Here is a 144179-nt window from a genome sequence, read left to right on the forward strand (position 1 = left end):
ACTGAAATTCTAAAATTCAAATTCTCATTTGCTTCTCATGGCTGCATTCTACCATTTGAGCCACGAATGTAGATCAGCATTTTGCTAATTATTTTGTAGGGCATAGTAAAGTGAACTCTCCTGTCTGACTGTTGTCAAAATTCAACCTCTGAGGAAACTAAGATTGCCATTATGAGCAACTGGCATCTGGCTTGTAGCATAAATAGCTACAGTCTGTACTGTGTTAGCACGGACTGTAATTAATTTTGTGTTTGATTCTCAAATAATTAGTCAGGGAAGCAAAATATTGGATTTATCACTTTACATATTACCTCCATCCTAAGGCAATTGTACTACTATACAGGATAAGAACTATACAGGAAATGTAGAAACGATGGTAGAACATTAGGTAATAGAGTAAAGCCAGGCAATGCTATAAGGAAAAGCCAAAGAGATTAATGATTCAGGAAAATGCTTAAATAAGGACGTAAGATTGTGGAAGACTAAAATCAAGACTTAAATTTGAATTCAAAAGGATTAAAATTATGTTATCATCTCCCTGCTAATGCAACATTTTTCTTTTTCTTTGTCTTTATATCCATCGCGGGGCTTGATTTCTAGACCTTGCCACTGTCCCTAAGCTCTTTACCTCAAGGCTACTTCCCTACCCTTGAGCCACAGCACCATTTTCAGTTTTTAGGTGGTTAATTGGAGATAGGAGTCTCATGGATTTTAGTGCCTGGGCTGGCTTTGAACCTTGATGCCTAGATCTCAGCTTCCTGAGTAACTAGGATAATAGGCCTGAGCCACCACACCCACCTGAAAATGCAGCATATTTTTTATCTGAAGCTATTGGAAGACTAATGAGAAAAATGTTTCTGCTCCCGGATGATGGTCAAAATAAAGTAAGAAGGCAAGCTTTCTTATCACGCAGGAATAAATATGGTAAACTTGGGGTTTTTTTTTGTCATTTTTTGAAGTTTTATAGGATACCTGGCATAATAACTGTGCAAGGAATACTAAGAACATTTTCACAAAACTCTATTAACCCTGGAAGAAAACAATTGTAACTATCCTTGGAAAGACTCATCTTTCTACGATTCAAGTTGTAGGAAAACTTAATGAAGTCTCAGTAAATGAGAAGAAACATAGAAACAATTCACAAATTATTTTAGACAAGATAGTCTAGAGAAGTAGAGGCCATTTTAGGGGTAGGAGAACTGATGAAATAATTGGAAAGATATAGGCAATTATGGTGACAAAGAAAACACAACAAAGCAAAGTAATTCTGGTGGCATGCTCTGGTAAAAGTGTAGTACTTAGGTAAAATGAACAAAGTTTCTGTGCTTGCTCAAATGACTGAAATTGAATCTTGTTAGCATTCATTTGAATACTATGTTAATTTCCAGGATCTATAATAGCATCCATCAAGTTTGGTAGGTTTAGAGGGGGCATATTAGCCATAATTGGCCATCTTCTGTCAGGTAATATATACTTCATCATATATCTCAAAGTTCAAAACTGGATATAACATGTTGAAGTGTATTTACCACCACATTAGCTTCTATCCTGTAATGTGAATGCCCATGTATGACCAGAATTTGAGCACAATTCTCTCTAATTTCCTCAACATATTAAGATAAAGTTAGAGCCACACATAAATCCTGCAACTGTAACATCATAATGTATTCTTTTCTGGTCTATGGAACCATACAGTACAGATGACAATTAATTGAAAGAGAAAAATAGTACATTTTTATGCACCATGATATATGGATAAAAAAGAACCTTTTGAAATATCCTGAAATGACCACACATTCATATTATATATTAAAAGATACTTTATATTATACATAAAATAGCAATAATGAAAACAGTCATATATGAGTAATGAGGCTGAATTTTAACTTAAAACCATGTCTTTACTAATCTAAAATATTCATCCTATCAGACTGAAGAGAATGCTAATCAAAATGTTATACTCCTGACACTTGCAAGCCTTGATCTATTCTATTAAGATTCCAATCCATTCATTCAACGCCCTAAGAAAACAAGGAAACTGTTTATTTTTAAAATAAATGGAACAATTTCTTATATGCAATGTTTATAGGAATATTCCCAAGCATTTATATAATAGAGAAAAAATCCCTAGTACAATAGAGCATCTATTTAGTCTACAACTGTAGAACGCAATATATTACCATTAAAATGATTCCCCCTTAATTCGCAAAGTAATCATAACTTAAAATCTGTATGTGTAATATTTTCTCGGTTTACACATAAGGGAGTTTCCACTTTCAAGTAGAATATACTTTATCAGAAAAACAGATAAACATGCTGTTTAATGGTCTCATAACTAGTTAGTATATGTTATCACTCAGAATTTGTTCAAAAGAGCAACTAAACACTCACAGAAGGGTACAAAAGTATACAAATGACACTATTTGATTGGACACTAATGGCTTACACCTGTGGTTCTAGAAACTCAAGGGGATGAGATCTGAGGATGACAGTTCAAAAACACACTATTCAAGAAACTCCCCAAGACTCTTATCTCCAATAATCACCAAAAGCCAGAAGCAGAACTAACGCTCAAGTAGTAGGGTGCTGGTCTTGAGTGGAAAAGCTCAGAGGCAGCCTTCAAGCCCTGAGTTTAAACATCTTGAGAGTGTTTTATTGTGATAATACCATCCATGCATATACTTTATATTGAACACATTCACTCCTATGTTATATTCCCATTCTTCCCCCAGTTCCCTACAATTTCAATAATGACTACTTCCATTTTTTTAATCTTATTTTATTGACGGGGTAATGTCTAGAGGAGTACTTTCTGTGTGTGTGTGTGTGTGTGTGTGTGTCTTCCTTTCAGTTTCTCTTTGTCCCTCCCACTGGTCCCACCAAGTATTTCTCCCTTTTATATTTATATCCTCTTCTTATTTAGACATTACCATCATCATTATCATTTTAGTTTAGAATTCCATTAATGGAGGATAACATTATATGATTTCTTGGCCTAGTGGTTAAAGTGCTTGCCTAACATTATATGATTTCTAAAATTTGAATTATCTCACTCAATGGTGATCTTTCAACATAATGATGTCCAGTTTCATCCATTATTTCTAAAATGAAGTACTTTCATGGGGTATATGTTTATATGCATTATTTTTTGTATCCATTTATTGATTGTTACACAGCTCTGCTGATTACATTATTTAGCAATTGAGAACAGAGGTGAAATAAATATAGTTATGGAAGTTTATCTCTTACCTATTGTTTTACATTATTAATCTGTGCCCAAGAGTGATATGGTAGGGCTATTATGTAAGTTTATTTTATACGTTCTTTGAAAAATTTCTGTAGGGATTTTCATCATGATTACATTAATTTACTTTCTCACTAGTACTGAGTATTCCCCCAACCCCAAATTCACATACAACCCCTGCCAGAATTTGTATGTGGCTTTCTTGAGGATTTCTGTTCTAATTGGGGTAAGATGGAATTTTAATAAAGGTATGACTTGCATCTCCTAACTAGTTAAAGCTGTTGAATATTTCTTCATGCATTTGCATTTGTTCTTCCTGGAATTGTCTGCTTCATTCATTCACTCATTCATTATTTGTATTATTTGTTCTTTCCCATGTAATGTTTTTGACTGCTTTGGGTAGTTTGGATATTAATTCTTTAGTTACTAAATAACTGGTGATGATTCTATCCCATTGGATTGTCATGCTTCTGGTAATCATTACTTTGATGTACATAATTTTTTTAAATTTCATGCAATTCTATTCGTCAATTTTTGCTCTTATTCATCCAGTAACTGTAGTACTATTGCAGAAAGAATCACCTATGACTTTATCTTCTTAAATGTTTCCTGTGTTTTCTTGTAGTAGGTTTAAGTATCAGGTCTTACATTAAGATCTTTGATTTGTTTGGACTTGATTTATTTGTTTTTATTTTATTGTAAAGGAGATGGTCAGAGGGATTATCGATACATAAATAAGACAGTGATTGTGTTTCTTGTTGTAGAGGGTTACCTCCTCCCTCATGGATTCGATTTCTGTACAAGGTAAGTAACAGCAGACAGATTCACCCTTCCACAAAGTTTTCCCATGTTTAAGAGTAATTCTTATTTTCACTGAGTGTTTTTGGCTCCTTTTTCAGTGATCGAGTTTGGTTTAAATACCTGGTCTCTACATTGGCCGTTATATTTCTTTTTGTGTAAGTAAAACACAGCTTTGTTTCTATGGATCTATAGAATAATTGAAAACAGTGCATTTAACTTATGTTTAAACTTCAAACCCAAAGGATCAAGTATGAATTTGGATTTGTAAGTTTCTTATAAATTTCTTGGAATGTTGGCCCCTCCCCCTGATTCTGGATTATATGACAAGTTTCATCAGGCCATGCAAACTTCCTCTTTACTCTCCGGTATAGATACTCTTTTTTTTTTTTTTACAGTGGATGCACTAGAGGTTGGGATGTAATTTTGAAGAAAGCATCCTAAGAATAGAATAGCTTTATTGATCAATTGAATATTAAAGTGGGTCTCAGATTATAAGTAAGACTTAAAAAGATTGGGGAAAGAAGTACACTTAAGGCACAGGAAAACATTATAAGACTCATTGAGCAATAAATGTGTGAATTGAAAAATTAGGCTGTATATGTGTTTATGTGTTTTCCCTGTACTAGATAAGACTTGTAGGAGCAAAGAGTTAAAATTAGAAAACAGGAGCAAAAAGAAAAATATTTTTTCTAAAATCTCCCTGTCACCAGTTGCAAAATTGTTTTAAAAAAAGTCAGCTTGGGAGTGAATTTTAACTTTTACCTATTCTAATAATAACTTAAATTCTCAGCCTCACTGGCCTTTATTTCCTGGTTCTCCAATCACATTTCACTTCCTCAACAAACAGCGGGATACTAGATGTAACAAAATTTAGACCTTAAGTTCAGGGAAAGCTTAGATATATATGGTAAAAAATATAGTTATGTTCATTTTCTCCCTATCTACCAGTTTTCTTACTATTTTTCACTCATGCAAATATTCACATCCCTACATCCACATTGAAGCTATCATGTTTTATCAGCTCAAATATACATGCCTCATGCATTATTTAGCAAAGTGCTCCAAACTTTACATTTCATCTCAGATATTCACAAGCTTTGGAGACTTTTCATTTCTTTGGGAAAATAAGTAGCCCCTTATTCTATTCTCTCATAGGAATATTTTGCATCACATTCTACACTTCCATATATTTATAACTAAGACCCAAAGATCATTTCTTCTGTAGGTTTAGCAAAATACTCATTATATTCACTAGCACATTGTTAATAAGTGTCCAGTCAATTGATAATCATTCAATAAAAACTAAATATAAATCTGATTACTTTTTGCTCATACCCATGTTCCTAGCTACACAAAAGGTGGAGATCAGAGGATTTAAGTTTGAAGCCAGTCTGAGTAAAGAAGTCCTTGACTTTTTCTTCAATTAACGAGGAAAAAAGCCAGTAGTGCTTAGGTCAATTGGTAGAGAACCAGCCTTTTACAAAAAAGGGAAACAATAGAGCTTGTCCCTGAGTGGTCATGTCAGCAGTAACACACACACACACACACACACACACACACACACACACACACACACACACACACACACAGACACACACCCCAAAACCAAACCTTTATACACAGTGGAATTCTATGCTGCTGTCAGAAAGAACAACATCTCCCCATTTGTGAGGAAATGGAAAGACTTAGAAAAAATCATATTAAGTGAAGTAAGCCAGACTCAAAGGAGCATAGGCTCAATGGTTTCCCTCATTTGTCATAATCAGTAGGAACCTTGGGCTCTCCTAGCAGAGATTTGCAATAGAGCAAAACCTAGATACATAAGGCTACATAGTATGACACTAAATGAAAGGACCTCTAGGATATAAAAACAAAAGCCACATAATGAATGATTGTTGTCCTTAATGTATTGTTATCTCTCATCTCTTTTGCTGTCCCTTGGTTATCTCATATCATTACAGTATTTCACTTTGTTATCTGATATATTGGATAAATGCATATTTGGTTATTTGAAATTGGGTAGGGAAGGGGGTAAAACAAGATGAGGGGTGGATGTTGGGGGGAGGGAAATGGGGACCAAGACATGAGAAAGGGTATCAATGTATGTGAAGTAATGCACCTTCTATCTAGTGAATATAATGTAACCGTTCTATTAATTACAATAAAAATATATGAAAAAAGAAATCTTTTAATTCGATGTTAGTACAACAGGGAGTAGTTTTGGAATCCAAAGCATAAATGCATCATTTTACATAAGAAATTCATATCATTCTTATTTTATATAAGTAATGGGAAGTGGAGTTTGATAACTTTGCCTGCACATACTAGAACTTAACTCTGTGAGAAGAAATAGTGTCTGAATAATTCTTCATCCTTCTTTCTCATGAATTGTCTTATTCCATCACTATAATAATATATGAAGTGGCACAATCAGCCTTGGTCTCAGAAAAACTGGTGATAATATTGATGAAATTGGTGCAGAAAGAAACAGATCTCAAAAAATACATACCTTTTCATTACTTGTGTTGTTGGTTAAGTAACTAATGGCAAAATATTTTTTTTTCCCCGTGTGTGAATATTTTGTCTTAATTCAGTGACAGTGTGGATGTGGACATGCTTTGGGGGAGATTACAACCCATTTGATGATACTTGCTTTTATCTCTGCTCCAGTTATCGTGAGATCTCTACTTACTTAGGAAAAGTAAATGCTGCCTGTCACCCTGCTACAAACATCACAGAGGTTTGACCATGACAACAGCAAGCGCAAGGAAGTGATTGTCACTGGCATCAATTATGACAAGGGTACAAAATGAGAGGGAGGGTTTGCAACAGAGTGGTTACAGCTTGAGAGAAAACATGGTGATTTTGATGGGCTTGTCTGTATCTACAATACTTCAGTATCATGAGAGCAATGACTCCTCTTCTTTTCCCTATGATTTGATTTATTCCATCAAAAAAAGAATAGTGTATAGAGCAGCATAATAATGTGTGTATCAAGGGAATATAAAAGCCTGGCATAAAGTGTGTATTCAATATGGCAGGGGCATCTTGACTTAAGAGTTAATTTATTTTTATTACTGCACTGTTCATCAAGACATACACATTTCATGAAATACCATAATTTGTATTTTTCTTTTCAACTAGTAATAACCATTAAGTTTTTCCAAACTGTGACTTGTTTTCCTAAATACATGGATTTTTAATGATATTAAGCTATTTTTGTGTCCTTTCATTTGATTAGATTTTCTTTTCATTTGATTAGACACTTTTATTTTTCTGGTTGTGGGGTTTGAACTCTAGCCCTGGGCACTATTCCTGTGCTCATCATCTCAAGGCTACGATTGTATCATGCAATCATATTGAGCCACAGTGCCACTTACAGTTTTCTGGTGGTTAATTGAAAATAAGGGTTTCATGGATTTTTATGCCCAGACCAGCTTTGAAACACAATCCTCAGATCTCAGCCTCCTGAGTAGCTAGGATTACAGGCAGGAGCCACCAGTGCCAGCTTAGCTGAACACTTCTAAACAGAAGCTCAGTTTTATTTATTTTTATTTATTTATTTTTTTTGCCAGTCCTGTGCTTGAACTCAGGGCCTGAGCACTGTCCTTGGACTTTCTCAAGGCTAGAGCTCTACCACTTGAGCCTCAGCACCACTTCCGGCTTTTTTTTTCTATATGTGGTACCAAGGAATCGAACCTGGGTCTTCATGCATGCTAGGCAAGCACTTTAACCACTCGGCCAAACTCCAGGCCCAGAAGCTCAGTTTTATTTCTTAAGGGTTTCCAACATTTTTTGGATGAAAACAGATGAGCAATCAAGTTCGATCATCAGTTGCAAACTATGTATCCGTGGTACTAAAATTATTACATTACTTAAGGTTTTCCCTGTATTTTATGCTAATCTAGTTTTTTAAGCAGATTTACTATATAACAAGAGTTTCTCTGAAAGTGTGATTTTTTTCACTTCTAATGCTTTATCCAGAAATCCAGTATTGTTGAGCTTTATGGGTTATTTGAGTCACAACAGAGAAGCAAATTTTTATTTGTATTGCTTTAGTTTGAGGCCAAATTAATTAGTTAAATTAACGTTTGAGGTCACACGGCTGATTAAAACAAAAGGCAAAACTCAAGACATTAACTCTGACTTGACTGACATAGATTTACTTTTAAAAAATTTTATTATAACCCATTTTGAAAGAAGCTTTCATTTGTTTAATGAAGTAATAGGCACAGTGTGATTTTTGCACATAGTTTAAGTTTTATACCTTTCACCAACGTAAACCATACTTGGCACTGATAAGTGAGCTTACAAATATATTGTTAGAGACAATAAAATGAATTAAAGCAGTGGATATAGAGAGTCATGACCGGGTATAATCCTACTAAAACTGGCTTCTTTATCTCTGCTTTCAGTGTAAAGATGCATACACGAATACACATGGTATTCTTTTTAAGTAATTGTACAAAGGGTTTTCAATTCAACATGTCAGGAGTACAGATATCCTTTTTTTTCAGTCCTGGGCCTTGAATTCAGGGCCTAAGCACTGCAATGTTCTTGGTCTTTCTCAAAGCTAGAGCTCTATCACTTTTATCACAGTCCCATTTCTGACTTTTTTTCTATGTACGTGGTATTGAGGAATCAAACGTGGATGCTAGGCAAGCACTCTACCATAGGCTAAACTCCCAGCCCAAGAACAGACATCCTCACTAAGTATGGACTTAACATTACAGGTCTAGAAGATGGTAATTTGAAACATGAAGATGGAAATGAAACAAAGGTGAGAGAACACTGGGTCCAATAAGAAATAGAGACAGAAGTGTCTTAATATACAATTATTCTTTTTATGATCTCTTCCTCATTCAACTTAACTTTTCCACCACTTCATCCAACATTACAACATGCCGACCAATTTTGGCTGACCCACGACTTTTAAAGTTTAATTTCCTCTATCTACAATCCAGACGTTTTCACAATGTAGCATTACCATATACACACAATCTTATCAACAATTTCCCCAACCTAAATGTATGCCTCAGTTAGATTTGTTAATTAATCCATAGGTAGGAGGAGCCATTGAGTGTCTTTCACAATACTTTCCTTATCTCTTTACATATGGCTTGTACTATCACTTAAAACACATATAATCCCCTGGAAACCAAATCCAACTGGATTATATTAATATTAATGTATACCTCATGGTATACATTAGCTTTTCTAAGGGCAAGAGTAATTATAGAGAGACATTGAGAACATTAACGTGCCTAAGTGGGATAAGGAAAAATATGACAATAGAAAACAAAATAAAGAAACAAAAACTTCTGAGTTTGATGGATGCATCCAAAACATCCAAATCATGAATCTGAGTCATTACTTCCAGTTGCAATTGCAAACAAAGCTGAAGGCTCTAGTAATACCAGCTATCAAGTATAGTTAAAGCATGTGTGTATATGTAATTTGGACCCTTATGTGTGCCTGTCTCTAGAAGACATAATTTGGCTCATGGACTAGCATATATTGACCTTTCTTTCTCTCTTTTCTTGTCAGGTGGAGCTTGAGCACTGGGCCTGGGCATTGTCCCTAAGCTCTTCAGCTCAAGGCTACAGCGCTATGCCTAGAGCCACAGAGCCACTTCTGGTTTTCTGATGGTTAATTGAAGAGTCTCAAGGACTTCAGTGCCCAGACTGGCTTTGATCCATGATCCTCAGGTCTGAGCCACTGGAGTAGCTAAGATTAGAAACCTGAGACACTGCACCTGGCCATACATTGCTCTTTCTAAAAGTCTTACTAATATGCTAGTGGAATCTTCAATGATCATGAAAACACAGATACTAACAAGTATATACAATATGAGGAAAGGAACTAGTTCAAAATAAGCAAGAGAATTCATACTGCCATCTAAACTCCAGATTAATTGGTGATTATCAGTGTTTTATGGTGCTAGCATACATTCTCTAGTATTTGAAGAAAGAGTACTTAGAATGCATTGACTTACATATACATATATATACATTATATGTGCATGTATATATACTTATATACATTAGTATATGTATAATATACATTGATATATTCATAGGCATAGAACACACATAGTAAATGTGTGCTATATACCTATAGTTTACATATAATATGTGCTTATATAATATATAATATATATATGGGCATAAAAGAAAATTTCTCCCTCTGTAGCTTATCTTCAATAGCGGCAATACTAAATGGCCTTGGTATTTGTGTCTGTGTAGCTATGTGTTGCATCTATTGCAATGTCAATTAAATAGGAGAACATGGGAGGGATTCAGAGTAGCAAGTTAAGGGAAAGAGAGCTCTGCAAGTTTTATCCATCTGTCTAGATTTGAATTTAAACTATAATGTAAAAAGAATTTTAATTTTTAAATAACTGTTATTTACTATTTGTAGTAGCTTTTCAAGGATCTGCCATTCTCTAAAATATCAGTTGATATTGATATCAGTTGAGATTTAAAAAAAGACTCCTTATTGAATTGAGAGCACAGGGTGTTCCTCATACCTCTTACTATATCTACAAGACCCAAGTTAGTCACTGAATGAATATAAAAGACAAAGGGAAACATAAAACCATATCTGTCACCTAAGAGCTTAAATTCCATGTAATTGACATGGTTAACCCTGGGTCTTAGTTGGTAGTATGTATTTACACATGGAATTATGGCTTAGCTTCCTTCATGGGTGGGATTGAGCATGAAAAGATACTACATATGGGTGAGCATTCTACACCTAAAAGAGCCCTAGAATGCATGCTTAAGTATACCTGAAATATTGGCATTTCTTTTGATCATAAATGTTAGTTCCAAATATACAGGTATAGACACATCCACATATGCAAACATGTGGGTGTATTCATAATGTATATTCATGAAATATTTTGAAAGGGTAGAAATCTTAAAACTTCCTTAAATTTCATCAACAACAGTAAAACATTTCAGCTTTTCTAGCCTTATAGAATTTGTTAATATTTCTTATGGATTTCATCTCTTATGTTTTGAGCTACATGTTTTGATGTACCATTTTGATTATTAATACCTCTTATTTTATTGGTGTATGTTTTATTAAACTACACATGGAAGCCTGCTCTTTGTCAGGGTATGGAACATCCTTGAGAGTCTTATCTCCACTTAACTACAAAATGCAAGAAGTGGAGCTATGGCAGATGTAGTACAGTGCTAGCTTTGAGCAAAAGAACTTGGGGACAGGGCCAGTCCGGGTTCAAGCCCTAATACCTGCAGAAAAAACAAAAGCATGAGGGGCCGGGAGTTTGGCCTAGTGGTTAAAGTGCTTGCCTAGCATGCATGAAGACCCAGGTTCGATTCCTCGGTACCACACACATAGAAAAAAAAGCCTGAAGTGGTGCTGAGGCTCAAGTGGTAGAGCTCTAACCTTGAGAAAGTCCAAGGACAGTGCTCAGGACCTGAGCTCAAGCCCATGAAAAAAAACAAAAGCATGAAAGCAAATGAACAAACAAAAAAAAAACGTATTGAGCTCAGATCTGCCCATTTTCCTAATTATCTTACTACACAATCCCTTCATGTTACACAGATAAATTTCATGCTGTATCCCCAAACCCACCTGTGCCACCTGGTTATGTTTTGTTTCTCTTCTATCATTTTGTGTATTTCACATTCACCACACTTTAGGCACAATGAAATTCCATCATTTTCCTAAAAAATTCTAGTTCCTTTCTGTATTAATCAGAATTCTTTGGAGAAACACACCAACAGCAATTGTTTCACATATTCATTGAAGATATCAAGTTCCAAGTTCTACCAGTTGTCATCAGTAGATTCAGAAGTGTCAACCAGAGGTGGAGCGTAGCCAAGACAATCCTCATTTATGATACTATCTTCATTACTCCAGCAGTGCCAGGAAGGACATTTCAGCTTCTACCTATAAGCCAGTTGCCTCAACTGTAGTTTACTTTTCCAATTGTTGCTTTAGGTTCAGTGTTAGTTGGCAGCATTTTTTTCTTGTTGCTAATCTTTGGATTGGTCATTTCACTGATTTGTAACTTAGCTTTTCTTCTCTTTCTATATTTCTCACTTAAATTGCCTTAGTTTTCTAGACTTTTTCCCCAGAGAGCACTATATGAATTTCGTGTATTCAAGATGGTACCTTAGCTGACATAGCTGCTGGATCTTTTCCTGCAATTGGAAAGTCTTCTTGGGAGAAAAAGGTGAAAGAGCAGTATCCCTCTAGAGACACTGATGCTAGGATCTTTATAATGATCTGGTATTCTGCCAGCCAAGGCAGAATTGAAATGATCTAAAAAGTTTCAGTTTAAGAATGTTCATAGTTCCAATCTTATGTGGAGGAGTCTATAGTTGACTTCATACATTACTAATGGGAAATATATTTGTTTTCTAGGACTGGTGGCGATTTAAAACTTGGAAATATATCCTTTCAAGTATAGGAGAACAGAACTCTGTCATCAAGGAATAATGAATCAAGGACAATGCTTCTTCTGAAAATAGAAAGGATACTTCTTTGCCTGTCCCAGCATCTGATAGCTTTGGGAATTTTTTTTGTATGGTAGAAACCCTCCAGTCTCTGTCTCTGAGGTCATATAGATATTATTCCCTTTGTTTCTTCATCCAGAATGTCTGGACTAAAATTGTTGTGACTAAGGAACCAAAAACGTCAATTATATTGGATGAGGGTTCATATTAAAAACCATTTCTAAATTTCTAAATTATAATACTTGTGTTACTGTCTTATTTCCAAGTAAGGTCATATATTGTGTTAGAATTTCAATATAATGCTATTTTTTGTGTGTGGGGGGATCATGGGGCCTGAACTTAGCCTGGGTGCTGTCTCTGAGCTCTTCAGCTCAAGGCTACCACCCTACCCCTAGGCCTCAGTGCCCTACCCTCACGCCAAGCCCCACTTTCCTTTTTCTAGAGGTTAATTGGAGATAAGAGTCTCAGGTCCTTTTATGCCCAGGCTGGCTTTGAACCTTGATCCTCCAATCTTAGTCTCCTGAATAGCTAGGATTACAGGCCTGAGACACCATGGCCAGCTTATGTAACTCTCTTTTATTATATTTTATTTTCAGGATACTATAGAGGTATAATAGTTACATTCTTCAGGTAGTGGGTACATTCTTATAACTTTTCTTTTTAAGGAAAAGAAAATTCTACCAAGAACAAAATTGATATGAAAGTCATTAAATGTCTGCTTCCTTCTTTTCCTTCCTTCCTCTTTATAATCTTACTGTTTTCTGACTTTTGAAAACTGTTTTCTAGGGTCTATAGTATCAGAAAGTCAGTCTCTCTCTCTATTTTTTCTTTAGGTGTTTGCTATTTAACATCATTCCTTGCAATTTTTCCATGAAAATAATGGGAGTTTTTATTTCAAAGAAGGAGCAAAAATATGAGCACTCTCTTATCTAAAGCAATCAATACGTCCAAGCCTTTTGCCCAGCCTGACCAAGCTATTTCATAAGGTTCATTCCAAATATGTTTATTGCCAGAAAACGACAACCTTTCAGAGAAGCTGTAAGATAGAAACTTCATTTGCAATATCTTGCAAGGTATAGCCTACACTGTAAACTTCTTAATGATTCAGCAGTTCACATTGCAAAATATTGGAATTGATGGTAAAAAAGACAATATTTTATTGCTTTCCTGGGGATCCATGACCTCATACCCCCTTCTAACATTTTCTTACCTAAGGAGAATTAATTTACTGTTTCTAAATGTAGCCTCAAGTACATTATTTTAAGATCTATTATTTACTCTTCTGGTTAGTAAGCTTTTATCTCTTATTTATCATCAGGTAAATTTTAATAGGAAATAGGCTGGAAGTCATCCAAACTAGGTGGTTATTGTGGTCCCTGTTGTAAATTGATCTTACGAAACACCTGCTTGTTGTGTGAAGTTATGCGAAATCATCCTTGAGCTGCTGCTTTTTTATTTTTTTCCTTTCATTTTTAAACTGACTTGCTGAGAAACATGCCAGTTAAATCAAGGAAGCATAAATAAATCTCTGAATTTTAAAGGAGCAGAAAAAGTCTTTGTTTAAAATATAATTCTCCTGAATAAATTATACTCATTTTTATGTATGATGAAAAATTGGAGGGGGATATTTTTGCCTACACTATCCTTGATAGAAAGGGGTGTGAATCTAGCTTTAGCAATCGATATCTTTTCATCGAAGATAAGAGGACAGACAAGGTTTATATGATTGCTAAAAGGTCACAAATACGTTGGATTCTAAATTCATGATCCAAAGCTCATAATTTAGATATTGCAAGTAAACAATTTTAGTCTATAAAACCAATAACGATGGGTTATTTCCAACTGATCATATTTGGGGAATTAGTGAAGAAATATGGCTTATTCAAATTTTTCTGAAAAGCTAAAAAGTATGTATATTGGTATTTGACTCCCTTTCTTGTATGTATAAGGTTGGGTATATGCAGTTACTTTTCCTCAGTCTTGAAATAATCACTTTTGCATATATATTCTACTCTCAATTACATGGGACAATTGAATGATTGATCCAAAGAAAGAGAGATTATTCATATTTGTCTTCAAATTATAGATTATAATTTTGTCTTCTGTAGGAATGAGGAATTGCCTTTCTCATTCTGCCTTGCTTGGCTATCCAATGAGTTTACAGTGTTTTATTTTGAAGCAGAAAGGCAGCCCCAGAAGTTACATTGGTATATAGCATAGCTTAATATTTAATATTTATGACAAAAATAAGCCCTGAATAATGTAATTTTGAAACATAAATATAAAACATAATACTTCAAGTTTGATCTCTCCTATGGTTATTTCTGACGAAAAAAACAAAAAGGCCATTACTGAAAACTTTTATTCTGAATTTTCCCCTCTATAAAATAAATGTAACCTTTACCACTGGCATGGATAAAATTCCTCATGGAAAGTCAGACTGAATGACAGGGTCTACTTCCATTTCCATGATTTGCAAATGTTCAGGCAAATAACTGATCTCTTGTTGCTGAATTCCTGATTTGTAAAGTGGGAATGAAATTCATCCATATTAGCATCTCAGGGCCATTTTAAGTGAAATGAATCGTTGGCTTTGTGAATGATAAAATATAAGCTAAGCTTAAGGAAAAACTGATTCATGAAAACAAGATACTCTCAAGAGAGCACATGTGTGAAAAAAGTTCGGATTTCTATGCTAATATACATGCAAGAATGTGAATGTAAGTTTGTTTCTAAAGACACATTTTCCTTGTCTCAGTTTCCCTTGAGTTCAAGAAAGGTTTTCTAGCCACACCTACAGTGGACAGTATGTGAAGCTCTATTGTACATGTTGGAAAGAGGACTGGAGGGACGAGTGAAGATCATTAATGTCTGCCAAAGCTAAAGGTTACAAGCCAACCACTGTTCTCTGCAATTTACATGAGTTGTTTCTTCCTACATTGTTCCCCTCTACATGATCAGAGTTCTCTGAGTAGAGAAATAGTCTCAGAGTCTTAGAAATAAAGAGTCTCAGAGAGAATTTCCATAACCTATAACTCCATTTGTAACAAAAAAATATAGAAGTGGATGTAATCCAATCCACGTACAGTCTCTGGGTTATCATCTTGATTATTATTACATGATTGAATAAATTGTTACCTGTTCAATGCAATTGTATTCTCTTGATTATTATCTCATGACTTTAATTAAGTTGTTACTTCTTCAATGCATTTGTAGTCTCAAAGGGAAACATACCTGAGCTCCAGAATGAGACACTGGCAAGGAGAAATTTGGGTTCTCTATGAAGAAAAGTTTATCACTGAATGAGATTCATTTAGTCTCAATAAAATCTTGTTACATGATCAGTTATTTCTCTAGACTGAGTGCAATAATTTAGTTGCCTTGGAGACAGAATACAGACTGAACACAGTTTTAATGTGTAAAACGGATGATGCAGTTGAATATCACTTTAAAAAAGGCAAGTATAACTATTTTGTCAAGTTAAATAAGAATGGGAATGTCAATTGTTATTTCAAGTAAATAGAGGAAAAGGTAACAAACAAAAGTAGTGAGTGAAAGGCATATCTGAAGTAGAAGAATGTCTAGAAGCAATCCCAAAGTCCTGGGTTCAAATACTATTAGCATTTATATTCATTAATATTACATAATAGCATTACTTTTGTTTCCATTCATTGCTTTTCCCCCAAGGAGAGTTGATATTATAGTAAACATTAGAGATAAAATATTTTAAATAGGTCTCTGTGTCCTTAGAAATGAAGCAACAAGGTGGGTGTGGTGGCTCACACATGTAATCCTAGCTACTCAGGAGCCTGAGATCTGAGGCTAGGGTTCAAAGCCAGCCTATGCACTAAAGTCCAGGAGACTCTAATCTCCAGTTAACCACTAGAAAACTGGAAGTGGCACTGTGGCTCAAGGGGTAGGGTGACAGCCTTGAACTGAAGAGCTCTGGGACAATAGCCAGCCACAGAGTTCCAGTCCCAAGACTGACAAAAATTAATTAATTAATTAATTAATTGATTAATAATTAAAGGGAAAAGAAGAAATAACAATTTTAAAAATAAGAAATGAAAAGTATTATAATAAATAAATCTTAGTATGATGTTATGTTTGACAGTTTTATTCTATGATATATGGCCTTCAGGGTATCTCATTCTAAAACAAAACTTGGCAAAGTTCATTTTCTTCTTTGTGATCTGATTGGTTTTAGCCAGAAGGCATTCAGGCTCAATGGGTGTGGCCCCTGGATTTCTCAGAACTCAGTAATACTGCTCTTTGAAGATTTTGAACAAACTCTTAGGATGTGTGAAAGATCTAATCAGTGTACTGAAATGTAGATTATTATCCTCTTTTGATAGAAAAACTAATCCAAGGGAAAACTTTAATTTAGAAAGGATGTAATAAGTTAGTCAAACTAGAAATCAGAATATTAGTATTGCTCAAAAGAGAAGTAGGTGTATTCTAATTATACTCAATGAGATAATGGTTATTATGGATGTTTATTTCCCCTCTGAAATCAGGTATAATATTACACTAATACAATACTGAGAAAATGCCTGGTTTTACAACCAGTACCTGCCCAGAAAGACTATTGGAAAAATACAACTATTCTACTTAGCATTCCTTGTCTCTGGAAAAAGAAGGCCACAAAACACTCTCACCTCTAATTACTAAGCCATCTCGCTTCTTTGGGAATGCAATAAAATTTTTTCCTTGCCCTCTTGTAGTAAATTTTAAAAAATCAGAAGAACAATTAGAACCACCCCCTTCATTATTTTTTTAAACTCCCATTATCATTGAACCCTTGTCAAGTCTTGGTATTTTTCTCATCTTACTCTACAAAGCTTACTCTAAATAAAATGTACTGTTTTTTTTTTATTTCTGCTTTTGTTTTTATTTTTCTAAACACTTCAAACCACTGTGAAACAAAACAGAGATTAAAAGCAGACTCTGGCAGAACATTTTATGAATAAACAGCTATTTGGGGTTTCTCAATGATTTAATTTCATCTCTATTATTTTGGTGCCATACCTGGATCTTGGTATACCACCTTACTGCTGTAGATTGGCTTCTGAAAGGAAATGGCTTTGCTCAGGTCTGTTGGTCACACATGTAGAGAGGCAAGTCTTCCCCACTGTTCTCATATTCTTTTCTTCATTTGCTTTTATCTATTTTTAAATTTTTTTTTGCCATTCCTGTGTCTGGAACTCAGTGCCTGAGCACTGTCCTTGGACTTTCTCAAGGCTAGAGCTCTACCACTTGAGCCTCAGCACCACTTCTGGCTTCTTTCTATGTATGTGGTATGGAGGAATCAAACCTGGATCTTTGTGCATGCTAGAGAAGCACTCTACCACGAGGCCCCCATTTGTTTTTATTTTTGAAACAAGATAATTCTGTGAAGTCCAGGCTGCTTATATTCTCAGTGCTCCTACTTCATCTCCTGAATGCTAAGCCTACATACATACTTCAGCCTGCCCTATGTGACTTGCTTTCTTGGGAAGGGAGAGGAGACATGAGAGTTCTTTTGCTATTTTATTCACTTATCATTACTGAATATTTGCACTTGGGGGGATTTCTTTGGATTTATTTCTTGATGACTTACATTTAGTTGTTGTTTCATTTTTCCTTTTTATGTATTTATTTTTAACAAAGATCAAAATCATAAATCTTACTTAGTCTGATGCATCAGCCAGCTTTCCAGATTAGAGAATTACTGGGTACCTTCCCACCTGTGTTTTCTGATGGCCAATATTACCTTGTGAGCTTAACTTGTTGGTTAACATTAAAAAGCCATTGGCTCTGGCTGGGTGAAGTGTCTCATGCCAGTAATCCTAGCTACTCAAGAGGCTGAGATCTGAGGATCAAGTTTCGAAGTCAGCCTGGGCACAAAAGAACCAGAGACTTTTATCAGCAATTAACCTCTAGAAAATGAGAAGTGGGGCTTGGTTCAAGTGTAGGGTGGTACCCTTGAGCTGAAGAGCTCAGGGACAGTGTCCAGGACAAGTTCAAGACGATGAAACCCCCCCCACACACACACACAAAAACGCATTGGGTCTAGGGAGGGGGAGGAGGGTGTGCTTTTCGGTTGGACTCATAATGGAATGTTTGCAGACAGCAATCAGGCTTAGAAGGATTACTCTAAGTATAATACTTATTATGACACTCAGCAGATTACAAAATCATGGTAATTAATTGGAGTTAAGGACAATCCCTGGATTCTGATGGATAGGATGACCAAAAGAGGGACTCTGGGAAGCTACTGTGGCACCAAATCCCCAAAGGATCGTGATGAAAAACTGATCACGTGAAAGCATTCCATTTACTTCCACTAGAACATGGATAGCAAAGAGAAAAGAAGAACTTATTACTCTGACAAGGAACAATTTTCTCCTTTGAATATATATATGTATATATACATAAATGTATATATGTATTTATGTTTGTATATGTATATGTATATGCATAAATATGTATATATATACATAAATGAGTGATTATTCCCATGCATTCAACAAAGCACATTCAAACCCATATGATGGCCTTTTAGAACTCTTGACTTTCATTAACTTGACCCCTGACTTAATTTGCATTTTACATCATTAGCAGAGTATAGCAAATATTACAAGAAATCTCATTTTCTTTTTTATTCTTCCTGTAACACTACCAACAATGTTTCCAGATAGATGATATTTCTTGCCTCATGGATGACAATCTCTAGCTTTGAACAGTTTCAATATGTTGGCACTTCCACAGTAAAATTTACAAAAGAAACTGAGGTTTGCAGGTGAATGACCATTACATACAGGGTCAGCATGTCAGCCAGTTCTTTGTAACTGATGAATATTCCTCCTTTGTCTCACACAAAGGGAATTTGTTTTCTATGCACTTTTTTCAAGGTTACTATGTTTTAATATTCCTCCACATTCTGACTAATCAAAAATATATGAATGTATTCAAACTTCCTTCTCTGGGATGAGTTTGCTAATTCATAAAATCAAACTTGAGAAAAGATAAAGACAGGAAAAGCAAAGCTGTACTCTAAATTCAACCACTGGATATAAAAATAGCTCCAATCATTAGAGATGTATGTTTTAGTGGGATGTAGCTAAAAGGGAATGGTATTACAATGTTGGTGCAAATGTAAACCTGATCAACCACTCTGGAAACCAGTATATAATTTGAGATAGTCATGTCGTCTCACCTTAAAGTTTCCAACTAATTTTGGAATTCCTCAATGGAATTTGGTAGTGATAATATTTCCATTTATTTTGCATTTTAAAAACAAAAGTTTATTCCCTTTACATTCATTTCCTGGAATTCTATCATAAGAAATAAAGAAATATTTTTTATTTCTCATTCATTTGTTAAATAACCAAATGAATTTATATCCTACGAAATAAAGGAAAGTGAGGGAATGGATAGATTTGAAGGGATGTGTGAAAACGTTAAAAGGGGTGACATTGATTATGATGCATTATATTCATAAGCTGTTTGTTGAATAGCAACTCATATATTTTTTAAAATTATTAAAACAAATAATATAGAAGTTATTTAAATAAAATAAAAATCTAGATGAAATTATACTAAAAGAAAACTCCAGTAAATATGCTTAATTAAAAAAGTTAAAATTTTTATAATTATTTTGACTTATATATTGAGATATCACCTTGGATAAATCAACCAACTTTGACTTTAAAGACAGCAAATACTGAATTGAAGATTTAAGTATTAGTCTAAAAATGTAAAGGCTGGGCATGGTGTCTCATGCCAGTAATCCTAGCTACTCAGGAGGCTAAGATCTGAGGATCAAGGTTCAAAGCCAGCCCAGGCACTAAAAGACCTGCAACTCTATCTCCAGGTAACCTCTGGAAAACAGGAAGTGGGGCTTAGCTCAAGGGTAGGGTGGTAGTCTTGAGCTGAACAACTCAGGGACAATGCCCAGGTCCAGTGTTAGCATAGTAGCCCTGATCTGACGGGGACTGGGCCCTGGTCGAGTTCAAGCCCCATGACCCACAATAAATAAATCAATAAATCAATCCATCAATAAAAATTTAAATCCAAAGATTCATATGGAACAAGAAAAGACCTAGAATAGTCAAAACAATTTTAGGCAAAAAGAGCAATGCTGGTGGTATTACAATACCAGACTTCAAACTCTACTATAGAGCCATAATAACAAAAACTGCTTGATATTGGCACTAAAACAGACCAGAAGATCAGTGGAACAGAATAGAAGACCCAGAAATAGAACCACATACCTATAGTCAATTTGTATTTGACAAATGAGCCAAAGATATACAGTGGAACAAATACAGCCTATTCAATTATTGGTGCTGGCAAACGTGGCAGCCACATGCAGAAAAACTAAAAATTGACCCTAGCCTTTCGCCATGCACACACATTAACTCAAAGTGGATCCAAGACCTCAACGTGAACCGAAACTGTGAAACTGCTAGATAACAGAGTAGGAAAGACACTGGAACTCATAAGCACAGGCAAAAGATTCCTGAACAGAATCCCAGGGTAACAACAGATTGGAGAGAGACTTGATAAATGGGGCTATGTAAAAATAAAAAGTTTCTGTACAGATAAAAACATAGTTGCAAAAGTAGAGAGACAGCCAACCAACTGGGAAAAGATATTCACCAACAATACATGTAACAAATGCTTAATATCCAGTATCTACAGGGAACTCAAGAAACTAATCCCTCCAAAACCCAATAAACCATTCACTAAATGGGCAAGGGAACTAAAAAGAGACTTATCAGAAGAAGAGATTAAAATGGCAGAAAAGCATATAAGAAAATGTTCATCATCTATGGTCATAAAGGAAATGTAAATTAAAACAACTCTAAGATACCACCTTACCCCAACAAGAATGGCCAAGATTTTGAACCCAGACAATGACAGTTGCTGGCGGGGTTGTGAAGAAAAAGGAACCCTACTACACTGCTGGTGGGAATGTAGACTAGTTCAGCCACTCTGGAAAGCAGTGTGGAGGTTCCTTAAAGAACTGAAAATAGACCTTCCCTATGATCCCGCCATACCACTTCTGGGCATCTATCCTGAAAATCATGACCCAAGATATTACAAGGATACCTGCTCAGCTATGTTCATCTCTGTACTATTCACAATAGCCAGGCGATGGAAATAATCCAGATGCCCTACTGCAGATGAATGGATACAGAAAATGTGGTATATATACACAATGGAATTCTACATAGCCAACAGACAAGATAAAATAATGGCATTCGCAGGGAAGTGGATGAATCTAGAGCGAATCATGTTGAGTGAGACAAGTCAAGACCTAAGCATCAAAAGGCGCATGGTATCCTTAATATGTAGCTATTCAATCCAAAGATTACAAGAGCGAGGACTCAATAACTGCTTCCCAAAGCTATGGACATGGCAATGGAAATATAAACATAACTATATAGACATAAAAACCTATGACTCTATAGACATAATGTTTTATTTCATAAATTAATGTTTCTATGACATACAAACCCTTAAGCCTAAATGTGATTAAGTTCTAAATACTAAGTCCCAGTGATTGTAAATAGAGATTCCCTCCTTGAACACTTGTATGTTAAACTTGTCATTTATAATATGATGTAAAAATCAACGTTAATAAATTCTTTAAAAAAAATAAACCACTGGGGCTGGGAGTTTGGCCTAGTGGTAGAGTGCTTGCCTAGCATGCACAAAGACCCGGGTTTGATTCCTCAGTACCTCACATACATAGCAAAAAGCTGGAAGTGGTGCTGTGGCTCAAGTGTTAGAGTGCTAGCCTTGAGAAAGTCCAAGGACAGTGCTCAAGCCCTGAGCTCAAGCCCACGACTGGCAAAAAAATAAAAATAAATAAATAAATAAACCACTAAGAGTGTAGAAAAAATTTTAAAAAGGAAGAGGTCTCATATCTCATCTTGTAAAGGAAGTTAAGTCCCTTTCAACAAACTCCATTAAGGTCCTCTGAAGAGAAGAAGTACTCAAATAGTGTTTCAGTGTTTACAGCTGTCTGTAAATTTCCTGTCTGCAGATAAATCAACAAAAAAAACTGTTCCAGTAGAATGCCAGAAGAAATGGGCATTTTTCTCCCAGGATCTCTGTACTGGTCATTACTATGTTTGACTAGGAACTATTTTGGCTTGCAAGACTTTTTAGAATATTGCACAATAAAGGAAGTAGGATAGTTGACACTTTATAATTTTCTTCAAAAAATTTATAATGTAAGAGGTGTCAGCTGACAGAAGATCATCTTACACTATCTCCCTCTGGGCTTTTTGCTAAACCAGCTTAATAATCTTCAAGCTTTGTATTTCCAAGGTAGTTTTGTTTTATAATTTTGAATGGCTCTGTCCCCCATGTTGTTATTGATCTATAATTATGCACTACAAGATATTGCTTTTGCTTTTGTGGGGACAAAACTGAAGTTTATGTAAGTAATGATTGCCCAAATCAAGCCTCACTCTTTACCACATACATACTTCACACACATAAAGACACACAGACACAGACACAATGATACATGGTACTTAGTGCCTTACCAGAATATGTTAAATACACATAACGCAACACTGTTGTTATGTTACCCCATTGGAAAACTGATGAAACGTAAACAAAGTGACTCATAAATGTCAACACATGCCACTTTCCACTGTACTGCATAGGACCCAGGATGGTGCACATTCACAATCACAATGGCTTAGCTTTCCCGTCAATGATTCGACACTGTGAGACACAGAAGCTGAGTGCTCACCTCTGCTGTAACATCTGTGACGTGAAGCAATAAGGTGAGGATGCTGTTTAAGCATACTTCGACTCTATTTATTCAAAGTCAATGAGGATACCATAATATGGAAGCATCAGTGTTAGATTTTTGCTTCATTTCCTGGGCCACCAAATCACATTAAATCCCTACATATTAGTTTTTATTTTTTAAATGTGTCCTTAGCCAGATGGGGTGGCTCATGCCTGTAATTCTAGCTACTCAGGAGGCTGAGATCTGAGGATCACAGTTCAAACCCAGACTGGGCATTGAAGTCCATGAAACTCTTATCTCCAATTAAAGCTCTTATCTCTAGAGAAGCTAGAGTGGTGATGTGGCTCCAGGAGAAGGGTGGTAGCTTTGAGCTGAAGAGCTGAGGGATCAGCCCAGGTCTAGAGTACAAGCTCCATAACAGACCAATAAACAAACAAACAAACAAACAAATAAAAAGGTATCCTTGCTTTGGAAGGTATGAGGTAAGATGAGAATTCTGATCTGTTTGAATTAAAAAAAAATGCCCACCCATAGGGTAAGAAACCAAGAAGAAGGGACATCTAGATGTAACAAGAGGTCAGAGTAAAAGTGTGAAGAATTCTGATTTGTGGCTGAATTCCTTCAGCTGGCTCCTTTGAGAAAGAATTCTTTCCCAGATATTTGGAAATGATTTTTTTTAACTAAAGAGCAAAGTCTATATTATTCTAATCTTTTAAACTCATTGCTTGTTTTACTAGTACAAAGTAACTGAGAGAAAAAAATGTAGCCTAACAGATTAAGTCATTTCAAAAAGTTTGTTTTGAAATGAATCTACAAATTGCACTAACAGATTCCTTCACGCCATAGGTACTCTCTGCTGTGGATTCCTGTGAGAGTGATATCTTCAAGTCACAGATTTAAAGATGGGCAATGAATTTTCTTACTGTGGTCCACATCTTCCTTACCAAGTTGGCAAAATTATAAGGTTATTAATTCATGTACTTTTTCAGCCTTATAAAGCTCTACATCAAAGCTCATTGACCAAAGGCATAAAATGTCTTAAATTCTCCATGCTGCACACTGCAGTAAACTCTCAAAAAAGGCAGTATGAAAGTCTACGGGGGAGGAGGTACACTTTTACAGCATTACTGATTTAGTTGAAACTAGAGACTCCAATGGCTTTGAAATGCTACAAACCTTCCTGAAAGGCAGAGCATTAAACAATCTGTCCTCACTCCCCTCTCATGATGTACATAAAAATAATTCCCAGGATTTAATCATTTTTTCCCTAAGAGCTTTGAATAGTCATAAAGAATTTGGGTTTGTGTGCATTCTATCATCCTCCTTTCTGCAGGGAAAGCTCCCTTAACCCATATTCAGCAAAATTAACAGGAACAGAATGCACCACTCAGTAATTTTTTACTACTCCTTGGAAAATATGATATGGTCATTCAATATGTGACAAGGAGAAGATTCAGGAAATATATTTGTTAATACAGGAAATGAGGGTGCTATGCTAAATCAATATGTGTAAGAAGAACTGCTATGACACAAAATGTTGAACTACCTAGGTCCAAGGTCAGAGTTGATTGCCTTAATATGTTTAGGCCTGTGACTGCTTCAGGAAACTTGAGTTATACCCAAAGTAGGAGAGATGGGACTATCATAGAAAGTGAAACTTTCTGAGGAATAATTTCAGATTCCTAATTTTTTAACATTCATGACAAGGAATATCATTTTAAACTCTTTTTCTTTAGAAAAGTTGAAATTATACCTTCATAAGGAAGGCATGAAAATGAAGACAGTTATATATTTCCTCTTTTGCTGTCTTGGAGTGTGTAGTATAAAGTAAAATGAATGCTTGTTGCCCTTTTAGTCTGCTGTGTACTCTAGTAGTACTTGAAGTCATACCTTTCCTCACAATTCTTTTCTAAGAAAGCCAGAGCAAAACAGTTGCATAAATAATAATAAATGGTAAAGTGGGGATGTGTGTCTGAGTCTTTTCTCTTTTTACTCAAAGATGGAGAAGAGAGAGCTGGAGACTAAGAGAGAAATATTTCAGAAAAAAAGAGAAAAGACAGTTGTCAATGATAAAAATAAGACAAGAATGAATAGTTACTCTATGCTGTCTAGGGAAAGAAGATATGGTACAGGGGCTGAGGCCAAGCCAGTATCCATGCCTAAGATTGCATATCTGAAAAGCCATGATATAGTTTATCTGAAAGTATAGTTGCTTCAGTGGAAAAATCCCAGACACTTGGTGCATTGTATTCGAGTTGCACAAAGCCATTCACTTACTTATGTATTTCTTCTTCCATGCTTACCTTCAGCAGAGTTTTATGGAAAAGTCTAATTACTGCACAGATTGCACTTGCGAAATTCCTCCTATCATAAGTGTCTAGTGTCACAGCTGATGGACTCCCAACAAGCTTCCATCACAGTATTGGCTTTAGAATTCAAGGCTGATGTGCAAATGTCATGTACCAATGAACTTGCCAAAATGTTTATCTTTATAATAATAGCAATTAGAGGTGCTTCCTTTGAAGATGTAAGGCAAATTGGCATTTCAGTTGGGGTTGAATTATATCATCACCTTCCTCTTCCTCAATATATTCATCAAAATATTGCTTAAATTTATGATGGATTAGCCCCTTCATTCATGCATATAATATAGATAAATTGAATATGGGCTGTGGACTAGTTATTTTTCTAGACTGTAGGATCAATGAGATGAAAACCACAATTTCAATTCTCTAAAGAAACTTATCAAGTAGTGAAGAATATTGATTAAACATATGAACTTCAATCAATAGCATGTGTAAACTGCCATGAAAATCATCAGGACTCTTTCCTTTTCAGTCCTCTTATTCTCAGCACCATCAAATATATCACAAGAAATTTCACAAGTATGAGATGAGATAGGGATTAATGGCATTGGAATGCTAGTGAATTTCCAAAACAAATCATATTCACAGAATCTTATGGAAAGGCTAATTATCAAGTGTGCCTACTTCTTCAACTGGGAATTCACAATGTGTTAGACTACTTTATTTTCATCTGTGCTTCTACATATCTGATCTACTTATATTTTTATGAACAAAACCTATAGGAATTAGGTTACAGTATATTATGGTATATGTTTGTTCTCCTTTGAAGATTTTTCTTGCTATTTCTCTTGTCAAAGAGGAAGAGAGAAAGATTGGGAAAGAGACAGATAGAAACAAAGCCTGAAAGATAGACAGAAAGACAGAGAGCAGCACCAGAAGGGAAAGGAGAGGAAGGGGAAGAGGACAACTAATTATTCTTCAAGCTAGCAAAGCAACAGAAGACTGTATTTATATGAAATAAAATATTCACTTTGGGATAATATTATTTACAAAGTTTCATTTAATTTCAAATTACAATATTAGTAATAACCTAAACACTACTAAAATTCCTGTAATCATTTATGTAGGAATGAATGAATGGGCTTGGTAGACATGAAATTCATCTTCTAAGATGTATATGAACTATTACAAGCAGCATAACATATTTAAAGTAAAACTTATACTCAGGCAAACTCTTATCAACAGATCAGTAATTGGGAAAATATACGCAGGGCTTATTTCTTTCATTGTTCTTCCTGGATCTCATCAATTCCCACCAATTTTATCACTTCCTTTTTTAGAAAAAAATTACCAACATATAGTTCTTTTGTTTCTGTCTCTATTCCTGTGTCTCTGTGGCTGTCTATCTGTATGTATGTCTGTCTCTGTCTCCTCTCGCTCCGTCCCTCCTTGTCTCTGTTTTTCTCTCTGTTTCTGTCTCTTGGTCTTTCTTTGTCTATGGCTGTCTCTCTCTGTCCCTGTCTCTGTCTCTCTGTTTCTCTGTCTCTCCTCTTTCTTTGACTCTCTCTCTCTGTCTCTATCTCAATGTCTTTTTTGTCTATGACTGTCACTCTCTGTGTCTGTCTGTCTTCCTGTCTGTCTTTCCCTCTCCCTTCTCTCTCATATCTCTCTCTTTTCTCTTTCTCTCTCTCTGTCCCTTGTCTCTCTCTGTCTCTGTCTCTGTCTTTCTCTCTGTCTCTGTCTCTCTCTGTCTTTCTGTCTCTGTCTGTCTGTCTGTCTGTCTGTCTGTCTGTCTGTCTGTCTCTCTCTCTCTCTCTCTCTCTCTCTCTCTCTCTCTCTTTCTCTCTCTCTCTTTCTGTCTCTCTGTCTCTCTCTTCTCTCCTTGTGTCTGTCTGCTGAAAAACTTCATTAGTTTCCTAACTGGTCTCTTAACTTTTTTCTTCACTAGTATTCTGAGTATGGAAGTTAGACCAATCCTTTCTAATATGAACACAAGACACTTTCCATGTTCTACCTAAAACTGATTTCTTTGTTATTTCATATAAAATGTCATCCCAGAATGCAGAGGGCCCACAGGATATGGTACCATCCATCTCAACTTTTCTAATGTGATCTCTGCTGAAGCTGTGACAGTTTTTCATTGATTGATTCCCAATTAAAACAAGTTTTATTCTATTTCAATGCTTTTATTCAGACTTCTGGTTAGTATATTTCTGTCTTCAACTATTTCAGGATTAATTCTTTTTTCATATATTTTTATTGTAATTAATAGAAGGGTTACATGATATTTGCCAGACAGAAGGTGCATTAATTCACATACATTGACACCCTTTCACATGTCTTGGTCCCCATTTCCCTCCCCCCATCCCCACCCCTCATCTTGTTTTCCCCCTTCCCTATCCAATTTCAAATAACCAAATACAAATATATCCAATATATCAGATATCAAAGTGAGATACTGTAGCAATATGAGATAACATTAATTCTTTCACTGTTTTCCTTTTGGAATCATCCCTTCTTGACTAAACTTTCTGTGTTTAATTTATTGAAGTTATTTTTCTATTATGCTCATATTGCTTACCATGGTTTATTTTTGCCATATATGAATTTTCATTGCCTAACATACGGTATGATTCTTATGTCAACTGGACCAGAATATAAATCAAATGATGGCAACATTGTTTCTTTAAAGTCTAAAGGTTCTAACACAGAATAGATGCTCAATAAATTTGTTCTCTTGACTGAATAAGCAAACAGATTTTAAAGAACCTAAGCTCATATTAAAGTGTGATGAGCAAAGCTTAAGTCAGGGCACCAGGATTTTAGTTCAGGATTGTCTCCATCTATTCTGGTGAATGTATTAGAAAAGTTGTTAACTTTTCCAGGCTTGTAATTGTGAGTAGGATTAGATTCTTGAGCTAAAACATTATAGGATTCATGGTAGGTCCTAATATTAGTTTCATATCTTCTCAAGAAATCACCTCACAGCACCAGTCTGCAGACATCTTGCCATTTTTAATTTCTCCCTTTCTATGTATATCCTGTATTTTTTCAATACACAGAGAAATTGGAACATGGAACACCAGCCATAAAGGATGTCATCCTTCCTGTGCTATGGTGGGAGAATTGAGCATTTCAACTTTGAAGGTGCCAAAATTCACTCAGGTGAGTGAGTTTAACTAAGGCTCAAGCTGAAGACATGATGCCAAGTGGATGGATGAATTTCCACACTTTACATCTTGCAGAGGAAAGACAAGTCTGTTGGTATTTCTCCTTCATATATTCCAAGTGTGGGAAATTTCATATTGGAAATATGTTGACATGGTAAGGTTTGAATGTTTTCCTTTGTTTATGGTTAACATGGCTATCTTCTGCAAGGAGCTTTCCAGTTGTTCATGGGAGTTTCAATGCTTACTTTACTCCTTTTCCTTACTAAAAATATCTTTAAAATCTCATGACTTTGTGATTGTTCCTACTTAATTAAAGGAGAAAACTATCCTTGCAAGTGTGTGTGTGATAAGCATTCTAGAAGCCACCTGAGGCAAGCATCTGCTTAGTTTTAATGTTTGCTTTTCTCCCACCCTGCCTAGAGGAAGAACCGACTTCCAGAGGAAAAGTGGAGGTTTCTGTCAATCAAGATGTGAACAGAGCTGTCTGCAGCCAGGTGCTTCCCTCTCCTCTCCCTTTGCCAGCTGGTCAGGGGCTGCCCCTTTAACTTGCTCCAGGCCTTCTAAGTTCAAGAGAATAGTTTAGTTACTTCTCCTCCCTGAAAGTTCAAAGAAAAAAATGCACAATATATGATAATAGTCAAAGTTGTAAGAATTAAAGGATAGGATATAAAAGAGTTTCAAATAGGATTGATAATTTTGCAATCGGTTCCACAAAGTCGATATCTTCCCCCACTTACAAAGCAAAGTTGCCCGTGGGTTTACTGGTCCACTCATTACTAGGTATATATCACTTTTATTCTTTTACATTTTTACTGTTTATATTAAAAAAGACATCACTCATGAATAAAACATTTGGCTCTAGGCTTCCATACATTGAGTTGGTCAAAGAGATAATACCTTCCTTGTATTAAAATAATGAACCATCAAAAGGAAAAAATATCATATAATCAGATATATAATAGTATAGAGCAGACTCAGATAAATTCCCTTCTACTTTCTATCTACCAAGAACGTACTCCTTTTCACATGGAATAAAAAAGCCTTGAGCTATACTATTCCTGTGTTACTACGAATGAAGATCCATATTTAATGTCTGTTCTTTCAAGAGTACTTGCGTTAGTAACAGACATAATCAAGAGTTCAGTAGAATTCTATGACTAATAGTTGACCTATGTTCCTCACTGATTTGGCTTACGATTTGGGAGAATGTCATCAAGAAGTCCTGAGTTATCATCATTCAGTTCTATTTCTGCTGCATTACAGAAAGGATAAGCAGGACAGGAAAGCAGAACACTGGTGGCTGCAGAGGTTGCTTTTCAAACCAGTGCTTCCCTTCAGACACACTCTTTATGTATGGATCTCTGTAACTATTTAAGTCTTCACCATTACTACTATGATTCACATTATTTTACTAAATCAGGATAAAAATCATACATTAATTCAAAATTAAATTCCAGTTACCTTGAAAACAAGCACCACAAACTGGCTCATTTCATTTCATCTAATTTTTCAATGACTAGTTGTCAATCTGCAGGAGAGATAGAGAGAACATGCCCTGATCAGAACCAGCCCAGAAAGGAAAGGGCCGACTGACCGCCTGCACCCAGCCTTTCCTTCCTCAGAGGAGGACAATCAGATGCATCAGGGAGACCATTCAAGGCAGAAACTCATTTACTGAGGAAGTCCATTCAGCTATCATAGGATGCAAGGCCTATCAGCACAAAGGTGGGCAAGGCCGAGGAGGTACTCTCACTATGATGTCTGAGAGGGCGGGGCCTATCCCAGAGGTGGCCTTAAACCCAGCCATGTCTTCCAACCAGGCGGCAGGCACCATCTCAGCCAGGTGCAGTCCCAACACTAGGGAATGAGCACTAGGCCACGAGTTAAGCCTCCTTTTACAGCATAGGTTTCCATTTTCCTGATGTGACATGCTCCACAACTAGTCTTGATTTTTTTAATTAGTATTTTAGTTATCTGCACTTGAACATGTGTGTCATTACTGTTGTTGTGTTATCATAAGGTAAAACACTTGACAGCTTGTTAAATTAAAAGATGCTTTTGGCCTTTAGAAAATATTATTTGTAAATTAGTAAGTAGTATTAGTTAAATTTTATTGAATACACAGTGTCTCATAGTTAATTATTATTATTATTATTATTATTATTATATTTCTTACTAGATTTCAACTTTTCAAGGCCTTCCCTATATTTTTTTTTTGCCATTTATGAGCCTTGAACTCAGGGCCTGATTACTGGCCTTGGACTTTCTCAAGGCTAGAGCTCTATCACTTGAGCCACAGCATCACTTCTGGATTTTTTTCTATGTATGTGGTACTGACGAATAAAACTCATGCCTTTGTGCATGGTAAGCAAGCACTGTACCACTAGGCCAGACTCTTGGCACTGTCTTCCTTATATTTTAATGTACAGGGGCAAAAGGATCTCCTCTTACTTGAGTTAAGTCCTTTACAAAGGAAAAAAATAGCTAATCTACTCAATCAAGCAATAATTAAACCAGTCAATCAATTTGACCACTTTTTCACCAAATTTATGTGATGTTAACCAAAACTGTACATACTTTAATTTACATGGATCAGATAATAAAATCTACTCACTAAAAAGTGTCTTACTATATTAAAGTCTTATCAAAAGATTAAAACAGTGAATTTAAAAAGGACATGGGAAAAGATTAGTTTAAGTGGGTAGATTAGGTTTTGTTTTAGGGTGAAAAAAAAAGAGAACACAATTATATGTCATGTCATTATAGATTATGTCCAACCTAATTAGAAATCTACTATGTGTATGCCAGCCTATCCCAAGAAACAATAGGCATGGGAAATAAAACACTCAAGCAGAATGTACCATAGATGTGATGGCTAATCATTATTCTCAATGAGATGGAATTAAGTGAAAGTCTCATAAGAGATTAGTAAATTAAACCTCTGAGTGTGCCCATAAGGGCATTTCCAGAGACAACTACATCACAAGGACAATGAAGTGACCAATGGATTAATTGCTTCATAGATTTATAATGTGATTGATATTAGATTAATAATATAACAGATTTGTATTTTCTATTATTGGGAAGTGGTGGAAGGTAAGATGTGGTGGTTTGTTGGAAGTGGGTTGCAGGGGATGTATCCTTGGGTTCTCTCTTGCCTTTACTCTCCCTTGTATTCTCTTGCTCCCTGATTCCTCCTCACTGTGATATATACAAAGTTGCTCTGCATGATGAATTTACACCTCAGAACTCATGATCCAAATAAATCCTTTTCCCATTTACATGGTTCTCTGAAGTATTTTGTCACAGTGACAAGTAACTAATATAAGCATGGCTCCCCAAATTTGTGAGCTTTTGTAGCAAAGCCTGCAGCTTGCCTGGAGAAGCAACAGGCAGAATATAAAGAACAATGCTCACCTCAGCAATAGTTTGTAAATGTGATCTGTCAAAACCTTCCTAAGAAAGTAAAACTTAAAGACCTAAAAGTTTCATAAATATGAAGAACCACAATCTTTTTTATTTCACTTCCAAAATAATTTCTTAGCTTCAGCACTGTGCATAGGGTCTGTTGAAGTGAGTTCTCTCAAAATAGCTCCGTGGTCCATGACATGTATGTTGGCTTGACTATATGACTTTATATACTTTTCTTGGCATTTAAGTTGATCTGTACTTCAGTTATATTGAGTCATGTATAATTAGCCCAATATTGACATATTTATAAACAAAGCCTATAAATGATGAAACGATGTGAAAAGCATAAAACTGATGTAGCATCTCGAGTATAACTCAATAGAGCTTTGAAAATGAACATTTCTGGGTCATTGTATAATAAGCACATAATATATTTTCTATATTTTTTCTTTATAAAACTTTTAGATTAGAATTTATAAAGTATTTAAAGTGTCATCTACAATTTTGGCTTCCTATTTATCATCTTATGAAGCAAATATAGAAAGTTGTATTTTTAGAGTTTAAATGGAAAATGAAACCAATTATTTCTTCTTTCTATTTTATTTTTATTTTTTTGCAGTACTTATGGTTTGAACTCAAATTCTTGCACTTGCTAATCTGGGGCAATAGCAACATCCAGCCAGGTTTTTCGCAGCTCATTTTTAGATTTGGTCTTGCTTCCCACCCAGGAGTATGCCTAAAACCTGATGGCTTTCTGTACGCTTCGTGTCCTGCCAGCATCAAGCATGTCATTGACTCTATCTTCTACCTTCATTAGAGAATATAAAGGAATATTGATGAAAGAATCAACACTAACTTTACAGGGTTTTAGGTAATCATCTGGTTCAATGATATCATGATCATGGAAAGATCAGGGATGATAGAAGATACTGGGTTGTGTCCCTCAGAATTTTAGGCATTTTGTTTTAACAGATCTATTACATATTTTGTGGAGCTGATGAAAGTATTTTGGGAGATTCCACTTTGTAATCGAGTATGGAAATCAAAATAAATGGATAGAAGTATGAGTCATATAAATGGATTGTCGAGGAATGACTCATAAGAGTTATGTGTGTAACATACAGCTATTTGACCTCAGTGCATTCATCTAGAATGGCTGATGTTGGGACAGAGAGCGGATACTTGGGAATTAGGCAGTTTGAAAAGGTTTTCAAACAAGTTCATTTTACCAACAAACATAAAACTTGAAGCTGTAGCTTCAAAGGCTTTCCCAGATTCTGAATGAAACTTTTACTGATACTGTATGTAAATTTTAATTGGTAAGTATACAAAGCAGGATCCAGGTACACAGATGGAAACAGCAGATGAAAGAAGTGGCAGAAACTTTAATTTCTTTCTCCAGTGTGTGTGCGTTTGAGTGTGTGTGTGTGTGTGTGTGTGTGTGTGTTAGTCTGGATTTTCAACTCAGGGATTAGACTCTGTCAATTAGTATCTTTTGCTCAAGGCTAGTGCTCTACCACTTGTGCCACAGCTCCATTTGTGGTTATATTGAGTTTATTCTTCTAAGTTCTCCAATGTTAAGATCAGATGATTCACAAAATTAACTACAAATACAATTTTAATTTCAAATCACAAAGACATGTTCACAAGAGCAGTGGAAATGTTCATGATCATCATTATGTAAGCTTTTAAGGTTTTTTTTTTTTGACAGAAAATATTGATGTGGAAAGCCACTAGAAATGAGGAGGGGTTATCGAGGAATGCAAGGATGGTATAAAATACAAAGTGCTAAACAAAAATTGTTTTCTTAATCAAATATGAACAATGATTTGAAAACTATGCCTTGCATATTCATGGTAAAAATATTCATGGTAGAAAAATGTATCTTCAACTCCTAAGGACAACTGCAAAAAATTTTAGAGTGCTTAATCTCTAAAAAGTTAAAACTTTTCTGTAATGATATTTTCCTCATATATTTTCTTGATTATGGCCTCATATATGATAAAATAATGGAGTTTATATCTTTTTCTGCTTTAATTTGTTCACTGTATAATGGAATGTTCTATCACAATATAATAGAAGGTACTAGACTCCAAAGCTGTCATAAAGGGAATTGCGTATATATAAACCTGAGATTACAGATTAAAACAACTGAGTAACCTGAAAACTCTTATGCTGTCAGATGTCGGGATACAGAGGGAACCCTGGTCTATGCTATAGTCAAAAGTACCATCAGAAATTAAAGCCAACAAGTAGAGCTCAACATCACATGTATAGGTAATAACATGTCAGGATTATATTTTCCATCTATTAGTGAGTTTTATTCAAGTGTGGCCATTTTAAGAAAAACTCTTGAGGCAGGGAGTTTGTCCTTGTGGTAGAGTGCTTGCCTAGCATGCTCGAAGACTGGATTCAATTCCTCAATACCACATAGATAGAAAAAAAGTTCAAAGTGGTGCTGAGGCTAAAGTGATAGAGCTCTAGCCTTGAGAAAGCCAACAGTACTCAGGCCCTGAGCTGAAGCCCAGGACTGGCAAAAAAAAAAAAAAGAAAAAAAAGAAAAAAAAAGAAAAAAACTCTTGAGGTTTGTACAAAAGACATTAACAATTTCTGATATATCTCCTTTGCTTTTGTAACCATAAATAACTGTGATTACAATAAAATATTTGATTTTTTGAAATGGATTATAAAATATCTTCCATCTATCAACAGGCAAAACAGATTTTTAAAGAAATTTTAAAAATTGTCTTGAAGATTATCAAGTAGTACAGTAAGAAATGACAACAAGGGCCGGGATTTTGGCCTAGTGGTTAAGTGCTTGCCTAGCATGCATGAAGACCCGGGTTCGATTCCTAGGTACCACATATATAGAAAAAAGCCGGAAGTGGTGCTGAGGCTTAAATGGTAGAGCTCTAGCCTTGAGAAAGTCCAAGGACAGTGCTCAGGCCCTGAGCTCAAGCCCAGGCCTGGCAAAAAAAAAAAAAAAAGAAATGACAACAAATTAAAGGAAGAAAGAATAGAAAAATAATATGAGGTTTTCTTTCCAGAAAACATATATATTACATTTAAAAATATAATAGAATCTACATGGTAAATACTTATGATAAATAAGTGAATTTAGTAAGGTTACAAGGTTGAAGATTAATATAAAAATCAAATTTGTTTATATGTGCTGGGAAGATACAATTTGAAAATGAAACAAAATACGGATTTATGTACCACAACATAAAGAAACCTGAGTTATCTGGGAATAAATGTACAGAACATTAAAATTTCTATATACTTAATTACTTAAAACATCTTTCTAATTATTTAGGTATATTTTGATTTTGAAATGATGCTTTATGACAGTAACAATTACAAAACCGTAGTTTTCAGTTTATTCAGAAGATTGAAGCTTATGCAAAAGAAGGTATACAACTCAGAAATGATTTCAGGCTTATTTTGTTCTTAGGAAAATACACTCAAATTGATGTTCTGGGTTATATTAAGTTCAAAAAGTAACTGATAAGCTATGCATAAGAGAAAAATCTTAGAAGACCATAAATATATCACAAGAAAGGAGAATTACTTTATGACAGTTTGTGTGAAGAAATATAAGTAAATTTGATCATGAAGAGAAGTAATAGTGGCAATACAATGTGCTCTAATGCAAAAAACAGAAATCCACAAGGCCATACAAATATAATTCCATGTAAACATTGGGGAATATGAAGAACAGAAGTCTCTTTTCTTAAAGCCATAAATCAACTAACTATTCTTCAGTGTTGGCTTTACTTAGTAGGAAGACATTGGATTACATATCTCAAAATTATAAATCTGCAACAGTCATCATAAACAATGATTTATTATAAAAGAAAAAACTAAAACTTTAATATGGAAGAAACAAGTGAATGGATCTCTAACAAAATTGTTTAAGTAACATAAATATAACAGTGTATCTGTGATACAGTTTCTAGAATGAAAACAATCTATTTCAGCAATATTCTGATATAAAATTCATATCCTAAATCTATTGATAAGTAAACAACAGCTCTACCAATATTATGTGGTACTCTATGATGTAAATAATACTTAAAAATGATTAAAGTTAAGGAAGAGAGAGACATACAGAAATGAAAGCCAAAGACATGAAATCTATGATGTGATGTGTGTTCCTGTATCAAATAATCATCACAGAGAACATTAATGAGGTCACTTTAAGTACAATGAGCAAAGACTGTTGATTAGATGATAACTGTAAAACTATTGTAACATTTTCTGAGATTGATAAGAACACATGGATGTCTTAAGATGCCATTTATATCATCACAAAGTCCATCATGTAGTTTCCAACTCAGTGTACTTTGGACAGAAATGTGTGCATGTATATGCACACATACACTCATGTACAAATAGAAATACAATAATGAAGCTCATAGACAAAGGCAAACTGATTGTTTTAGAGGTGAAAGCATTTAGGAAATTTCTTGGAATTCTTTTATTGATTTCCTTTGTTTGAAACAATAGAAAAATAAAAGTGTTACACATGCATAGAAATCTTATCCTAAGGCTACTACTAATTTATTAGGTTGAAGTTTACACATTAAAACATGCAAATGGATCATTTTGAAATCAAATGTAAAATAATTATATAGATTGTCATTTCCCTTTTAAGAAGAACGGATGCAGTTTTCATGACTGTGACTGGCAAGACTTAACAATTAATTTCTTTTCCTCCAGAGGATAACTGTACATCATGCACCACCTCGGTTAATCTGCTTCACCTTAGCCCCAGTTGCCAGTGAAAAGGAGAAGTTAGTTTTACCTTTAGGGCCTATTCCATCCTTAGATCCTCTGCATAGAATGACAACTAGACGTGCATGTGAATGTATTTGTGATTTATATACTTGTATACTGGGGACAAGGTTGATACCCCATGTGTTTCACATACCTCCCAGGAACAGGAATAAGGAGGTAATGATTTTTGTGCTCTATTCATCTATGTTGAGACTGAACCACACTATGAATAGTTGGAGGAAAATATTTCTACTTGAACTACTTTGGTCATGGCTTCACTAGGCATAGAAAAGAACTTAAATATATGGTCCCCAAATTTAACTGCTTAGATGAAGTATAGACAATAGACAGAAAGCATATGAATGATAAACTATATTATGTGTTCAAAATAGCCAAAGGCTTTATTTCCCAATGACTACATAGGTGACTTAATTCAAACTTCATATCATTATTTATGTCATTCAAATAAAATCAAGAAACAACAATTGCCATCATTTACATAGTAATTTCTCCACACAGTTTTACTTGCTCCTTTATAAATCAGTCAAATTTTCCTTGGAAATTAAGAAAATGTTTGAATTATTTAATGATGTCATACAAATCATAAAATTCTTTCTTAAGAACAGTAAATATAGGGATATGGGGTGTAATGGATAGCAGGGAAAATTGTAATTTTCAAAACATGATACTACTACATTTAAAACATTAGAAATCAAAATCACCCACCTAAATAATAATTTGTATATCAATTAGCATCTTTTGGTAATTAAACCTATCATGTGAACACATTTTAGTTAACATGGTGAATAGACAATGCCATATTGTATGTCTTCAAATCTTTTGTGATATGTGACACAATGTCATTAAATATTATTTGTGCTCAAACCAAATAATCTAAGCAGGGAAAGAATAAATAACTGAAGAAAGCACAACAAAATGGATTTAAAAGTACCTAAAATGAAAAAAAATGTAAAGTTTTTGAGAAGGTAATGGAATTCAAAATTTTGTTTAAGGAAACAGGAGAAATAAGTAAATACATTTAAGACAAAACTACAGATTGTAAGTAAAGCAAAGGAAATTATCAGAAGTGTTGTGTAAATAATACTTCACAAAGAAACGAAAAATTCATGCTCTACATTAATTTTAGCGATTTTTTTCTTCGTTGCTTAGTTGTTGCTTAAGATGATTACATTTCTGGCAATTAATGATAACTGAGGCTAAATAAAGAAGTTCAAAATGGAGAACAACTTTTTCATAGCATAGATATGAAGGAAATATAGGGAACCCCGAAACATATTCTATGCTCTGATGATGGCAAGTCTACACTTTTTAATTATGAGTGTGCTATTAATAAAATATAATGGTGCAGGTGATTCAAAAACCTTTTCCAGTCTGAGAAAAGTAGTAAATCTCAATACATCTTTTATAGCTAATGAGTTAAAGAAGATGCCAGGAAAATATACTAGTCAGATATTATAAAGTAGTCTGCATGATAGATAGGAAAAATTATAAATAAAATATTGTAAATGAATGATTCTAGATAATATACCTAGAACAAAGATTTCTACCTCAATAAGCAAAAGTGAACACAGTTAGATAACATAAACATGCAAAAGAAGAGCATTTGAGATTACATTAGTATAAAAATATAAACGTATGTAGGCATATATTAGTGAATAAACACAAAAGGCCTTATCATGGTAAAACAAAGAAAAGCAAATATGTCTAAATTTATTTTTATAATTTGTGGGAAATATATCCAGTGAAAACATACTGCAAAAGATTATAAACATCTAATAATGAAAGGTAGATTTCTTGGTATTATAACTGAGAACTCCAAGAGAATAAAACTCTTTAATGCCTACAAGGATATATGTAGCTCATTTGTTCATGAAGTAATGCAACATCTCTAAATTTTGTTACATAGTTTTGCTTAAATGTTATCCGAAATCAACTCTGAAACGAAAGCATAACTTCTTGATTAGAGTTGTGCCCTATTTGATTTTTAAGTTCATAAGAACTTTTCAAAATGATTGACAATCTGACAATGTGAACCAATTCTCTTCCCATTATTTTCTCAGACTTGCTTTTACCCAATTCTTTCCACTGGGAAAACTAAAGTTTTTCTTTTGTGTGAGTTATAATAAAAATGTTGACCTGACTTTTGTGATGGCTTGGAATAAAAAAGGTGATTTTATTTTTTAAATTATACTGTTTAATGCAATTGAGGCTTTTTTTAAAAAAAGTATTCCCACATCAGATCCTCTGGCTTATGGATTTTAAGGAATATTACAATCAAGAAATTCACTACAATATCAGAATTGAAGATAATAGAGAAAATCTGGTATTTCTCATGAGACTCAGCAATTTTTAATATTAGGAATTTTGCTAAACAGAATAACCCCTGCCTCCAAGTATTGTATACACGAATTGCAGGACCTGTAAATAAGTTTGGCTACTTGTAGTAAGGACTTTGCACATACGTTTGATGATACAAGATATGAATCCATTCAAGATGCAGTGCACAAACACAAAAGGACATTTTATTTATTTTTTTTATTGTAATTAGTAAAAGGGTTACATGATATTTGCCAGATAGAAGGTGCATTAATTCACATACATTGATACCCTTTCACATGTCTTGGTACCCATTTCCCTCCCCCCACACCCCCCACCCGTCTTGGTTTTCCCCCCTTCCCTATCAAATTTCAAATATCCAAATACAAATAAATTCAATATATCAGATAACAAAGTGAGATACTATACCAATATGAGATAACCAAGGGACAGCAAAGGAGATGAGAGACAACATAGTACATTAAGGACAACCATCATTCATTATATGGCTTTTGTTTCACTATCCTGGAGGTAAAAGGACATTTTATTTTATTTTATTTTATTGCCAGTCCTGGAGTTTGAACTCAGGGCCTGAACACTGTACTTGTCTACTGGCCAGAGTTCTACCACTTGAGCCACAACTACACTTTCAGCTTTTTTATGTACGTGCTACTGAGGAATGGAACTTGCATCTTTGTGCATGCTTGGCAAGGGCTCTACCACTAGTCCATATTCCTGGCCCAGGACATGTAAAATTTTAACCCTCTTGTACAGTAATTGGTAAATTAAAAATGAAATGAATGTAACTTTAAAGTAACTATGCACTACCGTGAGTGCTTATAACCATTTCTAGCTGCAAGATGAAAAATGAAGCAGATGCAAGAATTAGAATGATTTTAAAATGTGCCAAGGATTTCACCAACTTTGAGGGCTTTACTTCAATAAATGAGGTAATGAACCAGGAAAAAAATGTACTAATAAAGCAAAGGCACACCAAGAAATGTAAAAAAGCTTTTATTTCAGATGTTGATAAATTATTTGACATACATAGGCTATTAGAAAAAAGAAACAGAAGAATCCATAGACTGTGTTTTCATGATTTTCTAATGACATACTGGTAAAGCTAAAAGGAGTTAGATACTCAATGTTTCTCTATAATGAGATTTTTCCTTCAAAATTTTCCACTTCTACAAAAGACATCTGATTCTTAGTTATATGAAGGTAGTCTCTAATTTGCTGTAGTTACACATATAGGGTAAGGCTCAGGCAAGAAAAAACAGCCACTAATTCTGCTCTATGGTAGAACTTTAGCAATAAAGGACAAAAAGCCTTCCTAAGTCACACAGTGTTTGACATTAAAATCATTGTTGAAAAGGCCCCTTTGAATTTCAGAACACTAGCTAGAAATCAGTATGCTATTCTCCAGAGCATGTTTTCTGTTTATTGTCCTGAAATTTTATGGATGATTCAGATAATGGAAATACTAGCTGCATTCTTTTTCTGAGAAAATGTCAATTAGTAAACTAAGCAAGTTTATTGAATTAATCAGTATATTTGGTGTAACTGTACAGAAGCTAGTGAATTTTCTTTTTGCCAGTCTTGGGGCTCGAACTCAGGACCTGAGCACTGTCCTTGGGCTTTCATAAGGCCAATGGTCTGCCACTTCTGGCTTTTTCTATGCAGTTGGTCCCAAGGAATCAAACCCGAGTCTTCATGCATGCTAGGGAAGCACTCTGCCACTAGGTCAAACTCACAGTCCAGAAGTTAGTGGATTTTTGTATTATGCAAGATGAAATGGGAAGATGAGGTCTTTAGTTGGTCTTGGTAGATCAATGAATCAATGAATAGGTTCTGAAGCTACATAATTCAATATGTAAAAAGCAAAAGTGTTACCAGTTCAAGAATGTCTTTATTCAGAAAAATGAAGTCATATGTGTAACCTGAGTAATTAAGAAAAACTTGCTCTTCCTGAGAAAACTATCCAAAGAGCATGTCTTATTGACAAAAAATTAATGGCATCATTTCCAATGTAAAGTATGGCTCAATGAATTCTTTTTTTTCTTTTACTTTTGATGCATTTTTTAAAGGTTGAACTGTGTTAATTTGTGCTTTTTAAAGGAAGAATATTTTCCTAGAACAAAAAGAAAAATGATCATTTTTACATACTACTAAAAGTTTCCATTGATCTTTTGTTTGTCCAATCTTGTCAGGTTATAGTAAAACTTGAATATGGAAACTAGATATAAATAACCAAATATTTCCTTAGAAATAGCTTTTAATATTTTTTACATTTCTGCTCCTATGAATTACTAATACTTGTAGAAAATTTCTCTATATCATATTCAGTTGTACTATAAAAATGCAAGGTCAGTTCTTTGAAGTGTCAGTCCCAATGCATGCTAGATAAATAGTGAGATAGCAAAACGCAGATAATAGATGATCTTGGGAGCTAGATGTTGAAACTCTCAAGGAAACATTTATGAATACTTAGTATCATGGCAGAAAGTCAGTGCCTCAAGCCTGGTCTGTAGGCTTGGCCTGTTTCCTCAGTAACATAGGGAAGAAATGGAGAAGCTGACAAAGCTTGTGACATTCTTATCTGTAACTCATACTAACAAAAGACAGTAATTGAAGTAAAGTTTTTAAGTGTCACCTTTTGTCTCTGTCCTAATCATACAAACATAGATCTTAGGAGAAAATTTGGCTTGTGTGGTGATGACAGAATTGTAGTATCAAATAAAAAGACATCTTCTCTTAGGACTGCTAATGATTTGTATGTAGAGTCATATCCAATGTAAATATAGCAATTGAGAAAAAAATCATTTCAATAAGGAAAATGATAGCTCATCAATACAATATCATCTAAAATCATCATCTATCTAGCAGTTAATTATCCTTCATATCTCTCTGATCTTTTTCTCAAACTCATTTCTTCTCTTCTCTCTCTCTCTCTCTCTCTCTCTCTCTCTCTCTCTCTCTCTCTCTCTCTCTCTCTCTGTGTGTGTTTCTGTTGATCACTGTCTGTCTCATTCAAAACACACAATTGTGCCATTCTTGCTTTTCTGGTATACAAATATTAGAGATGACTGAACATATACTTATGAAAATTTATTTAATTCTTCAACGGTAGCAACCAGTAACATGGTTTGCTTGAACTAAACTGTTATATTATTATTTTCCTTTCTGTTGGGCTTTTCAATTCTTGTGTATCTTTTGTCTTCAGTTTCATCTCTATTTTTCCTACAGGGACATTGGTTCTTACATTTAGGAATTAGAAATCACCAAACCAGAGTTCCTTATAAATGTATATATTTACCCCGTAGCCATATAAAGATGACTTGGCTGGTGCAGGGTAAGGGGACATTAAAAAGGAATCAACAACTAGATTCTCAATCCCAAAATATATCTCTTACAGATGAGATGTAGCTCTTAAAAATATTTCAGTTTCTTCTTCCCTGTTATTACTGTTACAATGACATTTATTCTCATTTATGAAAGACATACTTCTTTATCAAGAAGTTCTACTTATTGGAATTTCAGGTTCTGTGCTTTAGGAAATTTGTGAAAGTGTTTGCTTGTAAAAAGTGTAGTGAGCTAAATCACATACAGTACACTATTAAACATGATACTGTGTTCCAATAAGTTTTGAGTCAGCAATTCTGAAGCAAGGCAAAAATTGGCTCTTTCCAAAAAAGTCGAGCCAATGATAATGTTATTGGCCTGCTACTTTCACTTCAAAATATTGTTCTGGAGTTCTGACCCTATCTTCAGCTTCTATGGGATTCTAAATGGATTCATCCAGCTTTCCTTTTGGCAACCACTTTTAACTGAAAGCATAGAACTGAGGAAAAAATACTGTATTCCTTTCCAAACATTCATGTGCAAATTAATCGCTTGAAAATTTGTTAAAACCCAGTATCTTGCCTGAGTGCCTGACTCAACAGAAGCTCTCCTGATATTCAGCATTCCTAACAGCCTCACAGATAACTCTGGGTTCAAAGAACATATTTTTTGACTAGTAAGATAATACGTGGTTATTAAACTTCTCTCAAATGTACGGCTGGCAAAGATATTCAATTCTGGAGTCTATTCTTTAGTTTTAGTAACTATACTCTGTGTCATGCAGAAGCTTTTAAGCTTGATGCAATCCCATTTGTCAATTCTTTCTCCTATTTGCTGATCCACTAGAATTCTACTCTAGAAATTCCTGCTTATGCCAGTGAATTTTAATGTTTGCTTACTCCTTTCTGTAGTAGTTTCAAGGTTTCAGGTTTTACATTGAGGTTTTGGGTCCAATTTAAATTTATGTTAGTACAAAGTAAAAGACAGGAACCCAGGATCACCCTTCTGGATGTGGGTGTGCAGTTTTCTCAACACCATTATTTGTTTGTTTCTTCGTTTTTTTTTCCAGTCCTGGGCTTGAACTCAGGGCCTGAGCACTGTCCTTGGACTTTCTCAAGGCTAGAGCTCTACCACTTGAGCCTCAGCACCACTTCTGGCTTTTTTTCTATATATGTGGTACCGAGGAATCGAACCTGGGTTTTCGTGCATGCTAGGTGAGCACTCTACCACTAGGCCAAACTCCCAGCCCTCAACACCATTATTGAAGACTCATGGATAAGGTATTTTATTTTGCCATAAGTTTAGAGAGGAACCCGGTGGCTTTGGTACAAAGAGTTCGTGACCTTTCTTTAAAGTCCTATATGGGATGCAAATGGCTGAAATATCACTCAGATTTTCTTTCCTTAAGCCATTTCAGCATCTGCTCCAGGTATTATAAAAAACAGTCTTTGGTTTCCTCCTTATCCATCCCTTTTTCTTAAAACTGATGATACTGTCCCACAATTAAAGGACTAAGAAATAGACAGCAGAGATCCTGGGAGGGATTGTGGTAAATAAAAAGAAGAACTATGCACTCTTGTTTTCCATTCATGTTTGTTGTTGTTTATTTCAGTTCACAAAATTACTTCCAGTGTCAAACTCAGGAAACTTTATCTGGGAATGAGACAGAAATGTAGACAAGGATTATATTCTATTTCATTCTAAAGGCATCCTTTCCTAGGAAGTGATATGCTTGTGTTGGGGTAAAGCAAGGAAACTCACAGCATTGTGTCCGTGACAAATGAAGGTGATAGGACTCTTGGTGACCATTTCCTATGACCTTTGAATTTGTATTTATTTAAAACTATGGACAATGATTCCAAATGACACGTATAAACTAAACAATAAAATGAAACATATTACTGTAGATTGAGGAACAATAGAAGGAATGAAGGAAAACACATGGGAACATTTGGTTTCTGGGAGTAATATCAAGCAGTGTGTGTGTGTGTGTGTGTGTGTGTGTGTGTGTGTGTGTGTGTGTGTGCGTGAGAGAGAAAGAGAGAGAGAGAGAGACAGAGAGAGAGAGAGAGACAGAGAGACAGACAGAGAGAGACAGAGAGAGAGAGACAGAGACAGAGACAGAGACAGAGAGACAGAGGCAGAGGCAGAGAGACACAGAGAGAGACAGAGAGAATGAATGAGTACCTGGGATGCAACCACGTAATATTAAAGTTTTCCTGAGAAACTAGAATTGGTAAATTGTTTTCATTAAGTAAAGAAACCTAAATTTAATGATTTGCATGTCACATCAAAAATTATAAGGTTTAGGATTGGGATTTGTGCTCGAGTTTGTGCACATAAATGAGACAAGCTGGTACAGAGAGTTTGGGGTAGTGGAATCTACATTGATGTTACTGGGAACATATTGCTCACTACCTAAAATTACTGAATATGTACTTAAATGCAAGGCCAAAGACAGCTTGAATCTATTTGTGGATTATTTTACAGGAAAATTTCCCATTTTGGGAGAGCCATGAGATTGAGGCTTCCTGAGAAATCTTTTAAGTCTTGAATGTCAGCAAGACATGGAACACATGCTCATATGGAAAGCCGGAAGGAATTCTTCCCTTTGTCTTCTGCTCCTCTTTTTTTTGGGGGGGTCTATTTTTTTCCTGGAGTTTAATGTGAGAACTTTCTGTCAAAACTTTGTTCTGACTTGCTGTTGAGTCTACAGACTCTTCCAAATGTGGCAGGAAAAAATCTCAGTTTCTGATGCATGTTTACTTCTTCGAGCTGTAAATCACTTTCTAAAACTGAATTGTCACTTTGGACTGTGAAATTTCATTCTGACCTCCTACTCAACTGCTTCTTGACCATCAATTCTGAAATTTTACCGAATGAAGAGTTGTATTTCATTGAAGCACAAGGTTAAATAGAAACAGGGTACTGCATGAAAAGAATTCAAAGAAATAATCAAACACATAAATAACCACAGAAATAAAAAGATAATGTAAGAAACTCTGTCTATGCAAGCATTTTAGCAATGGCAATTATATATCATTAATCGTGACAATGATGTTACGAGCTACATATGTCATTGTGTGTCAAAGCTCTTTTCAAAATATTTATACATCATTTTCATTCAACCTGTGGTTTAATGTCAATGATAATTTTATTTGAAATAAAAGAATGGGAAACAAATGGAGGGTGTTCATCTTAAATAAGTTCACACTGATAGAAACATATATTTTCATGCTTATAGGTTTAAATTCCTTTTATCCATAATCTGTGTGCATGTGCTTGTGTGTGGAGTTATATAAGTAAACACATATGAAAATACTTGTACAAGTGTACTTTATAAATACACATTCATATCCACACATCAATTCATATAAAGCATCTATAGTTTTGAACAATTCAAATAAATGGACTTCTAAAGCAATGTAGCTATGGTTATTCTAGCTAGTAGTAAAGTAATATTTAACTAGGCATATAAAAGTATAAGATCTTTATCAGCAAGTAACGTGGTGAAATATTATTAGTTTTATGTCTATAAGTTTTACTGCTTTATCTTTGACAAAGTCTGAAATAGTACACTGGTGACATTTAAAAAAAAATTAGCCCTTTGCATTTAAAGACCACTCACTATTGTCATCTATCATTGTTCTGGAAATGTCACATTGATTTTATCCTCTCTGCAATAAATGGTAACATCCAAAAAAACAAATAATGGCCTGACACTTCAAAATCAGCTGCCAGTCATTGGTAGAGGAAAAATGAATAAAAGAGCAATTTTACTTGTAGGACAGGGACGGAGAATGAAAGCATGAACATAGTACTCTATCAGACATGCCGATATTGACAATGGTCTAAAGTAACCAAAATTATAATATTTTCTCTTTTCTATTTAAGAGATGTCACATAAGTGATAAATATAGCATGTCACAGCAGAGGTCTAATAAATTTTGCAGATAATGGTCCTTCAAATGGACTTTGTGATGGAGCCACATTAAAGACTGTAAAGTGAAAAATCAGTGCAACATGGAAGGCAGATTCCCAGAAAACATATTCTCACATTTTCATTCATCATTTCATATTAATGATGCATGATCAAAAGATAGAGAAACCAAAATTCTGAGAATTATGTAAAAACAATCTGCATAAAAGTATAGCGAACTTGACTCTTTGTATCTTGTCAAATAAGAAGCATTGCAGAAATAGTCTAAATAGGTGGATCACACTGAAAATACAAGGGATTGCTGTGCCTTTGAAGATATAAATTTAACTATCCACGACAGTTTCTCCTTTGTCACTGATGAATGCATAGTCCATATTCCCAAAAATATGCACAGAGAATCCTCCTTTAGGATTTGAACTGCAAGTCAGACTCATTTGAATGCTAGCCAAGATGCTTCATTCAGAGTCACTGCTGTAAACACAGGAAAAGAGAGCAAGTTTACAAAATGAAATCCGATTCTGACCCTTTCCTCTTAGTGGGCATAAATCCTAAATTGACAAAGAAGAATATATGTAGAAAATGCATCAGTTTCTTTCTTTCTTTCTTTTTTTCTTTCTTTCTTTCTTTTTTTTTGAAGCATCAAGGAAAGTGGAATTGTATTTGAGGATAAGAGCATTGTGCATTAGGACATGGTATAGAACACTAGGGAGAAGAGTAGACTTATTTTTATCATAAGGTAGAGAAGAGATAAAATCAATTAATTCACCTTCTAGAAAGCTGTGTATTCAGTATGTTTTGCTTCCCACCCTATAAAAAGTACTATAACTCTACAAAATAATGGCCAGAATTTGAAAGTTTCTCCATGAAAACACAGAATTCGTTATTCAGTCTGGAATCTGAGCTTGCCAGGTGAATCAATTTGACCAACGATTGCAACAAGAGAAAAGTATTAGGATATTTGAGCCTGACATCCAGACAGTTTATACCCATTCTACTACTTCTCTTGAAAACTTGCTACTACCTTGGTAATTCAGGGCCAATAAATGTAATGTAAAAGACTATGTGGAGGAGAATTACACTATTACAGCTAAGATTTTCTTGCATCAACCAGTCCCTTGTGAATGTGAGAGGTGTGCCTAGATAAAAGAGTAGTACACACACACACACACACACACACACACACACACACACACACAATGACCAAGACAGTAAGTTTCATTTGGCTAGAAATAATTCAAATGTAATCTCCCAGTAATGCATTGTACTCATAAAATGAAAAGTTGAAAGGAAATCCCTCTACACAATTAGTCAAAGATAATAAAAATTAAATTAATAAAATAATTCTCTTTACTAGCTACTAATTTCAGGATTGTATTGAAAACATGAGCATTGCTTTTTTCCACTTGCACTACAATTCACCTCACCAAAACACAGTTAGAAGGTAGATGTTTTTACTTTGATAAAATAAAAATATTTTACATTACAGCAAACCTTAAACACATTCATTTTCTGATTCATCATCTTAAGCAAACTTTAAAAGCTCAAATGTAGAGGAATGTGGATTTTCTACAAAATGAATTCCATGTCCTTCTTTCTTTCAAGCCATTACATATTATTATCTCTATTGATGGGAAATCAGTGAAAACTAATGTATCTCAATTAATTAATTTCTTCAAAAAGCATAGCTGTATTTATAATAGTGAGGGCAACTGAGATGGAATGATATAAATTAATGAACAAAGTAAACCTGTTACTTGCATTTGTGGCTCAAATAACTATTGGAATAATTTACATCAATGGAAAATAAACTTTCCCAGTTGCATGCAAAGGACAAAATCTAATGTAGCATTTATAAATTCATCACTTCAACAATTAATTCATTTTCATGGTCAGGACACTGTGAAATACCAAGAATAACCATTCATATAAATATACATAGCCAATGCCCGCAAGGAATGTATTCTATAAAATTGAGATGAGCCAAGACTCCTTTTAGGCACATACTTTTTCCAACAGTAAGAATTGAGATATTGGGGCTTAACTAAAGATGCTATAGCCAAAGAGCTAAAATCAACTAAATCAGAAAACCCAAAATTCCAGTACCAGAGAAGATTAAGGATAAACATCAAATACAAAAACAACTAAAGGGAGAGAATTTAAAATGTGTCAAATCCTAAGCATGTTTCCTACCAGTATACATCAAGTGAAAACAGAAAAGAAGGAAATAGATAGCAGAAAGGATTTATGGATCTGAACGACTTTTAGGTATAGTTCAGAAAGGGAGATAAAGAATTTAGATAAATCCTGACCAAGGATGGCTTATGCTCCTGCATCCTCATGTTGATTTCCTGCAAATGTTTGTACCAGTGACAAAAATGCTTAGAAAACACTGTCTAGAAAAATCCATGGGTTCACAAAAGCCAATGTATTCAGTAAATGTGCTGATATGCATGTTTGAGTTTATATTGTGACCTAGACATAGCATTCAATACAGAAGAACAAAACAAATAGAACTATGTCCTTTTCTTCAAAAATATAAAAACACTATTTTAAAACTATAAGAGTAATTGGCAAATGGAGATGTGTGAATTGCTTAATTGACAAAGTATTAGCCTGAACAATAAGGGTATAAAGAGAAAAATTTAATAGTAAGAAGTGTTGAAGTCTTGTCTGCCTGTCGTTAGATTTTTTTTTCTATTTCAGTAGTTTGATATCTCTTACATCAGATGAACTTAAAAGTTACCAGCATTGGAGTGGTCAAAATACAGGTTTGTATTGCATGACATTTTTTATATTCTTCTAAGCTAAGAATCACATTCATCAAGGCCAGACAGGAAACCAGAATTTCTGTTACATAATTATGTGAATGATTTGTTAAAGAAATCAGATATTATTCAAATATATAAATAGAAGTAACAGTTCATGAAGGAAAGTGAGGTATCCCAGTTAATGAATAGTAGAAAACTGGTTAATGCAATCCGTAATTAATGGATATTTAGTTATTTTGAGGGGTTTTTGCTACAATAAATAAAACAAATTTCAAATCAGTACTTCTGGTTGTAATTTTTGCTCAGAAAGTATCTTTTTTAAGATGTTAGGATTTCTTTAATTGACAAAACTTGTATAGACTTGCATTACTTTCAAATCTATATACACAGTGAAATGATCAAATTAAGAAAGGCATTACCTCACATAAATAATATTTTTTCTGGGGAGAACACCTTTGCATTTTTAAAATGCGTTACATAGTTACCAGATTACACAATATATAACTCATGAATTTTAGTCTGACTAAAATTTTTATATCATTCATTTCCATCCATCTAAAATCCACAAACCATGATTCTACTCCCTGTTATGAGTCCTAATTTTTTTTTAAAATTCCACATGTGTGTGAATACTTGTATCTCTACCCAATTTCACCTGACATAAGGTTCTCTGGATACATTCAGATGCAGAAAATATCTTATGATGGAAAGAATGAGATCATATGAACTGTAGGTTATTATATGAGAAATTATTAAGCAATTATCACCAGTGACTTAAAATATTTCCTTTCTCCCTGAATCCTATTAGAAATTGTTTCAATGTAACATTTGTTATTGTCTGTCTGTTGCTTTAAGCATTTCTTCGAAGTATGGAATTGAATTTTATTGTAGTTTTAACTTGTGATTCTCTTTTGACCAAGAATAACTCTTATGAGTATTAGATATAGCAAAATGTGCAAATCTTTCATCATCATCCCATTTTTGTAAAATATTGCCTAAATATTTTATTAATTTTAAAAATGTTTATTGCCTTACTAATGAACTATGGTCATAACTCATATATTGTGAATAGCAATCCTTAATAAGATATATGTTTGCATTATTTTCTCTCATTCCTGATTGAATTTTACATTATTTAAAATGTTTTGCATTTAGCAAAACCAAGGATAGTTGGTAATTGAAAACTTGACTTTTATTTTCCTAAGTCAAATAAGCTTGGGTTAAATAGCAAGTTTTTGTATCACAAAAGAATTACAAAAGAAATTGTGGCTTTCAGTGCTCATAACCAGCAATGAAAAAAATGAAAATTAATGAGATGAACACCAATATTGAGAAATGTACACAAAAACTGCAAAATAAACACCCCCAAAATGTAAAGAATTATGTAGTAAGTACAATAGCATAAATTAGTGAAATAGAAAATATTTATCATGCTTTATTGTCTCAGCAAGGCCTTAAAATATTCTTTAAGAAGAACTAACAAATCCTTAAACTTCAGACAAAAACGATTAACAGGCACAAAACCACAATTAACTAATTTCAGAAATAATAAATGAGATGCCAGTATAGATCTTGAAGACATTTGCAAATAATAAGAGAAGTTATGAACACATTTATTAATATTCTTGGTAGGCAATTTTTACCAAAACTTAAACAGAAGTAGAATACCCAGTCTTATAATTATTTTAAGAATGAAATGTATAAGTTTACATAGTTTTACAAAAAATACCAAAAAAAAACATTGCTTGGTTGTAGATTGTTGTTTAATTTCTACTAAATATTTAAAGTGGAAATATTTCAATATTATGCTAAATCTTTGAGAGAGCATGAAAACGGATATATTATGAAACATAGTTGAGAAATCAAACCAAGCATTATTGAAATACATACTGAAGACAAAGTATAGTCTTATATTAATCACCAATAAAATTGATGGATGTAGGATTGATCTAGGGATTTTAAAGCAGGTTAACACTGAAAACCAGTCAATATTCAACATGTTCTCCAAATTATGGGTAAGTTTAATATGTCTAGACAACTTCATTTAAGGGAAATTGATAAATCAGGAATCCAAAAATATCTTTAGGTGATGATATGTTTTTATAAAAATGTGACAACTATGCAATCAAGCACCTAAAACAAAGACCCTCATACATAGAGGAAACCTTAAACATATCCTGTGAAGGTGAGAGAAAAATAGCAATAACGTCACTTCCTCCATTCAACATGTTGAAAGATTCAGAATAAAGTAAAATGCATTCATACATTCATGAGTGTATACATATGTATGTAAATTCATAATTACATGAAGAAATAATAAATGATTAATCTAGAAACTGAGACCTAAAGGTCTTATATTTGCATAGGATACAAGTTTATATATATGCATATATATGTATGCATATATACATATATAGAGATAAAAGACTAAAAGAGAGTACAAATGATGACATTTAACAAAAGAGCTTAACAGTTTATTAATATTCAAGAATGATTATGTCTTACATACTTCAATAGGACACAAATTAGACTCCTAAAATTATACTATATATAGTGACATAAATTGTAAATTCATAGATGTAAAGCTAAAATATCCTGGGCTACACCTCCCACAACAGAAATGATTAGAGGTAATCACTATGCTCTCAGAATAACAAATATTATATTTTTCTGTTTAGGAGGATCAACATTTTATAGATATCAATGTGTATAAGATATGTTTGTGTATTTCTTTATGCATGCATATATATTCTACCAAAATTCTAATATTCTAAAGGTCTTACAGAATATGTTGGACTGTTCTTTCTGAAAGAATCATATGGCAAAACAAACTTACCTTTTATCAGCTTTAAAAGAAAATGTTTTTACTCTAAGATTCTACCTCACTCCAGTTAGAATGGCCATGATCAAGAAATCTAATAAACAGATGCTGGAGGGGATGTGGCCAGGAGGAATCACTACTGTACAGTTGACGGGAATGTAAATTGTTCAACCATTATGGAAAGCAGCACGGCAGTTCCTCAAAAGATAAACATAGAGCTCCTCTATGACCCAGCAATTCCACTACTTGACATTTACCCAATCGTCTTGAAACAAGGACATACTAAATTCACTAGCACAATGATATTCATTGCAGAACTATTTACCACAGCAAAGATATGGAACCAACCTAGATGTCCCTCAGTTGATGAGTGGGTCAACAAGATGTGGTATTTATACACAATGGAATTCTATGCTGCTGTCAGAAAGAATGACATTGCCCCATTTGTAAGGAAATGGGAAGACTTAGAAAAAATCATATTAAATGAAGTAAGCCAGACTCAAAGGAACATATGCTCAATGGTTTCCCTCATTTGTCATAACAAGTAGAAACCTTGGGCTCTCCTAGCAGAGATTTACAATTGAGCAAAACCTAGATACATTACGCCATATAGGATGAGGCTAAATGAAAAGATCTCCAGGATATAGAAACAAAAGCCATATAATGAGTGATTGTTGTCTTTAATGTACTGTGTTATCTCTCATCTCTTTTGCTGTCCCTTAGTTATGTCATATTATTATAGTATTTTACTTTGTTATCTGATATATTGCATATATGCTTATTTGCTTATTTGAAATTGGATAGGGAAGGGGGAAAACAAGATGAAGGGTGGGGGGGGAGGGAAAAGGGGACCAAGACATGATAAAGGGTATCAATGTTTGTGAAGTAATGTACCTTCTATATGCTGAGTATAATGTAACCCTTGTATTAATTACAATAAAATATATGAATAAAAAGAAAATGTTTTTAGGGACTGGGAGTTTGGCCTAGTGGTAGAGTGCTTGTCTAGTGTGCTTGGAGACCAGTTTCAATTCCTAGGTATCACATATATAGAAAAAGCCAGAAGTGGTGCTGTGGCTTACTTGGTAGAACACTAGCCTTGAGGAAATCCAACAACTGCATTCAGGCCCTGAGTTTAAGCCCCAGGACTTGCCAAAAAAAAAACAAAAAAACAAAAAAAAAAAAAGAAAATACTTCTTTTTTTTTTTGCCAGTCCTGGGCTTGAGCTCAGGGCCTGAGCAATGTCCTTAGACTCTCTCAAGGCTAGAGCTCCACCACTTGAGCCTCAGCACCACTTCCGGCTTTTTTCTATGTATGTGGTACCGAGGAATCGAACCCGGGTCTTCATGCATGCTAGGCAAGCACTTTAACCACTAGGCCAAACTCCCGGCCCACTTCTTTTTTTTTCTTTTCTTTTTTTTCGCTAGTCCTGCGGCCTGGGAACTGTCCCTGAATTTCTTTTGTTCAATGTCAGGGCTCTACCACTGTAACCACAACATCATTTCCAGCTTTTTCTAAGTGGTTTATTGGAGATGAGAGTCTCATGGACTTTCCTACGTGGGCTGACTTCAAATCACAACCATCATATCTCAGCCTCCTGAGTAGTTTGGATTACAGGCCTTAAGCCATCTACTGTCACTCTAACCTACATTGTGACAGAGTCTTTAAATAACTACTCAAACACTCCTACTAATTAAGTCTATTATTTTATGAATTGGTGAGAAATCTGTTTGCTTTTTGGTTCTCAAGATATGTGGCATTTCTCTGTTCAGTGCCTAGTTGTGCCAGAGGAGTTCAAAGTACTTGATGTATACTATTTTAACCCATACATTCACACTTTAATCTAGACATTATTATTATCCTAAAGATGGTGATTCATTCACAAATAACTTTTGTGAACTCTGCTTCAGATCTCAGTGAGGCAGAGATAGCTCTGACTAATTTATTTGAAGTCTAGTATTGGATTGACATGTTTAACTTTCAACCTCTTAGTAGAATGAAAATCAATTACAGGTAGAGATAATGGTGGCTTGTCTGTTCAGGATCATCCTGTGCTTGGAACAGCGAAATTAACTGTAATTGAGAGAAGAAGAATTCTTTAAAAGCCATATAAGGCTAAGGCACCACCACTTTCCCAGCCCATCATCAATTCTTCTGAGTAAGAAAACAGCCTTTCTACCAGAAAGAATTCGATTTGGGACAGAAAAGCCTTAAAAAAATAATGTCCAAACAAAAGGAGGTAGATTTTGAGGAGATTAGAAATATTTTACGTAAGTCAAGAGAATTTTCTTTTTTATAGAGAAGACTAAAATAAGTGAAGATGAGTAATCAAGGAAGGAAAGACAAGGGAAAGAAAAATGGAATCTTATTTTTTTTTTGCCAGTCCTAGGACTTGAACTCAGGGTCTTGGCACTGTCTTTTGGGCTTTCTCAAGACTAGCACTCTATCACTTGAGTCACAGCACCACTTCCAAGATGTGTGTGTGTGTGTGTGTGTGTGTGTGTGTGTGTGTGTGTGTGTGTGTGTGTGCGCGCGCGCATATGTGTTACTGAGGAATCAAACCCAGGCCTCATGCATGCTAGGCAAGCACTCTATCACTAGGCAGCACTCTCAGCCCTCTACCATCATTTTTGAAGAAGCTATTGAAGCACAAATATTTCTTAGTGTGCTGACTATAATAGGGGTTATGAAAAAATCATTTGAGGAACTGAGTCTTGATACATCCAGTGTTGTAGAGCCATACCACTATACCATACACTATGTGACTAATAGCAGAAATCCTCAAAACATTTGAATATCTCAAGACAGAAGTTGTGTCTGGTCCCTTGTCATGGAATTGGAAGTATATACCATCAGCAAGATATCTAATTGGCATCAAGCAGTAAACTGACAATTGGGCTTTAGTAAATCTCTATCTATCTATCTATCTATCTATCTATCTATCTATCTATCTATCTAATCCCAGCTGTAGGAAGACCACAGTACATTAGAGAAATCAGAAACTCCTTTTAAGGAAATCAGTGAACATAGTTCATTATGCATGTGTGGAAACAAAGACTTAACATATTGAAATTACCTGGAATTGCAAGGGTTAAAGGTTTCATAGAATAAACAACAACATTAAAACAAGTTTTCTTTTGCTCTTATTGTTTCTATAATAGGCCCTAGGAAATAATAGAAGGGGGAATGAGGAATGCCAGGCCCAGCTTCCCCATTTTGCAGCACTGAGACTTTCCTTGGAGGTCACATACAACACTTAGCTTGGAGCTCCCAGGATTATTGATGGCAGGAGCCAGCAGAATAAAAATTCCATAGGTAGGCAGTAAATATTTGAAAAGACCTTTCAGTTTGGGGAATGGTTTATATTGTTGCTTAAAAATGTAGTTTGAGAGCCATGGGAGCCTACAATTGGGTGCAGCATGTTTTACAAATGATACCCATTTGTCCTGAGCGAGAAACATTCCACCCTGTAAATGTCAGTTTTGCAGTGACCAGATATGATGAATGCATCCTCAGGCTCTTATTAATATGGAGGTCACACATTTAGAAAAAAAATTGGGACCATTGCAATATTAATTCTCCCTCTCTGTGTGGCTAAACTGATAGGGAAGGATTCGTGAGAGGAAGTTTTTAAAAATATGAAACATCCTACTTGCGATCTGAATGCCTCCTTGAGCTTCCAACTTCATAAAGGAATTATCTTAATCACATTGGAAAAAATGAAAGGGTTTGAAATATGATCACAGATAGAAACTGCGACACAGGGAAGTATAGCATAAATTTCTAGGCACTCAAGCCTGGGATAGTGCAGGTCTGATTCCATAGCTCAACCTCTGAAAGGAATAATAATTACTATTTGGCTATTTGTCAAGGTGAGGGTTCCACTGGAGGGAACGTCTTATTCAATTTGGGAGCTAAAATTACACAACTGGTGAGATATTAAATAACAGCACAAATCTGAAAAGGGGAAGAAGGAGAGCAAGTAGCAGAATTGTAATTGAGGAATAAGTAGATAGAAAGCGGGAAGAGGGCCTGAAGGAGATGGTTGTTGGGTTTTCTGGTGCTTATGTTAAGTGTAATCTGATTCTATGTAAATTTGTGTGATTTTTCTACTTTGTGTGTGTGTGTGTGTGTGTGTGTGTGTGATTTTTCTTTCTGTGTAATGTATGTGTCTATTAATGACAAGTGATGTTACTTTGTAATTAGTAGGTATAATAAATCAATTAATCAACCAACAAATATTTGTAAGTAATCTAACATATTCCAAGTTAGTGCCAAGTTTTGGACAGGATACAACACATAAAAATTATAATGCTTACCTTGCAATTTGCTTAAGGACTAACACTATACATAAAACACAGTGATCAAGTATATTATAAATCTGTTATTTTAGGAGTGAGAGGTACTAAACATTATAGGAAATTACAAAGAGGAAAAAGTCTACTCTGTTGAGAATGGATGAAAGAATATAACTGATAAGGCTGAGATATGATTTGCTACACACTTGGGCTTAAGAGGAAAACATCCTCATTCCATTTTGGAAGATAAAATTAACAAATGCAATTAACAAATATGTATAATGCATAGTTCACATGTCTTAAAGATATCACTGGATAGACAGTGCAATCTCTGCTGTTTCACTTTCATAATTCAAACTTAGAAAAGCATTTTATATATTTTTCCTCTTTTTTTCTTTTACTTTTTTTTTTTGCCAGAGTGTGTCAAAGATATCAACTTCTGCCTTTCTTTAAGTATTGGTGAATTCCCTGGGGGAAGTTTCTTTGTCTCCTAGCTTTATGCACAATCCTGCAGCAAGCTAAGCAACAGTAAAAGTGCAGTAAATAGGCATTAAAATTTGAATTGCTTCATTTGAAAATTGGTGTGTGAATGCTGGGAGTTAGTATTTAATCTTCTAGCATACTTGAACTAAAGTCTAGTTTCTATATGAGTTATCGCAAAAATATTTGGGCTTCACGATATTTTATGAAGGTGTCCCTTAAAGCCCTAAAGCCCCTGGGTTGGGGTTAGAGCAAGGACAGGTACTTTTTCTTGACAAAGGTATTAAGGTATCCATTATAACATTCTGACCATCAGATTACTCTGTTTGTCACACCATTTTAAATTTACATGGTACTAGGGTCTTAAATGTCAGGATTCCTGTTATAACTTAGACTCTAGTGTCTTTAATTAATGCTTCTTGTTCCTCTTATGGTTATTTAGAATTTGCTGAAATCCCTAGAGCCATAAATTTCTTTTACAGGTCTTTGCGGTATGAACTTTAACAAAACAGCTATAAAGGGGTAATAGGCAAAGACAATATATCACAGAGCAGCAGTAGCAAGGATGGGAGGGAGGAAGGAATGTTTGGCAAACAGATTAAAAGATTTTGTTTTTGTCGAGGGGCTTGGAACTGGAACAAATTGGACATAAAACTTAGGATAGCAAAATCTTTCAGGTTTTGAGGAAGTATATGCTTCCACTTTTCACCAGAGGCAATTACACAGTAATCTGTTTCAATGTAAGTGCATTTCATTCAGTGAGTTCCATTTTATTTCCGTACCTACTATGTGCCAGAATTTTCTTAATACACAAGATACAAAGAAAAAAAGGCACATAACTCTGTCATTAATCTTTAAAAGCTAGGTTTGAAAGCAAAGTTAGCAACTAGAAACACATTCTAGTCCATTATTAGACACAAAATAAATCTGCCAAAGGGCATGTCATAGCCTTGAATTTCAAGACTGCAGTATCTCACAAGAACAGATCAGTAGACACTGCTCAACAAGAAACATACTTATGACTTTACTTATGTATGTAACTGTCAATATAATAAAATAAAACAACATAACAGTAGAAATCAGAATTGCCATGGAATCTACCCCAGTGCTGGCAACATGAAGAGTTTCTTATAACACTCTAGATGAGAGAATAATGCAAAGGAAAATATGAAGGAATAATTCCAAAAATAATTTTTGTTTTATATTGGAAAAGAATATACTTGAGATAAAACTAGATGGGAATTATTTGCTAAACAATTGTTTTTCTATTTCTTTTTCTTTTGTCAGTTGTGGACTTGAACTCTGGGGCTGGGTGCTGTCCCTGAAATCATTAGCTCAAGGCTAGTACTCTACCATTAGAGCCACAGCACCACTTCTGGTTTTTCTGGTGGTTAATAGGAGATAACAATCTCACAGACTTAACTGGCCTGGCTGGCTTTGAACCATGATCTTCAGATTTCAGCCTCTTGAGTAGCTAGGATTACAGGTGTGAGACACCAACACCTGGAGCTAGGCTATTATATCATTTAAAATTTTTAAAAATAAGAAAAATAAGTTGAACAAAATTACTGTGTTTGGAATTTTGATATTTCATCAATCATTTAAGGTGTTTAGAATGGATTAAAAGGTTCAGACAGGGGGTGGGAGTTTGGCCTAGAGTGCTTGCCTAGCATGCATGAAGACCTGGGTTCGATTCTTAGGTCCCACATACATAGAAAAAAAAAAGCCGGAAGTGGTGCTGAAGCTCAAGTGCTAGAGTGCTGACATTGAGAAAGTCCAAGTACAGTTCACAGGCCCTGAGCCCAAGCCCAGGACTGGCAAAACCTAAAAAAAAAAAAATGTTCAGACAGGTATATTTAAAAGGTGTATTTGGACAAGTGATTTACAGGTGAAAGGCCTTTTGTTTGTTTATGGTCTTTCCTTTGTTCATGATAATTTTTCTTTCAAGTTTCCTCTGTGTGTGTGTGTGTGTGTGTGTGTGTGTGTGTGTGTGTGTATTTCACTGTTGGAGCTAGAACTCGGAGCCTCAAGTTTCCTCAATCCTTAAGCTTACCTTCTGCCCTCAAGATTGGTACTCTACTAACTGAGACATAGCCATATTTACAGATTTTGGCAGACTAGTTAAGACTAGATAAGAATTGAAGGACATTTTTGTAAACCTTGGAATAAGAGTCCAGTGATTTTTCTTTCCTTTTTTTCCCCTGTTTTGTTTTAATCAAACCAACTTCTAGCCAGATTAGTCCGTTGGGTAGCTGTGATTACAGGTGTGAGTTAACAGTGAGTGGCTCTTCCAACTTCTCATAACACTGCATTCCCCAGAAAGATAAGAAGCAAAGAACTAAAAGACATATAATTAGCACAGATATTTTGTGCACCCCATACCTCAGAAAGGGAAAATAAATGTTGTGAATTATTTCTCTAGATATACAGAGCTGATCTTATCATTGACCTGACTTACTTTTTTATTTCTTTGTTTCTTCATATTTTTTTTGAGGAAGATCACACAGAATGGAAATATTAGAACATGCTATAGAAATAAAGGGTTAGTAGAACAAGAATTATTTTAGATGACCATTTTTTATTCCTCAATAAATGATCATTTCTTGGTATATTACAATTGTTTCTTAACTGAGAAATAAATTCAGAGGATATAGTGAGCTTGACTCTGTTGTACAAATGTTTAAGTGTGCAATTACTTATGTCAGGTTAAGCTATGTTATGCTGTAACAACAACAATGACAAAACCCACCAGAACTTAGATGCAAAATATTTCAAGTGCATATTTCTCCACTAGGTGAATGTTCAAGTCTCAGATATTCAACATTCTAGGAATTCTTATTCAGAAAAGCACATTGGCAAACCTTCTCAATCTGAAATGTCTTTGATATATTTACTTGCCAAAAGTTGAAGGTAGAAGACATGACTGTGACTTGCAGATACATATGTATATGTATGCATGTATATATATGTATATTTATATCTTTATAGTTACATATCTTATTTTTGATGATCAAACAATGTTAAAGGTTTGGAAAAGGGGACTATTTTATTATTTTCTCTCCTATGCATACTGTTATTGATCTTCTTTTCATTCTATGTGCAATACTTTTTCTTCTGTTCTCATATAGTTCATATTCAAATAGATCTTTAGTCATTCTCTTAGAGTAGGTGTCAAATTTCCTTAGATTGGTGTCAAATTATCTTACTTTTTGTCATCTGAGATGGTCTGTGTTACTTCAAGATTATATTTGCCGAATATAAATGTGAGATTAGGGCCCGGGAGTTTGGCCTAGCGGTTAAAGTGCTTGCCTAGCATGCACAAAGACCCGGGTTCGATTCCTCGGTATCCCACATACACAACCAAGCCGGAAGTGGCAGAGACGAGACACAACCAAACCGGAAAAGTGGCAGAGACAAGACTGCGATGGCGACAGAGAGCGAAAGAAGCGAGCTGAGCTGAAGTGAACAGAGCCCAACCGAGTGGTGGCCGGAGCGTGCGGAGCCGGAGCGACCCGGGCCGGAGCAAGCGCGGGGCCAGGAGCGAGCGGGAGCGACCCGGGCCGGAACGAGCGGGGCCAGAGCAAGCCAGGAGCAGGGCCGGGCCAGAGCGAGCGGGGCCAAGAGGAAGCTGGAGCGAGCCAGGCGGAAGCAAGCGGGGCCAGAACAAGCAGGCCGGAGCGAGCGGGGCCGGAGCGAGCGGGGCCTGACCTAGAAAGGGGGCCTAGCTGGGCCGGAGCGAGCGGGGCCAGAAAGAGAAAGGGGCCAAAAATAAATAAATAAATAAATAAATGTGAGATTACTGTTTTTCTATGTGTGATTTAGGTTTGAGTTTTCCATTTAGTACTTTTAAAGCATTGTGTATCATTATTTGTTATTCCTTCTTGATGAGAAACCTGCAATAATTGAAAATTCTGTTCTCTAAATCAGAGTTTCTCAACTAAGAACAGTGATGTTTAGAAGACAATTGTAATCTTCTAAGCACTGTTTGCTTTTCTGTTTTATCATACCAGGATTAAAGATTCTATTGGTATCTAGAAATCTTGTGAGTGTAGAAAAGTTTTGTCAATAAGCATACTAAGTTACCAGGACAGCATCCCACTTAAAATGTCATATTTCATCTCTCAATAGTGCTTAATTTAAGGAGCATTCTACAATAGGCAATGACAGTTATCTTTGGTAACCTTAAAATTCTTGTGTTTGTAGATTTTCTGTATTCTGTTTTTTATTTTTAAATTATTTATTGTTATTGTAAAGATTATGTCAACACAGTTACAGTTACATAATTCAGGAAAATATCACACCTCTCTGCCCTCCCAATTTTTTCTTCCCATCCTAATGACAAGTTGTATATTTTATTTTCAACATAGTCTTCAGTGACTGCCATTGCTGTATATGTTATCATTTTCCTTCCATTTCTATGTTTGTGTTTTTTATTTTTTGTCTTTAGTTTTCAGATATTTGACTGTAGTGTGGCTAAATGTGTCTCTCTTGTTTTTCTAACTCCAGGGAAATAATTCCAAGATAAAAGAAAGACAATGTTGGTCCAGAAAATTATATAGTTCTTTGTTTATCTAAAATGCTTCAGGCTACCAATAACTGGGTAAAAGATTTTGCTAATCATTTCAAAAATGAAATATCCAGAATTTGGAAATAAGCTTGAGAGAATTACTCAACCTCGACTTTGCAAATAAAAACTACAATAAAACAGCACTACACAGATCAAAATCTGTGTCTAAAATGAATACATTGACGTCTAAAATATGTCTAATATGAACACATTGGTCAAAAACCTTCTGCATCATGTGAACCATCTAAGATTCTCCTACATTATTGAAATAAAAATTAATATGCTCAACAATTTAGGATTCAAATGCTTTTTGCCATTAGATAATGGTAAGCATTTATTCACTACTCCAGTACATATTTAGAATATAAAACAATAAGCAGCAAGATTCTGCATCAAAATACTGAATAGAAAGGTTTTTTTAGTTAGACAAATGTTGTGCTACAGTATGAATTATTACTACATGCATGCATATATAATGCCACAGGCATATGCATATACTGAAAATCTAGTTGGCTTTTATGAGAATAGTACTGAACAAAGTAAAGCAGGTATTATAATTCCTATGTTTATTAATGATTATATGTATATAAATAAAATACACATCTTCTTATAATCTATAAGCGTAACTGTGGCATTATTCTGAAAGTAATTAAGGTGGTATCAAAGTAGTAGTAATGTTCTGTTGGCTAACGTGAACAATAATTTCTTGTTCTACTTGTGCATTTCTGTATTTCTAATGACTTACTTAGAGCCCCAATGTAAATATATTGAAAGATGGGGTAAGAAGCATGAAAAGGGGGAAGAGAACTACTTAGAAGCCTGAGATTTGGTGGTAGAGGACTGAAACCCTGGAAAAGTCTGTGAGACTCTTATTTCTGAATGACTGGCAATGAGATCAATGAGAGATGTGGTTCAAGTGGTAGAGCACCTGGTATGAAGAAAAAAATGGTGAAAATGTGAAAGGTCTTGAGTCTCTACCAGCATTTAAAAAAGGAAAAAAAAGCCATGGGGATGAAGGTAAAAGAAGGTGGAATAAAGGCTAGAGTATATTTAGATTTAAGAAAAGAAAAAAAGTCTAAATAAACTAAACATTGCAAAATCCAGAACAAATAGGTGTAATGGAAATTGACTCTGTTTAGTAATATCAAAATGTTAAGTAAAATTATAGTGAGATTATGATTGCAAATACAGTTTTAGACTTATCAATTTAAAACACTTTGCAAAGAAGTGTGGAAAGCAAGCATTGATTAGATAACGTTGAGGTAAAGATTGCACATAAGTAACTCTCATGAGCAATTTTATCTTTAGGGTACATAAGTAATCAATAGTTATTACTAAAGAAGAAAGAATAGGAAAGATAAATGAAGATGTATGCACATGAATACATACATACTATGCACTCACATATAGAGAGAATTATACATATAATTATTGAGACAAAATAATTCTTGTACACTGAAATTAATCTAACAGAACAAGCAAACATAGGTGCTAGAGAAGTATTCTGTAAATACTAAGAGAAAATAGGAAATAGAGCACATGGAGAAAATTAGTTTTCAGAGTAGAGACAAATCCAGAATAGTAGGATATGATGATATCTATTCAAACACATTGAAAAATTTCTTCATGAGAAGTTAAGTTATATCTCAGTTAATTACATAAATTTTTACTATATTCTGATTGACATATAAGGAAGATAGTTTAAATTGTAGCAGAGGAAGATGAAAGGCGTAAGGAGAAATAAAATAGGTTAAAAGTGTCAATATGGAATGTAGGCAAGTGTTTGTTTCTTATGGAATTTGTGAGATTATTTTAGCAGCTTTGAGTGCTCATTTGAGATTTGTAGCATTTTTTAACTGTCCATTTGATTAACATATTGAAGACATTGTTTAATGATACACACAAGAACATGTAATGGTGAATGAGATTCATTGTGGTTTTAAATGCTTGAATAAAGTGAACATGCATAAATTATTCAAGCCACATTCAGTTGCCATGTTTTATGTGGACCAACAGAGCCTAAAGGAGAGCCTTTAGTCTGAATTACATAGATTTATTCTTAAAGAAGGTTGTGGTAAAGACATATTAATAATATATTAATGTATATATATATATATATTGCCAGTCCTGGGCTTAGGCTTAGGGCTTGAGCACTGTCCTTGGACTTTCTCAAGGCTAGCACTCTACAACTTGAGCCTCAGCACCACTTCTGGCTTTTTGCTTTGTATATGGGGTACCAAGAAATAGAACCCGGGTCTTCGTGCATGCTAGGCAAGCACTCTACCACTAGGCAAAACTCCTGGCCCTAATGTATATTTTTATTGAAGTACTTACTGTATTACATATCAATCGTTAGTCAGGAAATAGAAAATATGACACCATTTCTCCCCATCTCCTCAATCATCTATTACAGAGAAAAACCTTATGATAAATTACAGACTCAATTTTTCTTTTCTTTTATTTTTTTTTGCCAGTCCTGGGCTTGAGCTCAGGGCCTGAGCACTGTCCTTGGACTTTCTCAAGGCCAGAGCTCTACCACTTGAGCCTCAGCACCACTTCCGGCTTTTTTCTATGTATGTGGTACCGAGGAATCGAACCCGGGTCTTCATGCATGCTAGGCAAGCACTTTAACCACTAGGCCAAACTCCTGGCCCCAGACTCAATTTTTCTTTGACAAGTTTTAAAATTACTCAAATACTCTTGGCATAATAGATCCTTAAAGTGAATAAATGAAAGTAGTATGACATTACTCAAAGAAATAGTTTTTAAAAAGAGAAATTGCATAAATTAATTATTTGGAAATAAAGGATATATGAAAATCATAAAGAACCAAAACAATTGATACATTCCTCCCCAGAGAAAGAGATTTTCTTACAAAACAAGAATATATTCAGATTGTAGTTCATATTGTTATTGCATAAAAATGGAATAAGACTTTGTTTGTTTTAACTAAATATAAAATTTGTAAGAGATTTTGATCCAGAAAAGAAGACTAGTTTGAGAACTAATGATGCTCAGATCATTTAAAATAAACTCTTCCTATACAAGCATAAGTTTTATGAAATATGTTTAACTTCAATGCAGAAAATGAAGATGAAACAGTTTTGTTATGAAAACTGGAAAAAAGAGCTAAATGTGAAGTGACAAAAGTAGTTACTTAGCATGTATAAAGCACTGGATTTGATCTCCAGCACTGAAAAATTTCTAGAAATTGTATATAAGAATATATGTCCTTCAAAAACCAACTGTTTAAAACTTTCTTAGAAATACAGAAAAACTTAGGAGTGATTCTTGTCCTCAATGTACTATGCTATTTCTCATCTCTTCTGTTGTCCTTTGGTTATCTCATATTGTTACAGTATTTTACCTTATTATCTGATATATTATATATATGTTTATTTGGTTATTTGAAATTGGATAGAAAAGGGGGGAAAACAATATAAGGGGTGTAGTGGGGGGAGGGAAATGGGGACCAAAACATGAGAAAGGTTATCAATGTTTGTGATTTAATGCACCTTCTATCTGCTGAGTATAATGTAACCCTTCTATTAATTACAAAAAATATATATTAAAAAGTAATATATTTGTCAAGAAAGAGTGTCAGAAACAATTTGATAAAATTGTCTACCATTGAAAAACTTTAAAATAAAAAATACAGAAAAAATATTTTGACTTTAGAAACTATAACATATTTTCCTGTATGTTCATTGAAACATATTTAATAATGATCAGCAATTGGCTTTCTACCAATACTGTAGTAATTATGCTTACTTATACAACTGTAGAGTTGAATTTGAATATTAGTTTAGTTAATCCAATGAAACTATGGGAAACCGACCAGTTGACAATGTATGTTCTTTGTCAATATAAACAGAATTAGTAACATGAGTTAAGCCTATAAAATTTAGTCATTCAAGGAAAACTTTTGAGCAATTCAAGGGGAAGCGTGAATCACAAGTTACAACAAAAATACAGCAAGTCTTTACTAGTCTTGTTTGTGTCCTAGTGGGAAAAAAAAGAAACATCATGAATTTCGTATGTATAACATTTGCGGAAAACTAATTCCATATCATTGTGGAAAAGGGAAGTGATGAATATATTGGATACCATGAAGAGAAAGGCACAGACATAGTTTGTCTGATACAAGTAAAGTTCAGTTCACTGATCTTAAACATGTTTTGTATTGTACAGATTTTATTTTAAAGGACAGTTTTGTCAAATTAGTTACACATACTGTATATGCTAAAAATGATTATGATATATATTATATAAATGTATCTATTACAAAGCATGAACAGTGATGAAAATAAGACCAATCTCTCTTTTTGATACTGCTTACCATTTGAGGTTCCATTATTGATTAAATAGAAGAGAAATTCTAACTGAATATTAAGAATAGTCTGGGCTTTTGTGTTATCAAGTGCATATAGAAACAAACATGAAAAGGAAAATCTTTGGATAAATAGGAAAAATAAAACAGGGAATTTTTCTTTCCTCCTATCCCCTCCCTGATAATCTTGAGATTATTTTGGTCTTGATTTCTGGGGGAAATTTTCATAAAACTGGATAACTTGTTTCACTTCATGGCTAACAACTTGATGATATTTCTAGCTGCAGGCTCTCTCTTCTTTCTGAGATTACCATTTTCATCCATCACTTTTGTTATCAGGGACAGCAATCCATTATGAGAGAGAGAGAGAGAAAGAGAGAGAGAGAGAGAGAGAGAGAGAGAGAGAGAGAGAGAGAGAGAGAGAGAGAGAGAGAATAATATAAGCCCTCAGCTAAACTTTATCTATTGCTACTGTTTCTGTTCAAGATTTTCAAAAATGACTTAAAATGAGCTCTTCTCAGGTGTAAATTTAGCCTCGATCAAATGAACTCTCTTCCTGAGAATTTCATCGAATCTTTAATAATTTCAGTTAATGATATGGGAAAATAGAGAATATTCAAAATATTTAATGCTCCCACTCACACATTCTACACAGTGTTTCTCTCAAGGTTAATAAAATATAATATTTTAGATGATATTATATATCCTAAGTTTCCCCCTGGAATAATAATATGACTCACTGGAGATACTACATGGGGAATTAAACATTATGCTACAGATTTTTCAATAGGATCACTAATTTCTTAATTGTTATATAGTCTGAGTCCTTTTAGCATTAGGTGGTGAACAAAATAGGAGACATGTATAGTGGATGAAGTTAAAGAAAGTAAGTGTGGTTGTAGGAATTCTAAATAAAATTAAACAACAAAAAGTGGATCAGGATGATTATTGTATGGAGAGAAGTGAGAACCGTCTAAAAGACTATCAGAAGCCTTCAAATTATGAGATTTTATAATCCTGTTTACTACTTCAATCTTTTACTTTACAATAACTTTGATTCTTTATAGTGTTTATTTTCTAATTCATAGTTACATTTGGATCATGAGAGAAAAAATGAAAATTTGCAGCAACAACATACTCATTTTATTACAATATTTCAGAAGAATTTTGTCTAATCATTAAATTACATGTGGTTATTAATTACCAATATATAGAACTTATAAACAAAATTAAACTTTCTTACCATTTTTATTGGAAATGTGATGTGAAGAGGGGTAAGAGTTATATAAGTAAGATAATGAGTACATTTATTTTCTACTGGTGTCTCCTCCTGAATATTATTTTTTTCTATTGCAGTTGTTGTATTGAGAAACAAAAGATGAGTCGTGTTAGGTACATACTGATCACGCACAATAAATTTGGCAAAGTAAGTGTTTTCCATTTTCCATTCTCTTACACTACACATTCTATAAATTTAAACTCTCACAGAAAAGACTGATTTGTTTCATGTGCACAGCAGACATTTTGAAGAACAAGAAAAGCATGAAACTAACTCCCAGTGCAAACTACCACTGTAATGCACTGAATGCTTCCACCATGCAGGTGGAGTGTTTTCACCAATGATCTCACCACTATTATTTGTAATATTCCTTTAAGTCTGTTAGCCTAGTGGACACTTGAGAATATAGAAGATTATTTTGACAAAATGTTTGATAACTAGTCCCCATTTATGTAAGCTATCTGAATTATTTGTAACGTGTATATAATTCATACAGAAAAGTGTATGGCTTATGAAGATAATCACATAAATTTCTGTAAGGTTGAACAAAATTTAAGTAATAGTTTTGTGTTGTGGTACCAGAGAAAAGATAATCCCTATCTCATAGCCAAGTGCTTTTATTGTGAACAGACACATGCCATGTAGAGAAGTAGCAAAGGCTTATCCAGCTCCTTCCCCTGTGAAGCAGGACTATGGAAGCATACCAGTGAACTAGCAGACACAGTCTTGGAAGTGGGAAAAAATAACTAAATGGTGGTGTTTCCTGCAAACCAGCCAAGTCGTTGACCCTGATGAGTTCACCTAGACAAAACATTAGAGTGCTTTGGTTCAAGATATGGGATGGGACTTCCATGATAGCTGTACATTTTTTCCAATTTCATTTACATATGATATTTTATAAAATTAAGCAGATCAAAAATTTTTGTAGCTCACTTTCTATAACTTGGCTGATACCAGCAGCTAAACATTAGATTTTCTGCATAAGTTTTAGTAACTGATAAACTTTGGGCATTATTTTATAACTGTACTATATAGGATATTAACATCTAATGAGTTCCCAGTAAATATTTACAGAATAAAAATTAGATCCGTGTCTATAGGTCTGAGCTACCAGACTACACATAATGGTCTTAATTTATGTTGGAGTCATAATATGTAATAACAAATTAATAAGTACCACCCACCATGTTTATACAACCAAGGGAAAAACAGATTTACAAAATTCAGGTTTCACAGAAAACCAGATTTCGCAGGAGATGTTAACATATGCAGAGAGAACAAAGACCAGATTTTAGTGAATCCATTTTAATTTAACAGATATTAATGAGCATCTAATCTTCCCAGAAAAATTTTGGTGCTATGGTGATGAGAAAATATTTAAGCACAGTAGAAACCCAGGTAGATACTATGTCCCTTATCTCTCCATCCCCAGAAGAACATATAAATCACTGCATTTAATAAATTCAAGACAAAAATAGTCATGAATGCTCTCTTGAAGGGCTATGGAGTGTTTACTATTAACACTTTTACCAGAATAGAATTGTACTCAGTATACAATCTGGGAAGTCAAAGTCTGTGAACCAAGAGAAAAGGTACTACTAGTAATAATCACATCTGAGCATCCTGAGAAACAGGTAGCACCAGTCTTTGAAAGCAGCCTGCACCAAAACATGCAGGCTTCTTTAGATGGCAACCTAACATCCATTTTCACAACTTGATCCTGTTACACCAATTCATTCGTTGTGTAGGAAGGAAAATGTTCCTGCCTGCATGGGAATGGCATGATCTTTCGTAAACTCCTTTGCTTCCAGATAAAGAATTGTTCTGAAATACTTCCCATGGGGTATGAAACTCTAACTGGAAGGCACATGGCATCTGACAAGGCTTCCTGTGTGGGAAATGCAGGTTTGGAATGAAAATTTTAGCACTAGTAGAATTGTTGCTATGGGCAATGATGCAGGAGCCAGATACAGTGTTAGGAAAATAATGAAAAATGCTGATTAGAAGCTCAGGAAAAGGAATGGAACATTTGTGCTCAACAATAAAATGTAATGCTCTGTTAATCTATTTCTTGGCTGTCCTTCCTCTGAAGGTTTTTTTTTTTAATACATGTTTGTTCCTCATTTAGTTTCCTACGTTGTATTTCCTCCTTTCTCATCACTTTCCCTATTTTGACACCAAATTTAATTGTGAATAAATTCAACTCTGCCAAGGCCTGAGCGTGAAACAGAAGGTTAAGCATCAAGAGAATTGATAACTTTTGTGTCATATGAGACCAAGAATGGTAGATGTGGAGAGTGCATATGAGAGCCGTCCGACGTAGAGTCGTCGCAGAGAAGATTCACTGTGAAAGTCTTACATATAATTTCTGAATATGTATTGTGACTTAGAGAAAGGGCTTATGCCCTTCAATATCAATGGCATACATTTAAATATGAATACATAATAAGCATAGATAAGTGTGCATAAACATGTGTGCAAGCAAAAAGTTACCAGGTATATCCACATAGATTTATTAAACTAGAATAACTCTGTATGAGATATCACTTAATAACATTCACATGAGCTTAAAAATAGCACTTTTCTGGGGCCACAAGTTTGGCCTAGTGGTAGAGTGCTTGCCTAGCTTGCAAGAAGGCTAGGGTTGGTTTCCTCAGTACCACATACATAGAAAAGACCCGGAAATGGTCCTGAGGCTCAAGTAGTAGTCCAAGGACAGTGCTTGGGCCCTGAGCTCAAGCCCAGGACTGGCAAAAAAAAAAATAGCACTTTTCTGCAACCTGTGAATTAAGAGATCTTCAAAAGGGAATATTTTTCCATTGTTTAGCCATATTCTGTCTAACTATATTATGTTATTTGGGTTTTTTTTTTCAAATGAAAACCTTTCTCTGTAATTTTCTGCTTTCTGCTCTGTCACTTATCATCCTTAGGCCACTTCTGTATGATGGAATGTTTTGTTTTTGTTTTTCTTATTTTGCATTGAAACTCAGTTTCTGGACACTGTCCCTTAACTTTTTACTCAAGGCTGAAGCTCTGCCAATTGAACCACAGTGGTACTTCTAGCTTTCTGGTGGTTGATGGGAGATAAAATATCTCATATACTTTCCTGATGGAGTTGGCTTTGAACTATGATTCTCAGATCTCAGCTTCCTGAGAAGCTAGAATGACATATGTGAGCAGCTGGTAGACAACTTTAAGATGGAAAATCTTAAGGCTACGTTCCATCATCCCAATTCAAGATCAGACATACTAACTATCCAAGCTTCATATTCGCTTTTCTAATTTTAGAAGGCAGTTTTATTAGATTCCATCCATTTTTGCCCTTTCATTTTCATAAAAGTTTTTGACATTTTAGAAATATATGCCAGCATCAACACCTGTGGTATTTCTTTAGGTATCTTAGTTATTTTTACACTTTGCACAATTAAGATATCTAGGTTCCCAAATGTCATCTCCATCCCTGCAGACTAAAACATCTGCCTGTTATTGGTAAGATGTCACCAATGTTGATTTCACTATGGATGAAATCCAGATCATGGAATGTGCTAGTATACTTTTTCTAATACAGCAATATAAACTGAGGTTTGACATGAGGGAGAGAAAAAACTAAAACATAAAGTTTCCCAGAGAGCCTTTTTTGGTTCTTTTTGTAGCTAAGCTGCACAAAACCAAAGAGGAACACGTAAAATCTGGTTTCTCAGAAAATGAGCTTCCTGCTCCAGCAAAACCCTTTTCCTGAACATATTAAGAAACCGGAAAGGAAGTGCAAGTGGCCAAATTCCCAGGACTATTACTGCAACCAGGTGGCAAAGATTCAATCTCCAGGAACAGAGCTGATGATTTGATTTAAGATGGCAGTTGTGAAGAACAGAAGGTGGTGCTGACACAAATGGCAGCCCTCTTGGCCAAACCTGATTTCCACCTGTCCTGGATGTAGGAGGGAGGTTAAAAAAAAAAAAAAACCAAAATGGAGAGAAGGGGGAGAAATGTAATAGCAGACCTATTGAAGAGTTGGGTTGTAGCTCACTCAGAGGAATTCCATTAAATGAACTCATCCGTCATCTTGCCTTTTATTGATGAGTGGCATTGCTTGGTGGCAAGTGACATAGCAGAACAAATAGCATCAGAATCCTGGCTCCTGTTCTGCAGCACACACAGACGTGTGGGCCCCAAAACAATGAGTCATTACTTATCACATCCATTATTAACTCAGCTCAGCCTCATTAGGCTTAGAAATTGAGGAGAGAAAAAAAATTCTGAAGCTAAGTAGCACCAAGTACTCTTTGTATTTAGGAGGAAGAGAGTTTTATGGGAGAGACAGTGAGCAAGTGAAGGGCAGTTAAAACCAGCAATTCAGCAATTGTGACATTTCCAAATCCAGAGGGTCATGGGTAGTTGATTGTGTGTTTTCCATCTTCTGACATGATTGCACTGAGGACTACATTTTAAAGTATTGGGGCTGAAGTTGAAAAATATAGGAAGTACATCATTAGCTAACACTAGCCTTTCAAGGAAAAGTGTAAAGGTAGTTTAGTTCCTTCACTAATGGATGCTCGAGGGTGGCTGTGTGGAAAACTTACATGAGTGAATGTGTTTTCTAAAAGAAATTGTAGAGGTAACTGGGACAGGCTACTTCTGCTTTACAAGACCATTCTTATATGCCAATTTCAAAAATAGTAGGGAATCTGTTTTTTATTGTCACTCATTTTTCTACCTGACTTTCTTTCACATCTAGCATGTTTTAGAATTGAGTCTGCTAACACAGAATCCAGGTAATTACAAGAGAAAAATCTCATTCCTAGTTTAGCAATAGTGTACAATGAAAACAGTAGCAAGAATAATTAGAAGTGATTCTTTGGAAATTATTGTCTGTTGGGAAGAACATATAGCCTTATTTAGAACAATGAATATAAGCATTTCTTCTTTCATTGTTCGCCATGAGTAAAAATTAATATTGCCTGTGACTCCACATGATACTAGCTGATCAACTCTGTCAGCTAAATTTCCTAGCTAATGAATTCAAACTATTGACTAAATTTTTGTCTCTGTGAATATTAATAAAATCAACAAGCTTGCTGAAATGGCCCTACATTTTCTTATTCTAAATGCACAATTAGTGAATTTTCAGGGATCAAAAGAACATTCTCCTTGAAGATAATTTTTTAAAGATTTCCATTTTTAAGACAGATAATGAATGTATTAATTATTATTTTTTTGTCAGTCATGGAAATTGAACTCTAGGCCTGGGTGTTGTCTCTGAGCTCTTCAGCTCAAGATGCTCTAACACTTGAGACACAGTGCCATTTCCTTAATTGATGATTTTATCTTACTTGAGTTAATGTATATATTTCTCCATCAGGTGATTGAAATTTATAGTCAAGTATGTCATGTATCTGTTGTTGGTGTTCATGGTGTGTTACTGAATACGTACGTTATGTAATAGTTTAGAGGAAAAAGAAAATAAAAACATTCTTTTTAGCCTTTAAGAGAAGAGTCAAAAACCTTCCTTCATGGAGTTTATTTTCCTACAATTAAAAGTTGGAAAGAAGATAAAGGTAAAGTGGGTAAGAGATAAATGAATAGAGAAATGAATATGTATAAGCATTAAATTTCTTTTTTTTTTTTTGCCAGTCCTTGGGCTTTTTCCTCAAGGCTAGCATTCTGCCACTTGAGCCACAGCACCATTTCTAGCTTTTTCTATGTATGTGGTACCAAGGAATTAAACCTGTGTCTATCACTAGTCTAAACTCCCAACCCCAGGAACTTTTCACTGAGAAATGCCACTATGCTCTGATTTTATTGTTGTTTTTCTGTTTGAGTTTATTTATTTATGTTCACCAGACAGATTTTTCTGAGGGTTACTGAAGAGAGATGACCTTCTTCCACCAACAGTGCCTTATGCTAAAGCACAGAAGTGACAACTGTCCTCATTTTTCATATATACATGCCAATAAAATATATTTTTATCTGATTTTCTTTTTGGTAGTCTCTTCTATTTCAAACTGACCTTAACCTACTCACATGAAAATATGAGTGATGTTTTACTATTGCATGATCAATAATCCCCGACCTGCTTCTGACCCTTTCCTCCTATCAAGTTTAAGCACAAATCTCCCTCATAAAGGTACACTTTCAGGACATGCACTGATTATTCATGTTGCTTGCAAGTGGCAGATCTTCATATTTGTATGTGAATTTTCCAAGCAAATAGATGGTAGTGATATTCATTAAAACTCTCTTGGGCTGACTCAACCCAGTTCTAGATTTTCAGGGACTATAAGGTTTCAAACTGTTCTTAAAAATCACTTCTACTAATCTGACCAGGTTTTCATAACTATTTGCCTCTTAAATGATTAATTACTTAATTTCTAAATTTATTTTTGCCAGTCCTGGTGCTCGAACTCAGGCCCTGAGTTCTGTCCTTGGGTTATCTCAAGGCTAGAGCCCTACCACTTGAGCCACAGAACCATTTCTGGCTTTTTTCTGTGTATGTAATATTTAGGAATTTAACCTGGGTCTTAGTGCATGCTAAGCAAGCACTCCACCGCTATGCCAAACTTCCAACACGCTATCTTGGTTCTTAATTAGTGGAACCCGGGTTCTTTATTTCATTTAACAAACAATGACCAATGGAAAAAGCAGATGTCCAGGACCCAGTAGAAGCACAAAAATATATGACCCAGAGAGACTGAACACTGAGACTGAGACAAGTTTTCAGCTTAAATATCCTACAGGATTAACAGAGGCTGAATGGGTGCCTGTCTGCTGGTTTCATTGAGGATGTCACAGTTATTCTCACTGCCTACATATATTCATTTTGCCTAAACTACCATGTGTTTAGTACAGTCATTCCTTTGGGTATTACTTTTAATAAGTCATGGTTAAAATGCAAATACTATACCTAGAAGTAATGGAACATTAAACCATTTATAGTCATTTAAATTTTAGGAAGGCTTACAACATTTACACAGAGGAGGTGTGAATCCAGGGGAAAAATAAGGATATAGAGAATAATTTTTGGCTAAGAAGGCAGAAAGGAATGCCACAAAGAAGATGGTGAGAGGTGCACCAGGGAAAGGTTGGGAGTTCAACATAAGACTATCTTAGTAGAATACTTTGAGGATCAGTAAGTACAGAAGTGAATTTAAGCAGGATCAAAGAGAGCCATTGCAGAGAAGTGGTGGAGAAAGGCTGGGAGCAGCTGCGGGCCACAGAGCAGCTGCAGACCATGGAGCCCTTGCTGGGCTAGGCAGGCATGGAAATCTCTAAGCCCACCCTAGCTGTCCCAGGCCCAACGATGACAAACTTGAAGACTTGAAGAGTTTCTGAAAACTAAGAGGGCTGGCTTATCCAAAGAGGACACAGCCAACAGTAGAATTTATCCAAAGGAGACCTCGAGGCACACACTGGGTCTGGACCACAGCTTCTCCAACCCCCAGACCATTGGGTATATCTTGGAATATCAGCAGTCATTTTTCTAAGACCCAGGAGGGCTTGGGGACCTCCTGGATGTAAGGCAGAAGAAGATGATGGGTGGATTGAGGTCTATATGCCATGTGCTGTGGGTCAGACACACTGGACCACCAGCACATCACCTTGTGCCACATACCTGTCCTTTTATTTTTCCACTCCCTTGAAATTGGTTGTGCCTGATTCTCTGCCTCCATGGACTCTGAGTGGCACAGTCTCACGTGTCTCCCCAGCATCTCTAGGAAGAAGTCCTAACACAGATTTTAAGGCCCATGAAGACTCCCAAGGAGAAGGACACCTGCGGACACTGCAGACAAGTTATGAAACACGTGGAGTCGGTGGTCCAGTAATTAGAGCAGAAGCTGGAGCTGATGACCAAATGAGCTGTAAAGGCAGAAAATCAGGTGAGGAAGGGAAAGCAAAAACAAACAAACAAACAAATAAACTTGCTCCAGGCACAGATCACCAACTTGAAGCAGAAGAACGAGGCCCTGAGGTCAGGCCAGGGCGCCAGCTTGACAGGGTGAAACATGCAGACGTCGCCCTGCAGAATCTCCTCATGGTCACAAACAGTGCATGCGCGTCCATAAAGCAGCTGGTTTCTGGAGCAGAAACCTTGAATCTTGTTGTGGAAATCCTGAAGTCTATAGACAGAATTTCTGAAAGGAAAGATGGGGAAGAGAACGCTTGGGAAACATTAGCTGCTTCCAGGCCCCAGGTGTGTGCGCTGAGATCACCACTGCACCCCTAACTGAATCTGCACCCCTAATTATGCAGTCTTCACCCGAAGTGTTTATCATAAGATGTTGATTTCATGACTTAACAAAGAGTTACCTGCAACTGGAGCAGCTCCTGTCAGTTTATGTGCAATGCTTCTTGTTGATATTTGCACTGATTTATAGATGCAATAACCCATTGAAATATTTTTACAAAATCCAGCAATTTTTGTTAAAAATTTTAAATATGAAAGCAACACTGAGCTAATAACTGATTGTGTGATCATCGCAGAACATGAACTGTATGAGACGCACACCGCCCAGCCTTGATTTTGTAAGCTATTGCAGAGAGGAGCAATCTGGATAGGGACATATGTCAGGGTGATTGATTTCTCCGTGCCCCACTGAGTGACAGCTTCCAGTAGCTTCTGCAGAGCTGCCCTAGCACAGAGGTCCCACTGAGCAGATGATCACAGGGACGAAGTTCGTGACATTCCACATTGTGAAGCTGTCTTACCCCTGAACTTTCAGGGACGGAAGAGACATTTTAATTCAGGAAAGCTAATTTTGGCTAGAGATTTTGGTGTGGGCCATTTCTTACAATGAGAATTCAAGAAGTTAGAGCAAATACAGGCCTCCCAGGTGGTACCAGGCCTCCTGACTCACTGTAACCACATTGCCACGTCAGGAAGACACCACAGCCATCAGTGCCTTTTTGGCTATTTCCTTATCAATGTTATTTTTTTAAAAAGTTCCTTTCCCTTCCTGTTCAGATGGACAGCTTTCTGTCCATGATAAGCCACGAACATTAAATTCATCCTAAGCATGTTGGAATAACGATATACCATGGCTTTGCTTTTTGGAAGAATATATTGGAAGACTTTTTCTTAGAGATTAGGCATTAATTTTACTGCTGTACACTGGGTAAGTATTCCATGTTCAGAGTTAAGCAGACTTTAAAATGTAATGTAATAAGCACTATATCAAAGCTATTGAAATAGAGAAAGGAGATTGAATATAAATTCTCTGAAACTAAAAGATGAATGTTTTATTTATTTGCTTTTATTATCTTTAAGTAGTTGTAAAGTAGAGTTTCCATTTAACAAAGAAATTTATGAATACAGTTTTTCTTGATCAATGCCACCTCCTTAAACAGCCTAATGGTAATAATACTATAGGAAATATATTGAATTTCTTCAATATTGATTTCCCCCATTCCCAGCACTTAGAATACAAAGAATAAAAACCATATCCTATTTCTAAATTTCATTAAATACTCAAAAATAATACTCAACAAAATCTCTCTCTCTTTTTTTTTTTTTTTTTTTTTTGCCAGTCCTGGGCTTAAGCTCAGGGCCTGAGCACTGTCCTTGGACTTTCTCAAAGCTAGAGCTCTACCACTTGAGCCTCAGCACCATTTTTGCCTTTTTTTTTCTATGTATGTGGTGCCAAGGAATCGAACCCGGGTCTTTGTGCATGCTAGGCAAGCACGCTACAACTGGGCCAAACTCCCAGCCCCAACAAAATCTCTTTTTAAAAGTTTAATAAACCTCAAATTTGAGAAATATTTTGTATCCTTAGAGTTTTAGTGTCATGATTAAAGAGCCAGGTATCTCTTAACTTACCAAGAAGAAAATCTAAAAAAAATAATAATAATAATTCATATATTATTTGTCCTTGCATCGTTTCTTTACTGTAGACATGTACAGACAGACATGCTTAAATATGTTCATTTTCTTTCTGAAAACCTACAGTTTATTTGGATATGAACTGCTTATCAATTGCATTATAAATGTGTATGAATCAAGAGGGAGTAGGTATGTATTAGAGGAAGATATTTTGTAAATCTATTTTTGCCACTTTTACAAGTTATTAAGTTTTAAATTTAAATTTATTTTTGTGGTATTTTGGTTGGTTATTTTTCCACTTTTGATTAAAAGCTTCAGCGTGAATATTTATTATGTCTGAAGCGTCTCTTTAACCCTAATATACATTTTAAGTCTAAGTATTATACACAATAAAGTTTCAAACTGGGTCTCATAAATTATTACTCTAGCCACCTTCTATTTTTTCATCTTACTAGTTTTATGATTGTTTATGTTTAAATATAAAGTTAACTCAATTGTTTTTAATTCAAAAGTTAAAAAATAATTAGTTTTTTATATTGGCATTTTTTCATATGTTTATTATTGTAATTAATAGAAGGGTTACATGATATTTGCCAGATAGATGATGCATTAATTCCCATAATATTGGCATTTTTGTGTTATGTACAAATACATGACATTTGATGAGATGACTTCATTCAATACATATACAAGTAAAATAGATATTTCTGCACTTTTCTATGATTGGGTGCTGATTGTGCCAAAGTTACTGTATTTGTTTTGGGAGGAAGCAGAGTCCAATTACAATCTCATTAATTATAAAAGGAAAATAGTATTGAAAAGTTACATCATGAGGTTGGATATGCACTAAATTTTGCTTGAACTACAATGCCATTATTCTTCCTCATACAGGTTAAACAGGGTTTACAGCAGCATTTTTTTCCTTTGGTAGTTATAAAATATAAGAAGTTTCTTCCCTGCTGCTTTCCACATTCCCCCTACACAGGGCAGGAAATGTCCAATAATTAATCTCTTTCCTCTTCAAGAGATTCAGTCTGTGGGATGAATGTTTTTATTCCTCCTTCTAATTTAGTGAAAGTCTTGGAACAGCTAAATCCAAAGTCCTTGCCCTCAGCAACAGTTAGCAACCTGGAATTTTTAGTATCAGGTTTTGTAGCATATGAGAAATATTTGTTTCTCCTGAAATTAAAGGTAAGGTCTATATTCATGACATCATGCAACTTAGTAATTGTAAGGACAAAACATTTCATATATTTCTGTAGGATTCCTGAAAAAAGGAACGTTGAATAAGTAGAACTATAGAATAAGGGAGAAAAAAATCTATGTTAGTATGATAATGCTTAGGAAACCATAGAAAGTTATATTATGAAACAGTGATTTTAGAACAAGAACACAACAATATGTTTAAAATGGCAAGAACTTTGCAATTGCCATCTTATTTGAGTTTCTCCAAAAAAGAAGTATATGAAAGATCTTGGTTGGGTAGAGGGACAATCTTTTGAAAACTTAAATAATGGGCAATCAAGTCAACTTAGCATATTGAGAGATGATCCAGTATGAATGAAATGTGTTGAAAAGCAGGGTGTTCCAGTCTGAGATAGAAAACAATAGGAAGAGCAGGGAAATGTCACTTAATACTAGAAATGTTCCTCCTAAAAAAACCACCTGGTACTTAATGCTATCTGGTGTTATATACCATTTCAACATTACTTCTTTGTGTCTTCTGTTACTTGGGATCTCCCAAGTGCATCCTATTAACATGCAAATTAAGTTAGAAGGTATATTAATCACAAGCCCTTTTTATAAGCTAAACCCTTGGTGGATTTAGAATAGCTGAGGAATGTTGGTGGAATAGTGCCAAAGGAAATTTCTTCCATCCTATGATTTTGCTGGAGGCCACCTCCATTTATAATTATCATGCCCACCTTTATTCTGCCATGGAACACTTATATTAATGTTTCAGAGCCAAGACCTTAAGGCACAGGCTTCCAGGCTGACTGGAAGCAAAGAGAGAAAATGTCATATGCACATCCTCAGTAGATTTCCACCAATTTCTGCAGGCTCTGAGAAGTGATTCCAAAATTTCCTGTGAAAGCATCCAACCCTGACCTTCTGAGATTCAACCATCATCAGACTTTAATCCTTTCAAATGTCTGAAAATGATAATCATATCGCTCTTCCCTTGAGCTTCAAAGACTGCAATGCACTTGATTCTTCATAAATCAATTCCTTTTTGAGAGCATAGGAAATGGCTATGCAACAGACAGATTTACAATTGCATTCTTAATTTAGGGCAAGTTCAGTATATTTCTACATATACCGTACTTCCAAAAAATAGTAGAAAGAATATCAACCACCAACTCATTGATGGCGAAGGTCTGTCAGGGTCATTCATCTCTCCTCTTAAGCTTCAGAGATATGGTAGGAAATCCTGAAATTAAGATGGATATGTAGTTCAATGGTCCTAATATCTACAGTATTCTTTATTTTATGGTTTTGATATATTTTCCTAGCACCATTTATATGGAATGATCAGATTAAAGATAGGAAATGTATGGCCAGGAGTTTGGCTTAGTGGTAGAGTACTTGCCTAAGCATACATGGGTTCGATTCCTTGGTACCATATACATGGGGGGTGGAGGAAAGGCCAGAAGTGGTGCTGTGGCTCAAGTGGTAGAGCTCTGGCCTTGAGAAAGCACAAGAGCAATGCTCAGGCCCTGAGTTCAAGTACTGCCCCCCCCAAAAAAAAACAACCGAGGAAGAGGCACTTTGGCTCCAGGAGTAGAGAGGTAGCCTTGAGATGAAGAGCTCAGGGATAATGCCCAAGCCTAGAGTTCAAGACCCATGACCGACAAAAAAAGATAGGAAATTTATTAACTGTTTTATGGGGAAAAGAGGAAAGGATAGTAATGATGTTGCCAAGTAATACAAAGCAGAGGTAAAAATTAAAAAAAAAATAGTGGGTAAGTGATGTCCTCAGCAGAAGTCTTTAGAAAGTAATTAAGAGATGAGCTCATGTGTCTTACCTTACCCTCAACTATTTCCTTTCTTCTTTCCTCCCTTCATCCCTCCCTCCCATCTTTCCTTTCACCCTTCCTCCCGCCCTCCTTCCCTTTCTTTCTCCTTCCCTTCTTTCCATCACTCCCCCTTCCCTCTTTCCTTCTTCTTTCTTTCCTCCCTTTCTCACTTCCTTCCTCCTTCCCTGCCTTCCTTTCTTCTGTACACCCTTCACTATTTTTCCTTCCTATGTTTTTCTCCTACTTAGATATTAATTTTTTAGTTTGGATTTTTGTGCTCAAGATATCAAAGAAAGACCAAATAACAATATCAAGAATTGTATTTATTTATTTATTTATTTTTTTGCCAGTCCTGGGCTTGGGCTTAGGGCTTGAGCACTGTCCTTGGACTTTCTCAAGGCTAGCACTCTACCACCATTTCCGGCTTTTTGCTATGTATGTGGTACCGAGGAACTGAACCGGGTCTTCATGCATGCTAGGCAAGCACTCTACCACTAGGCCAAACTCCCGGCCAAGAATTGTATTTATTGAAGACATGTAGCACTAGGGTAGAAATCACTAAGGCTCACTGTACTTTATTATACAAACTGGTATTATATTCTGAGAAAATGAAGTAATTTCAATATGTCTTTCTATATGCAAACAATTTAATTACTGAATTGCAGTTATTTTTAGTTTCTCCCTTTCACTTTTCTAAAATGATTTTTTTTGCCTCACTAGATATATCCTGTGGATTTTGAATCTGATGAAATGATCTATACAATTGCCAAATTTTACTTTGTTATGTGCCCATGAAGACACAGTCTAATTGGACCATATAATGAAATGTTTAAATGTACCCTACATTTTGCACAAAATATAACCCCAAACCAATTCTTCTCCTAGAACTCGTCCACCAGGGTATTTAAAGATGCACCAGTGCAGCTGATACAGAAGTTCTTTCCCAGATGTTCAATTTGACCTGGGGCAGCTCAATCAAAGTTTGTAAGGTATCCAACATTCCTAGTGGGAGTTTTCAGAAGAGGAGGCATATGGATTATTCTGGCAATTGGAATATGGAGATGGAAACTTGTATGCAATGACTTTAGAACTTCAAATCTCCCCAAGAACAAGTTGAATAATAACATTATTTGTAGCAATTATATGAATAACTAATGAAGAAGCAACATCCATGCTTTCAAAGGAATTAAATCAGCAACCTATCATGAAATAGAAGTCAAGAAGGAAGCTACCTACTGAGGCAAACAGGCATAGAAAGAAGAAGAAAAGAAATCACAAAAGGATCTAAGTCCATGTACATGGAAGCTGAAGGGAAAGGAAATAGACTATAGAGATTTAGGGCATCTCCCTTTTTCAAAAATGATGACCCATATCTCAAAGTAATTGTTTTGTGAGCTGTGTGTTTCTGGCAAAGGTTCTAAGCATTGACCATTATAATTTTTAAAACATAGTTGATCAAAGATCTATTGAATATAACCACCACATAGATGCTAGAAAACCTGAATCTATATTTGTAGAAAACTGAGCTTTCTTATATAAAGATCATCTTCCTAATGAATTCAAGAGTTAAATGTAAAATAAGAAATTATTACAGAAAGACATAGAGTAAATGCTGAAATCTATTGTCACAGCAAATTATTTCTTGAATAAAATATCAATTGCTTTGAATATAAGAGCAGTAAGAGACAGTATTACATTGATTTAAAAATATCTGAAAAGAAAAAAATCACCAGAATCAACAGATGATCTAACAAATGGAAGAAAATTATTTACCCACAGATAAAGTACTAATTTCCAGTAGATGAATATATCTGTAAATTTACATAAGAAAAGAAAAAAATGAATACACAAATAAATGAAGAAAGCAGAGATCTCTCAGAAGAGGAAATACCAATGGCTAGTGTAAATAAAGCTTCAGCATTATTTGCCTTAACAAGGGAATGTGAATAAAAACTACACTGTGATTCCAGATATGCCAGTCAAAATGGATATTATCATAAAAACTAAGAAACAAACATCCCCCAAACCCCCCACACACACACATTGGTAAGATTGTAGAGAGAAAGGAACCTACATTCATCATTGACAAGAATGGGTTGTGTGCAAACCACATGACAATCGATATGGAGATTGCTCATAAAACTAAAATCTGATCTACCTTATGACCCCATCACATCACCTTTGGAAATACCTCAAGAATATAACTCAGTTTACAAGAAAATCACCTGGTTATCCATGTTACTACAGCTCTGTTGGTGATAGTTGAAATGCAGAATCAGCTGTGGTAACGAACCACGGGAAAGGAATAAAGAAAATTTGACACATGTGTACTATGGAATGTTATTCAGGTAGAAAGGAAAATGAAAATGTGGCACACACAGAGAAAATCAATGGCGCTGCAGATCATCATGCTGGCCCAAACAAGCTATACTTGAAAAGCCAAATATTGCATATTTTCCACACCCAAATATCACACATTTTGCACATCTGTATAATCTACACCTGACTGAGATAGAGGTAGACAGACATAAATAAAAATGCATACGTACACACCCTTGATGTAACTATGAAACTGTTTGGAAGGATTAAAGGGAATGTGGACGGAGGATGGTCATGTGAACCATGAGGAATATGCTTATTAGATGTTGTGGATGGAGAATTACTTGGTTCTGATTCATGGTTTTCTTTCACTCATTCCTCCCTGAACTCCCTGGCTCCATTCTTCAGCCATTGTCTTCTTTTGATCTGTGGAAAGACAATGGATTTGTGAGAACCTCCCAGTTGTTTGTTGTGCTATAACATGTGTTTACATGTGGAAGATGTTTCTTTTTCCTCCTTTCAAGTACAATTACACATCCATTGCTAATTTGGCAATGGATAAACTACATTGCTATAAAATGATTTGTGGCTAAAATCTGAGAAATCTGTCATATGGCTCAAATCTAAAATCTGTCTAAATTCGGTCTGCAGAGTATCAACGAAGACGAACATGGAATTGTTTTCAAAGGTTGAAAATGAGACTGATGTAGGGAAAAGAAAAGAAAGTATGCCTTCAGGACATATGATGTGCAATAAGTTAAAGAGATGTTTGTTTTTAAAGAGATAACAATATACCCAGAATAGAAGGGCAATCTTCAGGCCTTTTTTTAATGACCTCACACTGTATAAACAAGTGTATATTTCTAGCTTTTCTTTCCACTCTTCAACTGTGTTTCTTGAATTCGGAAGGCATTTGTTGAAGGAAGGAATTAGTGTGACTGTGAAACTCCTTCGGGTGTACTTGACACTGAGTCTAAAACTTAATATTCACTTCAGAATTGCCTTTTTTATATCATTTATCTACTCAGAGCAGTCATGTATGTGTTTGTATTCTCAAAGGACTGCATCAAGTCTCTTCAGCCATCTGAAATTGTCTCTGTAAGTCATTCTTCACTCATTCCCATCCATCCTCACCATGCAGACCAAAACATGTGTCTTCCTACTCCTCAGTTTCAATGGTCAATTAATCCTTCTAGCCCAGAACATAATGTAAAAAAATTGTAATTTAAATAAATACTTTAAAGGCTTGGAGATCAACCCAAAATGAAGCATGATACAATATTCTTAAAGAGAAAAGACACAAGAAAAATGGCATCATTCATATTTAACATGATAATTATTTTAGGTAATATGGGAGTGCATATGGTCCAAGTTCGTGAAAATGTACATTTTTAGCAACTGATCACAGCTTTATGATCTTGCAAACTCTGGCCCCTGACAGTCTTATCATTTTGATCGCTTGCCATATGTTGTCTATTCTTAGAATTGTTGAACTCCAGATAAGTTTTGTGACTCGGAAATGACATTAGCTTTTGTTTTAATATTATTGAAACACCTGATTTATGTTACATATTTTAATACAAATTTTCCATCATTGCTCAATCTAGTTAGCTTAGTAATAAGAAGGAAAATCTTGCCATTTGCAACACTAGTGGATTGAACTCAAGGACATTATATTAAATCAAATGATTCAGAAACAAAAAGACAAATTCTGTGAAAACCATACTTGAATAATATATTTAAATTTAATGACAAAAACAAAAACAGGACTAAGTACTCCTAAGTTCATGCTAGCTTTATTAGGAAAGGTGTGGTTCCTTCTGGGGTTTCAAAACTCATGACGGAAGATTTCTCTAGGAATGCAGGAAGATTTGGGGCATCTGAGTTGGTTCTTCTTGGCCTCTGAATACAGTGTCACTAGAACACAGGAACTTTTTGTCCATCACTCAATTTCCCTGTCCTTCACAACTACATTACTATGCTGAAGTTCAATTTTGCTGCTTAGAGACTTCAGGAGAAGTTACACAGCCATACACATGCATGAATCTTGACCTCATTTGTATTCTCTAATGTTTTTCTAGTTTTCTCCTCCCCCCATGAACACACCTGACCTATGAAAGATTTTTCCTTCTCATGGTATAGGAGAAAGTAGTAAATTGTAGTCACACATACTTGAAAGTAAAGATGCAAAAAACTTCACATGGGAAGACAAAGATGTATATTAATCTTTTTTCAACCAGTGTTTTCTGAAATTCTCATTTTCAACTTATCTATCACGGTTCCTCCACTGAATATCCTAGCATTTCTAAAACAACGCCTATGTAATCTTCTGATATAAACAAAATATTGTTTTCACATCTCCTCTAGTATCTGAAAGAATTTGAATATTGATTTATATTTGAAATGCAGCTAAAAAATAATAAATACTTCCAGTAAGCAAAATACTTGCATCAGATAGATTATTTTGTTTTTTTCTTTCTCACTCTTTGTTTCAATCCAGATCAATTCAAAAATTATTTATATGGGGCTGAGAGTTTGGCCTAATGGTAGAGTGCTTGCCTAGCATGCACGAAGACCAGGGTTTGATTCCTTGGTACCACATACATAGAAAAAAACCGGAAGTGGTGCTGAGGCTCAAGTGGTAGAGCTCTATCCTTGAGAAAGTCCAAGGACAGTGCTCAGGTCCTGAGCTCAAGCCCAGGCCTGGCAATATATATATATATATATATATATATATATATATATATATATATGATAATAAACGTAGAGAAGGTCATTTATCAGAGTATGTGAAGAATTAAAAGGGAAATAAGGCTCAAGGACTGCTTCTGGATAAGATTTTATATCTGCCACCCTTGTCATTTATTGTCTGCCTTGTTAACATTTCTACTCTGTTTTATATGCTCTTATTGAGGTTTGAATTCAGGGCCTTTTTCTCCCTTAGCTTTTTCTTTCAAAGCTGGTACACTACTGTTTGAGCCACCTATTTACTTGGACATTTTTCCTAACTATTTAAAGACAAGCATCTCTTGGGTTTGTCTGCCCAGGTTTTCTTTGAATCACAATCCTCAGATCTTAGCATCCCAAGTAGCCAGGTTCACTTACATTTTAAAAATTATCTTTTGTTGATGAAATTATAAGAACATATCTCTTTTCTCATCCATAAGCCTTTACCCAACACTGACTCCTCTCAATAAATTATTTTATACACATAAACAAGCAAAAAATATTAGACCTTGTTTTTCCTGTCTTTAATTAGCTCACAGTTTAATAATCAAGAAAAAATGATAATGTATTTAAAGAGCTAAGAATAATTAAAAATTAAAGGTAATTTATTAGGGACTCCAAACTTCCTATAGCAGGAATTATTTGAAATAAGTGACTCAGATTTCTGAATGCTCCTTAGCTAAACTCAGTGGTAGATGAAACTACTGACTTATCCATGATACTCAGTGCCAAGAGTTCAGGGAAATCAGAATATCAGAATCAAACTTTGTATGAAAATAAGATGAGGGTCCGTACATTTTTATGAAAACCCTAGTTTGTTTATACTATGTTCTATAATTAGAGCTTCATCATTGTTTTCAGGTTATCTACAACAAACACAGAAACAGAAGTCCATGCCATTATTAAATCAGTATTTTCCAATATCAGCTATATATGATGATGGAGTGCTTCTTTTTTTAAGAATTTATTAATGTTGATTTTTACATCATATTTTAAATGACAAGTTTAACATACTTACTGTTCCTCACAGAATCACACACTCCGTGGAGATAGCCAGAGAAATGAACATCACACAAACTATTTTAGGAATTGCTGTTTTATTACAATATATAGGTATAGAGATATATATTACATGCTGATCTAAGATCTTTTGTTTTCTCAGAGAACAAGGAGAGTGATTGGAGCCCAAAGAGTAAACTGAGACTCTGAATGATTCTCTGTTGATTGTTGTCATTATTGATATTTATCTCCCTTTGGCAGTAGTGTCCTGTGCGGGCTCTGTTTGGGGAAAGAACAAATTAGTATAGGGAAAGAATACAAAATGTCATGAAATGGCAAACATTTTTCTGAGATCTGTGTGTGCTTCAGTGGCAAGATCTAAAGTGGACTGACATTGTATTTCAATTAGAATTTTAGTACATTTTCATATGCCCAAAAATAATCAGCTGTAGATACTTTTGAAAGTAGATAGCTAGAGTGTTCTAACTAATCAGTGTTTGGGACTGGTTTGGAAATGGTAATGAGAAACCAAAAAATCACTGAAAGGAGAATCTGAGGAAGGAAGAATGAGCATAGTTAACAGATATGCGAGAAACTTGAGGATAGAAAAGAAATTTTTAAGAATAGACTATAGATAGGGAAGGAAGGTAATTTTCTTAGTTGTCTAAACTTTTTTTGAAACTGTTGACTGAATCTATGTGTATAATATGGGAGAAATTCATTAAGTAATGGGAATATGGTGCAGAGGGTTAATTTGTTTGAAGTATATTGTGTCACTGTATGCAAATATCACATTATTCACATTTAATCATATATGTTTACTACACAAACTTCCTTTTGCCTCCATTAACTACACAAATATTTGTCTGTGCATGTGAATGTGTGTCTATGTCTGTATATGGGTATGTGTGCTTGTGTATGACAGATGTTTGAGACATCAACCTAAAGAAAGGAGCTCTAAGGATTTGGAATATGTGTAAAGACTATTGGCTTAGTACAAAGATTATATTCAGAAGGGCATCATAATTATCTTCACTGACTGCTTATTTCTCCTATAAAGTTACTGTTTGCTATTATCTTCAGACCTGTCTTTTCTTTTCCTGCCGTATTCAGAGCAAACCACTATGTCACATTTTTGGCTACCTTTCACACTAGTATGGCTTATTGTTTCAACTCATTTTTCATCCTCCTTACCATATTGGGAAGTTCATGAAGTATCTCAATATTTTAAGAGATGAACTATTTTGAATGCCACTGCTAGAATCTTAGAATTGAGGATTATACAGTTTATTCCCATGCAAACTGCTCAGACATGTATGGAATGTACAAATTACCACATGAAACATCAAAACAATACAGCAAAATACCAAAATGAAATAAATATTTCCAAACTCTGTGTCCATTGCTTGACACTGGTAGATTCTTGTCTTAGTTCAACATGATAAGATTGGGAATAACACTGTTTTTAAATTATTTTTTGCTGGTACTGGGGTATGAACTAAAGGACCTCACACTGTTTGTGTGCTCTGCTTGTATGTTACCATATGAACCATGTGTACAACTCAACTTTTTGCTAGTTAATTAGAGATACTTTTCAGTCTGGACTGGCTTCAGTCTCCCTATCACATTGTCCTGAGAAGTTAGCATTGCAGGCATGAATCACAAGCACCAAGCTGAAGTTGTTTTACCTCAGTCACTGAAAACCTTTGATCTATATTGCATCAAAAAGTTGATCTCAAAGCAATAACACATTTTTTAATCCAAACTTCTCAAAATATAAGAATATATCATATTGGACAAGTCATTTCAGGCATAGTTTCTACTGGAAGACTACAAATAGTAATACTATCTAAAGGAATTCTGGAAGATGGCGTCGAGACAATAGGGATGCTGCCTAGCTCTCTTTCACAAAAAAGAGAGAACCAGGGAGTCCCAAGAGCCAACTACCTTAAGAAATCCACAACAACAAACTCAAAAAGCAACAGAGAAGGACTCAAACCGGAAAAGAAATCCAAATAAAGGTCACATCCAACTTTCTCAAAGAGTTCGGAACGTGAGGATCCCTTCCCCACCCCTTGCTGCCGGCTCTGAGCCATGAAAAGCCCAGGTGGAGGGCGCTTGGCGGGGCAGCCCCGACTTGCAGAAACCAGCATAGGACCGGGCCAGCGAGCCACAGAAGCAGCAGAATCCAGACGTGGAACCAGAACAGCAAGCAGCGGAACCCAGACGCAGAACACAGGCAGCTGAGGAGACCCGAGGGGAGTGAAAGACTCCCACGACAGTGGAACACCCACCGACGGAACCCAGAGGCATGAGTAATACAGCAGGTCCCCAAACTCATCGGGAAAGCAGAGCGGGGCCAAGCAATAGAACTTAACTCAGACCCTCCACCCCGCCCAAGAAAGACTGGCAGGAGCAGGGGGGGCAAGGAATTTAGAATCCTGTCCCTTCCCTCAACAGCCCCCCCCCAAGGCCATTGACTGGCGACTGACAGGCGGGGGGTGCTAAGACCCAGAACCCCACCAAGGGAGGCGGAGCTGTCCCAACTCCCACCCAGCCAATGGGCTCAACTCCCAGCCCTCTGACTGGAGACTGACAGGCGGCTACACTAAGACTCAGCACCCCACCAGGGGAAGCAGAGCTGTCCCAGCTCCCACCCACCCACCAGGCTCCTCTCCCAGGCCACTGGATCTGGAGAGTGGATGGCACTGAGTCCCTGCTTTACAACAGTGGGTGGGTATGTGGGAAAATAGGAGCCAGCATCTGTCCCCCTCAAATCTTGAGCAGGGCATCCTCCAGCTGGGAATCTTGAGCAAGACAGCACCAAGGGGCCCCCCACAGTCACAGACTCTCTGACAAAGCAGTGGAAACACAGCAGGGATCTGAAGGGCTGATCAGCTGCCAAGCATGCCTTCTGCGAATCAGAAAGGTGAGGCTCCGCCCTTGAAGCCCACATCCTCAGCTGGGCCCCACCCCTGGGAACAGAGCAGTCTCCCACTGGTCCTGCTGAGAGCCCCTGGAAACTCTAAACCCCAGACCCTTGGCTGGGGGCTGCCTCTGGAAGTAGCACAGGAAAATGTCTGCCCACCTTGCTCAGACTGAAGCTCGCAGATCCATCCCACTGCCCACTGTGAGGCCACTGGTTGGGCTGAGAGCTAGCCGTGTAGCAACACATAAGTTTTATCTAACACTTTCCAAAATTTGTACTCAAATATGCTACCAACTTACCAACTTAGGTCAGTTATCCTTAAGCTATACCTTTTCTTCATTACTACAATGTTCTTACACTCCTACGTTAATCCTCTTGTACCTCCCTGACCTCTCTCATTCTATTTTTCTATCTCTGGTCCTCTGTTCACCTTTCAACCCTTATAATGCATGGATCTACACTTGATGGCTGTTGAGCAATACTGTATATCTAGGTATTCAATTATACTCTAGGTTCAGAAGGACTTAAAGACAATAGTGATTGGATTGAGAGGCTTATTGTTTTGGGTATAAATCGCTTATCAGTGGTTGTATTAGACTGGTCTGTAAGCACACAAAAAGAAAGAGTGATAACACCAATCAAAAATTATGAACATCTAGTGTCTGCCAGATAAAGAGCTCTAGGTTGGTTATATATGAAAAACTATAATTGTGTTTAGTATTAATCTTGCTCCCATTTTCAAATGGGCAGAACAAGAAACTCAAGAAAAATGTCAAATCAAGAAACAACATTCCCCCACCCAATGAAAACAGACAGTGGAACAGTCACTGGCAAACCTAGAGGAGAGTCTTCCAAGTGCTATACAAATGCAATTCATAAACATCATTAATGAAAAATGTGAAAATATAAAGAAAGAGATAAGGGAGGAAGCCATAGCTAAACAAGAGGAAACCATAAACAAGGTGATAAGTGAAAAAGAAGAAGCCATAAAGGAGGCCATAATAAAGGTTTTTCAAAGAAAAATGGATGAATTCATAGAATCCACAAATAAAAAGGTGACCGAACTCCAGCAAATGTCCAAAGAAAATAAAACTACTGAGCTAACCACTCAAATGGAAATCAAGGAGCTAAAGAAATCCATACATGCTCTAAAAGAAGAGAGGCAAGGCATCAAAAATGAGCAATTAGAACCAAGGGAGATGAGAAATAAAGTAGATAGCTTTGATAGTAGGTTAGACAATGCAGAAGAGAGAATTTCCAGGGCTGTAGATAATTTAGTTATTATAGAGAAAGAATAGAAAATGAGTCAATCCAAATCTAGGAAATATGAGAGAGTGCTTCAGGACGTCAAGATACAATTAGGAAGCCTAATTTAAGGTTAATTGGTATTGAGGAGGGTCTGGAGAAAGAGGTCAATGGTATTGGAAATATACTTCAGGGAATCATCTCAAAGAATTTCCCGAATATCCAGAAGGGCAGGCCTACCCAGATACAAGAAGCTTTTAGAACCCCAAACAGACCTGACCAGAAAAGAACATCCCACCGCCACATTGTAATCTGTACTGGATCAATAGAGACTAAAGAAAGGATCCTCAAGGCAGCCAGGGAAAAGGGATCAATAACCTATAATGGCAAACCAATAAGAATAACCCCAGATTTCTCAGCAGAGACCATGCAAGCAAGAAGTGACTGGAAGCATATATGTCATGCCCTTAAGTCAAATAACAACCAACCAAGAGTACTGTACCCAGCTAAGCTCTCATTCATAACTGAGGGAACAATAAAAACATTCCATTCCAGGGAAAAGCTGCAACAATATGTCGCAACAAAACCAACACTACAGAAAATTCTCAGAGATGTTCTACACATAAAAAACCAAAATAAATGCAATATAGGGAAAGAAATGGCACCTAAACAGCATACCATCTAAGGACCACAAAAACTGTCAAGACTCAGGCCCTAATAAAAGCTTTTAAAAATGGTAGGAACTAATAAATATCTCTCAATCCTAACTCTCAATATCAATGGACTTAACTCTCCAATTAAATGGCATAGGCTGTCTAGTTGGATCAAAAAGCAAGAGCCATCGTTCTGCTGTCTTCAAGAGACACATCTTATCCCAAAAAACAAACATCTTTTGAAAGTGAGAGGCTGGAATAAACACTGTCAAGCTAACGGCCCCCATAAACAGGCTGGAGTTGCCATCCTCATATCAGATAAAATGGACTTCAAACTAAAATTAGTAAGAAAAGACAAAGAAGGTTACTACATACTATTAAAGGGATCTTTCCTCCAGGAAGACATAACGATCATAAATATCTACACACCCAATCCCGGAGTTCCGAATTTCATCAAGCAAACTTTACTTTCACTGAAACCATACATAGATCGAAACACAGTGATTGTTGGTGACTTTAACACACCACTCTCACCTACGGACAGATCAACAAGGCAAAAACTCAACAGAGAAACCTTAGAACTGAACAACTATATAGACCAACTAGATCTAACAGACATCTGCAGAATATTCCACCCAGCAACAACACAATATACGTTTTTCTCAGCAGCACATGGAACATTTTCCAAAGTAGACCACATCTTAGGCCATAAAACAAACCTGGACAGATTCAGAAACACTGAAGTTATTCCCTGCACTCTCTCAGACCACAAAGGCATTAAATTGGAACTGAAAACCTATCTCTACCAACGAAAACCCTGTAACTCATGGAGACTGAATAACACATTGTTGAATCACCAATGGGTCATCGAAGAGATCAGAACAGAAATCCAACAGTTCATGAAATTTAACAATGAGGAGCACACAAAATACCAACTCCTTTGGGACACAGCAAAGGCAGTAGTCAGAGGAAAATTTATAGCGCTGAGTGCCTACAACAAGTTGGAAAAATCACAAACCAACAAGTTAATGTCTCACCTTAAGCTCCTGGAAAAAGAGCAACAAACCAACCCTAACCCCAGTAGAAGGAACCAAATCATTAAAATCAAAGCAGAATTAAATTATTTGGAATCCAAAAAATCTATAGAAAGAATCAACAAAACAAGGAGTTGCTTCTTTGAAAGAATTAACAAAATTGACAAGCCCTTAGCAAATCTTACCAAAAAAAGAAGAGAGCATACAGAAATAAACAAAATCGCAGACGAAAATGGTAAAATCACAACAGAAATTACCAAGATCCAGAGTATCATGAGGGAATACTTCTCAAACATTTACGCCAACAAATTTCAGAATCTAGAAGAAATGGATGAATTCCTAGCCAATATTAACATACCCACACTGAACCAAGAAGAACTAACCCAACTAAACAGGCCTGTTACAAGCTCTGAAATAGAAATGGCAATAAGAGAACTTCCACCTAAGAAAAGCCCAGGGCCCGATGGATTAACAGTGAATTCTATAAGGTCTTCAAAGCAGAGCTCACATCAATATTCCTCAAGCTCTTCAATTGAAAATGAAGATTCTTTACCAAACTCATTCTATGAAGCCAGTATAACCCTCATCCCCAAACCAGACAGAGACGCAACAAAGAATGAGAACTATAGACCTTTTTCTTTGATGAACATCGATGCAAAACTTCTCAACAAAATACTGGCCAACCATCTACAACAACTTATCAAAAAAATTATACGCTATGATCAAACTGGATTCATCACAGGGAGGCAAAGCTGGTTCAACATATGCAAATCAATTAATATAATTCAACACATCAACAGGAGCAAGGACAAAAATCACATGATTGTCTCAATAGACGCAGAAAAGGCATTTGACAAGATCCAACACCCCTTTATGTTAAAAGTTCTGGAGAAACTAGGAATCCATGGAACATTCCTCAATATAATTAAGGCTGTGTATGAGAAACCCACTGCTAGTATTACACTTAACGGAGAAAATCTAAAGCCATTCCCTCTAAAATCAGGAACGAGACAAGGATGCCCACTCTCTCCACTCCTCTTTAACATAGTATTAGAATTCCTAGCCAGTTCAATAAGGCAAGAAGCAAGCATAAAGGGGATCCAAATAGGGAAAGGGGAAGTAAAACTACCCCTCTTTGCAGATGACATGATTCTGTATTTAAAGAATCATATAGACTCTACTCCCAAGCATCTTGAGCTGATTCAAAACTTTGGAAGGGTAGCAGGCTATAAAACTAACCCTCAAAAATCAACTGCCTTCCTCTATGCCAAAAGTGAGAGGAACGAGGCAATAATCAGGAAAGAAACTCCTTTCACAATAGCCTCAAAGAAAATAAAGTACCTTGGAATTAGCTTAACTAAGAATGTAAAAGACCTCTTTGATGAAAACTTTAAAACCCTAAAAAAGGAAATTAAAGCAGAACTAAGGAAATGGAAAAACCTCCCATGCTCCTGGATTGGACGAATCAACATAGTGAAAATGACAATCTTGCCAAGGGCTATCTACAAGTTCAACACAATAGCCATCAACTTCCCAATGGCATTCTTTAAAGAAATAGAAGAGGCAATCCAAAATTTCATATGGAATAATAAAAGACCCCGTATAGCAAAAACACTGCTTAGCAGAAAGAACAGTGCTGGAGGAATTTCAATTCCAAACTTTAGAGTCTATCACAGGGCTATAATTCTCAAAACAACTTGGTACTGGCACAAGAACAGGCCTGAAGACCAATGGAATAGAACTGAGGACCCAGATATTAAACCACAGACCTATAGCCACCTAATCTTTGACAGGGGAGCCAAAAAAATAGACTGGAAGAAAGACAGCCTCTTCAACAAGTTGTGCTGGCAGAACTGGTTAAGCACCTGCAGAAAACTAAAGTTGGATCCTTCTTTGTCACCCTGCACTAGAATTAACTCCAAATGGATCAAAGACCTGGAGGTAAAAGCTGACACACTGAAAACTTTATAGGAAGGAATAGGAGATACACTAGGCGTCCTTGGCCAGGTCGAAACTTTCTTAATAAGGACCAAGAATCACAACAAATCAGAGAAAGGCTGGATAAGTGGGATTGCATTTAACTGCAGAGCTTTTGTATGGCAAAGGACATAGCTAGTAAATTAATTAGGAAGCCTACAAAGTGGGAGAAGATCTTCATCAACCATACAACAGACAAAGGCCTCATGTCTAAAATATATCAACAGCTCAAAAATTGAATCACTGCAAAACTAGTCTCCAAAGTAACAACCATCCCATTAAAAGATGGGCCAAAGACTTAAAGAGAGTCTTCTCTGAAGAAGAAACAAAAATGGCCTATAGACACATGAAGAAATGCTCAACATCTCTGGTCATAAAAGAAATGCAAATCAAAACAACTCACTCCAGTTAGAATGACCAGGATCAGGAAAACGAATAACAACAGATGCTGGAGGGGATGTGGCCAGGAGGGATCACTACTACACTGTTGGTGGGAGTGCAAACTCGTTCAACCACTATGGAAAGCTATATGGCAGTGCCTCAAAAGGCTAAACATAGAGCTCCCCTATGACCCAGCAATTCCACTACTTGGCATTTACCCAACCATCCAGAAACTCGGGCATACTAAATCCATTACCACAACAATGTTCATTGCAGCACTATTCACCATAGCAAAGATATGGAACCAACCTAGATGTCCCTCAGTTGATGAGTGGATCAACAAGTTGTATTTGTACACAATGGAATTCTATGCTGCTGTCATAAAGAATGACATCGCCCCATTTGTTAGGAAATGGAAAGACTTAGAAAAAATCATATTAAGTGAAGTAAGCCAGACTCAAAGGAACTTAGGCTCAATGGTTTCCCTCATTTGTCATAATCAGTAGAAACCTTGGGCTCTACTAGCAGAGATCTGCAATAGAGCAAAACCTTGATACATAAGGCCATATAGTACGAAGCTCATTGAAAAGACCTCCAGGATATTGAACAAAAGCTATGCAATGCATGATTGTTGTCCTTAATGTACTATGTTATCTCTCATCTGTTTTTCTGTCCCTTGGTTATCTCATATTGTTACAGTATCTCACTTTGTTATCTGATATATTGGATTTATTTGTATTTGGTTATTTGAAATTGGATAGGGAAGGGGGGAAAACCAAGACGGGGGGGGGGGTGTGGAGGGGAGGGTAATGGGGACCAAGACATGTGAAAGTGTATCAATATATGTGAATTAATGCACCTTCTATTTGGCAAGTATCATGTAACCCTTTTATTAATTACAATAAAAAATAATATCTGAAGTTGGATTAGGGATCACCTAAAATGCATTTGAATTGACAATCCAATTCTTTTACAGACCAAACTAGTCTACTTAATGCCCCAGAATGTAAATAACCTGAATATCAAACTAAAAGGTCATTCAAGAGATGGTTTTACTAGGAGCAAGGTAGTAAGATGATCTACTCCCACAAAACCTTTCTCTTCGAGAGTACCAATTAGGCTTTATGTAAGAGATCAAAGAACTAAGCTGTTAGCAAAGAGCCTATAAAAAGGCAAATGTTAACTTCTCGTAATTTTTTTCAAGTCTGTCTCATCCAGCACCATCTTCCCCACATCCTAGGTTGACCTCTTCCCCTCCCCTGGGTGCCAGAATGTGAGGGAAGAATCCCACTGATTGACTCATGAAACACATGACCAGAATCGCTCTATTTTGACAGTGAAGGCTAAAGAAGCAATTTGTACTTTACTTAGAAGTTTATAGCATTTTGATAATTGCTTTTTCCCTTGAACTGTAGGGTTTTAAAATATAATTTTGACTGACTATAAAAAGGAAAAAATCCATATAACTTTAAGACCATTTTCAAAGCTTTTAAAGTTGCCACTAAACCAAAGCATCCCAAATTTACCTTGTTGAGTTGTTTCAAGTCAGCATTTTTTTAACCCTCTGACATTCAAAGCATCCAAAGAAAGATAAATGTCAGAGGTAGTCTTTTCTTATAAAGAATTATGTCTAGGAACAATGTTCCAGGAGAATCCAATTAAAGGGAAGAGAACATCAAAAGCTTACCCATGAGGGCTCTGTATGCATGGATACAAATCAGCAATATGTCTGAAATTCTTGAAATCAATGAAATTCTTGGTTAGAAAAATAATGTTAATAACATATTCTTTGTTTATATTGTTTCCTGTGGGTGATTAGTTGCCAAACATGGCAGTACATGAAAGGCTGCTAGTAAAAGATATATGGTTGTTGATAAGCATTAGAAAATAATAATTTACATTGGCTAAACTATTATGGATTTCAAAAATCACTTTCACAAATCTTACTGCAAATATGTTCTTATCTGGGAACTATCTGTCTTCTGTAGATCCAGAACAATTGTGGTTTAAAACTTAGACATGTGAAAGGGTATCAATGTATGGGAATTAATGCACCATCTATCTGGCAAATATCATGTAACCCTTCTATTAATTACAATAAAAAAATATATAAAAAAATAAAACAAAACTTAAAAGCCCTTTAAAGTGTTCCATGGATCGCTTTTGAAACTTTATACTTACCTCTACCTCTAATTATCTTACCTCTACACTTATAAATCTATGAAGATAGGTGGAGTTTGCTTTCAACTCAGCAGAGGTACACAGACCTGACACTATCTATTCAAATGTAATCAAATATTTCCTCTCATTTGATTTTATTTACCTTATTATGGTATAATTACTTCTATCTCTTATAATAGATTATCAAGTTAGTAGAACTAAGTTTAAGTGACTTATCAGAAGCCCATAGGTAGATAGTGATAAAGTAGAAAATAACTCTATTTTTTTTTTTACTCTTTTTGTTGGTCAAGTGTCTTGAACTCTGGACCTGGGTGCAGTCACTGAATACTTAAGCTCAAGGCTAATGCCTACCCTACCCCTGGGCCTGGGTGTTATCCCTGAGCTCCTCAGCTTAAGGCTACCACCCCACTCTTTGAGCCTCAGCCCCACTTCCTGTTTTTCTAGTGGTTAATTGGAGATAAGAGTCTCATGTTCTTTAATGCCTGAGCTGGCTTTGAACCAAAGTTCTCAGATTTCAGCCTCCTGAATAGCTGGGATTACAGGCATTTAGCCACCATACCTGGCTGAGAAGAATTCTTTATTTGACATTTCAATTAGAAGTACATATCATGAAGAGAATGGGGAAAATTATCTTCCACTGGAGTTGACATTCTCATCTCCCTCCTTGAAGATGAAAGTATCAACACAATGTAAAATAATACAGTGAACACTTTATGTATAGTGAGTTATGGGAGACCTTTCCAGAGATGACCAACATTCAGATGAGATAAAGACATTTGGGGGAGGGATAACTCAAAGAGATTTTATTTTTTTATGCATTTTTCCAGTATAACCAATACCTGATTTCTTAATTTACCTATGTAATAACTTTATGGATGATAGACTCATAATGGATGATAAAAGAAAATGAAGTTAATAACTCTAACTCATTTAATACTCTCTACAAAATATTTTCATTTACAAATGGTGTTTAGTAGAAGACTATTAATGTGGGCAACACAGATTTGGAATGTTTGGGCAAGAACACTACTTATGATAGCATTATTTTGGAAAAATGAATGTCTCGTGATTAGCATATACCTTTTACACAGGCGTTCTGAAAGAATAAACTACTCATCCCATAATTTCTGCATACATATACATGCAATCTGTTCTGTTCTTTTTATTTCAGATGAGGAGACAAATTTAGGAAAGCAACTTTGCCTTACACAGTTAACACATGATGAGAAGTAGATTTCTTAAAGCTAAGGTGAAAAGTGACAATCACATTTCTGTCTCTATTAGAAATAGAAATCTTTGCTGGATAGGCCCTGAGTCTGCTCAGTGTTATTCTCTCAGTTTCTTTTTCTTTTTTTCTTTTTTTTTTTTCTTTTTGCCAGTCCTGGGCTTGAGCTCAGGGCCTGAGCCCTGTCCTTGGACTTTCTCAAGACTAGAGTTCTACCACTTGAGCCTCAGCACCACTTCCGGCTTTTTTCTATGTATGTGGTACCGAGGAATTGAACCAGGGTCTTCGTGCATCCCAGGCAAGCACTTTTTACCATTAGGCCAAACTTCCTGTCTCTCTCCCAGTTTCTTTTTATAAGCAGCCATATCTAGTAGTAGAAATGATTTCTCTATGAGTTATATGATTATTTTTCTCTTTACACATCACAAGATTATTCAATCCAGTATTGGGAAGCACTTTGAACTCCTAGAAAGAGAAGTGCAATTTAATTGCAAAGTGTTATTAGTCCTATGACTATCATTATGTGCCCCAGAACAATTTTACAGTTAATGCATCTCAATATTACTGCTGTTGACATCCTCACTTTTTTTTTTTCCAATTGGTTTGATGGCAGAATTGAATGTCTCAGGGGACTGGTTATTGGAAATTAGATTCAGAGCTTCTTCCTTCTAGGTCTTTAATATCCAACACATTGCTATATAACCTCATGTTGGATGATACTTTAGTAGCATCAATGCTATCCTCATACATGATTCACGATTTTGCAACATTACCCCACAGATTTACTTGATGAGAAAAGATCAATTTGCAGAGATGTGATTCTTATCCAGACTTAATGAATACAACATTTCTACCTGCTACTATAATTCATTTCACTCATTTTATTCCATTTCTTTCCTTTCTCTATAAGACATTTGTTGTTTAATTGCTTAATCTGTACTTTCTAAGGCAGTGTTCTGTGATGGATCTTTTTAGGATCTTACTTCTCTTTAGCAGCTCTACTCAGAAGTAATTCCAAAAATGTATGTCTCCTTCTGTAAACATGAAGACATTCCTTTTTTGTTTCTCTTTTATTGATATAAAGGTATTTGAGGTCTAGTTAGTTATGCCTGTAGCTTTTCAATCAGCAAGTTAACTGTTAGCCATATTAAGAATCATATGTTGCTTTGTTTATCCCCCATATTGCCAGACTCCTTATCCTCTCCCAAACTAGATGGAGAATATTTAGATGGTTCAGAGCAGCATTTTTCTGAACCAAGGATTTATTTCTTTAGGGAGAACTAAATATAATTTTGATGTAGAAAAGAAATATTAATGGAAATAAGCATTAAATAAACAAGAGGTACAATAACTGTTTCTGCTCCCAAATCAAAGCCATATGTGAGAACTACATATTATTTTGACATTCCTATTTTTCCCTTCCTAAGCCTGTAAGTCTACCTACTAGAATGGTGGAGATCTGGGAATTGGAGCTGGCTCTAGCATTAGAGTGTTTTGAAGGACTGAATTTTATCAAATGGCTGGATATAGTGGATCATACAAGTTTTTCTCACTCCTGGTTAAGCACAATGGTATGGACAGTAGATCATGTCTGTTCTTTGAGCAATATTTGCAGCACAGTAAGAGAACCACAGTCCAGTCAGGCCTTCACATGAAACAAACTTCTGTTTCAAGAATAATCAAAATACAATTTAGCTGGAGCCACCATGGTTCAAGTGGTAGAATACCTTCTCTGCAAATGTGAGGCCCTGCCTCCAGTCCCTATAATCCACAGAAGAAAGCCCCCAAAACAAAGAAGATATGTTTCGGAAAAAAAGAGCTATTACATAATCTGGGAAGTAGAAGCGAGGTATGTGAAAAAAAATGTGCTCTGATAGTTGAGCACCAATATCTCACATCTGCAATCCTAGCTGCTTAGGACGTCAAGGTCTGAAGATTACAGTTCAAGGTCACCCAGAGATGGAAAGCCTAAGACTCTTATCTTCACTCAACCATCAAAAAAGCCAGAAATGGAGTTAAGCTCAAATGGAAAAATAAGAAAGCTAAGTGACATCAAACTGGCTCTGAGTTCGAGCTCCAATCTGGGAACAAAAGAGTGCTTTCCTGGTGAATAAGAGTCTATTCCTTCATCATAGCAATTTTATTCTAAAACCTTATTCTTTAATTGTTAATGGTCAACTCAGCTGTAATGAATTAATGCATATGCAATGGTTACTCATCCAGGAAGCAGCACATCTACTACTATATGTACTCATCAACAAGGACCAAAAATATTTCACTGAGAAAATATAGCTCATGTTCATGGACCAACGATGAAGCAAAAATCATGAGTTAGTGTGTAATTTCAATCAGTATTATTATTGCATAATACATTATGAGGCACAAACAAGCTAGTCTTTAGGGAATCAGAGAAGTGATAACAAAGTGACTTGGTTGATGGGAGAAAAATTTGTCAGGAAATGTGCATTTTGATTTTATCTCTAAAGCTTCTTTGGATGATCAGAAGACAGAAAGCAGATCTTTCTTAGATTAACCTTTGTAAGTAAACCCTGAGATGATTCAATTATGTAAATTTATTTCAGAAGTTCCAGAGTTGGAAATGGTCAGGTGAAGGAATCTAGCAAGCCCAAAGGTAATGGGTGAAACTTAAATCTGCTGAAATACTCAGGAAAACATGAGAGAGAATTCTTGTCACAAGTCTAGCTGCCTTGCTTTTTGTTGTTGTTGGTTTTTTGTTTCTGTTTTGTTATTTTTTTTGTCAGACATGGGGTTTGAACTCTGGGCCTGGGCGCTGTCCTTGAGCTATTTAGCTCAAAGATACCACCCTATCCCCTGAACCACAGCACCACTTTTGGTTTTCTAGTAGTTAATTGGAAATGAATCTCTGGTCTTTACTCTCTGGGCTGGCTTTGAACAGAGATCCTCACATCTCAACCTCCTGCATAGCTAGCATTACAGGTGCAAGCCACCACACCTGGCTGTTTTTTTTTATTTAAACTACAAATGGTCATGGTTGGAGGTGCTAATAAGAATTGGGAATTTCTTGGCATTTTCCACATAGAGTAAGTAGCTAGACTTTCTCAGGTCCAAATAAGAAAGTTCTCAGAGAAAATGTGACAACTTGCCTTTTGAGAGAGTCATGGCATTATTGAACCAGTAATATATACAGGGGGTACTTTTAGTCTCTACTAAAAGGTTATTTAACAGGAAGGATGAAATAAAAAGACAAAGAAACTAGAAATCACATGGCCAAATAAGAGTAGATGAGGAAACAGCAGCAATAAGGTACTAGAGAAAAATATTTAGCTACTTAAGTGTCAAAAATCAATGTGATTCATCTATATAGAGATGCAGAAAGTCATGGATTTAAGGTATTGATTTATAGCGGTATCAACAATATTAAGAGTTATACTTAACACATAAAGAAATGATATAACATGGCTTTTCTCGGTATGTTCAGTATATGATCTGAGAAGCTATTAAAATCTCTGGAAGCACAGACATTTTGATTATTGTCTCACAACATATTGTTCTACATCAGTCTTTGAAAATTTCTTAACACCAAGCTGGACAATTGTTTTTGTTACTGAAGGCCTAGCTTCATAATGTGCATGAGACTTTCTTTAGTAAAACTTCCTAATTGTCATAAGGAGCTTAATGTCCCCTTATTTCTACAGTGAAGTGTCTTGGATTTAAAATCTATTCCTATGGAGAATTAGTGTCCAGGAGATGAATGCACATAAACCAAACAGGAGGAGACAAACCTTTATGGATTTTACTGTGCTTTGGGACTAGAAGTGGTGTGGATCTTTAGATCAAACACTTTCCTCCTTTATTTCTTAAAAACACAGACCTGGGATGTCTTTTTAGCAAAGTAGTTCTACATGCTGAAGGAGAGCTAGAAGGCGATAGCTTGGTCATCAAAGAATAACTGTGAATTGGGGATACAGAGGAAAAAATTAATTCATTGTATTAAACTTTCAGTGGAAATATGAATTGGGTATAGGTTTTATAAAAGAGAGACTGGCAGTTATACTGAGGAACTAATAAGCTGATTTCTATCCACTGGGACAAAGGAGAAGGAAAGAAGAATGAATCACCATTTTCCACTTTAACAATGACAGTTGGAAGACTGTTATGACTCTTCCGAGATGATAATAATTTCCATTTCGATGAGCTCCTTTTCCTAGACATCTAAAGTATTTTACAAGTGATTTTTGCCTTCCATGCTCATGTTTCAAAGAGAAGAGATACAAATACTCAGATCCTCATCTCATAAGTAGCAGATATTTCAGAAGGCTTCTGACTATACTATGCTTTTGCAAAGAAACTTTTAATAAGGTATGCTATAGAAACTGAAGCATTCAGTCATATCTGAGAGAAAAGAAAAAAAAGAAGACAGAAGTCTAATATGTAGACATAAAAATCCTCTGCAAGTTCCTATTATCTGCTTATAACATATCTATTGAAAAGGAGAAAATTGAAGTCTAAAAGTAATATTTTCTGCATATATATTACATTTCAGCTTTTGATTAATATCTATTTTAAGCCTTTAATATTTAATTTTATATACTTTGCTGATTCGGTCCTTTCTGCTTTCATATCATACGTTTCTCTTTATTCTATAATAACATTGAGCACAGAACAAACATTCACTAGATGTCCTATAAAGTTATTGTTGAATGCATGTAATCTTGGCTGTGGAGCAGAGGTATACAAAATCATTCATCAAAAGAAATAAAATGAAAGATTAACCATCAAGAGGCAGAAAAATATCCTGCAAATGATAAGGCTTTATTGATTTTTCCCTGTTTTTTGCAAGTAAGAACTACTTGTACCTTTCTCTTGTTTCTCTTTCCAGTTTTTTTAAACATGAAAGAAAAGCCTTCTGATAATTGTATGCAATAAGCAGAACAGTGGTTACTGAAAAAAATGTTGATATCTCTGGGTGTGGTGGCTCATGCTTGTAATCCTAGCTACTCAGGAGGCTGAGATTTGAGAATTGAGGTTCAAAGCCAGTCTGGGCACTAAAGAATGTCAGACTCTTATCTCGTTAATCACTAGAAAATGGAAAGTTGGGCTGTGGCTCAAGGGGTAGGGTGGCAGCCTTGAACTGAAGAGCTCATGAACACCCAGGCCCAGAGTTCAAGTCCCATGACTTACAAAAAACAATTGATATCCCCTCTGTGTGATTGTTTAAAATGTTATTATAGGTAAAGCAGAGTTAAATGCTACAATAAAATAAATGTTGGCAATCAGCTAAACAAATTATGTGCAATGCCATATATTGTTTGGGTGGGTACAGTATTCAGTCCTGCTTCAGCCCTGTGAGTCCCATTTTAATGATCTGACCTTGAAATCTGTTTGACAGTAAATCTGTGTCATTCTAAGAAACTAAGCTATGGTCATATTGGATGTGGTACTTTGCAATGCCATTTTTAAACTGAGTCCTTGATTTAAGCTTTAGCTAATGTGTTTTATGACTGCATGTAAATAATGTGGACTAAGGATAATCTAGAGTGAAAAGAAAGATATAAGTATTAAAGACCAAGTAAAGATCAGAGAGAATGCTTTCCTGTGATGACTGAAAGTCACATAAAAAATTTTACGAAAATGAAATTATGCATTTTTGGTTGGTATTTGGTGGCTTCTGAACTCTGTTATAAGAGATTTAGTCTATCCAGTTCTTAGTGCAAAACATTAGACTCTTCTTTTGCCTGTTTTGCTTTGCTTAAATAATCAGGATATCCATATCACACAGTTTCACTTATATTATCTCCTTTGAAAGGGAATGAGAGAAGAGCAGATACACAAGCAAAAACCTAGAAGCACTCCTGTAATGGGAAAAGCAGGATCAGAACATTTTAGGGAACATTTTAGGAAGATAAAAAGCAGTAGAGAGATAGCTCAGGGTGTGTTACCAGTTGGTCTTTGAGAGTAGGTGACAATGGATTTGATATGGAGAGGTGCTTTTGTACCTGATGGAATTATATGTAGTCATACCCTGGGAATCTGGGAGAATGGGTTTCAGGATTCCCAGAGAATGTCAGAAGCCTTCCATGTCATGTTTCAGCAAAAGTAGTATGGTGTTTGCTCATTATCTATGCATATCCCCCAGATACATTCAATTTCTCTAGATCATTTTCCCCCTAATAGAATGTAAATCCCATGCAAATAGCTGTTATTCCCTATTGTTTCTAGACAATGACAAGAAAATTCTGTACGTGTTCAATACAAATGTAGACTTTTTGAATAGTTTTCATCTATGGTTGACTCAATCTACAAATGGAGATATGAAGGCACAATTACATAGCTAAAGTATTTAGCTTTGTGAATGATGATTGCCTGTTTTTTGTTTGGTATTCAGGTGATTTGAAAGACACTTAACTGAAAGTTTTATTTGGAAATGCATAATCTAAATTTTGCTGATCATATCAATGATTTTATCACATTAGAAAGAACTTTAGCCAGGTGCTGGTGGCTCACTGTTTACTGTTCTAATGCTATTTAGGAGGCTGAAATTTGAGAACCATAGTTCAAAGCTCACCTGGGTAGAAAGATTAAGAACACTCTTATCTCCAGTTAAGCCACAGAAACAAGAAAATAGAGGTACTACTCAAGTGGAAGGCACAATCATGTAAGGAAAAAGCCAAAGGAGAGTGTGAGGGCCTGAGTTCAAGTCCTAGTTTCAGACACACACACACACACATAGAAAGAATCTTACTTGTGATACAATTCTGTAATTTCACCTTTTATGAGAAGCATTTAAGAGGACAGAAAACTCAAATTTAGCCCAGGCTGCAATCCAATTTGGGGCCAAAAATCTTGTCTCAAATCCTCTCCACCTCCTCCTTCTTCTCCTTCTCCTCCTCTTCCTCCTCCTCTTCCAGCTCCTCCTCCAACTCCTCTTCTTCCTTATCCTCCTGCTCCTCCAATTCCTCTCCTCCTGCTTCTCTTCTTTCCCCTCCTTTCTCTCTTCCTTCTGTATCCCATCATTTCTTAAATACTCTATCACTATTTATTTATTTTTTTATTGACAGGGTAATGTATAGAGGGATTACTGTTACATTGCTAGGTAGTAGGTGCATTACTTCTCACACATTGATACCCCTTCTCATGTTTGTGTTGCCATTTCCCTTCCCCCACCCCATCCCAATCATCTTCTTTCCCTCCCCCCTTCCCTTTCCTATTTTAAATAAACAAATAAATGTTTATACAACATACTGGGTAACAAAATCAGATACAGTAACAATATGAGATTAACCATAAGGGAAAAAAAGAGAAGAGAAATAACATAGCACATCAAGAACAACAATCACATAAGATAAAGCTCTAAATTTCTTCTGACGAGCTATCCTTTTCTATCCTAATTTCTTCTTTTGTGTTTTTCTGTCTCTTAATAAAAGTAGATGATTTGAAAATAAGTGTCATGTGTACTGAACAACCAGAAACAATGAGATGAAATATGCCATGATCAAATTCACCATTCTCAGAGACTTGCAGATCTAAATGAGAATCATCTTTTGAAGCTATGCTATGCTTGATCAGATTTTTTACCCTTTTATCACAGATGAATGAGCCAGCTCTAAAGGCTATTACAGTATTCTCTAATTCAAATATTAAAATCTGTAAGATTTAAGTGATTTTTTTTTAAATTTTGGTCTGGAAGTTCAGATGCTCTAAACATGAAAACAAAGGCATTACTAAAGAATTTATCTTACTTTCTGCTCTGCTCAAATCTGTTCCTTGAAGTCTTACATCATATTCCTAAGCAATGAACATCCATAATATTGCCTGGCCATTTTCTTTTAATTGACAGTCCCATTTCTATATAGTTTAAACATTCATCATACTTGAAAGTCATGATGGATGTGCAAATTCTCATTTTTGTAAGAATCCATCACAGTGCCTCACAATCCACAGAAAAATTTACATTCAATCATTATAGAAAAGCGCTCAACAAAGTTTATTACAATAATGTTAAAAACAGCTTCTCTATAGCTCCTCCACTGGTCTTTAACCAAAGCAATTTTTTAAGCTAGAGTGTAGTTTCATTAACTTGTTGAATGCCTATCTTTCTTATTTACATCAAAGAAACTTCCATTTAGGAGTTTGGTTATCAGAATCTTCTTTGATCACCATCATACTCCAACCCCAAATCATTAATTATGTGCTTTGTAATTCTCTAATAAACATTGTATATAACTCTATACTTTATTTTATTGTAAAAGTGATGTACAGAGCATTATAGTTACATAAATGAACACAGTCTTATGAACAGTGTCTCAACTTCCCTCATTTTCTCTGTTTTTTGCCACCTGACACCCAATCCTGCAAGTTGTATAGTTAATTTCCAACTGTCCAGTGAGCATCACTGATGAATTACTTTACCCTTTCCCCCACCATTTCTGTAATTCTGCTTCCCCTCACCAAATCAGATAATGTCTTAGGTGTTCATCTCTACGCATCATCCTTGTACTGGAGTATAAATTACTTGAAGATGAAAAGAATACAGAAAGCACACACCCGCTGAGATCATGCCTGAATTCCCTAAGATCTCCAAAGTACTCACCCAAATCTCACCAATCCTCACTTTTCTCATTTGGTATAAAAGACATAATTCCTACACATAGATTTCATGGATGTTTGCAAATTAAATGTAAATGATTCATGAATGGAAGGTGTTTTGAAGGTTCAGATTTTCAAATGACAGCCCAATTTTTCCTGTACAATCTGGATTCTTTGCCCATCGTGCCCCTGTTGCCAGATGATATCTAGCACAGCTGTGTATTTTGGGCATAAAATAGAAGAGATTACTGAAATTAAATGTCAATGTTTTCAGACAGAAACAGAGAGCAACTTCTGCCTATTGTGTCCTTCTTGAACGGGAAGAAAGGTAATAAAAATAGCTCCTTATACAAGAACAGTGATCCACACCACTGTCAGACCTTTCCCAAAGTCCACTGGGAAATTGGACCTCATCAGTGTCAAGCATCAATTCCCCATCACCACAACAAAGTGGCAGAAGTTGCTGGAGTGACACGGTCCGCTGCTGAGGCCAGGACTCTTGTCACAAAGAAATGAAGAAGGGAAAATTATCCTGAGATTTAAGTCTGTGTAAACAGTCACCTTGTATCTCTCAGGACCTTAAATTTTACGTAGTTAAAGTTCCCAAATGACCATTACCAATGAATGCTGCAGCAGTCCCTACAGTCTACATTATTCTCACAGAGGAAACTGGGTCTGAACTTGAAGCCTATGGAGAAAGAAGACCACCACCACCAAATTACACTAGGTATTCTGACAACTCCAGGCAAACCCATGAAGCCTGGAGCTGTTGTTTCCCTGGGGCCCCCTTCAAAAAATGACATATGTATCTCACAATGATATCCTAGCAGGTAGCATTTGAAAATAAATAAATAAGTCTCGCTATAGAACACTGTCAAGTAATAAGTATCGAGTGGCTTCAGAAACTAAAGACATCAGCCTCTTGGGGATATGTTAATCTGGTTATGTCTGCTAGGAGGAAGCAGGAACTGGCAGATGAAAGTCTGAGGCTGTCAGTGCCTTCGGGGAAGTGATGGGTGAACATCAAACTTCCATTCGGATGAACATCTCAACACCAGGGTAAAAATTTCAGTGTCTGGATTTGTTGATTGGGAAGGGCCAGAGAAGGAGGAACTAAGCCAGCATAGTTCTTATATGCATATACCTCAGCAAAGCATAGTTCTTATATGCATATACCTCAGTAAAGCAGGGTGGTTTATTGAGTGAGTGAATTTTTATTGAGGGAAACAGAAAATGCAGGTACAGGGTTAGAGCTATACAGGTTAGACTATCCAAAAGTAGTAACATGATCAATCCTTCATCTAATTTCCTATTAATTCTAGTCATATTTTAGTACAGAAAAGTGGCAAATACTTCTGGTAGAGAGACACTTTGAAACAAGTGGAGAAAGTGAAAGTGTGTGTGTGTGTGTGTGTGTGTGTGTGTGTGTGTGTGTGTGTGTGTGATGTTAAAGATAAATGAGAAAGCTTAAGAAGCCAGTTTTCTCTAAGCCATCTTCCTTTATGGACCAAGGCTATGTAAAAGCAGTCCTATTCCTCCATGTCTTAATCCTCCCCTCCTTACTTCCACCCACCCCAGGTACTGGAGCTTGAAAGCCTGAACTCAGAGCATGGATGCTGACCCTTAGCTTTTGGTCCAAGGGCTCAATGATAGTGCCCAATTAGTCACAGTTCCACTTCTGGCCTTTTGGTAGTCACTTAGAGTTAAGGGTATCATGATTTTTCCGGTCTGGGCTATCCTTTGATTCTCAATCACAGTTTCCTGTGTAGCACCTTGATAAAATTTTAAAACGTATGATTTTCATACCCAAATTAAAAAATTTCAAGCTCAAGAAAAATTTAATAAGTTAAGTAACATGTGTTGGTGAATACAAATCGTTTAGAATTTAACATTTTAAGTATTTACTTCTTATTAAAATATGTTTATTGTTATTATAAAGATGATGTACAAAAGGATTATGATTACATAAGTCAGATAAAGATTACATTTATTTTTAAATAATGTCACCTCTTCCCTCAATCTTAGTATTTACTTCCCATCCCTACCACAAGTTGTTTAGTTCATTTTCAAAATAGTGTGAGACAAAAGGAAATGAAAATGCGAACACCTACAAGGGGAAAAAAGCCCTCTTGTTTCCACTTCCTGAGTTCATTTTAATAAATGTTTTTTATATTGTTAGAAGTTGTTGAGCCTATCTGATCCTCTCCCAAGAATAGCCTCCTTTGGTCTCACTGTGTAATTTATTGTGTCTCAGTGTATATTTTTAACCATCCAGTGTGTTCAGCTGTAGATTTTTAAGCACATACTACTTACCAAAAATGAGGTAAGCCATGCAACCTATGTTTCTTTGAGGCTGGCTTACTTAGCTTAATATTGTTTTCCCAAATCTTTCCATTTCCTTACAAGTGGTACAATTTCATTCTTTGTGAAGGATGAATTGTGTTTTCTTGATTCATTTGTCCACTGAGGGGCATTTGATTGATTCCATATCTTGGCTGTGGTAAACAATACTGCAATGAACACAGGTGTTCTGGAGGATTTAGAGTGGCCTTGATTGTATTTTGCCCAAGAGTGTAATTGGTGGGTCATAGGAAATATTCAAATCCCCTAAAAATCAACTCTTCAAAGAAACAACAACCCAATTATTACATGGGCTTATGATATAAAGAGAGGATTCTCAGAAGTAAAAATGGTCAATAAACATATAAATAAATATCCAATATCTCTGGCCAATGGGAAATGCAAATTAAAGCAATATTGAGATTCTACTTCACTTCTGATAGAATAGCCATCATCAAGAAAGCTAACAGTGACAGATACTGGTAGGGATGTGGCCAAAAGGGAACTTTACTACACTATTGGTGAGAACGTAGTTTTTTTTAACCATTATGGAAAGCAATATTTATTTCTGAGCAAAAGCTACTCAGTGTTAGACTGGCTCTTAGAAACATAACCATTTGTTATCACTACCACAAAGGAACTAATATACCTTTGTGGGGTGTTTTTCTATTTTCGTTTGAATAGATTATTAATGTAAGGACATTAGCCATATAAATTCTATATTGGCCCCATGTAATGATAACTAAGCAGAGTTTTAGATGTTCAAAGACTATATGCAGCCATATAGCTACTAATAAATTGGCAAAGAATTTAAACCCAAGTAGAATAAAAGTACACTCTGAAGTTTTTGGTATTTTACCTTCCTTTAATGGATATCATCAAACCCTATCATTATGTATTGAGTTTACATTATATGAGGTCATATACTGACTATCTATGCAGTAGTATAGCGAACATTATACCACCCAGCTGACAAACTCTGTTCTGTCAAAACTGTTGTTCTAACAACTCTAATGGCCAACAACTTAACAAAATCAACCTGAAGAAGTTCAGCAATAAAAATGAGAACTGTTCTAGCAGGAGTACATGCAAGTTTATTGTTTTTCTCTAAAAAGCTAAATCTGTGTAGATAAAGGTCATGCTAAAAATATAAAATAAAAAGGAAGGTCATGCTGTGTGTAGACTCAAGGACATGTATTGTTCCATATTTCTGTGTTTCTAGTAACACTTTCAACTCTGTACACTTTCCTTTTGCCCTCGTTTTTCTCAGATGTTCATTTCTAAGCTGTAGTCTCAAAATATGATCATTATATATATAAGATTATTTATATTTAGTATTTTTGAGAAATGTAACTTCACTTTTATTTTTCTAGGTGCTGTCCCTAAACTTTTTTGTGTTCAAGCCTAGCTCTCTACCATTTTGGCTACAGCATCACTTAGGCTTTTTTGAGTAGGTAATTGGAAATAAGAACCTCACAGACTTTCCTGCCCTGGCTGGCATCAAACTTGGATCCTGAGATCTCAGGCTCCTGATTAGCTAAAATCACAGGCCTGGCTTATAACTTCATAAAGAGTGTATATGTTTTCAAATATGTGTAGGATAGAACTGTCAATGCCATAGTATTTGCAGTAAATGTGAGGGTTTATTTTAGTATTTTAATTATAAAATTCAGCATGCATATTTTTGAGAAACAAAGAAATATACAATTTAATCCTTATATATAACATAGAGAATGCAACAGTTATTTAAAGCACATATTGAAATGATACTCAGTTGTTTAATAAAATGCTGCTGATACTAGAATATGTTGTATTATAAATGTAAATTAGTCAGTGTTCTGTTTTATGTTTGGGAGAATTTTACGTTAGGGAAGAAAAGATTGACAGTCTAAAGGGAAAGAAGACACAGTAATGAAAGATCAGTTAGCTTTTAAAATAATCTTTGGGCCTTATATAAAATGGAAACAATTCCCTGTTTTTCACTTTTCAATCCTTTGCCTACGTGCTTATGAATGATACTGAAATTTAATAGATTAAATAAATTGTGCTGAATAAAAAACACTGCAAAGAAGCCGGAATCTCTCCATGTACACCAGACACACATGCATATTCATACATAGTTGTGAATTCTTGTGCTTTGAGAGCACATGAAAAGTAAATACTTTTTTCATCTGAGGTGAAAATAAGTCTATGTTCACAGTATACGATGAAAAGAACACACAATGCAGAAAGGAAAGCATCAATCATAAGCCATAATCCTGAGTTCACAGATGATAAATTGGTAAATAATGGTTCTCCTCATTTATATGCATATGTATTTGCTTGGAAATGTTTACATTATTATATCCTGATCATTTCTACATAAACATGCCTTTAAATATTTTTATGGTCTGTTTATACATTTCAAATGTATTATGAGGAATGGAGAAAAGATCTTTTTGGTAGGAGAGTTGGAGTCTGTGGCAGACAAAGAGTAAGGGACACATGAAGGAACATTCCAATATTTTTACAGAGGAGCCACTGTTGAAGTGCCATTAAAGGGGAACTTGACAGTCCACGGGAACATTTTCTGAATGAAATGATTTTTTTTTCAATTTACTAAGAAACTAATTATAGTAAAGAATTGTTCATGACCGGGAGTTTGGCCTAGTGGTTAAAGTGCTTGCCTAGCATGCATGAATACCCGGGTTCGATTCCTCGGTACCACATACATAGAAAAAAGCCGGAAGTGGTGCTGAGGCTCAAGTGGTAGAGCTCTAGCCTTGAGAAAGTCCAAGGACAGTGCTCAGGCCCTGAACTCAAGCCCAGGACTGGCAAAAAAAAAAAATTGTTCAGAGCCTCAGAGGGAGATAATGACGATACCATTAGAATTAATGGAAAGCCAATGTATAATTTCACCTCAGAACTTTCTTTTATTGTGTACATTTCCCCATTTGATAGCATGGATATTAACATAAATTTAATATTTTAAATATCATATGTCTGAATATACTAATAGATATATTTCTTTTAGTTCCCAGGACAAAGGAAAACACATTGCTTGCATCAGTTGTGCCTTATTCCATAATGTTTATAACAAGTGAAGCAAAACTGAATTCAAGTTTTTCAACTAAATGTAAACTCATGATTTACAATCCAAATGACATGCATAAATAAGCATTAGAATTATTATAGGGCTCTTACTGTGGAATCATTCACAATCTGATTGAAAACCTATGTAACGAGCACACTGAAAGAGTCTTAGGTAAAGGAGTCAGAAATATTCATCTAAATCATCCTGGGATGGAGGATTGCCAGACCACAGATTTGAAGTACATTACAATTTCTCATGTCAAGAATATTATTATTATTTCACTTCCTATATAACACTACCTCAAAGACTATGTAGAAAATATTTACCCCAGCTATATGAATGTCATTGCATTTTCAGTTATATCAACAGAAGTTTATGTACTTTAAAAATGAACTTTTATATATTATGAGCACTGTATTCTGCAGTTTCCCTACTTCTTTTAATTGTCTTTTATTGTTGGGTTAATGTATAGAGGGATTACAGTTACATTCATCAGGTAACAGGTACATTACTTCTTGAACCTTGATACTCCTACTCATGTTCTTGTCACCCTTTCCCTCTCCCCTCCCTCCCAGTCATCTTGTTTTCCCCCTTTTCTTCTCTATTTCAAATTAACAAATAAAGTGTATTTACAGTAACAAAGTCAGATACAGTAACCACATGAGATTAACCATAACTGGAAAAAAAGGAAAAGAAATAACTTTGCACAGTACATTAAGAACAACAATCACAAAGTTAAACCTCTTGTTCGATAACCTAGAGTTCATTTCATTTACTCTCATCCTGTATGACCACGTGTACATTGGTTTTGAGGTATTGTGATCCTCGCTAGGAGAATCCTAGATGTTTACTAAATATTAAAAATGTGGAAAACCATGGAGCCTATGTTTCTTTGTGTCTGGCTTACTTCACTTAATATGATTTTTTCCAAGTCTTTACATTTTCTTACAAAGGGGGCAATGCCATTATTTCTTATGGCAGCATAGAATTCCATTGTTTATAAGTACCATATCTTCTTGATCCATTCATCTACTGAGAGGCATCTGGGTTGAATCTGTATCTTAGCTATAGTAAATAATGCTGTAATGAACATAGTTGTGCTAGTAGATTTAGTATGCCCTTGTTTCTGGACATTTGGGTAAATGCCAAGGAGTGGGATTGCTGGATCACAGGGGAACTCTATGTTGTCTTTTGAGAAATCACTATGCTGCTTTCCAGAGTGGTTGAACAAGTTTACTCTCCCACTAACGGTGTAGTAGCAGTTTCCCTACTTTTAAGAGTAAAGACTAGTTCTTAGAAATGTTTGTCTTTCCTAGCTCTAGACATCTGTATTTATTATTTAATTTCTTCTTCTTCTTCTTCTTCTTCTTCTTCTTCTTCTTCTTCTTATTATTATTATTATTATTATTATTATTATTATTGGTAGGGAGGCTTGAACTCTGGGCTTAGGCACTGTCCCTTATCTCTTCAGCTCAGGGTTAGCACTCTACCACTTGAACCACAGTACCACTTCTGGCCTTTTCTGTACATGTGGTATCCAAAGCTTCATACATATTAGGCTAGCACTCCATAAGTATGCTAAACTCCCATCCTAGTTCTAGACATTTTATCTTTAAGAATATAATGTATAATCCAAAATTTCTCTAGACCACTCAAGAACTAACACTTCAGTTACATCAACACAAACCCCTTCACTTTTTTTTTTTTCAGTCCTGGGCTTGATCTCAGGGCCTAAGCACTATCCTTAGACTTTCTTTCTCAAGAGTAGCACTCTACCACTTGAGCCACAGCACCACTTCTGGCTTTTCTATGTGTGTGGTGCCAAGGAATTGAACCTGGGTCTTCATGCATGCTAGGCAAGCACTCTACCCCTAGGCCAAACTCCTGGGCCCACTCCTTCACTTCTTTACTTGCAAGGCCACAGAGATATTTTGGTTCAGTACATGGGATGATAAAAGAAAAATGGGAAAAGGAGATATAACTGAATTCAGTTGACACTGGAATCTCAATGTATGAGTTGTTGGTGAAAAATTTATACAAAACTTAAGAAGGCAAACAATACAATACTAAGGGTTGTACAGGCCGATGTGTATTTTGATTGTACTAGTTTTAAAGATGAAAAAATTCCTTCTCCTTTCCACTTAAGAAGGATGAAATAATACCTATCATTATCACATCTTTGCAATTTAGGGCAAAGAAAATCCCTAATAATCATTAGGGCAGAAAGAATACTTGTAATGGCAATATCTTAAGGCATAAGATTCCATGATGTCATTGATTTTTAAAGACCTTTTTGAACCTTATAATTAGATGTTACTTTATTATGTTCAACATGCTTTTCATATAATTTAATGGAGTGGAGTATGTAGCCCCTAATTCATTAACAGATTCCTCTGGCAATTTCATACCCTATTATTATTCAAGCTAAACACACTTCTCTTAAGTAGCAAAATTCTTAGGGTGATTTACCAATATCCATTCCTCCATAAAACCTTTTTTTTTTACATAATGATATTTATAATATCTACAAGGCTTGGTTAACCTCAGCTATTCATGTATCATTTAGTATTTGTTCTTGCATAGAGAAAGCCATGCTGATGCACAACCCTTGTGTTACCATCAATAATTTCAAGGAGCTTCTAAAAGATGGATAATACAAAATATAGGTGGACAGTACAAAATATAGATGGTCACATGTGGTAATTTTTACCTGGATTTTGACAAAGGAGGCAATACTACTTGTTTCTGTTATGTGAGGAACAACCTTGTAAATGCTCGGATATCCTGAGCAGTAAAACACAGATGCAAACAAGATGGGAGAAAAGATAGTAGAGATTTAGTATAAATAGATGAATGGGAAGAATTCTGCTGAGTCTGTGGTAGCTGTAAGCTCAGGAAAGCTTGTGAGGATAATCTTAGGGATCCTCCCTCAGGGCTGGTTCAGGATATAATTCATTCAGTAGCATAGGCTAGGATTTCATTTACATGCTGCTAAATTTAAATTCTTAGGGTACTGTTTCAATTGGAACTGATCTTCGTAGAGTTTGCTTTCCTTTTTGTTTGTTTTGACAGCCAAATCACAACTAGGAAGCAAACAAATGGACAAATTAAGCTCCCTTCATCCCATGCAAACTAGGTCTCTTTACACACACACACACACACACACACACACACACACACACACACACACAAACATTTTTTGCCAGTCCTGGTTCTTGAACTAAGGGACTGAGCACTGTCCTTGGGCTTTCTCAATGCTAGAGCTCTACCACATGAGCCACAGCACCACTTCCACTTGTTCTGTGTATGTGGTATGGAGTATTCAAGCCAAGGGCTTTGTGCAAGCATGCTACCACTAGGCCACACTCCAACTGCCCCCCCCACACACACACATACAAGTACTTTGTGATAGAATAGAAACAAGACAAAGCACATTGTTTAAGGCCAAGTCCAATAGGAGTTACATATGTGTACAAAGACCAGTTTCTTATTATTTTATTAAATACACTAAGTGGCAGGCTTGTCTTCCTGGGCCCTTATACCAGCTGGATTCTAGAAGGATTTGGTGAATTGAAGTTCAGAGGGCAAGACGATGAGCACAGTAAAGATTCCTTTTTCTCTTTCTCTGTACATTGCACAATCTTTATGGGACTGGCCATATCTCCTTTTCAATTCATCCACTCTTGCTTTTAACCTGGCCTAATCTTCCTGACCTATTTAGTCTCTGGGTTGTTTTGTCATGTAAAGTTGGGTTATCAGACTCACCATCAATTATGTAATGAATTTCCTGTATTAAGTCCTTTTAATTATTTGTACGAATTGAGGAAGGTTTTATTTTCTCTGGTTAGGATGTGTTGTGAATGCTGTTTGAGGGTGAGCTTTTTGATAGCAGTAAGGAAGTTTTCAATATCCTAAGGCTTAAGATATTTCTAAACCTTCACCATGTCATATTCGATGACAAATGAGACATGGCTCATTAAAATAAAATAAGATTCATAACAAATTCTGGTGAGGATGTGGCCAAACTGTAATAGCAGTGATACTCACTAGACACTATGTGGAAGATGGACTGGATATCATATGGGTGGGGATGGAAAGAATGGGAGAGTGGTGGAGAAGGAGATGTGGTTCAAAAAGAATTGTACTGATTGTACCAGATTCAAATAAATGCAACCACTCTGCATATTAACTACACAAGTACAATAAAAAGAGATTCATAATTCATTATCAATATATATCATCAAACTTCTAAGCTGGGAACTTGGCCAAATTCTCATAATAGTACCTTCTATAGTACTTTTTTATATCAATTTTGGGTCTTGAACCTGAGGCTTGGACACTGTTCCTGAGCTCTTTTGCTCAAAGCTAGAGCTCTACTATTTTGAGCTACACATAGAACCACTTCCTATTTTTTTATTTAATGCTTTTTTGGTTCCTACTCATTCTGTGTTTTTAAATTTTCAAAAATCAGTATCTTGAAAGGATTTAGAAAAAAAGAAATTCAATTTTAGTGTCCCTTATATTTGATTTTCATGGTCATAACACCAAAACTCACTCTTTTTTTACTGTTTCTCTTTGTCATGAAAACTTGAGAATTTTATATCTGCATTTAGATTGTAACATGATGTTCTTAGAAATCATAGCATATACTCTGCTTACCAACTGTAACCGATTCTATTATCAGTCAAGTACCACTGACAGCATAACTCAAATATATTGCAATTAAAAATACATAAATCTAATTCAACTCATTATTAACAACACTCTTCTATCTATTCAGCCCATTAAAAGAATAGTCCTCTGAACTGGAAATTTCAGATTCATGTCCTTATTTTTTGCTTGTTTTCGTAGATGCTCTTTAAACTTCAAAGTCTTCAAGACCTACAATATCTGTAATTGACTTTTCACTAGGGAAATATCTTGTAAACAGCTCAATTTTATGATATATATCTTTGGAAAACTCAAGGAGACAAGCTTCAAAGAAATAACAGTTAAAAATAAAATTTCCTAGGGAGGCTGCCTTATTGATGGGTGAAACTCCAAAGTTTTTGAGCTTCAGATCAGTGAAGAATCCACTTGTTAGAATAACCTCTAACTTGTCTGCATATGTTTGAAGTATAAACAATCTGAAAATATCCTCGGGACATTCTTTGTTTTGAAATTTATCTCATGATAAATTCTTCTCTTCCAAATTTAAACAGTAAAAATAAAATCAGCCCCAAATCTCCTATCATGTTTTCTGGAGTCTCCTGAGGTCCACTTGTGAGGTTTCATGCTAAGAAATATGATAGAGAGATGTTCAGAGATGATGAGATGGAGACTGAGTCCGGAGGACAAATCAGACTCAAACTGATGATTGCTAATTAAACATATTCTGCAATATGGAAAAATAAAGGCAAGTGGCATGATTGAGAGATATAGGAGGGTGTTTACAAAGGAAATTTTGCGTTGGATCCCACTGTTTTATTTTTGTATATATATTACACAAAGCTTTCATTCACATATTTCCAAGAGGGAAAAGGCAGCACATAAAATGCTTCAAAATCCTGTCTATATTCTCTTTTTAAGAAACTTAAATTTTCTAAAAGGAGAGAGATAAAAGAACATAAGCATTGTGTCCAATAAATCACAAAGATGGAAGAGATGATCAATTTTGCTATCAGTCCTTATGATCATATTCATAAAAATCAGTTTTGAATCTTGAATGACTATAAAATCTGTGAAGGCATTGGAAAGAAAACGTGCTCTTTCTTAGAGAAAAAAAATAGTTTTTATATATTTTTATAAAAGGCAAGATTGCATCTGGGGATTTAGAAAGTAACAGGTGCTCACACCAAAGCGTCCATATTTCAAAATTCTGAAAACTTAAGCAATTTTATTTTAAAGTAAGAAAATAGCTGACTTTTAAAATTATTGAGGAATATTCCACTATGGGAAATAGAATGAAAAGTTGAGAATATATTATTTTAAAATAAAGATAAGCTAGAAGAAAGAGTAAAAGATGCATCTGTTTTTAAATATCAGCAAGGTTGCTAAGGTATCCAGGAAAGAATACACAAAATCTCTTGCTTAACCAAAGTCTTAAAAAAAAAATCAAGGGGAGTCAGGTTCAGTGGCTTACACCTGTAATCCTAGCTACTCAGGAGGCTGAAATCTGAGAATCACAATTCAAAGCCAAACTGGGCACTAAAGACTGTGAGATTCTTATCTTAACCACTAGAAAATGGAAAGTGGTTCTGTGGCTCATGGGGTAGGGTGTTAGCCTTGAGCTGAAGACCTCAGGGACAGCTTCCAGGCCCAGAGTTCAAGCCCCATGACCCATAAAAAAAATCAGGGGGAGTTCATTTCTCTTAGCCTCATAGTATATGGTTATATGTACATAGCTTTTGAGCTATTGTGATCCTTTGCTAGAAGAATCCTATACATATACTAATTATTAGAAGTGAGGGAAACCATAGACTCCAGGATAAGGAAATGGAAACAGGATGTTTATCTTTGTGATTATTGCTCTGAATGTGTATTATGTGAAGTTATTTCTTTTCTCTTTTTTTCCATCTTATGGTTTATCTCTTGCTGTTACTGTATCTGACTTTGGTACCATATATATTGTATGTACATCTATTTGTTTATTTGAAATAGGTAAGGGAAGGGGAAAAACAAGATTATTGGGTGGTGGTAAGGGGGGCAAATGGTAAAGAAAAACATGGGAAGAGGTATCAATGGTTGAGAAGTAGTGCACCTACTACCTGATGAATGTAACTGTAATCCCTCTATATATCACCCTAATAATAAAGCACATTAAAAGATCAAGGGCAGATGGTATCTATTTGATATTTAGTGAAGAAAAGAAATAAAGTACATGAAAAATTAATCTAAAGCATGTGAAGTTTTCTATTAACAAATCAACTATATACCCCTGAGGGGGCAAAAATCTTATTTTGCAAGGAAAGAGTTGGGAGATTTAGTAGATATTTTGACCGTAAGCTTTGCAAATTAGCTGAAAATAGCCTATATATTATTGAGTTTCTGAGGCAATTGATGGAAGAAATAGTTGACAACTTGTCACTTTCTTTGCTAATTACTTTGGAGTGGACTATATATCATTTTGCTTCATGAGAATTTAGCACTTGAAAGAGAATTATTTATCCATATAGAAAAAAGTTCTTAATTTATTATGTGACATTATTTCTTTCCTTTTCCCTTTTTTTTTTTTTTTTTTTTTGCCAGTCCTGGGCTTGAGGTCAGGGCCTGAGCACTGTCCTTGGACTTTCTCAAGGCTAGAGCTCTACCACTTGAGCCTCAGCACCACTCTGGCTTTTTTCTATGTATGTGGTACCGAGGAATCGAACCCGGGTCTTCATGAATGCTAGGCAAGCATTTTAACCACTAGGCCAAACTCCCGGCCCCCCTTTTCTCTTTTTTTTTTCTACTTACGGATAATCTCATGAAGTTACTGAATTTGTATACAGGTATACTGTATATACATTTATTTGTTTATTTGAAATAGTGAAGGCAAGGGAGAAAACAAGATGACTGGGTGGGGGAGGGAAAAGGAAAGGGAAGCAAAAACATGGGAAGGGGTATTATGGTTCGAGAAGCAAAGAACCCACTACCTGACAAATGTAACTGTAACCCCTCTGCATATTATCCTGCCAATAAAATACAATAAAAAACTCAAAGAATAGATAAATACATACATACATAAAAGAAAGAACAAATGAAGTAACTGAAAACCCTTGTTTCCATTTCGTGGAGTTCATTTAGATATAGTTTCATGTACATAGCTATTGAGCTACTATGATCCTCTGCTAAGAATAGACTACATATATTCTTGTCATTACAAATGAAGGAAAACATACAGCCTATGTTTCGATGGGTCTGGCTTGCTTCACATAATACATATTTTTCCAAGTCTTTCCATTTCTTTAGAAATGGGGCAGTTTCCTTCTTTTGATTTATTCCCTGCTGTCACTGTTTTTTTTTTTCTTTTATTTATTTCTGGACCCTGTCTTTTAAATATAAGGTTTGTCTGATTTGGGGAAGACAAGAAAAAAATGTGAACCAGTGCAACAGTGGTACTCACTAGATACTCTGTTGGAAATGAACTTTCAGGGGAGGGAAGTTGAGGGGATGGAAAGCAGTAGAAAGTGAGGGAGGAGTAATATTGTTCAAAAAGAAATGTACCACTGTCTTACTTGTATAACTGTGACTACTCTGTACATCACCTTTATAATATTTTTTAAGAGAAAAGAACAAAGAAGCTTTTCACAATGTCTTTTACTTCCTGCTTAATCTCCCCCCCACCCCACCCCCTTACTCTCTTCAGTAGCAGTTTGCAAAATTTCTGACATGATCTTACCTCTGAGATATCCCAACCCCAGTGCCTGGTGTAAAGTATCTAAAAGTAAAGAACACTTGTGGATTCCTGAATCTGATTACCAAAATCCTTATAGCCTGAATGAAACTTTTGCAAATAACACAATGTCACCATCTGAAGACAGGCATACTGACACATCTACAGCTAGGAGAAAGGAGTTAGGGCTTTCCTTAACTTGAGCATTCAAATCACCTCATAATAGCCACAATGATAGGTGAGATACAGAATAGTACAGGAAGCACCAAAGAAGATGCACAACAAATGCAGTAGAAAAGGTAAGAAATACTAGTATTGAGACAGATTAACGGACTAACTACAATGGCAAGAGTGGGGTTAACATAAATCAGTGAAGGATGACAAAGCTTTCAGAGGCTAAATCCAAAGAGAAAAGGGAAGGGAATCATTATCAGAACTCAGAGAAAGTTGTAGAAATAGCTGTCACTGGGGTTGCAACTGTAGTTAGAGGTAAGCAGATCCCTACAGAGAGGAACTATGACCTTGTAGAAGAATAAGAAGAATAGAGCCAACAACAACACCTCTCCTGCTGTGAAACAAGTAGGTTAAAGGATACACAGATGCTTCTTTCCTTTGTCCTTTCAGTCTCCTACCTTCTGGCCATTGACTAAACTCAATGAGAAATCAGAGATATAAAGATCTTAATGATACTGTCCAAAGAGGATAGTTTCCTGAGGCAAAAAGGAGATTAGGCCTAGGGTAAGAAAAGTTTTATATAGGCAAATAGGAAATATTCTATGTAGTAATCCTGTACATTGCATGATGGTCTTCTTGACATAAATTAGTTTCTTTTGGCATAACTGAAATCATTTTACTCTCAACTAGTTTAATTACTGAGTAATTCCATGCTCTATTATTTCCTGAAATTTCAGTCTGAAGCCACAGATTTAATCTTTTTTATTTTGTTCTTTGTTACGTTCCACACAAAAATGAGGCCTTGTATACAAAGTTACATATGAAAATAATGTCCATTGTGATATTAAAAAAAAGAAAAATAATTATTAATCTTCCCTAGACATCTGATTTAACTAGGGACCCTTATTCTATGTGTATTAATCAACCCCTTGTTAAGTTGAGACATCCAATAGTACAATTACTCTGTTTGAGAGGGCTTTTATTTAGCAATTCTATTTGTCTGTTTGTCTATCTGTCTGTCTGTCTGTCTGTCTGTTTGTCTGTCTGTCTATCTGTCTATCCACCCATCTATTTATCTCATTAAAATAGTAGGTTTAGATTTAAGGCTTTGCCTTGAGATTTAATCATACCTCTTGCCTTGTATTTTTTTTTAATTATTTACTTTTAAATAGTGCTTCTTGAACTTCTGACCAGGCTTTTCTTGAATGGCCATCCTTCTATCCTCAGCTTTCTGAGGAATTACTAACACTTGGTGGAACATTGAAAGATATGTTTTCCAGAAACACTATGACATGATCCTTGAAAATAGTGGATAAGTTATTTAGAATTTTACTATTAAATAGTTTGATATGTAATAATCTAACAGAAAATACTCTTGACTATGAGAATGGAAATTAGTTGCAAGAAGTGACAAGATGGTTGACTTCTCTTAATATCCAATGTAGGCAGTCTGAAGGACAGAAAGAAGCAAAAATTTAATTAGGCTATATGCATGTAATGAATCCACCACTGCTTTATATACTAAAAGCAGGTAAAAAAAAAAAGACAAATTTTGGTGTAAGGATACGTTTCATCCTAGAAAAGATTAAAATGTCTGTAACATTTTGAAAGAAGTTAACTATTGTAACTGCATTTTTTTTTATTTTCCTCAGATGGGAGGAGGAGAATTGTACTTGGTGAAAATAAGCATTGTTTCTCATAATACAAATCTTAAAACTGTAATAAATTTTCTTTCACGTCACAATTTGGTGAAGGTATTTTAAGGTCCTGTGTCCCACAACTGTGTTATTCAGAACAGGCTTTCTGAGATTAGGATGCTAGAGGAAGAACGATTGGAAACTTAAATGCACTTGTTCTTGGCTGCTTCAGTCAAAAGTGATGTTCTTCAGGAAGCAATGTTTGACAAATATTCTTTTCAAAAGAAAGAACACAGGCACAAATCCTCAACTAAAGTTTTTCTTTGGCAGAAGAGTGGTTGAAAGAGTGTTAGAAAGCCTATTTTACAGTGATAAAAGAGTAATGATATTTTTTTTTCTTTCTTGGAGGCAGCCTATTCACTGAATAAAAGAACAAGTGTTGGGCAACAAAGCCACAGAAAATAGCTTGTTAAGACAACCTTAACAGAATGCCTCCTTGACATTTCTCATCTCCATAATAGTTTAGTAGAACTTCCTCATTGTCATTTCTAAACTATAAAATTCTTAGTTCATATCTGTTTAAATAGGCATTTTCAGGAATATATGATTAATATATAACAGAGAAATAAAGATCTAATTTAAAGGGCAGGTTGATCAAACAGCCATTTGGTTTATCCTCAGAGAAACTGAAGAGCATGTAGGAATAGATTTGGCTTACCTGTTCTGTGGCAATCAGGACAAAATCAGCACTATATAATCAACACAATGTGATTTCCTCCTCAAATTGAGGAGACATATGGCTTTCCATTACAATTCAACAACCATGTCAAATCTTGAGATCTAATTGTAGCTCACACTCCGTGCTTTGAATTGGCTGACTCGGGCACGGAACCAACAACAGAAGCATTAGGCAGGTGTTTCTGAATTATCTGCTGGTTTCCATTTGGTTATTCTTGCAGACCCTTTGGCAAAGCTTCATGCTGATAAACTCAAACCTGTTCGTTGTTTGGGATTCATGGTTCAGGAAATGAATGTCTTAAAGTGGGCGGCTCCATGTGCTACTTCCATCCAAGGATCTCTGTTTACAAATAAGAATATGCACGGTATCATTTGATTATGAAACATATGCTGAAACAGCAGGGTTTGAACTAAACACAAACAAAAATGTACCATTTGGCTTGGGCATATTGATCAACAAGAGTAAACTATGTTCCCAGATGATGTTTAGATTACAAATGGACCAATTAAAATTCTGAGGGGTGTCTTTGGGAGTCAAAATGGCCCAAAGTTATGCTGATGGGGGGTAAATTAGTGTGAACTGAGTAGAGGATCTGGAGGCAAACGAGAACTAGAGTGTTTCACTGGAATCAAATCTCCTATTCAAGCAGCTTTACTATAAAGTCGGGTGAAAATAACTTGGGTAAAACCCACTTTATCTATCTGAAAGTGATATTCTTCTAAATATATAGCGTTCCCATAAGTGGGAAAAAATGTGTTCTGTTCTCAGAGCTTTCATTTTGAGTGATAACTAGATGCATCAACATATGCTACATTTGGGAAGACTGAAACCATCTATGCTTTAACATAAAAATGGAAGGAATTATGTAGTGGTTTTCCTAGTAGACTGGAAGATTAGGAAATGTAGTATTTGTCCTTAGAAACCAACTAGAGATCCTTATAAACCTGACATGTGTGAGTCTCACAATCCAACCTAGCTTTCCACTGGACTAGAATGTGAACAGAGCCTGAATTTTAAAAGCTCCTCAAGTGATTCTAATCAAAAGCAAGGACCACAGTTCACACACTTGTTAAAAAAGTGCTATAGTAGAAGTGGTTGAAAGAATCAATGTATAACATGTGAACGGGATTCACAGAAACAGCAGGAGAAAGGATGCACTAATATAACAACAATTGGTAGACACTATGTTGGAAATGAATACTACAACTTGGGAGGAGAGGATTGGGGACTGGTAAACTGGAGGGAGCAGTTAACAGTTTTTTTTAAAAAATAAATGTACTAACTAATACCTTACTTATCTAACTGTAACCCCCCTATTCATCACCTTGAAAATATTTTTTAAGAATAAGGAAATAAATATTGTCCTATGAATGTATATAAGTCAATGGTAGTCCAGAATATAGAAAACAAAGAAAAACAAAAAGTGCATTATTATGAAGACCATAGTGCCAAAAGCTCCTTCAATTAATTTTATATTTGGAATGTGGACCATTGAAAAAAAGAGTTCCTATGGTTTTCTGTATAATTGTATTTTTGGCATGCTGCATACTTGTATTTGTGAAAAGACAGAACAAAAGACAAAATAACTTGGAAATATTTTCTTCTATGTTAGTTATTTTAATCTCAAAAATAAAGTCAAGATAAAAACATTAAAAAAAATTTCCTTTTATGGTCTGGGAGTTTGGCCTAGTATTTGAGTGCTTGCCTAGCATGCACGAAGACTCGGGTCCAATTCCTCGGTACCACATACATAGAAAAAAGCTGGAAATGGTGCTGAGGCTCAAGTGGTAGAGCTCTAGCCTTGAGAAAGTCCAAGGACAGTGCTCAGGCTGTCAATTCAAGCCCAGGACTGGCAAAAAAAAAATATTCCTTTTATCCTCAAATTTTTGTTGTTCATATGTTAAATTGAACTATTCCTAGTCTATGAATGTATTCACCTTTACCTTAATCAATGCACAATTTTTTAAGTTATTTTTTTACTCATTTAGTAGGAAATCATATAGTAGACTCTGGAATTGTGATGCTGAAGAATGATATAGATAGGTGGACAGTTTCATGTAAGTACCTCTGGGTATTCACAGGGAGTAGAACTTGTCTGAGAAATGGCACCTGTTATCACTGATGATGTTTAGGAATGTACTTGGCTGGGATGCATCTGTGAATTGCAGAAAACTCAAATCATTATCAAATTGATTCAACAAAAACAAAGCAAATCTAAATATTATTTAGATTCAAAACCAAATATTGTTTTGTTATAAACAATGGGGAATCCTTTTATTAGCAAATCAGAAATATCTAATTATACAATTCAGAAGGATAAATTGTGTGTATCTGTCAGGCAATGGGGAGGGGATGTGGGAAGGAAGGGATTACACTGGTAATTCCAGATATTCTGGAGGATCTCAGTTTGAAGAAAAAATCATCTTCATGACAATCTAATAAACAAGCAAAAGTACTAGATTGGGAGCATGGCTCAAATACTAGAGCACCAATAATTAGTTAACAACAACAACAAAAAAAGCAGGGAGAGAGCTAAATGCATTGAATAGTAGTCTGGAAACTAGCAAGAAACAAAAAACAAAAACGCTGGATATCACGATAGTGGCAAAAAAGCAAAACTTTTTTTTTTTTCTTTTGTGGATCATGGGCCTTGAACTCTGGGCTTGGGTGCTGTCCCTGAGCTCTTCAGCTCCAGGTTACCACCCTACCCCTGGACCTGGGCAGTATCCTTGAGCTGTGTAGCTCAAGGCTTCCGCTCTACCCCTTGAGCCTCACTGCCACTTTTTGTACCCTGTCGTTTACTTATTCAAAATACGGATATTTTTCAAAAAACTTTTGCAAGAAGCCTGCATTAAAGTCTTTTTCATTAAGAGTGGTGGCTTATGCTTGCAGTACCAACTATTTGAGGTTAAAAGACATTCTGTACACAAAGAATAAGATCTTTGGGCTGGAATGTGTTTCAGTTGATAAAGCACCTACAAGACCAAATTTACCAGGATGCCATAAAGACACTTGCACATCCGTGTTCATTGCTGCACTATTTACAATAGTGATATGGAAACTGTCCAAACGCTTTAACATAGATGAATGATCCAAAAAAAAATGTGATTTCCTGTACTTAGTGAAATTTACACAGCCATTAGAAAGAATAAAATTACTCGTTTGCATGGAAATTGATAGACCTAAGACAAATCATGTTAAGTAAAGTAAGCCAAATTCAAAGAGACAAACCATGTGTGTTCTCTCTCATATGAAGCTAGATCAAAAATAAACTGGGATATGATAAATTAAACAGAAATCTAAGAATCCACACAGTCACAGGAAAGGAGGATATTCTAAGGAGATGAAAAAAATGGTACAAGGACTATGTACGTCTCATCATATAAAATAGTAGTTATCAAAATGAAGTCCAAGAAATGGAAACAATGGTATTTATTTGTTACTGTTTTGTATTTTTCTTTTCCTTTTGCCTTGTTTATCTGTCTTCAGGAAGATAGGTGATGCACAGAAATGGAGAGCCAATGGGTGGGGAAAAAAAGCTGGGGGAGGGAAAGTAGGAGAAACATGGGAAGTGGTACTGAAGTTCAAGAAGTAATGTACCCACTACCTGGTGAATGTAACTAACCTCTCTACACATCACCCCAATAATGAAATGCAATAAAAACTCAATGAAACCACTCATATTTTACAATATATGATGAAAATAGTTAAAATTTTTTAAAAATGGGCCTCATTAGACACTATGTTGAAAACGAACTCTTTTTGACTTGTGGGGTAGAATAGGAGGGAAAATCTTTGAGACAGCAGGGGAAGGAGGGAGAGGGTAATATTGTTCAAAAAGAAATGTTCTATGTGTGTTAGTTTTACAATAATAATTTTTTAAAATTATCAACAAGAAGACTTTACATTCATACTTCAGTACTGATGAGAGGAAAATAGAAAAACCCAAAAGAGAAAAGCAAGAGAAAAGAGAAAGAACTTATGAGATTCTCATCTCAACCACCAAAACCAGGACTGGTGGCATGTGTCTGACAACAATTATTCTAGTCTGAAAGTTTACTCACATAAATATACAGAATCTTCAAGAAAAAAATAGCAAAAGTAAAAAATGTTGGGCTTGGAGCTCAAATGATAGGTGAAGCCCTCATCAATCTGAAGCCTGATTTCCAGTTCATCAAATATTGCTAGTTAATTAATTAATTAATTAGTTAAAACTTGAAAGTAACCACTAAGAAAAAGAACATAGGATTCCTCACAGTGTTGGTGGAAAATTAAGATGGAAAGTTGATGAAATGATGGTGTCTAAATGAAAATCATGTAATCTAGGTATTAGTTTTGATCTCTGTATGTATCTAGGATAAACAGAAGACAATGCTTCAATTTCATTCAGCTGTTTGGTTACAGCCAGTAAGGAGTTTCTATCAATCAAGTTGCCCCTATTATCTTCTACATTCTATGCTCTTTGGTTTGAATATCTTCAGAATACTGCTAATCCATTGTCAGTACCATGTAAGACAAGTCACTGCTCCCCAAGATACTAGAAAAAATCCTATTAGTTATTCCTAGCTCCCAGGCCCTGGAAGAGTCAGACAAAAAGCTTGGAAGAAACTAAAAAACGGATTGTAAAAACTTTCATATTTATATTCATATTCTGAAAAGTAGGGGTCAGAGGTCATTTTGAGGCTGTGCCTCAAAAATAAATGTTAAATGATTTAGTGATCTGTGTAGAACTGAAAGCAATCACACACACATTGTTAAAAGAAGGATTCTAAACTATACAAAGAATAGTGCAAGTTGACCCTAACAATGATGGAGAAATATAAGAAATCAAATAATTTAAATTGGATTTACAGAGCCCTGGGTGAATATCCCAAATATAACTGTTCTCTCATTCTCTAAAGATTATCTAATTTATATTTATTTTTTTCTTTTTTGATCTCACACAATTAAAATTGCATAAGTAATTGGAAATAGTTGTCAATGACGTTTTGGAAGAAATTTTGTTTATTTACTATTACTTCATGAAAGCACTGATTGAACAAAAAGAGTTGGTTAATCATTTCTAACTGGAGATTTCTTTTTTCCCCACTCATCCATGTTTTTCTCCAAACTTAACTATACTTTTAAAAATCAGTCGGGTGTAAACTGGTATGCACAACCTGGAAAGATACCGGTTAACTTTTCTAATATTTTATATTTTGTATATGTGATGATATCAATGATCCCTTTTGTAGTTTACACAGCCTAACAGGAACACTGTGCTAACATCAGGAGACATGCAAAAGTCACCGTGGACCAATCATTCAAATGCTGGCTGAATAAAAGTCCAGAGTTCTTTAGTGCCAAATGATACATCTTTTCACCTCTGTCACATCTTTTACCCCCAGTAATTTCAGAGTCAGAGTTCCAGCTACCTAAAGTGTGAAACTTTGAAGTGAAATAGAAGGAAAGGAACACTCAGCACAGGTGTTCTGAGAAGCAAGAGGGTGGTGTGTTAGTGGGCAAGGTCTAATTTGGATTTTAATAATGGCATTCCTAAGCAATTAGCTGAACACACATGAGGAAATTAAGGAGAAGTTGGAGAAAGAAATGCAGTTTATAAAAGCAGCCTAACAGGCAGCTAAATGGGACTCAATTTCCTTTAAACCAGAGGTAGGGCACCCAGGAGAATTAGGCTGAATTGTTGCTCTTTTGATTTAGCAAACAGTGGTTGCATAATCTCCTGTGGATTTTAAAACCACTATTGTTGAGACTCTGGTTGAACCTAAAAATCCTTATGTTTGCATCTGAGCTTTTCATGTTCCTACATTTTCGGGTTTTTTTTTCTTTTTTTCGCCAGTAATTAGTTATGATCAATAGAATATAGACATTTCTTGAAAATCCTCAGTAGGAATGCAGGAGTAAGAATGTGTCTTGTTCCTAGCGCAATGAATCCAGTTTTCGTCACTGTAGAAATAGAGGGGACTTTAACCACTATATTAATATCTTAGTGTTTGAATGTACGTAGAGAAGTCAGTGAATAACAGTTATGAGATTGACTATTGAGTAGAATTTAAAAGAAAATGGGATAGGGAACGGGGGAAAACAAGATGAGGGGTGGGTGTGGGGGGGAGAAATGGAAACCAAAACATGTGAAAGGGTATCAATGTATGGGAATTAATGCACCATCTATCTGGCAAATATCATGTAACCCTTCTATTAATTACAATAAAAAATATGAAAAAAAGAACCCTATTCAAGAGAAAGAGTTAAAGAAGACATTTTGTTATGAAATTATAATTTCTTAGTAATTGAAGGTTGGAATTATTTGGATTATTTGAAGTTGTATAAAGGTGTTTGGAGAATACATTTGTGAAGAAAGATTTTAGTGCCCACTTCTAAACCCTAAAAACAATATTCCACTACAATTCTCTCTCTCTCTCTCTCTCTCTCTCTCTCTCTCTCTCTCTCTCTCTCTCTCTCTCTCTCTCTCTCTCTCTCTCTCTCTCTCTCTCCCTCCCTCCCTCCCTCCCTCCCTCCCTCCCTCCCTCCCTCCCTCCCTCCCTCCCTCCTCTCTCTCTCTCTCTCTCTCTCTCTCTCTCTCTCTCTCTCTCTCTCTCTCTCTCTCTCTCTCTCTCTGTCTCTCTAATGGATTTTTTTATTGTCCTTTTAGAGAATCAGACTTTTAGTGTAACAATTAGCTAGTTTACTTAACTAAGAAACAAAGTTTTCTGTGATCAGGAAAACAGAGCAGAAGATAATCTGTGTTTCAATGGAATAATACATGGCAACACCATTCTACAATTCATCTGTTCCTAGGTGGAAAATTTCTTATTAATACCAAAATTCATGTCTATTTCCAATTTCTTTAACTTTCACCACTCATTCTCCCTTGAGGTGGCAAATTAGAACTTTCCAGAGTAGATAACAAAGCAATAAATTTGTTTCTCCTTCCAAAGAGTTATAATCAGCAAGTTCCAATGTTCATGGCTGTGCATTTTACCTCATGTTTTCACATTTTATCCATTCCATTTGAAATACTACTACTTTTTAAATTTATACATATATGTCTATATTTTTCTTTATTAATCTATCACTGTAGCCTGCTAGCTAGAGACATGGCACAATATAAAGCAAGACTCACCAAGGTGAGTAAATTACAGTTCTATTTTTTAATAATCCACTAGTATTCAAAGGATATAATAATTGTAGCATTTAGTTGTCAATCACAATAGCGATGATGAAAGTATTTCTTTGCCAAATCCTTTCTCTGGCTTAAGAGCAACTTGCTGATGACCTTCCACTTCCCTTAATTTACTTTGTGCTTATGAAATATATGGAAACTGCTGGGCCCCAAGGGCTCATGCCTATAATTCTAGCTACTCAGGAAGGTAGGATCTGAGGATCATGGTTCAAAGCCAGCCTGGATACTAAAGTCCTTGAGACTCTTATCTCCAATTAACCACCAGAAAACGGGAAGTGGCTCTATTGCTCAAGTGGTAGAGCAGTAGCCTTGAGCTGAACAGCTCAGGGATAGCACCCAGGCTCAGAGTTCAAATCCCACTATCAAAGCCTAAAAAAAGAAAAAGAAAAATAGGAAAAAGAAAGAAATATACTGAAATTTCAGGCATTGGAGATTAGCTTATTGCTTCATATAAGATCAGCCTGCCGGAATTGCAATACTGACCCATTTGCTGCCTGTTTTGATTATCTCAATCATCATGTACTTATTTAGGCTTAATACATTAAATTAATATGCTGAGGACTGTGATTCTGATTTTTAAGGCTGCTGTAACGTAGCAGATAAAATAATTTGAAGCAATGAATTTCTTAATAAAGACATTAAAGAGAAGATAAAGAAACATTTACTATGAAGATACCTTACTGTGCTTTGCTAAATGAAATGATTTTATTGATATATTTATGGGCTTTTTTATTATTTTATTTTTTGCCAGTCCTGGATCTAGAACTCAGTGCCTGAGTTCTGTCCTTGAGCTTTCTCCAGGCTAGTTTTGAACCACTGGAGCCACAGAACAACTTCTGGCTTTTTCTGTGTATGAGGTACCAAAGGCTTTGTGCAGGCTGGTCAAACATTCTAACACTAGGCCACATTCCTGCCCCCATATTTGTTTTTTGAATGATACTTAAACTACCATAGGAATGTGGCAGTAATTTTGGAAGCATAGAAATGAGTTCAAGTATGGTAGATTTTTCACAATCATGAGTAGTTTTATATTTAGTTTCATTTTGAGTATTTGGTTCCATGAATAAAACATTAAGTAAATGACGAACTCTATATCTGTATAAAATTACTGTCAAATAATCTACTAACTCTGTGAATGCACAAAAATGTCCTTGGCCCTTTTAAACAAAAGGTATTACATCAGTTTTCCCTCACAAACCCAAAGACATGCTTGCAAAGTGTGAATGGCTGTGGTTCTTCATCAGAATTAACAATATTAAACTCCTCTACATCAATTAAATTATAAGATGTTAGTATGTATAGATGACCTTCTAAGGCCTATATTTATCGAACTGCTTGTTTTCCATTTATTCAGAGATAGATTTATGTTAAGTATCGTGAATTTCATTTCACTAGGCACCCCAATTCTATCTTGAACAATTATCATGGAATATATTGAATATACCTGTTTAATTATGAGATTTCCTGATTTCAGTTCAAAAGGACTCAGTTGGTTGGAGAGTATTAACTATTCATCTTGACTGAATAGCCATCTAATTTTATGAGTTCCTCTTCCACCTAAGTTCAATTTAAAGTTAAAAAGAGAAAGAAATATCACATCGCAATTGAATTGATTTTTCTTCTTTTTTTAATCAACAGAGTGTATCTGGGAGGGTTCTTTAAAAAGAGATGAATCAAACACAATGATTAAATTAAAGTGAGATAATTATTTTCAGCATTAATTTGTAACTAATGTCAAATGTCTGTGGTGTTATAAGGAAGCCCACAGAATACAGAATATATTAATAGTGTGTCCTGTGAGACTTCACATTTTAAATGTCATTGCAAATTTATTCCAATTATATAAAGTAATCTTTTGACATAAATAAAGAAATTGTTTTCTACGAACCAAATGACTTAACCTACTACCTTCTTTCTTCTCAGTGAATTTTCATTAACCTATTATTTTCAACTTGTGACCATCTCACATTTAAAAAAAAAACATCTCCCTATCACTATTATTTCAACAAATTCCGAACTTGTGTGACAAACTTCTATGTTTTTAACTAACTTTTTTCTTGAAGAAATATTGCACAATTTATTTGAACATAAATGTTAGTATGTTGCTTATCCATTTCAAGTGTTTGATAATTAGAACTTTGTTTTGTCAAACTAATAACGTTTTTGGAAAATAATGTTCTTTAGTTTCCAAAGACACTACAGCTAAAAAAGAAGTACAATAGCAAGTAAAAATCATGAAAAAAGTAACATATTCCTTATGGACATGTTAGTCTATCAGAAAGAAAAAAAACAAAAATGTATGTTATATTTGGTTAAAATGCCAAATAAGTAATTCATATTCTCATAAGAATATGAGTAGTAACTCAGGAATATCCCTTGTATGACACAAAGATCTAGAAAATGATACATGTTAGTATTTGAGTAATATAAGGTAGGCAAATATTATCAAGAATATATTTACAGAGGCAGAAACTGAGGAACCTTTTCCAGAGCTTCAAGAGTAGAATTTACATCTGTTGGCTCTAAATTATATATTGTAAGGTATTTAAACTTTCTCAAACTAATACACTAATGGAAATTGATCATTAACAAAGGAAAAACAACAGAATTCCCTTTATGAATTTGTCTCAGAGTTAAAGTCTGAAATATATCAGTTGAACACAAAGGCTTTCCAAAGAAACACTGCAATATTGATTTTTGGGTCTCAATTCCTGCTTTGTGACATTTTGTTATAAAATTTAGGCATTTAACTAATGTAAGGTAGTACTTTGGTGTGACAAGTTTTGAATATTCTATCAGTGTAAATGCGACCACCAAAACAGTCAATCCTGAACTTAAGCATGCCTATGAGGTCACCAAGGAATTTACTAAAATGCTAAAAATGCATTCAGGGATAGAGCTCAGAAATATGCATGTTATACAAACACCCTAAGTGAAAATGTAGCCTTTAACTCATAGGATCCACTGTATATAAAACTGATCTAAATAGGTGTCAATTGATTCATGTAATTATATAGTAAAACACAGTACACTGAAAATGCGACTGAATTAAAGGTTGTCATTTATCTACAAAACAGATTCTTTTAAAGAACAAAATTCCCTTGCCTAGCCAGACTTGCTGGCTTCTTTTGTTGACTTTTAAGAAAAACTTCTGCATGTAAGCTATAGCTCAATTTTTATACACCACTTAGTCTTTGCCCTCACTGCTTCGCCTGCCAACAAAGGGGCCAATTAGCAAAGATGGTTTCCTGATACACTTTTTTTCACAGATAAATCCCTTCAACTAGGGAATGATATAAGCCCACCAAATACTTTGCATAACAGGAAAAGTCAGTTGTAAGAGGGGATGAATATTCTGGTTATGAGTTGCAGGAAACAAATGTTCTTGGTTTGTGGTTTACCCATGTGAGAAGAAACTCAAGCTAAGGACATCTAATATTTTCAATGTATTTTAAAATTATTATAAAGCTGATGAACAGAGGGTTTGCAGTTAGTAAGTCAGTTAAAAAATACATTTATTTTTGAACAATGACAACTCTTCCCTGACTTTCGCCAGTCCCTGCCCACAATTCTTACAGTTAATTTTCTTCCCTTCCCTCCTTCCTTCTCTCCTTTCCTCCCTCTTTCCCCCTTCTTCCCTTCGTTCCTTCGTTCCTTCCTTCCTTCCTTCCTTTGTTCCTTCCTTCCTTCGTTCCTTCCTTCGTTCCTTCCTTCCTTCCTTCCTTCCTTCCTTCCTTCCTTCCTTCCTTCCTTCCTTCCTTTGTTCCTTCTTCCTTCCTCCCTCCCTTCCTGCCTGTCTGCCTGCCTTCCTGTCTCCCTTCCTTTCTTCCTTCCTATCATGCTTCCCTTCTTTTTATTTTCTGTTTATGCTGTGTTTTTTTTTTTTAAAGAAAATGAAAGGTCAGCTGTTAATGAGCTACTCTTAAAAAGTATCCATTAACATTATGGAAAGTACTGTCTACAAATCCAATTACATTTTAGGTCATATTGGAAGTAAATTCATAATTAATTTTCAGGACACCTAGGACATGAAAAATTTTAAAGTACTTAATACAGATCAATAAAAGATTATATTGTCAGCATGCAGGCACATGTCCATGTCCATTTGTATTTCAATTATACAAGTAAATACTTCTTCACATGATCATTCTTCTACTGGGATTGACATTGTCTTGGACAATGTCCTATGTTTACCATATTGAGTTGATTTTTCTACCCATAAGCAAAATTTACTCAATCGTGTCTCTAGGTAGAGTTAATTATGGACAGGATGTGGTAGTTTATACTTGAAATCCGAGAACAAGGCAGATGAATAGTGATTTGTAGGGGATAACTTAAGATAAAAATAAAGAAAGGTTATGGAAAGGAGCGATAAGAATACTTTTGAAAATGCTTGTAATTATATATTTGAGTAATAATTGTTTGAATATTTGAGTGGCAACCCATTAATTTCTTGAAGACCAAGAAATAGTCACATGCTGAAATTTCAGTTTGTAGTGTTTTATAACAATGATCACAATTTCATCAACATCATAAAAATGCACACTTAAGGGAAAAATAAGACTAATAAAATTATTACCTTCCAATTGATATTTAATTCACTATTTCTCAATGCATAGTTTGACTATTGGCTATTATATATATTTATGAAGTATATTAAATTTCTAGCTATTCAACAATCAAATACCACAGATGGCCTGATGTCAATAACATAAATAGATTTTCTCACCTTTCTGGAGGATGTATGTCCAAGGTCAAGGTGACAGTAAGGTATGTTTCCTTCAGTGTTTGTCTCTTTGATTTTTAATTGCCCTGTTTCTATCACCTCATAAGGACTGAGAGGTGTGTGTGGGGGTGGTAAGTGTGAGTTTGGGTGTGAATATGTGAGGATAGGTGTGGGTATGAATTTGTAGGTGAATGCACAAGTACACATGCATTCCTGGTTCATTTGTTTTCTACTTTCTTATGAAGACATTGTTCAGACTGTCATAAGGTCCAGCCTAAGGTCCTTAGTTAAGGATAAGCTTTTGTGGAGAGATCTGACTTATAAATAAGATAACATGAATTTTAGAAACACGATTTAACATGAGGATACCATGGTGTTTTCAAAGAGTAGTGTACTTGATTTAGATCTATTGAGTGTCATGCCTATGAAGTTATTCTGAAATTGCAAAGAATAGTGCTTAAAATCACAGTCTGATTCCATAGGTAAGTTCAAGCTGTAACTAATGTTTTTGTAGAGAATGACAGTGAGATTCTCTCGAATTTCTGTTTCCTTCTGTGAGTAAAGATAAATATTTTGCAAATTTTGAAGATTAAAAAGTAAATGTAAAGCATCTAGATTGTTACATGATGCAGAAAAGGCTTAGCAATGAATAGTAGCCATTTAAAATAAGTTTTATGAAAGTCAAATTTATATACCATAATGTATTTTCATACTATGTGAACAACTCACATTTCTTTATTTTTTACTTCAGTCTGTTGTGAATATGATGTACAGAGAGGCTGAAATTACATAAGTAAGCTAATGAGTACATTTCTTTTTTATTTATTTACATTTCTTTCTTCATTTTTTATCGTCAGAGTGATGTATAGAAGGGTTACAATTACATTCATCAGTAGTGGGTACTTACTTCTTGAACATTGTTACCCCTTTCTATGTTTTTCTCCCACTTTCCCTCCCCTCATCTCCTCCCCTTCATCTTGTTTTCCTCTTTCCTGCCAATTTTCAAGTACACAAATAAACATATATACAATATGCCAAGTACTAAAGTCAGATACAATAACAACATGAGATTCTTATAGAACATGGTTGCAAACTTTCCTATTTTCTCCCAGTTTTCTTCTCCTTCAACTGCCCTCCCCCTAAGTTGTGAAGTTCATTTCCAACAGTGTCTTTTGAGTACAGGAGTTACATTGGTTCAGCCTTTGTCCTTTGTCTCACCATTTTATTTTTCCTCTTCCATTTTCCAAATCAGATAAATGTATATAAAAGACCAGGGGATTGAGGTATCAGAATCAAAAAGAGTGACAACAAGTTTTACATCAAAGGAAAAAAATTATTGAAAAAAGAAGAAATAGCTTCACACAGTACATTTAAAAACAAAAACAAAAAAACAAAACACTGTTTTTTATATGTTGGAATTCATTTCAATTAGCATCAACTCAATGTTTTTAACAAATTTAGAAAGCTATACAACCATCACTAAAACCTAGTTTTAGAACAATTCCATCAGCAGCTTACATTAAAGCCATTGTCATGGATGTAAGGTAGGGTTCCATAGTTCTAGTTTTCACTTCGCTAATGAGTAATGATGCTGAACATTTTTATTATATTTAACAAATTTTATGTATTTTAGGAAAAGGTTTTTAATTTTATTTTTTTGCCTGTCCATGGACTTTCTCAAAGCTAGAGCTCTACCACTTGGGCCTCACACCACTTCCAGCTTTTCTTCTATGTATATGGTACTGAGGAATCAAACCCAGGCCTTCGTGCATGCTAGGCAAGCACTCTACCACTAGGCCAAACTCCCAGACCAGATTTTAGGAAAAGTTCTATACAAATACTTTACGATTAAAAAAAAATAGGCTATTTTATTCATATTACTCAGTTGAAAGGGTTCTTTACAAATTCTATGCCTAATTCTTTTTTTTTAATCAGATATGTGTCCATGAAGTATTTTCTGTTTATGTGAGTTCTATCTTTTCAGTTCCTTAAAGCTGTCTAGATCCTGTTTTTTTTTTTTTTTTTTTTTTGAGAGGGTGGGAACTGCTTCATTCTTTCTACCTGTAATGTTGTGTGTTTAAAAAAAAATTATATCAGTGTAAGTTTATGTAATCTGAAGGTAGGGGTAATATTCTCTGGATTTGTTTCTGACTAGAATGTCCATTGTGTTGTTGAAAGGAAAATCTTTCTTATACTTTAGAGTTTACAGTGAAATAGTTGTCCCTTCACCATTAAGTACAATTTCAGTTCTCTGTTTTTTTTTTTTTTTTTGTCAGTGTGTTTACTCTCAAGCAAATCCTCTTTATTCCTAGGTTTTTTGTTTTGTTTTTTTTTTTTTGCCAGTCCTGGGCTTTTGCTCAGGGCCTGAGCAATGTCCTTGGACTTTCTCAAGGCTAGAGCTCTACCACTTGAGCCTCAGCACCACTTCCACCTTTTTTCTATGTATGTGGTACTGAGGAATTGAACTCGGGTCTTCGTGCATGCTAGGCAAGCACTCTACCACTAGGCCAAACTCCCAGTCCCATTCCTAGTTTTTTGAACGTTGCTTTATCATTTTTGAGTTAGTAGGGATTTAACTTTGTCAAATGATACCTTCACATATGTGGAAATCACTATGTCTCTTTACACTAATACACTGTCATATACATTGACTATAAATGTGTGATTACTAAGTACAAAGAAAACTGATTATTATTTTTTCATATAATTTTATTGTAATTAATAGAAGGGTTACATTATATTCACCAGATAGAAGGTGCAGTAGTTCACAAACACTGATACCCTTTCTCATGTTTTGAAGGTTCACTTCTTTTTTGAATAAATATTTCTTGCTTTTTATATATAACTAGATCTTTTGCCAACATCCAGAGGTCAAAAGTAGTTGTGTTAAGAATCTCTTTCTCACTGCAGTATTCCTTTTTGGAATAGAACCTCTTTTAATTATTCAGTTATTCCAAAGTGACCTCTCACCAACAAATAGATAAGATTTTTTGATTCAATTGTCTCACGTTAAATTTTCATTTTTTGTAAGGTGGGATTGATATTGCTCCATTGGATTATTGGGAAGATACGCTATTTGAAAATGGTCACTGAAGCATCTTGCAGACAGTATACTGGATTGATACTAATTGCATTTGAAGCAAAGGAATGACTACTGAAGAACGTTTTGTGGGACTTAGTATAACTTGAGGTTCTCTGGTCACACTGAGAGAGCGAACACATAAAATCAACATTTGCCAATATATATAACTTCTTTGTTTTTATGGAAAGACTCTTTTATATCCTTTTATCTCATGCTTCCTTACTTAAATAAGTGTTATTTTATGATAATCTGCCTTCTTGCCATAGAATATTTTATGTTCACCTCTACTTTAAAGTAAATGTAGGAACAATTTTGGTTTATATCTAATTTACTAAGCCTCTTGGAAGAAGCCAGTAGCAATACTCTTTGTAGCATCTTACCATGACCTACTTAAAAAATGTTATTGCTATGGACCGGTTCTGTGTGTGCAGCAGAAAACTGTTAGAAATAATTAGGAGAAAAAGTTCATGTACATCCAGATAGAAACCAATCTTTGCTTTTTCCATTACACTTTATGATTTTGGTTCCTTGCCATGGGATAAATGTTGTGCCTTGGAAACTGTGATAAAATGGCAGGGAATTAAATGGGATAGAAGGGACTGAATTCTGTGGGGATTTTTTTCTTATAACATTTACTAACTTAAACAAGCCTTTGTTCCTACTTAGCTAGATAACACAATTTAAATGATTTTGTGGAATGATTGCAACAATATCCTGTAATTTTTCTTTGCTGTTTTGCTTTAAATACTGCTTTTATACAATTCAATACACATTAATCATTGCTTTCTAGGGGAAATGTTATCCTCATGAGAATTTATATTGATTTCACATTTATATGTGTATGTCATATATAAATTACATATACCATAAACAGGGATTAAAGTATGACAATGTAAAATATAAAGAGTGTAGTAATATATAAATGTAGTCATAATATCTGAAATGTAATCATGAAAATAAGATGAGCAAATATGGGGATGAAATTTTGGAATATAATGAATTATGAGTATAATGAATTATGAGCTAGTTTCATTTTGATAATCTTTATTCGCCTCCCTCGATTCCTATTTTTCCCTTAATTTTTAAAACAACATTTATATCAATATCTATTCTCCTTATTAGTTTCTTCCTAGGAAAATGTTTCCCCATTTTCCTCTATTTCTTTTGCGCACAATTCTTCATTCACATTTCTTGATCTTTTGTTGCCATTCCAAATATGCCCAAGTGTGCTAGGAGCAGTTTACATTCCTCAAATAGTCCATGCTAAGAAGGAGCCAATGTTATCTTTCTAATAAACAATTTCAGTCCAAGTAGCCATAACAATCTCAAAGATGATTCTCTCTACAACATTTTCATTAAAGCTGGGGCTTTGTTTGGTGTTTTGGTTTTAAACAAACACTTGTCCCAGCAGTGCAGCTCACCAATATAGAACAGAATTACAATGTACTGCCAGCCAAATTCAGTTTATTGTCAATTTCAGTAGTGTTTCTTATGGTAGCAATTATTCTCTGTAAGCCTGCAAGCAAGCAGCAGAAAACTGAAATCATCAAAGAGTTTTTATCTGCAGCAATTCCAGAAATGGCAGGTAGCTGATAGTTTAAACTTTCGTTCTCGGCAGTGGAATAGTGCAAATAGGAGAATGCCATCTGCCTGCTCCTGGAGGCTTTGTGAAAAATATACCCAAGTTAATAAAGTTTTGGGGTGATTTTTTGATGACTTTGGTTACTGTTGCACTGGATGCTGTGACATACACACAGCCCTCTACTGCAGTTGAAGTAACTCCAAAAGACAAAGTTTGTTAGTTGGAATACTATCTATCATCTATCTACCTGTGAATTTGGTAGCTGAATGAGTATCTTTAACTTCTAATTTTCTGAAGTTAAGTTTCCTAAACCTAAGATCTTTGATATAAAAAGGGAAAAATAATAGGATAACTATTGAGATAAAATGAACAAGAACAAATGGACGTTAAGACTAGACTATTTTGCATTTATTCTTGAGAGAGCTCTTTTTTTCTGAGCTTTTGGAGTAAGGAAAATATTTCGATCAACATGTTTTTTTTTGTTTTTGCTTGGTTTTGATAAGCATGTATTTAAAGCATCTCTAAATGCCCCAACAAGGAAAAAGAGGTTCCTCATTCTTCAAAACATTATTTTTGATATTCCCTTTCTCATGTTTCAGAGAATAGTACAGTAGAAGAAGCTTTGAACTGAAAACAGTCAGCAAATAGACTTAATCGTGTAAAGCCTATATCTCAGGATAAATGAACACCAGTGGCAAATTCCTTGAGTAAAATTACTATGAGTGTAAGAAGAGAGAATCTGCTTCTTTATCTAGAAGCATTCCTTGAATTAACTGGTCCATAAAAGATTAACGTAATGCAATGTATTTTAGAGGATACTTTAAGATGTTGAAGCAGATTTAATCTCATCTTGATTAGGATTTGCTGAAGGATTTTTCAGTTTCTTAATGAGGACCTGTATGACATTCTGCTGCACCTCAAACTCTAGATGATGATCTGACAAGGAACAAATATGATTTGACTTCTGCTATAGTTATGAAAATGGCATTTTATAGACAATTCTAAAATTTTATGTGCTTACCTTCAAATAATGTATAAAGTATAAATGAAATATTCTCTGCCCGTGTGTGTGTGTGTGTGTGTGTGTGTGTGTGTGTGTGTGTGTGTGTGTGTGTGTGTTTGCCTGTCTTGGGGCTTGAGCACAGGACATGAGCACTGTCTCAAAGGTTTTAGTTTTTTGTTTTTACTCTCAAAGCTAGTACTCTACCACTTGAGTCACAGCTTCAATTCCATGTTCATGGTTGTTACTCAGAGATTAATTTCATGGACTTTCTGGCCCAGGCTGGCTTTGAACCTTAGTTTCCATATCTGTTTCTTAGCTAGTTAAGATTACACGCATAAGCCACCAGTGCGGCTTTATTTAACAATTGTGTAGTCATTATTTAACAATTGTGTTTTCGGGTGTGCAGGAAAATAGTCATTATTTGACAATTATGTTTTTGGGTTTGTTCTTTCTAAATTCCCTTAAAATGTATGTATGAACACACATTCCAAAGAATTTATGAAGGTGACCCAGAGACGGGTTGAAGCTTATTTATATTAGTTTTTAAGAGCTCATTGCCTTTGCGTTAAAATCTTATATTTTAGTGCTTAAATCATCCTTAATTTGCAACTATTATAAGAAAATTTATAATTGGTATATATTGCACACAACATTTGAAGGAAAACCAGGAAAGCACCTATTAATTTCTAGCTGATCTCTGGAGTATATGCCTTCTGTTGGCTATGAGTACTGTATATTACGTATTATATTTATACACAATATATGTACATATACTATGCATTATATAATTTATGTAATGTATTACATGTAATATAAATTGTATATGTCACATACATATATTATATACAGCTACATCACTCTGTATCTTAAGATATACATGTTAGAATATATTACACATAGCTATACATGCATATATATTACATATAGCTATATTACATACATATAAATACGTTTATATACATAAAGATTTGTTTTTCCTAATTTCATATAGAGATATTAACTAAAATGATTCCATGAATATTGTATCATTTTTAGATGACCTTCTGCTCCTTCTTTAGCCATTTTTAATACCATTGTATTATAGATATGCATGTTTACTTGGTTAAACCTAGTGGCCCTCATCTTCATGTGGAGACCATGTGGGAAGTTCTCTGAAACTGTGTAGGTTTTTGTCACTTAACCTCAATATTTTGGTGAGTCGTATCACACTCTTAGGCCACAAGAATTGGAAGATGCTCTCAGTTATTCATTCACCAGCACCTAACCCGACTCGACTAGAGATCATTCTGTTTGTGTTTCCAAAACTCTCCTTTGTTTTAATAATATAGTTAAATAGCCAGGAATGTGGCCTAGTAGTAGAGTGCTTGTCTAGCATGCATGAAGCCTTGGGGACAATTCCTTGGTACCATATACAAAGAAAACAGTTGGAAGTAGTGTTCTGGCTCAAGTGGTAAAGTGTTAGCCTTAAAAAAGTCCAAGAGCTGTCAAAAATTACATATATATATATATATATATATAAACATACATACACACACATATATATATACACACACACAGAGTATAATGTGTATAAATATTCAAGCTTTCCAAGTTTTTTTTTTACTTAATTTTTCCCCAGAATGATATGATTTGGACCTTTTTTATAAAGAAGTTTCACTCTGTACTCCTGTCCACACATTGTTAACATAATGGACACTAATTCAAACAATAAGCAAAAATTTCTTTAGATCAACATTATGAGACAGGCAGCTAATAATACTTGATTTCTTGGTTTTAATGTATTACATTTGATAATTGGAGAATAAATTTACTAATCTCTAATTCAGTGCAGCCAGCAATGTGTACCAGTATAAGAAATGTGACCTGTGATTAGTGAAAATCTAACTCAAACTCTAGCTCAAACTCAAAAAAACTTTGAGTTTGATAATGACCACTTGACTAGCTTGGGACAGTTTCAGTTTAAAGGACATGCATTGTTTCTGAGTAAAAATGTTTCAGAATTATTCTGTCCTCATCTGTATTTTTCATCTAGCAGAGAAGATGGGTTGAGATTAAGACTCTACAAAATCAAAATGATATATAAGATTAACTATCACATATAAAAATAATTGCTTGTGTTTCTGGGGAAGGGTCTCATGCCTGTTACCTTCGCTACTCCAGAGGCTAACATTGGAGAATCAGAATCCAATGCTAGCCTGGGCAGAAAAGTCTATGAGACTCACATTCAATTATTTACTAAAAAAGCTAGAAGTGGAGCGGTTGCTCAAGTGGTAAAATTCTAGCCTTGACCAAAAATGCTCAGGTGTAGTGCCCAGGCCCTGAGTTCAAAACCCAGGATTGACACACAAAATTAAAACAAAACAACCTGTATATATTTTTTGTAATATCCCTCAGCCTAGCGGGCACTTTATTTTTCTATGCTAAATACCCATGCCTGTTTTTACCTCCTTAATATTTATTAAACTATCTTTCTTTTTTTCCCTTGAAATGTACTTTCAAATTAATGGAGGTATTAATAATACTAAACTTTTTTCCATCAAATTATATCAGTTTGATACCCAAAACTCCACTACTAATATGTACTTTTTTAAAAGATAAAATAGTGTTTCAACTAAAAATAAGAATATTAAAATGTTTCTTATACATTTCCAAAAATGTATTTATCAGTGAAGTATGAGAGCTAGATTATAATGTATAGATATTTCTTATTCCTCAAAATACTTGTGAAAATATGTTAAACCGCAGCTATGGCAATAAATTTGTGAAATGTGCAATTTACAAGAAAAATAAATTATTTGGATTAAATGGTCCTTCAAAAATAATAATAAAAAGCAGCTTGTGCTCATTTATTTGGCTATTCATCCTTTCACTTCAAAATAATACTGACTGGTTTCAGTCCATACCCTAAAGCTATTGAACATGTTTTATAACAGATGTTTTATTGCCTGGCACTTTGCAAAACTCATCCATCCAAAATACTATAATATGCCCCTAGCTCAACCACGACAAAATAAAACAGCAAGAATGCAAAGCAACCCAAAATCGAACCCAAAAAGTCATTTTGGAACTTAGGAACTCTTGTGAAACTTGAGATTCTCCACATGATATGCTTTCTCTTTTTTAATTAAACTTTGGTTTTCAAAATTGAGAACTTTGAGAGATGGTTCTTTTATCTCTGCTTTGCACTGAAGTTTTCCTTTTATCAGAAATTATGATCCCTGGTTACATTACTTGGGCAAGGACACTGGTTTTACCTTTACTAAATAATGATTAATCAAGAATTTCCAGCTTTTAAGAAGCATTACAGCTTTTAATATAGTAACAGTATATTGACATTAGAGAAGATAATCTAGTTTAGTTTTATTGTATGCTTGAGTAAATATTTTTTCCAGCTCCATAGTTGCCTTAGTGATACCATTAATCCATGGTTTGTAAGTAAAAACACTTCATGTGTTTGCACATACAAGGAATTGATCAATGATGTCTGGAAGTTAGTTACAATTTGGCAGATAAGACAAAAAGCTCCTGGCTAAAATACATACAAGAGAAATATTTTACTGGAAGAATATTTAGTTCTGTCAGTTTATATGTTTTATTTAATTAATTTCTAATAAAACTGGTGCTTCACTTACCTAAAGATTCATTTTGGAAGGTTAGTTTCACTGGGAATTTTTTAGTTCATGGCATTTCTGCAAAATGAGGGAATGTGGTTGTATGCTGGTAGATTATTCATGTAATCCTAGATACTCTGGAAGCTGAGATCTGAGGATTTGGGTTTGAAGCCAGCACAGTCAAGAAAGTCTTCAAGACTCTGCACTCCAATTAGCCAATAAAAATCTGGAAGTGAAATTGTGGCTAACATTTAACCCTAGGAATCCTATGTCTTTGCTATCTTCTCTAACCATCATCCTTATAGTCAGCTCATTATATTAATGGTGTAAAATTAAAAGTTCTCTGGCTTTCTGACTCTATCCTGAATCTGTGGACACAATCATTGTTAAGGAAAAACAAGCTGAATATACTTCTACAGAAAATAATTCTTGACATGTTCTCTTTTAGGATAGAATAATACAGATAAAGCGAATGTTTATTGA

At 35.2% G+C, this 144179-nt stretch overlaps 1 long non-coding RNA gene and 1 pseudogene across 1 annotated transcript; one reads left to right on the forward strand and one right to left on the reverse strand.

Moving 5' to 3' along the window:
• Positions 1–29139: 29139 nt before the first annotated feature.
• On the reverse strand, positions 29140–30394 carry LOC150049736 (uncharacterized). The gene is made up of 2 exons (XR_016538872.1): positions 30234–30394; positions 29140–29368 (listed from the first exon to the last, which is right to left on the reverse strand). It is a non-coding gene; the product is annotated as an uncharacterized LOC150049736 (long non-coding RNA).
• A 132-nt stretch (positions 30395–30526) lies between these two features.
• Positions 30527–75345, forward strand: LOC150049737 (endosome-associated-trafficking regulator 1 pseudogene; annotated as a pseudogene).
• The last annotated feature ends 68834 nt before the right edge of the window (positions 75346–144179 follow it).

The sequence above is a fragment of the Megascapheus bottae genome, chromosome 19 (assembly GCF_031878675.1).
Source record: "Megascapheus bottae isolate mThoBot1 chromosome 19, mThoBot2.hap1, whole genome shotgun sequence".
NCBI lineage: Eukaryota > Metazoa > Chordata > Mammalia > Rodentia > Geomyidae > Megascapheus > Megascapheus bottae.